We start from the raw sequence: 144,075 nt of genomic DNA on the forward strand, positions 1-144,075 counted from the left end.
AAATAAAAGTTTCTAGAATTGCGATATAGTCACATGGAAAAAATTCGGAACTTATCGTATCACTTTAGTAGGTATGGGGTTTGCAATTTTAATTTAATTTTAATTAATTTCCTGTGAATATTTGCTGAAATTTCCGAAACTTTTAGAAAACTTACCGCAAAACGCACATCTCTGTAGCATAGAGTAGCATATTAGTACAGTCACCTGCAATAATATGTTACTCTTCGAAGGCCGCAAAAATATCTGACACAATCTTATTCGTAGAGCCATAAAAGCGTGTCACATATTTTGCGGCCTTCGAAGAGTAACATATCATTGCCGGTGACTGTACACAGATTCAATAGTTTCCATGATAATAATAAAACACTTTCACACGACACGGTACGCGCTTGCGCACCGGAATATACAAATCGCGTAACAAATTCAGAGCAGCAATGCCAGCAATCACCATATTAGTATTCGTGGTAACGCACCAAAGTTTACCACTTGACGGGGAAAGTACTTATTTTCTAAGTTTGAAAGTGATCTCGAAAGATGTTATTGTAACGCTAGGTAATCTTATGTATGTATGTACTTACAGTGGAATCCGTTTATTATGACTCCGCATATACTGACCAACCGCTTACTATGACGTAATTACTGTGCGAAGTTTGGTTTTCATATAAAATTCTTTGTGACAAATTCGGATAAGATGACTTCGCTTATAGTGACAAACCGCTTACTATGACCTATAAATCCTATTTTCATGAAATTATGTCCGGTTATACTGACACATTTGCTGGTTTTCGTGGCCGTCCCCACCTATTTCCCTGCGAGGACGTTTGGTGCGTGCGTGCCGTTTAAGTTATTTTAGTTTTGATTCTCGGAGATAAGTTAATAATTCTTTAAACTCTCGCTTTTTGTACACATATTTAATTACACAAACGGGTCTACGGGTCGCGGATCGTGAGAGAGGCGATTGAAATTAAATAACACCCTAAAAATTTCAATCGAGAGGACGGTTACAAATTATCATCTACTTGGGGACCAGTGATTCAAATGTTCAAACTAGGGCTCGCGGTCGAGTCCGTGTTTCGTTTACACGTTTCGAATACCCGTTTCCGAATAACACGTACACGGTTTTCTGGCCCGTTCCGCACGTGTAATTAAGAAACGTGTAATTAAGATCCGTCTCCACGGATAAACGGGTAAACGAAGAAACGGATCTTATTTACCCGTGGCTCCGGACACGTCCTTGACGAGTAGCGAAGGAACGAACCGGCGCGGCATACTTAAGAGTTAGAAACAAGTAGACAAAAGATTCATGACGAGTTTCCGTCATATTTAACCTTATTCCGTGGTTCATAGAGTCGAAATTCAATAAACGGTTTCTGAGCAGGTAGTTTTTGCTTGCAATGTTGCAATACGAGTAGAAAATTAGAAATACAGTATACCTATGCTACTTATCAAAATAGTATTTTATATAAGACTTCAAATACTAATACTTTATGGTTTATTAATATAACTTGATAGCAATAAATTTAAAGTGCTTAAAAAAAATAAAAGCAATAAAGAGTATAAAGACTTTACGTTAAATCTGGCCATGCATGATCTGGTAGGTGGTGGTAGGTAAGTATACAATATTCTTACCAATTGCATATTTTTAAACAGTTCTTATATTTTTAATAATTTATATTCTGTATATTGTATGTGTGAGTTTTTACGAATATATTCTGTCAATAAGAAATGTATATTTTTTAATCTAATTATTTTAAAGTTACGTAAGCCAGACATCTTAGTATTATTATAGTAAACCATGTAAAAATTAATAAATACAGTGTAAACTCTATATAACGACATTAACGACACTGAAGGGACTGCGGATTTTTCGACGTTAAGTATAGAGAGTGGTTGTTAAATGGAGTGAAATAAAAAGGTCATCTTACTATTCTAAATATTCTAATGTATCTGTTTATAATATACTTAGGACACATTTTGCACAAGAAGAACATTCATTTCATACAAATAACAACGCCTATTAATTTATAACGTGTAACATCTTGTCAAAAGTCTAGTGCCCGAGGTAAACATGTGCAAGTTGATACAAAAACAAAAGACAAATTTTCTTAGAATCTCCGGTACGTCAGTCGAAGTAAACACGTGCTAGATAATAAAACAACAAAACGGCAAACAAAAAAACGTACACAGCTGCAGTTTTTATCAATTTCGGCAACTTAGAAAGTATTTCTTAATGATGTATTATGCCGTATTGTTGTCGTTAAATAGAGTGAGCGTGACGCTATATAGAGTGTATTACTGTATAGAAAACAAGGTAAACCAACCAAAGTCAAGCAATTTCGACATTTTAAGGAGTTTTTCGTTAAATCGAGTGACGTTATAAAGAGTTTATACTGTAATCATGTGTATCTGCCAATAAGTAATGTACATATTTACAACTTTTAATATAATTAAAGTAAGACTTTTCTTAAATTCATTATCTTATTATCATATAAAATGAACTTTAAGACTGTACTAATAAATATTATCTACATTTTAGCAACAAAACAACAAAACGATTTTAAATTAAAGTAACTTGGAAAGACTGTATTTTACGAATTGGCCGACTAAATGGCGAACTGGAGTCATACCTACTTACCTAAACACAATATCTTAAAAGTCATATTTATTTCGTGTTCATTTGCTTCTTGAATTTTAGCCGCTGCATTTGTTACAATTTCATATATGTGCAGACAGGTTCTCCTTATTACACCGACATAAAGCTTATAATTAGCTATGGCAGTTCTGATAATGGTTTGGGATGCTACTTGTTTTCGGCGATATCAGACAAAAGGGTATTGGAAAACAACACGACGTTCTAATGAATGGAACACCACCGGCCGGCATTTATTACCTGAGCACTAGTGTGAAAGTGACTCCAGTCAACATGAATGATTACCAATTTTGAGATCTATCTTAATGTATTTAGCAATATAATTGCAAGGTAACCAAGGTAGCATGGGTTTTTAAGGTTCTCGCGTGAAATCCTGCGTTTCAAATGCCGCTGTACTTTTTTTGCGTCGTTGGTAGATTAGTAACTAATCTAACAGTTAGGTAATTGATAAAAATAACAAATAACCACAAAGTACTAGTAGGTAGTATTTGTCTGCATACCTATTTCGCGAAACTATATAACTTACACCATTATATATAAAATGTGTTTCTTTGATTGAAATGTAATATGTAATGAAATTAACTTAAAAGCAATAATAGTAAAAAAAAAATGGCCAAGTGCGAGTCGGACTCGCACACGAAGGGTTCCGTACCATTATCTATAAAAACGGTCACCCATCCAAGTACTGACCCCGCCCGACGTTGCTTAACTTCGGTCAAAAATCACGTTTGTTGTATGGGAGCCCCACTTAAGTCTTTATTTTATTCTGTTTTTAGTATTTGTTGTTATAGCGGCAACGGAAATACATCATCTGTGAAAATTTCAACTGTCTAGCTATCACAGATCACGAGATACAGCCTGGTGACAGACGGACGGGCGGACGGACGGACGGACGGACGGACAGACGGACGGACGGACGGACGGACGGACGGATAGCGGAGTCTTAGTAATAGGGTCCCGTTTTACCCTTTGGGTACGGAACCCTAATTAAGGTTCTAAACTAGGGACGAGTTAGTTCAAAATTAAAAATAGTAGACTATATAGAATAGGGACACCTACTTCCATTCATATACAGAGTCATTTTTGGACCGTTAGCCATGTTGTGCGAGGTGATTAGGTAGGTCATACTGAACAACTTTTTCTACGGGACCAACCTCGAAATCCCAAAAAAATTTTGGCCTTCCCATAGAAAACGTCGACATCGACATCCACTCGACCAAAATGTATGAAACGGCCAAAAAAAAATTTTGTGATTTCGGAGTTGGTCCCATACAAAAAGTTGTTCAGTATGGCCTACCTAATCAAGTAATCACCTCGCACAATATGGCTAACGGTCCAAAAATTACCCTGTATTGTATAGTTGGTTAAATACATATGTTATATTAACACATGTGTTAAAACTGTTATAAATAATTTAAAAAAAAATTCGTACGCTAAACGAGTTCATCTGAAGTCAACATTCAATACTAGACCTTGCATACCCAGAGCTAGAGCATTGATTGGCTCAAACTGTTTCGGATCCGTTCGGGCCGGTCTTAAGTACCCGTGTAAACGGAGATACGTATCTGAGAAACGTTTCGTGGGAACGGTTCTTGGATACGTATCCGGATCCCGGCGGTTCCGTGTAAACCGTGTTCTTAGCACCGCCGGTCTTAAGAACACGGGTATTCGTTTCGGCGTGTAACACGGATACCGGGAGCCCTAGTTCAAACCAGCGGATATATCTTCGGACCAGTGTACGGATACTGTGAGTGTTGCGTGTCGTGCCGTGAACAATTTTACCACATAGATATCAGTGAATGAACACGGGTCAAAATGATATAAAAATAATAAAATAATTTATCCATATAACTAGTAGGTAGTTCGCCCCGAACTGAGAACTCGCAGTTAACCAATAATTATTATAGAGCGATTGACTTTATTGCACCTACATAGGTATCATATAGTGCGTCATAAAATAGTAGAAAATAAATGAGAGCACCACTTTCTACGTAACTGTCACATTTTTGACGTAAAATACTTACACATGGCAACAATTTAGTATGGACATTTTTGAGTTCCATTTATTTAATTTCTACTATTTCATGTCGCACTATAGGCTGCAATGGATCAAAAATCGCCTGGATTTATTGCAAGGTCTGTGGAGCCCTTGACTGATAGATTTAAGCAAAGAGTAGTATGTATAATATATAGGACAAAGAGAGCCCTCTCGTGGAACTTTGCATCCACGGCTACAGGATATTTAACACGAAAACAGATTAGATACATTTAACTTGACTGTTGATGTAAATAAATTACCTATCATACACGGCTGGAATAACACACAATTGACCACGAAACACAATTACACGCAGCAGGTTGTGAATCTACCCGCCATAATTTTTCTAAATTTTTTGGTAATAATGTTCTCAGCAACTGTGATGGCGTATGAAAACTTTGTTTCTTTTAACATTGTAAAACTGAAAGTATTTATATTTATCTGAATTATGTCGTAGTACAGACAATAAAAGGGGTGTTTTAATAACAAAACTTCCGTGAGTGACCCGTATTAATATATTTAATAAATGGGGTGTTATAATATTTTGAGTTTTATTTGACAAAGTTGTTTTTTGTGACAATCGCCTCCATGGCAACGATGTCCATAAATAATCTGTTCTAACAGATGTTTTTTTGTTTGATCCATGCCTTAGATACAAGACTTTTAAGACGTTCTGATGAATTAAGTGAAGCCATATTAAAAAAAAGTTTCACGTTAAGTAATATAGATGTCGCTATTTTTTCGAATAAAGTGCTTTATATATGACTGTCCCTCCCCTGGATTTAAGTCATCATAGAAATCATAGAGATTAAAATAAACTGTATCTGTGCTAAGCCGAAATATTTCCTGTCAAATGTCAAATACCTATATTATGTTTATATTATTTTATTTTTATCTTGCTAATTATTTCAAAAAAGTAAATTTAAAAACGATATTATAAAAGTGCAAACCGAGCACTTTCATTTGATAATAAATTCGACCATGTTTTTTGCAAATAAAATGACCAGAATAGCTGGGCCTCTCACAAACAGCTTTTTGGCCTTCTAAGCTCTTCTACCTCAATAATCCCTTAATCGAGCCTGCTCATAATTTAATCACTAAAATATAATGCCCTCAACTACACGTGTACCCAATGGGGCATTTCATATGAAGCGGACAGGAAAAAAAAAATGAGGTTCCCGAATTTGTTTATATTTGGTTTAGTTCTTCTTCTAGTTGGTATAAAACCGGACGCCAAATATTTTTTATATATGACGTTTATTTTAAAAATTATGAGGTTTTCAAAAATTACCGTAATTGAAATTCCGATTTTTTTAAACTCGAATATCGAATAATTAAAATATATAACTTATTATTAAACCAAGCGTTTTGTATAGAATTTTTAATGATCTTTTCAGCGAAGAAATCAATTTTGAAAAATAAAAAATAAATAATGGTTAAAACCGGAAGTAAACTTTTCGAAACCATTTTTCGAAAACTTTGACCAGTTTTTTTTTATTTTTTTTCATCTCAAAATATAGCCCTAAGTATGTACAAAATACACTAGAAGTTGTAGAATGGGATCTCCATTGGTTAAGACAATAGGTCAATAAATGTACATACGTGTCGCCCTGAGTGCGACGTACCGTACTGGTATATAGCAGCTGTTAGGCGATATATGAAGTTAAGATGTCTGCCATCTTTTAGCAGTGAGAAGAACTAGTTACGTATGCAAGAAAGAGATGGCAGTATGACGCCACGCCATTTTGATTTTCCGTTATTGTTTTAGTTGTTACTGTGACCTTGCTGTGAATTGTGCACATTTTACGACACTTAACAATGTAATTATGGCTCCGTACGGATATCGATGTAATAATCCGTCTCGTTTAGTAAATCATCGAAAGACTAAAAATTTAAGAAAAGTTTCTATGTGCTTAGTGCAAAAGTGGGGCTGTCCACCAAATGTGTATGTGTGTGCATCTTGTAGGAAACGACTTTTAAATGAATCACCTCCAGTGCCTCCAGTAGCTAATGAAAACGTTGTGCAATGCAGTCAAACATCGAGTGAATTTTCGCAGAACAACCAAGATGAACCTTTTATTCCTGAAGACAAATTCAAACATAATTCCACTCAAACTGATACAAACATAGAAAGTGAAGAAATTTTACAGCAATTAAAGGAGAAATTTAATGATCCGTCGACGTCTATTTCCATGAAAACTATGATTTTGACAGTAGCACCAAAATCGTGGAGAGAGAATAAACTAGCGGAAGAGTTTGGAACATCTAGGCGACAGGCAAGAAAAGCAAAACTACTTGTAGACAAGTTCGGTATATTTTCGTCTCCCAACCCGCGTGGTAGCAGCCGTAAACTGTCAGCTGAGGTCGAAAATATGGTAAAATGTTTTTATCTCCGAGAAGACATTTTGGTGCTACTGTCAAAATCATAGTTTTCATGGAAATAGACGTCGACGGATCATTAAATTTCTCCTTTAATTGCTGTAAAGTTTCTTCACTTTCTATGTTTGTATCAGTTTGAGTGGAATTATGTTTGAATTTGTCTTCAGGAATAAAAGGTTCATCTTGGTTGTTCTGCGAAAATTCACTCGATGTTTGACTGCATTGCACAACGTTTTCATTAGCTACTGGAGGCACTGGAGGTGATTCATTTAAAAGTAGTTTCCTACAAGATGCACACACATACACATTTGGTGGACAGCCCCACTTTTGCACTAAGCACATAGAAACTATTCTTAAATTTTTAGTCTTTCGATGATTTACTAAACGAAACGGATTATTACATCGATATCCGTACGGAGCCATAATTAAATTGTTAAGTGTCGTAAAATGTGCACAATTCACAGCAAGGTCACAGTAACAACTAAAACAATAACGGAAAATCAAAATGGCATGGCGTCATACTGCCATCTCTTTCTTGCATACGTAACTAGTTCTTCTCACTGCTAAAAGATGGCAGACGTCTTAACTTCATATATCGCCTAACAGCTGCTATATACCAGTACGGTACGTCGCACTCAGGGCGACACGTATGTACATTTATTGACCTATTGTCTTAACCAATGGAGATCCCATTCTACAACTTCTAGTGTATTTTGTACATACTTAGGGCTATATTTTGAGATGAAAAAAAATAAAAATAAACTGGTCAAAGTTTTCGAAAAATGGTTTCAAAAAGTTTACTTCCGGTTTTAACCATTATTTTTTTATTTTTTTTCAAAATTGATTTCTTTGCTGAAAAGATCATTAAAAATTCTATACAAAACGCTTGGTTTAATAATAAGTTATATATTTTAATTATTCGATATTCGAGTTTCAAAAAATCGGAATTTCAATTACGGTAATTTTTGAAAAGCTCATAATTTTTAAAATAAACGTCATATATAAAAAAATATTTGGCGTCCGGTTTTATACCTACTAGAAGAAGAACTAAACCAAATATAAACAAATTCGGGAACCTCACTTTTTTTTTCCTGTCCGCTTCATATGAAATGCCCCCAATTTCATTTAAATTAGAACAAATTTACTTAAGTTCTTGAGTATCAAACTATCTTCTGACAGTTCAGCTTAAAAACATCGAAATGCCGGGACGTGCCGCTAGCCAGCTGCGTGATCCAACTCGAATGTAAGAACTTCGCTTCGCTTCGCTCGCTCGTTCGAATACATTTTTTGATAATTTTAGACGTTTTCATTTTGAGTAGATAGATGGCAGTAAATTTACTGTGACTACAAAATTGACTATGACAGGACCCCTCTATACTATCTTTTGTATATAAATGTTGACCCCTGTCACTTTCATCTCATAACTACTGACCCAGCAGCACAGTTGCCCACAATTAATGAATGACATTACTTTTAATTATTACAAGCAATAACAAAAGAATAACGGTGTACAGTTGTCCACGGTCCGATGAGTTGGACAGTGTGCAAATGGCTTTTTCAAATAATTAGGCAGATTTTCGAACATTTTTAGAGAACAATAAACGTCCTAGACGAACACTAGTAGCATTTGGAAAGGACAAAGTGTGGCAATGTCATCAATAATGACACTCACTTTGTTCTCAAGTTGGTTCAAAGTTAGCTTAGATGGACTCTAAAATAGCTAATGAAAGTAATGAAACTACGTGGCGAATTCTATTTCATTCATGCGTGAGCTATCACGAACCACGTTCGACGTGTTGCCGCTCTGTCGCACTTGTTAATTGGTACGTAAGTGTGACAGGGAGGCAACACGTCGAACGTGGTTCGCGGTAGGCCCTCTGACTCCAAATAAAAAGCACATTTGATCACAATTGATTCTTTGCATTTGTTCTTTTTGTTCGTATCAATGTTCCAAATACATATAATTTACCTTTTCTTTCCTTTTGCAACAATACTGACAGGCCATATGTATGGAGTAGTGTTGGACTGTTGGTTGAGACTCGAGTCCTTTGCTAAGACTCGACTCAGTTTTTGAGACTAATAATTAAGTCGAAACTTATGTAGAGACTTGAGTTATCATCAGAGAACTCTTAAATTATTTTACAAAAACACAAGTAATAGGGAATATTACGCGAAACTCTGCCACTACCACTATTCATCACAATCTGGGGGTCCACCGCGAAACAAGAAAATCGAAATTTCGTTATGTAACCTCTCTATCACTCTTGCATATTCGAGCGATAAAGAGGCAGATAACTAAAATTCGATTTTCGTGTTTCCCGGCAGGCCCTTGTTAACAAACCGGCCGTTGACATTGATACATCAATGTCATATTTTATTATCTGTGAAAACTTGTCAAAAAACAGTTTAAGGCACAGTATGTATAAGTTACTCTATGGTTTACTAGCTAGCTTAGTGCTGCACTCTGGCGGCAGAACATTGCAGTAATAACCTCCTATTGACCTTTCGCAACAATATCTGACGGGCCATCTGTTTTAAGTAGTGTTCGTAGCAACTCGAAACTTATTAGGCTAAATTTGAAAATCTCGACTCGTTTTTCAAAGACTCGCTAAAAAACTTCCGAGTCTTATAAATTCCGAGTCGAGTCCTTCATTCGGTCTTTTTAAAGCGCAATTCATTGAATCAAGCAACGTAGCCCATAGTAAACATATATACCTACCTCACAGACTAACATATATACATATGAATCATTTTGTTTTTTTTTTTTTAATATATGAGTTCTCCGAAGAGGACTCAATTCTTTACGGAAGACTCGGTTCTCTAACAAGTTGCAAAGTTGGACTTATTTATTTGAGTCTAAAAAACACAGTCGAGTCTTAAAGCAGAAGACTCAAAGAACTCAAGTCTCTCAGTGGACTCAAAAGACCAACACTAGTATGAAGTACTGTAGAGAAAGGCACAATGGAGACGTATGGTGCGCCAAGTGACATATCGAACCAGATCTGAACTGTACGGAGAACAGGAAACGGTGTAGAGACTTCATTGCTGTATTGTTTTTTTATACACTGGAAGAAATGTTGCATAACAGTAACAAAATATTTTGTTTCTTCATACTTACACAAAAAATATGACTTGCGTACTATGTATTACCTGTCACAAAATCGGTTTTAAATTCAATTAATCTTTGTATTATTTACTGAATGCAGTGCTGTAAATTTTTTACTGAAATCTGTACCTAGGAATACAAATAGGGTTCATAAAAACTGGTAGGTAATATAATTCCGTGAGTTTTGTTACATTAAACGAAATCCACTTTGCTTTTTAAAAATACGCGATTTGGGATATTTGATTGTTCGTATTAATTTATTTAATTTTAGGTAAAATGAAAAATATTTTTTACTAAAGTATTCTATAAGGATGGTCATGTATTAAGAAACCGTATCATACAATAGGCGTAATACAATAAAGATTATGGGTAAATAGGAACAAAATAAACATTACAGGCGTACCTATTCAAATTTTAAGAAACCTTAGATCTGGATGTGACGTACCTGGGTGAAAGTGACGTTTCTTCAACCAAAAACATCGCTTTTGACACTGACAGCTCCGATCCATATTGTATCCAGATCAAATTTTTGACTTATTAAAATTGATTGGGCTACTCCACGCATCCGCTGATCTAATCCGAGAGAGCTGAATCGAAGCGGAACTCGCATTTTCACTGCGCTCATTAGCATCGCCATTAAACGAGGAACCGACACGCTGAAACACTGCATTTTAAGCTTAGAAATAAATTTAAAGTGGAAAAATTCACTGTTTCGGGCGAGGCTCGGACGCGCCGCTTACGATCACTAGCCCATGCATCGCTCTGCCAACTCTTCACCCGGACAGCGAATATTTACCCCATATGCGCCTTAGGGAGGCGCCCTAGCGACATCTACCGTAAGAGTGTTAGGTACACCTCTTAAAACGGCTACCGGAGTTCCGGCTATTTTTTATTAAATAATCTCCCCAAAAGTCTCAACTCTACGGAATGCTATTCTTAGCATAAGTAGTGAGAGCTACCCCATACTAGTCAGCGCTATGGAAAATGGCAAATAGGACCCAACAAGCATTTTTTATAATTTTATACCAGTTTTAAATGACCTATTTAGTGTCAATTTTGGTCCATTTATATTATATTTAATTGATCCTGTACACTTAAGTTAATAGCCAACATGGAGCTTTCTATAACCGACAGGATACATTTCCTTATTGGCTTCATAAAAAGAAAGGTGATTAACACGTTCACTGCGTTACGGGGGCTTTTGTCATCATTCAGTGCGGAGACTAAAAATCGTGTTTACAGCTTCCGCACCAGCGAAGCTGTATCTTGGATATTTTTATGACTATGATAAAGACAAATATACATTTGAGTTTCTTGTCAAAAGTATAACCAAGTGGTATATTCAAAATATACGAGGTCTCAGGAACCCCGTACCGACCAGGGAACAAATTTCGCCTTCTAGTGCGATACGGGTTCCAGTGAACCCCGTATAGATTTCAGCTGGCCCGTACGGGGTTATGACCACAAAGTCACTAGTGCAGTCAGCATTGCAAGACTTCTTATCGATAAATTAAAAATAATGCATTTGGGACGCATGCTAGAATGGTGTTATTGCAAAAACAATGTAGTTAACAATTGGTATAATTTAGAACAAGTAATATACTTCACAAGATATCATATCACTGAATGTGATGTATTGTTGACGGCTGCTCAGTAATTAATTTTTACACCAATCAGTTCCAGACATGTTGTGTCCGAAAGTGACGTTTTTAATATTAAAACTTTAGGTTTCAACCTGGAAAACGATGTCTAAATTATTACTATAGTAAGCGTTAAAATATCGTTTGCTTTATTTCCCATCACTATCAATTTATCGACATAAATAAGGTATGTGCGTTACGGGGTTTGCTAAGCCCCGTAGTTTTTCAATTTTAGTGCGATACGGGGAGTAAATAACCCCACCCCGTCTTTTCATTTCTCTATAATTTCATATGTTTTTATCGTATCTACGTGCGAAGGGAACATGACGTAGGTAAATTGGTACTCTTTAAATTTGTCAGAAATAAAATTATACAATAAAATATTTCAGGACTTTATAGCAGTTTTAACATACTTGGGTGTACGGGGCACTTTTATACCCGTAACGCACCAAGGTGTAAACCACTACGGGGCGGATTAGGCCTCGTAACGCACTACATTTTGGGTAAAGGTTTTGGCTTGCCGCAGTGAACGTGTTAACAGACGTCACGTTAATTCAATTTCGAATTGATTCGTAAATTAGCCTGTTGTTAGGGTTCCGTAAGAAATTAGAAACCATTATAGTTTCGCTCAGTGAGACTGTCTGTCTAAGGCCCATTTGCACCATTCCAATAACCCGGGGTTAACCGGTTAAACCTGGAGTTACCAGTACAATTTGACACTGAGTTAACGGTTTAACCGCTTAACCCCGGGTTAGTGGGATGGTGCAAGTGGGCCTAAGTGAGACTATCCGACCGCAGGCGTCAGCGCGACGGAGATTTTACCTCAAATCTGAGGAGGGGCTCAGCTAATATATATCCTCTTAAGACGAAACAGGAGCTGAGTTTTAAATATTTTAGGTAAATATACACGTCTCGCTAACGGAAGCGGCACCTAAAAGTAGTGCGATAAGGACAAGGCGAAAAATCCTGCGTAAAAATCTCAAAAATCGAGGTTTCGTACTCCTCTGTTTCCTCCTCCAAAACTTAACCAATCGTAACCAAATTTGGAAATCTAAATGATTGTGAAATTGTCTGTGTTGGACCGTTTTGCTTTTTTGGCTAATTGATATCAGTTTTGAATGCCACGCCTCTCATTGCGGCATAGTCAATTAGGCCATTTTGGCCATTTTTGAAGGGCTCTAGCGCCTTAAAAAACAAAAATATCAAAAAAAGCAAAACGGTCCGACACAGATATTGACAATATTAATCTGTGTTGAAAAAATCATTGCTCTAGCTTCAAAAACCACGGAGGAAAACGAGGAGTACGTTTGTATGGAGAAATGACCACTCCCGTTGGCTCTTAAGTTCGCCAATTGTAACAAACGTGCAACTACGGAACCCTACAAGGAGCATGTTTGACATACTCTTGGCCATTTTATGAGGCAATTAGACGATAAAAGAGGTTGTCAATCTTTCGTTGTCAATCTGAAGTACGTATAAAACGCAGTTTGCCTTGTTTATAACTATAGGTACCTACCTACCTAATTTCAAAAATAAAACAGAGATATTTCATTCCTTTTTGACACAGGATTATGATGGAATTATTTTATAATCGTCTTTTGTATACATATACATATAACTAAATGCGAGTGTAAAAATACATACTTACCTACGTTATCTCTACTAGTAATATTATAAATGTAACTCTGTCTGTCTGTCTGTCTGTTACCTCTTCGTGCTTGAACCGCTGAACCTAGTTTGAGACCCGAATTATCGTCATTTTTCACGCAGACGAAGTCGTTAAAAGCGTGACCATCATAGGCTCGTAGATCTAATGTTACTTTTCACCTCAGACAAAAAAGACTAATCATCTTCTTCCTCGCGTTGTCCCGACTTTTGCCACGGCTCATGGGAGCCTGGGGTCCGCTTGGCAACTAATCCCGAGAATTGGCGTAGGCGCTAGTTTTTACGAAAGCGACTGCTATCTCACCTTCCAACCCTGAGGGTAAACTAGACCTTATTGGGATTAGTCCGGTTTCCACACGATGTTTTCCTTTACTGAATAGCGGCTAGTAAATATCAAATGATATTTCGTAGATAAGTTCCGAAAAACTCATTGGTACGGGCCGGGGTTGGAACCTGTGACCTGCGCCAGCGCACAAAAAAGACTAAGTTGAAAAGGAAATCTAGTTAGTTTTCAATTTGTTTTAAAATGTCGCAAACCTTTGATTTTATACAATTAATTATCGATGCTCACTGTTAATGGAGAAATCCCGTCTTGATCGTCATTTATTTGGGTCAAACAGATCACTGTGTTATGTCTTTCCTGTAGACATAGACAAGAGTTAAGAGCGCTCTTACAAGAAAAGTCGAAATAACGCAAAATTGATGATACTAGTCGACGAAATTCAGGACTTTGTGCTCATTATTAGAAACAATGAGTACTTGTTCCAGTAAAAGCGTCTTCTTATCTTTTTAAATATCGTTGTAAATATTAGAAAAAGGACTTATTAAATTAGTAATGATTTTTTTTCTGATGGTCGTTTCCGGAAAACCCCGTGAAGCACTGAATGGCAAGCTCTTATTTGGAAATGTTGAGAAGTTTACTCTGCTAAACCTGGCTATTTTGTATTACTAATACCCTGTACTTTAGGCATATCAAACGATATTTTTCCTACACACCTTTGAGAAAGAGAAAATCAAAGTAAAACGAACTCAATTTTCTCTCCGAAACAAGTGTCAATTCCTACGAAAATCTACTTAATATCGAAGTCATTTTCATACTCAAGCAATCTGCAACGTTTGCTTATACTGTTGGTATACAATAGTGTTTATGAAATTCTACTATAATTTTTTGGCAATTTTTTGAAAACTACTCTATATTACCGATGACGCGCGCTGCGCCAGCTCAGTGCCGCGGCAGAGCTTGTAGAGGCAGGACGTGTGTCGGTCGGCTCCGCACATTTTCAATGGCGACAACGAGATTTTTTATCATTGTGTGCGGCGGGCGTCGTGTAAAACGCTATACTGTGTGCGTGTAAACCGCAACGAGAGACTTTGATCCTAGCACTGTTTTTATAGTATTATAATTTATAATGGTACAGTTTAATAAACTACCGGACAGGATTAAAAATATTTGAAACGACCTGACATTCTATATGTATTAATTTTGACTCAATATAGTACTCAGGGTCTGATGATGGAGCCGGAAGGTGGTCACCGGTACCAATCAACCATGCAACTAAACCACTTCGTGTTTGGGCTCGTTTGATTCGGCTCAACGAGATCTTTGACTTAAGATAGTACTCAGGGTCTGATGATGGAGCCGGAAGGTGGTCACCAGTACCAATCAACCATGCAACTAAACCACTTCGTGTTTAGGCTCGTTTTATTCGTCTCAACAAGATCTTTGACACAAGATAGTACTCATGGTCTGATGATGGAGCCGGAAGGTGGTCACCGGTACCAATCAACCATGCAACTAAACCACTTCGTGTTTGGGCTCGTTTGATTCGTCTCAACAAGATCTTTGACACAAGATAGTACTCAGGGTCTGAAGATGGAGCCGGAAGGTGGTCACCGGTATCAATCAACCATGCAACTAAACCACTTCGTGTTTAGGCTCGTTTTATTCGTCTCAACAAGATCTTTGACACAAGATAGTACTCAGGGTCTGATGATGGAGCCGGAAGGTGGTCACCGGTACCAATCAACCATGCAACTAAACCACTTCGTGTTTGGGCTCGTTTGATTCGTCTCAACAAGATCTTTGACACAAGATAGTACTTAAGGTCTGATGACGGAGCCGGAATGTGGTCACCGGTACCAATCAACAATGCAACTAAACCACTTCGTGTTTGGGCTCGTTTTATTCGTCTCAACAAGATCTTTGACACAAGATAGTACTCAGGGTCTGATGACGGAGCCGGAAGGTGGTCACCAGTACCAATCAACCATGCAACTAAACCACTTCGTGTTTGGGCTCGTTTGATTCGTCTCAACAAGATCTTTGACACAAGATAGTACTCAAGGTCTGATGATGGAGCCGGAATGTGGTCACCGGTACCAATCAACCATGCAACTAAACCACTTCGTGTTTGGGCTCGTTTGATTCGTCTCAACAAGATCTTTGACACAAGATAGTACTCAGGGTCTGATGATGGAGCCGGAAGGTGGTCACCGGTACCAATCAACCATGCAACTAAACCACTTCGTGTTTGGGCTCGTTTGATTCGTCTCAACAAGATCTTTGACACAAGATAGTACTTAAGGTCTGATGATGGAGCCGGAAGGTGGTCACCGGTACCAATCAACCATGCAACTAAACCACTTCGTGTTTGGGCTCGTTTGATTCGGCTCAACGAGATCTTTGACTTAAGATAGTACTCAGGGTCTGATGATGGAGCCGGAAGGTGGTCACCAGTACCAATCAACCATGCAACTAAACCACTTCGTGTTTAGGCTCGTTTTATTCGTCTCAACAAGATCTTTGACACAAGATAGTACTCATGGTCTGATGATGGAGCCGGAAGGTGGTCACCGGTACCAATCAACCATGCAACTAAACCACTTCGTGTTTGGGCTCGTTTGATTCGTCTCAACAAGATCTTTGACACAAGATAGTACTCAGGGTCTGAAGATGGAGCCGGAAGGTGGTCACCGGTACCAATCAACCATGCAACTAAACCACTTCGTGTTTGGGCTCGTTTGATTCGTCTCAACAAGATCTTTGACACAAGATAGTACTTAAGGTCTGATGACGGAGCCGGAATGTGGTCACCGGTACCAATCAACAATGCAACTAAACCACTTCGTGTTTGGGCTCGTTTGATTCGTCTCAACAAGATCTTTGACACAAGATAGTACTTAAGGTCTGATGATGGAGCCGGAAGGTGGTCACCGGTACCAATCAACCATGCAACTAAACCACTTCGTGTTTGGGCTCGTTTGATTCGGCTCAACGAGATCTTTGACTTAAGATAGTACTCAGGGTCTGATGATGGAGCCGGAAGGTGGTCACCAGTACCAATCAACCATGCAACTAAACCACTTCGTGTTTAGGCTCGTTTTATTCGTCTCAACAAGATCTTTGACACAAGATAGTACTCATGGTCTGATGATGGAGCCGGAAGGTGGTCACCGGTACCAATCAACCATGCAACTAAACCACTTCGTGTTTGGGCTCGTTTGATTCGTCTCAACAAGATCTTTGACACAAGATAGTACTCAGGGTCTGATGATGGAGCCGGAAGGTGGTCACCGGTACCAATCAACCATGCAACTAAACCACTTCGTGTTTGGGCTCGTTTGATTCGTCTCAACAAGATCTTTGACACAAGATAGTACTTAAGGTCTGATGATGGAGCCGGAAGGTGGTCACCGGTACCAATCAACCATGCAACTAAACCACTTCGTGTTTGGGCTCGTTTGATTCGGCTCAACGAGATCTTTGACTTAAGATAGTACTCAGGGTCTGATGATGGAGCCGGAAGGTGGTCACCAGTACCAATCAACCATGCAACTAAACCACTTCGTGTTTAGGCTCGTTTTATTCGTCTCAACAAGATCTTTGACACAAGATAGTACTCATGGTCTGATGATGGAGCCGGAAGGTGGTCACCGGTACCAATCAACCATGCAACTAAACCACTTCGTGTTTGGGCTCGTTTGATTCGTCTCAACAAGATCTTTGACACAAGATAGTACTCAGGGTCTGAAGATGGAGCCGGAAGGTGGTCACCGGTACCAATCAACCATGCAACTAAACCACTTCGTGTTTGGGCTCGTTTGATTCGTCTCAACAAGATCTTTGACACAAGATAGTACTTAAGGTCTGATGACGGAGCCGGAATGTGGTCACCGGTACCAATCAACAATGCAACTAAACCACTTCGTGTTTGGGCTCGTTTGATTCGTCTCAACAAGATCTTTGACACAAGATAGTACTTAAGGTCTGATGATGGAGCCGGAAGGTGGTCACCGGTACCAATCAACCATGCAACTAAACCACTTCGTGTTTGGGCTCGTTTGATTCGGCTCAACGAGATCTTTGACTTAAGATAGTACTCAGGGTCTGATGATGGAGCCGGAAGGTGGTCACCAGTACCAATCAACCATGCAACTAAACCACTTCGTGTTTAGGCTCGTTTTATTCGTCTCAACAAGATCTTTGACACAAGATAGTACTCATGGTCTGATGATGGAGCCGGAAGGTGGTCACCGGTACCAATCAACCATGCAACTAAACCACTTCGTGTTTGGGCTCGTTTGATTCGTCTCAACAAGATCTTTGACACAAGATAGTACTCAGGGTCTGAAGATGGAGCCGGAAGGTGGTCACCGGTATCAATCAACCATGCAACTAAACCACTTCGTGTTTAGGCTCGTTTTATTCGTCTCAACAAGATCTTTGACACAAGATAGTACTCAGGGTCTGATGATGGAGCCGGAAGGTGGTCACCGGTACCAATCAACCATGCAACTAAACCACTTCGTGTTTGGGCTCGTTTGATTCGTCTCAACAAGATCTTTGACACAAGATAGTACTCAGGGTCTGAAGATGGAGCCGGAAGGTGGTCACCGGTATCAATCAACCATGCAACTAAACCACTTCGTGTTTAGGCTCGTTTTATTCGTCTCAACAAGATCTTTGACACAAGATAGTACTCAGGGTCTGATGATGGAGCCGGAAGGTGGTCACCGGTACCAATCAACCATGCAACTAAACCACTTCGTGTTTGGGCTCGTTTGATTCGTCTCAACAAGATCTTTGACACAAGATAGTACTCAAGGTCTGATGATGGAGCCGGAATGTGGTCACCGGTACCAATCAACCATGCAACTAAACCACTTCGTGTTTGGGCTCGTTTGATTCGTCTCAACAAGATCTTTGACACAAGATAGTACTCAGGGTCTGATGATGGAGCCGGAAGGTGGTCACCGGTACCAATCAACCATGCAACTAAACCACTTCGTGTTTGGGCTCGTTTGATTCGTCTCAACAAGATCTTTGACACAAGATAGTACTTAAGGTCTGATGATGGAGCCGGAATGTGGTCACCGGTACCAATCAACCATGCAACTAAACCACTTCGTGTTTGGGCTCGTTTTATTCGTCTCAACAAGATCTTTGACACAAGATAGTACTCAGGGTCTGATGACGGAGCCGGAAGGTGGTCACCAGTACCAATCAACCATGCAACTAAACCACTTCGTGTTTGGGCTCGTTTGATTCGTCTCAACAAGATCTTTGACACAAGATAGTACTCAAGGTCTGATTATGGAGCCGGAATGTGGTCACCGGTACCAATCAACCATGCAACTAAATCACTTCGTGTTTAGGCACGGTTTATTCATCTCAACAAGATCTTTGACACAAGGTAGTACTCAGGGTCTGATGATGGAGCCGGAAGGTGGTCACCGGTACCAATCAACCATGCAACTAAACCACTTCGTGCTTGGGCTCGTTCGATTCGTCGCAAGAAGATCTTTGACAAAAGTTAGTACTCAGGGTCTGATGATGGAGCTCGAAGGTGGCGACGGCTACCAGTCTATCACGTAACTGAACCACTTCGTGTTTGGGCTACGTATTTCGGCTTCGTGTTTGGGCATCGTGTTTGGGCTTCGTGTTTGGTGTATCACCTAGTGTCAAAGATCTTGTTGAGACGAATCAAACGAGCCTAAACACGAAGTGGTTTAGTTGCATGGTTGATTGGTACCGGTGACCACCTTCCAGCTCCATCATCAGACTTTGAGTATCACCTAGTGTCAAAGATCTTGTTGAGACGAATCAAACGAGCCTAAACACGATGTGGTTTAGTTGCATGGTTGATTGGTACCGGTGACCACCTTCCAGCTCCATCATCAGACTCTGAGTATCACCTAGTGTCAAAGATCTTGTTGAGACGAATCAAACGAGCTTAAACACGATGTGGTTTAGTTGCATGGTTGATTGGTAATGGTGACCACCTTCCAGCTCCATCATCAGACCCTGAGTACTGTCTTGTGTCAAAGATCTCGTTGAGACGAATCAAACGAGCCCAAACACGAAGTTGTTTAGTTACACGATAGACTGGTACCCGTGGCCACCTTCCAGCTCCATCATCAGACCCTGTGTATCTTCAGTGTCAAAGATCTTGTTGAGACGAATCAAACGAGCCCAAACACGAAGTGGTTTAGTTACATGATAGACTGGTACCCAGGGCCACCTTCCAGCTCCATCATCAGACCCTGTGTATCTTCAGTGTCAAAGATCTTGTTGAGACGAATCAAACGAGCCTAATCATGTTACTACATGGTTGATTGGTATCCGTGACCACCTTAATCATTATCATTATCATCAGATCCTCAATATGTGATGCGTCGACCTGAACAAAGGAGAACTGATAGGGACATTAAGTCTGTCTTTGTCAGGCTTGCGAAAACATCCAACTCGTTGGGGGTAGTTGGAATTAAAATCTTTAACAGCCTGAGCCTTGAGATTAAAGAGGCGGCTTCTTATGACCTGTTTGTTGAGAAGTTGAAAGCATATTTAATTGATAAGGCATTTTTTACGGTTAAGGAATTCTACAGTAAATTTAACATTAAATAATTTCGTAAATAATGACATTTGTGATGTATTTGTGATGTTTAAGCTATTTTCTTCTTCTTTCCTTGATCTGGTTATGTGTTTTTAATTTAGTGTTAGTGTTTTGTAGTTGAGTGTTTAGTGTTAGTTGTATATTTCGTAGTTCTATTGTGATTTTGTTGACATGTGTTATTTTGACATTAAAGAAATTGAATTTGAATTTGAATTTGAATACTAGTTCGTTTTTAAACCCTCGTTGATACAAACTTTACAACCTATAGGTACCAAATGCTATGACGAAACATGTAAATAAGCGAGTACCTATAATTTCTTTCGAGTAATACTTATACCTTCATAAGTACGAGTATGGGGCTATTCATAAATTACGTCGTTTCAAATGGAAGGAGGGGTGGGGTGGGGGGGGGGGTCTGGACATCGGATGATGGTAGTATGACGTAGGAGGAAACAGAGTCATCCGAAGCATGATTTTTGAATGATTTGAGGGGTGGGGTGGTCAAAAATCGTCAAAAATAGATGACGTAATTTATGAACAGCCCCTATGTACATTTGCACTGCATTTAGTATTTTCGTACTTACTAAATAACAGTTTTAGGACTTTAAAAGTTAAGCACAGTTAGTGTTGTTATGGTTGATTTCAATATGCTTCGCGAAGGATCAAGAATGTTTAATCCATCATTGTAGTGCGAGTGTGGTAGAAGGGATCGGCATACTGAGCTCGCACGGCCTGCCGCAGCGCGTAAAATACCTAAACTCGCTCAACGCCGAAATGTAATAGCGCTCTTAAGGGCTATAAAGGTTAATTTTCTTATTTAACCCTTATCCACGTGAAAAGGTCCTCCTTTTATTTAAAGAACTATGATAAAATCATTACTTACATGCCCACAAGCTGTTAACTATTGCCCACAGGAGAGAAAACTAGTGTGTTATCGCGAACAGTACATTTTTCTGTCCTGTGGGCAATAGTTAACAGCTTGTGGGCATGTAAGCAATGATTTTATCATAGTTCTCTAAATAAAAGGACGACCTTTTCATGTGGATAAGGATTAAATAAGAAAATTAACCTTTATAGCCCTTAACTCTTGTGTATGTCTACAGGAAAGACATAACACAGTGATCTGTTTGACCCATTTAAATACTTTACCATATTTGTAACTAAATAACGATGACCTTAACATGCATCTGCATAGTTCAGATATAGTTAAGGATATGTGTGTCATTTTCAAAATAAATACCACATTGTAGATCTACCGTTTAAGTGCGGGGGTTGGGGGAGATAGGGAGGGGGGGTTGCATTGGTAATTGCTAAGAAATTATTATTGCCAGCTACGTACAGTCAGCAGCATAAGTTGCTAAGCGGGTGAGGTGTTCAAAATGATCTTGGCGCAACTTTATTGTTAAGAGAATAAGAGCGAGTCAAGGTAATTTTAAACACCTCGCCCGCTTAGCAACTTCTGCTGCTAACTGTACTTGTTGAATGTTGAAGGCTTAGGTCCTTAGGTGGATGAAGCTGAATCCCTAGTGTAAATCATAGTCTAATAAAACATGGTCTTCCATTCCCAGAGTGACACGGGGCTACGTCACAACAACATGGCCGCTATATATAGCGCTATCGCATATTATCATATAGCGCTGTCGCATGATGACGTAGGCCCGTGTCAGTTAGGTGACCTAGAAAAGACGGGAATGGAGTACCAGGCGGAGTATATTATTATACCATGGTGTAAATTACATTCGATAGCGTGACGGACGTACGCGTTTGCGTTGTCTCATTTTGTATGGGATTTTGAACAGCGCGCCAAGCGGGACGTTTTGGAAACTCACTGACGGAAATGGCTTGACAGACTACACTTTTGTTATTGGTTGTTGCTATTGTTCTATTACATGTGGTTGGAAAGCTCTAAACTCTGTGACCAAAGCTCGGTACTGCAGCTTTTGAAGGAGCTATACCAGCGACACTTGGAGGGCAATGCAGTGCGAAAGTTACAGTGATGTGGCTAAAGATCGATAAAATATATCGATGTTTTGACAATGTACTATAAATGCAATATTATTATTTAATTCAGATGAATTAATTTATTTGGTTAGGTTATTATTATTGTATTTTGAAACATCTTTATTTTGTAATTTATGATTGTTAACTATTGATAATAAATTCAAATGGACGTTAAAAAAATCTAATGTAAGTAATCATTGTTATTGTAAGTTATTATTTTGAGTTTATTATTCTCATTAATAAAATATATACCTACCTACCGATAGTACTGATAACCGATTCAACGGAGCCACACGTGGTTTCATATTTATATGACTTGCTTGGTCAAAAAAAACTATATTTTAAGTACGCTTTCAAATACCTACCATAAATTTAAAATATCTACGTGTTGTTCAAAAATGTACATGAAGTCCAAATTAACATATTTAAAATAATAATCATGAGAAAATTATACTCACTACAATATTTTAGGTTACCCAAAATTGCATCGCACCACTTATCGATAGCCCACATCCCTATCCATTCTAATCCGCGATACAAATCAGCCGCGATCACCGGCAGTCGCGCGCGCCAAACCTAGCGAACTGCCGCGCCACTCCGCGTAAAAAAAACAAACTGTCAAAAATGCGCGGCAAACCATGAGGCATTAAACTTCGAATTTCATAGGCTAGGCATGAATGACTTTTTTAAATTTTGAATACGAGTTTTTTAGCCATGAATGACAAAATGTGAGGTGTTGTTCAATGAAAAGTTGTTATATTTTTTTGTAAATATGGTGTTTTGGAAGAGAGTGTTTTTGGCAGCGGTACTGTCTTCGATTTTGGATGTCCACAGTGAACAACTGTTTGGTGATAATGTAAGTGGATATAAAATAATCGAATTTATTTAAGTAAGTATTTTTTGGATAAACATAAATGTTAAAATAGATTTCGCAAACAATAAATTACTTAAACTATCGGCAAATTAGATACCAACATTACCTACCTACGCCACTCATTATAACAAAAATTATACATAATTATTACATGACTAAAAAGTAAAAAACCAGTATAGGAAATACGATACGAGACAAGCAATAATAATTACACTCATAGGACTTTCATAAATAATGAAAACACCGGTTGTCAGCCGCAAAAAGCAAAAAATCTCCAAAAAGACACGTAATCGACATCATAACTGACCACAAACAACTGAACCATAATGCCTTTCTTAACTATTACGAGAATCTAGATTATGTGCCAAAAAAAACCTCGAATGAGAACACTATGGCTCATTTAGAAATTGAACAAAAAAACCGAGAAATCCATTCACCATTCAAATAAATAGGTAAAGTCATTGTATAGAAATTATGGCACCAATTGCATAATGCATAGTGGGACAACCAACCAACACGAGGAAAAAATATATCAATGTAGGTCACATTTTGTCATTTTCATTTTAGTAATTTTCCAGAATAGGTAAAATGATCCCATTTCGATGAGTAACTGTTTGTAAGTAGTGCTTTAGGTCAGACTATGGTAGGTAATAATATTTTATTTATTAACTAGCTTTTGTCCGCATCTTCGTCTGCGTGGAATTAGTCATTGATCACATTTTCTTTCGATATTACAAAGTGGCTAAGAAGTTAAGAACAGATTTATTGTGCCTCTATAGCAATCTGGGAGACCGAGCTTTGCTCGGAAAACATATAAAAACTCAAATATGCGCGTTTTCCTAGAGATAAGATTTAGCTAGATCGATTTATCGCCCCCGAAAACCTCCACGTAGCAAATTTAATTAAAATCGTTAGAGCCGTTTCCGAAATCCCCAAAATATATAGTTTATATAAACTATGTTGTTACGTACTATGTACATATGTATTATTATTGTTAGAGTGTGCATCAAAGACAGTCGATAAAAGCGCAATATTATAGATCCAGATCTACTAGATCTACTGCTCTAGGCTAGTTTAATCGTAACTCGTAGGCACTAGATACTTAATATCATACACCCACCGAGCACCCACTCAAGACTACAATCCTACTATAAATTGACCTTTAAGTTCATACCAACTATATGTGAATAAAGATCAGAATTAAACTATTACTTCGGGCGCTTACTTGTGAATGCCTTGTATCCACCAGGAAACAATAAAAATAAATTAGAACTTATGAAACCGAAAGCAGGAAAGATCTCTTTAGAAGTTCAGATAGGTGATTGACCCCATATTACTTACGGGTACAATATTGCCCTTTGTTCGTAAGGGTTATGTAATTAAGGTTCTTCAATAGTGCAACGTTGTTTAAAAGGACGGCTAGGTAGGTTTTTCAAATTTGTTTTTGTACTGGCAAAGTTGGCTTGTCAGCGTATACCAACCATATTTAAAAGCATATTAATTCAATGGGATCTTAAATATTTTATCTGGAGGAATTTTACGCGTAAATAAATATACTTTTTTCAACCGATATAAGTTCTTGTATTTTACGAATTAAGTTATCAACGAACTAAGTACCAACAAATAGATACATTATCTCAAAACATTGCATTAAAGTTGACCATAAACTACAATAGCTTGGGTTATTACAGTCACGTCATGAAGACCAATCTTCATGACAACTATGTGACTGGTTCGCAAATTGTCCGTCATTTCACTGGCTTCATTATTTTAATTAATGCCAAAACTGAAGGACCAAGGCCTAGGCCGTAGTTGAAAGAGCTTCTTCTTCTTTATATTTAAGAGCTGTGCTCTTGTCGGTGGAGCAATCTCCAACTCGTTCGGTCCTCTGCCAACTCCTTAACCTTCTGGTATGACACGACCTGAACCTTTTCTTTTATTTGGTTGAAATAATTTATTCTCGGTCTTCCTCTTCTAGTATTCATGAAATCTAAATCACTTTTGGGATTCTCTAAGGCGTGTAAAATTCATCGCCCTCCAATCAAATCCAGCGCCCTCGCAAAGCCGCAATAGTACCTATAATGCAGCTGCAGTTGACATCCGAATTTTACACATTATTCAATTGTAAAAAGGGACTTAAGCGCGTATTTAAGGTGTAAGATTAGAGTAGAAAAGTACGGGAACCCATTGAAATCAATAAACAGCAATTTCAATCGGGACGAGGGTTTTAGGAATCCAGTCATTAGTAAAATGTAAGCGGAAACGAAGGTCGACCGTCGATAGATTTAATATCGTGAGTGTTGTGTGTCGAAGTAACATCCCTAGCGCGCAAAACGTTCAAGCTGATAATTTGAAAAATAATACCAATTGCGGGTAGTTCGAAAAACTCACGCAGCTAGATGTTGATGTCAACTTTAGCGAGGCTTCTCCGAGACCACGCCGTCCTCGAAACGGCGGAGTAATCTTAAAACTTAAATACGCGTACGTTTTACAATTTAATAATGACATCCGAATGTCACCTTTATTTTATTTGTCCCGCTACGACGACGGAAAAACTGTCGATAAAATTTGACATTCAGCTTTTTGCTATTAATAATTAAATAACCATTCCGACCTTTCGCTAATATGCTTAATTTCGACAGTCGCACCATGCCCAATATGTAAAATAAATAGGTTTAAAACTTTTTTTTTTAATAGAGCAAAAATTACAAATCGCTCCTTGAGAAACATAATGTCATTAAGCGAAAAACGTGTTTTTTGGGTACAGAGCTTTAAAATTTTAGAAATCTTCAAACGTCTAAAACTGCCGTATTCGTTATAAAAGTAACACTTTTTTGCTAGTTTTTGTTAGATTTGTAACTAAGCTTGTTAGCCATTACAGTAATCAGTGTTTATTTAGTTTAGTTTCTAAGATATTTCAATTAAAAGAAAATGATAATGTCACTTTTCCGTTTATTTTTGCTTAATGTCACATGACATCTTCGTAACATTGATTCAATATATGGAAAAGTGACACTATATCCAGTTATTTGAAATGACTTAACCTTTATTTCAATTAAAAAGCGCAAATAGAACCATTTTATATGGATGTCAATTAATATTAATTAAAGTAAACAACTTTCAGTCCCAAAAACTAGAGTACTGTTAGCTTGTTTGGCCATTTTGGCCATATTTTTACGATCAACAATTGGGGGTGGGATGTAAGGGGTCCGAATGGCATGTTACGGATTCCAAGCCAGCCCAGGAGAAGCAGGTGGTTGCCCTGCTAAATACCGTACGAGCCTCTGGGGATCCATCAACCTACACTGGACTAGCAAGGCGGACTTATGGTCAAAATCCCATGTCCAATTCAATGACATGTACGACTCATCGTTACGGCCCTAAGTGCCCTGTAAAAGTGATGGTGCTAAGAATCCCCGGGCGAAGGATACCCACAAAATGATTTCAATGACCCATGCGAGAAAAAAGGACTCCAATACCAAGGACGAGCGTGTCACTAAACTGGAACACGCCGTGAATAAGTGGGGCGTTGTGGGATTGCCAGAAGTTCGACGAGAAGGCGTGAACCGTTTTCCATTTCAGAACAGCCGGCAGACCGTACGGAATAGGCTTTTTCGTCAAAAATAAGTGGAAAGACAACATGTTGGGTTATGAAATTACTCCGACTGGGTGGCTGATTGTGTTGACACAAAGTCATACGTTAACCGCAATTAAAACCTACACACCAACATCTACACATTGCGATGATAAGATTGAAGAGTAGGTATTAAGAGATTATGACCTCCTAAACAATTCTTGCTATGGAAATTGAGAAACATGGACCGATGTCCTTGGTGATTTCAACGCTAAAGTCGAAGCAAGCACAGATAGGATAATGCCGACATAAGTTGGACCTCATGGCCTTGGCAGGAGAAACTGCCGTAGTTCTAGGCTTATTATATTTGCCTTTGGCCAAAAAATGAGCGTAAGTAATCCTTTCTTTCTCAAAAAACCTCTAGATCGCTGGACCTGGACTTCACCTTGCCGAATATCACACATGAAATTGACTACTTACATCCCTTCATCTGAAAAAAGTTTAATTAGAGATTAGGTAAGTCCTATTAATAGGTTTAAATTTAGTTCCGACCACAAACCCGTGAGAGCAAAAATAAAGTTTAAGACTAAAATCCACTATAAGCAAAAAGAGATGACCATCTAAACAGAGACATTCTTATTTGTAACCGCGACCAGCCGGCCTAGCCAAACTGACAATCGCTATCGCCTCGACAACGAAACGGTTTATGTCTCTATCACTCTTCCATATTAGTGCGACAGTGACAGTTGCGTTATTCAGAAATTCAAATTCAATAAAACAACATTATAAATAGTTTAGAAACAGCCAGTAACAAAATTAAAGCAATCTGGAAAAGCAACAAAAAAACTCACAAACGACACATTAAATGTTTAGAATGTTCTAAAAATTGAATGTGTCAACGCTCTTCTGAAGGGGTACGAATTCTTTGTCATCATCTGAGGCAGGAGATAAATCTTTTTGGGAGAGGTCACTACTGCGAGAAGAACATGATAATGTTCTATTACGGTGTACGTGCAGTATTACCTACCTACGCATGCAATTTAAAGAGGAAATCACAAATCGAGATTATTTCGTTTGTACAACATGTAAAAATCACTATCATTTAAAATGCACCAATAGATCACAATAACTTTTTGATCTGATGACAGCCGAGAGTAAATCCAGTTACCAATGCCTTTCCTGTAAAGATAGACTCGTGTAACACACCACTTACGCGGCACAGAAGACAGAAGTCCTCAACCGAAAGCGTAAAGTGACACTGAATATATCAACTGAACACTCATCCGAGGAGCTGACCGAAGACGACGACTGTTTAGAGTCTACCTTGGCTAAGAATGAGCTAAACAGGAGCTTTAAAGAACTACGACTAAATAATAACTATGTGATAAACGAACTTAAATAAAAAATAAACATACTAATTGTGAAACTGAACTCCGCGGAAATGGAGATAGAGCGGCTACTATTGGAAAATTATATCCAGAGATAAATGATAATAATAATTAATATGTATTTTAAGTGTCACCTTGTCAGAAATAAAATTGGAACATAAGTAGACAATCTCAAAAATAACATCCTATTTTTAAATGAAAAAGTATCGTAGGTTCTACAAATTAATTAGTACTTCATAAATAAATACATATTGGAGAATCTTACACATAGGTACCTACCTAGTTCCACAGTTAGTTCAATAGGGCTCGTGATGTGGATATTAAGTATAATTATTATCTAATTAAAAATAGTGTTCTAGTATGGACCCATAATACAAACCTTATTGAACAAATACAATAAGAACAGTGACATTAAACAACGAGTGACATTCATTAACCACACCGTTATAAGTGTTATGTACCCGTTGTAGTGGCTTTAAGCTTAAAACGACATTTTTCATTTAAGCACGCCAAGTGTCGCTATGGTAAAATAAGCTAGTAAATTGACACTACACAGATAATGACGATCGACCTGCTAAAACTCCTGTCAGCTAATTGAAACCACAATGTCACTTAAAGTAAAAAAAACAGTACGTTTTTATTTTTATCCTGCATTATGGCTTTGAGTTTTAAGCAAAATCGTCATTACAGGTATAATGTCACTTTACTTATATAAAAACTTTAAAAAATGCAAAACTACAAGTGTCATAAAAGAGAAAAGTACACTATTAATTTCAATTAAATTTCGATTTGGTTACCACATTGTAAGTTCAAAGTGACATTATAGGTAAAATGTCACTTTACTTATTTCAAAACGTTAAAAAATGCAAAAGTACAAGTGTCATTAAAAAGAAAAGTACACTATTGCTTTAAATTGAGTTTTGATTTTGATACCATATTATAAGTTCAAAGTGACATAGTACGTATAGATACACTATGTCTTATGAAGATTGACGCACTTACCATTGAAACTCATAGAACACCGTCACTAAGCAAAAAATTAGTACTTATTTCCCTTAAATGACATTATTCCAATGAGACACGCGCCTATTCCCTCTATTCGCCATAACGACATTAGCGCCCTCTGGCGCTTCTAATAGAGCTAGGGCGACAGGTGTCTTCGTATTGCGTGCGTAACGATTATATGAGCTAGATGGCGTTACTAACTCAAAAACCCCGTTTTTTGGATAATGACGTTATGTTTCTCAAGGAGCGAAATGTTTTAATAGTCAATTTGAAGTTACGATTATTTAGGTGCCAAATCACTACACCTTATAAAACAAAGTCCCCCGCCGCGTCTGCGGCGTCTGTCTGTTTGTGTGTATGTATGTTCGCGATAAACTCAAAAACTACTGAACGGATTTTCACGCGGTTTTCACCTATCAATAGAGTGATTCTTAACAGTTTAGGTGAATATTTTGTTAAGGTTATGTGTAACCCGTGCGAAGCCGGGACGGGACGCTAGTCATTTGATAATTCGACGGACTTCTTAAAATAAAATAAAATCTATACCCTTCTCGCCGCAGTATCTAATAGTTTCTATGCCACTGAATATGAGGCAAGCTATGGCTTCCCATCTGACTGAACATAGTGGCGAAAACCATCTAGATAGCTGCGGCCTTGCCTTCATTATAACCTTAAAGTGAAACCGCTAGAAAATCAAGCATTGAGTAAACTTCAGATTAAAATTTACGATTGCAAAGACAAAAAATATATGTTTAGGTAGAAAAGAAACCCACAAAGAGAAAAACTGTGAAATAGGTAATAGTAGGTAATTTGTTTTACAAGGGGGCAAAGTTGTTGTTTATGTTTAACCCCTTGTGCTCGATTGATATTCGAGCAAGCGATATATTCCAAAATTTTACCACGAAAAGTGAAATCTTTAGCGTTGAACCTACCTTCGCAACACTAAAGATTCCACATTTCCTGGTAAAATTTAGGAATATATCGCTTGCTCGAATATCAATCGAGCACGAGGGTTACCTAAACTTTGCTCCCAAGTGAAACACAAAATTTTTCACCACACCAGTGCGAGGAAAATACTAACTGAAAAACATTACAAATAAGATTAAAATTAACGTTTTTAGAAATTTATCATCCAAAATAATCACTTAAAAGTCAATTCTACCAGCCAATAGGAAACAACTCAAAATTTGCAGCAATCAAATTTGCCACTCTTGTTGATAAAATGCAACTCATGTTTTTGAAGTAAAATAGAGACTTTACGAGATAGTGTGGTAAAAAGACAGATACCGAAGGATTGATGATTTGTAGATAAATTCCAAAAACCTCCTATAGTAACCACTTCAAGAGTTATCGTCCGGGGAGAGCTAGATCTAAACTAAACATCTGTTTCTGGCTTACGTTGCTCAATATTATATTTTCCCCTAACACGTCAGGATTTTTGGTCCTTTATCAGGATTGTGGGGGGACATGGAGTGTCAGGGTTTTTTAGAAACCTCAACCAACCATTATCCTCCTAAGGCTCAGCCATACAAGGAAAATTACCAAAATTTGCCAGTGAAATTTGAACGAAACTCATATGATATATCATTATAATGATGTTATAATGATATATCATATGAGTTTCGTTATTATTTATATATAAATTGATAAATCATGTCAGCCGTCCTGAAAATATCAGGATTTTTAGGGTGATGTCAGAGGACTTTTGTCAGGATAAGTATTCAATGATAATAACGATGCCGCTACACAAAGAGAGGACTATTTACACCTCACATAATTGAGGGTTTATTGCAAAATGTGTTTATTATTTAAGCCCTATTTGTGAAGTATTCAATTAATTTTTCGCATGTCAACCTTACTCAACCATGAAGTTGTGGGATTTGTTGTGATTATATTAGGACGCTTTCAGCAATGTATCTAACAGAGGTTTTTTGATTAATTATATTATTAGATGGCTGAAAAATGGTCAAATTGTATTCTAAACATCACAAACAGGCACCCAAAATGTCGTCGCACTCAAGCTGCTCAAGCAGCAATGCTAGGCTACGTTCACACGGCGTCATTTTTCCCGTATACCGTATACGAGATTTTATCGAATATCGTAGTGACAGCAAAATTTGTATGGCAACTCTGAAAATCGTTCACACGGCGTCTATACGAGAAAATCTCGTATTCGAGACATATTTTTTACCGTATACCGTAGGGTCTTGCCACCGGGAATGCGAGATTCTCGAAACGATTTTATCGAATGCGATAATCAGTGGCGCTTACGTTTACGTTGAGTCGTTCACACGGACAAACTATACGGCTACCACCAGTTTTGACGTTGACATAACGCTCACGTCTACGTAATTTACTTTCTGTACATCTCGCTTGCACTAATATGCGAGTACGAGCGAGATGCATAGAAAGTAAGTTACGTAAACGTGAGCGTTATGTCAATGTCAAAAACTGGTGGTAGCCGTACTGGTTTCTCGTATACGAGACGCGCGCGGGGGCAGGCAGCCGGCAGTTGTGTTTGGAACGTCGTTTGCAAAGGTCATGATGGAGGACGGATTGCCGATTACGATCGAGTTATTTAAAAGCTTATACATATGTGTATGATTATATATATTCAAAGCTGGCTATTGACATACGAAAATAATTAAAGAACACACGTTCATCATTTCTGATGTCTTGAAAAAACGCTTCGAATCTTCTTTGTCGGTGCAAACCTGTTTTTAATAAAGGATGGAACCAAAATCTTCTCGGGCGCCGATACCTCCTCCTTAAATACCAATATATGTAAAAGAATTGGAATACGGGGATCCATGTCGGCGTGCACTCAACGACTGGTGGTGTGGCGGCAGGTAAATTGCATCGAATAGACGCCGTGTGAGCGGCTATCACGTATACGGGAATACTGTATACGAGAAAAACCGAATGGATCTTGCGCCGTGTGAACAGACGTCCCGTATACGATAAAACCGTATGCGAGAAAATATCGAATCGAATAGTCGCCGTGTGAACGTAGCCGTCGTTGAGTCGTTCACACGGACAAACTGGTTTTTCGTATACGAGACGCGCGCGGGGGCAGGCCGCCGGCAGTTGTGTTTGAAACGTCGTTTGCAATCTCATGTTGGTGTTAGTACGTGGCAAGGTGGTCTGCTCCAATCTTGATAATAAATTGTCAAAGCTGGCTATTGACATACGAAAATAATTAAAGAACACACGTTCATCATTACTGATGTCTTGAAAAAACGCTTTGAATCTTCTTTGTCGGTGCCAACCTGATTTTAATAAAGGATGGACCCAATATCTTCTCGGGCTCCGATGCCTCCTCCTTAAATACCAATATAAAAGAATTGGAATACGGGGATCCATGTCGGCGTGCACTCAACGACTGGTGGTGTGGCGGCAGGTAAATTGCATCGAATAGACGCCGTGTGAGCGGCTGTCACGTATACGGGAATACCGTATACGAGAAAAAACCGAATGGATCTTGCGCTGTGAACAGACGTCCCGTATACGATAAAACCGTATGTGAGAAAATATCGAATCGAATAGTCGCCGTGTGAACGTAGCCAAAAAGGTCGTAAGAATATATTCTAAACTGTCCCGGCAGTTACGACGTTTTGTTATTATAGCGAAGGTATCACAAATTGTCACGCAACCTGCGCACGGTCACAACCGAGTCACTTTATTGTATTTTTATGCAATTAGGCTGCTCGGAGCTTCTGGATGAACTTATTGATCTTTCAAAACAACTACAGACTGCCCGATACGTCATTTACTAGATCTAGAAACGATATGGATTAGATGTGTCAGTGTCAAAAGTGACGTTTTTGTTTGGAGAAACGTTACATTTGGCACTGACATATCTAATCCATATCGTTTCTAGATCTATTAACTGACGTATCTTAAAGTTTGAATCGGGCCGTATGTAGGTACAGTCACCTGCAATAATATGTTACTCTTCGAAGGCCGCAATAATATGTGACACGCTCTTATGGCTCGACAAATAAAAACGTGTCAGATATTTTTGCGGCCTTCGTTGTGTAACATATTATTGCAGGTGACTGTACCTACAAGGTAGGTACAAACTTATTATTATTCACCAGCACCACACTAGCTCGTAAAGGCTCTCTTTATTCTTCAAAAACTGATGAGAAAGTTGTATTTTATTCACAAGAGTGGTCTATACAAATTTCGAGTTGTTTCCTCATGGTATAGTACAAAGGTGCAAAGTTAGCTTAGACAAACTCTATCTATGTGATTATGATTACTTACTTAAAAGTAACTTATTTATTGACATCGCGCGACTGAAAACGAGACAACAATCAGTATCACGTGCGACCATCATACATATATATCCGTATGTACCGTGCCAAAAAATTCAAAGAAAGTAAAATATTGAATAATTATTCTACAATTTTCCTGACAATGAACATTTTCTCAGTTATTTTTGATAGTCTTTATTCACAGTTAGAATCCGCATTAAGCTAACTTTAATCGATTTAACCTGTCACGAAAACGACCAAAGTCAACAATAAAACAAATTACAAACTTACATCTTCCGTCCATCTTCAACTCAACTCATACAAGTAAGTTGATGATTGTACTGACAAGTGGATTTCGGAACGGCAAACATAAGTTTGTGGTCAGCCAAGCAAGAAATGTCAACATTGTGCTTGAAAAGAAAATCGCTGTAATCGCGATGATAACGGTTATCTCACCATGCGAAGTTGAACTGGTTGAACACAGTTGGCTACCCAAGCAGTAATATTTTAAATTGTACCTACTCGTACAGGTATCTGCTTTTTTGAAAGATGATTGTGTAAATTTTTATTTTGTTATCGTTTTTTTCGCATAATTTCGATAAAATTTTGTAAATTGATAGAGTGCCCTATTCAGTAAAATATAAGCGTAATTTCACCGTAGGTATATCCTATAAAAATCTGAGATTCAAAAGAATGTCATTTTCGAAACTCAACGTTAAATTAATTTTTTTTTTCGCTCAAATTGGTATTTCATGTTTAATCCTGTCCAGAATGAGGGGCTCATCCAACTTACCAAATTTTATCAAAATCGGCCCGATTTATTTCTTTACAGAAACTTTTTGAAATCATAAAAACATGTTTGTTTGTAACTTTGTATGGTGGATAGCGGAGTCTTAACAGAACTTCGATAGCTAGTTCCCACTTTGAAGAGGAAGCCTAAAAAGAACAACTTAAGATACTTAACCGAGGGATTCTTAATCACAGATAAGAAAACTAACAGTTTTCATTTTTCGTAGTTTTAAACTAACAGTTTTCTTTTTTCGTAGTTTTAAACTAACAGTTTTCTTTTTTCGTAGTTTTAAACTAACAGTTTTCTTTTTTCGTAGGTTTAAACTAACAGTTTTCTTTTTTCGTAGTTTTAAACTAACAGTTTTCTTTTTTCGTAGTTTTAAACTAACAGTTTTCTTTTTTCGTAGTTTTAAACTAACAGTTTTCTTATGTATGTGTGTTTTTCATCTTTTAATATGAACTCGTATGAATCGTTGTGAGGAACTCGAGCGTAGGTGCGCTTTGGAGGGGCGCACAGTTTAATAGTTATAATTACGAATTTTACGATACATGTGCGAAGAATAGGAAATTGGCCACTGGTTGCGAGTTACCTATTCGCACGTGTATCGTATAACGTTTTACAGTACATAATATTATGGCCCTTTAAATTTTCGACGTACCTAGTTACGTAATATGCTTATTATAACACAGGGTATCGTAATGGAGCACCAGATGTACTGTATAAATAATTTATCCTCTACAATTCGAAATGGTAGAGATATTATTAGTTCATTAAAATTCATTGTAGGCAGGTAGTTATAGAAGTAACTATTGTAACTAACGTAATGTCTGTATACGTATAGTACATTGTGCAACATGGGGCGTAAGTTGAATATTCCAAACGAGAGTAAGTTAAATCGCGACGGCTTGCCGGAGCGATTTATAGACTCGAGTTTGCAATATTATTACGCCCCGAGCACCCCCGAGTTACACACAATGTTTTTCATCACACTTGCGATACAAAAATTAAGTATAAAGACAAAAAACTGTTAATTATGGCACTAGAAACTTCATAACTCCCTAGGGAGAACGCTTTTTCTATAACTCCCGCTAAACCTGCGTGCAATTCCACATTTACTGAGCGAGTGTGATGAAAAGTTATTTGCCTCTAATATTACTTGCGGTTATACGTTTCTCCATTCTCACTACGCAACGTAATTGTAAACAAATGAAAGCAATATCTGTCACTCTGCTCTCTGACCATAAATGAACCTTATGCGTTTGCAATAAGGTCAACGAATGGACAGTGTGGACGTTGGTAGGGTTACCACCGATAAAAGTCCGTAATCAGCCTTGAAATCCTGACATTTCTTGGACGATCATTTTTTACTTATTGTACTCGTACCTACTCTATATTGGCTACCTCACCTAAGCTAAAAGATACAGCTTAAAGGTAACAGTCCATTTCCAACGACAGCTTCACTACTGTTGCGACGTTACTGTCATTCATTGTCTTGTCATTCATTTTACTATGGAAATTGACAATAACATCGACGCGTCGGAGCAGTAGTGCAGCTGCGGTCAGAAACGGAATGTTACCTTAAAGGGCTTAAAGCAATCCAATTGATTGATTGATAGAGGCAGAAAACAGGCGGTCTTATCGCTAAAGAGCGATCTCTTCCTGACCACTGAGTTGAGGTTTCTAAAAAAGCTTGACACTCGCCAGGTCCCGCGCAGTCCTGACAAAGAACCAAAAGCCTGACATGTCAGGAAAAATCCTGACGTATGGCAACCCTCTCTTCTTCTCTTCTTTCTCGCGTTAATCCAGCATTTTGCCACGGCTCATGGGAGCCTGGGGTCCGCTTGACAACTAATCCCATGATTTGACGTAGGCACTAGTTCTTACGAAAGCGACTGCCATCTGACCTTCCAACCCAGAGAAACTAGGCCTTATTGGGATTAGTTCGGTTTCCTCACGATGTTTTCCTTCACCGAAAAGCGACTGGTAAATATCAAATGATATTTCGTAAGTACATAAGTTCCGAAAAACTCATTGGTACGAGCCGAGGTTTGAGCGACCTCCGGATTTAAAGTCGCACGCTCTTACCGCTACGCCACCAGCGCTTTTTCGTATGGGAACCCTAGACGATGGTATCACTGATCGCATTTATCATCATCGATTGGTTCCGCTAGATTGCTTGAGTGAGCAATTTTACTTGATCTGGTGCTTCGTGGCACGTAGAGAGACTAATGGTAATGTTTTATCTAATTCCCTGAGAGAGGCAATCTATCGTCACAAATTGACTTCAAAATTTAGTGCATTAGGTTCCTAATTTTGTCTTAGTTAGGTAGGTACCTCAATAATTCGCCATTACTAAACCACTTCTTTTAAAGTGTTAGTTAGACCAAGAAAAGTCTGTGCAGCGATTTTGATAGCCCGCGCAATGCAAGTGTTATTTATACGTCATAATTTCACAGAAGTTTGACGTTTAAATAACACTTAGAAGCGGTAGTCCAATTCGTCTTAATGTAGACCAGGTAACATGGCACGTGGCAACAGTTGAGTCGCTGTGAAATAGTTCGGTATCCAGTTTTAGAATTGGTTAATAAGAAGGTACCTAATGAAAAATATACAATATCAAATATACAATAGCATACCGGGCGTCACATTCATTTGAGATAAGATGTCATGTAACAAATATAAATACCTACTATTAAGATAGTGATAAGCTGATAGTGATAAGTAATTGGATCGCACGCGACGCTTTACTCTCCTTGGAAACCTTCGCTTGTTCGCCTTTCATTATAAAGTCTATATTCACCATACACGGGCGTTGGAACTTGACACTGCCATTAGTACTTTTATTACATCTTTGGACACGCAACTCCAACTTAAATGACCATTTTTATGTGGTCTTTGATAACTCATAGTTATTAACGAGATAGGGTTCAATTTATATTGGTTGGATAGTGCTAACCGCAACCATTGAGAAATATAAGTAAGGAAGAGTGGTAACTCCATTCATCAGTTTTCTCACCAAGACATCTAGCGTCAAGTACCTTAGTGGATTTATCAGTAGGGTACGGCTAAAACAATTTACAACTAATTTTACAAGCAGAAGGAGTTGAAAATAGAGTTAAAATCGTGAAAGTTTAAATCGGTGTGTTGAAAATAGAGTTCCGGTTAATCCGGTTACAATATTAGCTGAAAATTGTTGAGCATTAGACTTTTTATTAGTCGCGACATCTATTGTCGATTAGCAGTTAGGAGTTGGTACATACTGATAAATTCCGCTACTATATGTCGACTACGAAATAACTCGCGTTTTGGTAAGAAAACTGATGTATGGAGATACCACTCTTTCCTTACTTGTACCTAATTCTCTATGCCGCAACGGAATAGTAGCTAAGATGAAATTAGTGTGATTACGATTTACATGGACTTCCTTCTTAGTGAGAGCCGTTAGAAAGTCTTTAATGGGAGTTTTTCATGTAATTTGAATGAAAATTGACGAACGCATTACATTATATTACGACACTTTAGCAAATCGATTATAGTAGGTAATAATGGTGTAATTGCTTTACTTAGAACGTTGATGAGGTTAGATATTCTGAAGATGGACGCTAGTCAAAAAGTTATTATAGGTAGGTAATTAAATAGAGTCGTTTATTGGTGCCTGTGCCCAGCAGTGGGACGTATATAGGCTGAATTATTATTATGTTATGTGTATCTCTGTTTTAAAAGTCTCGGGTCTTTCGAGCCCGGTCATTTATAAGGCTTGCGTGGGGATATAGATCCAACACGTAGAGGCCGTTTGGAGAGATTTTATGTCATGTAGAACGCCTGATGGAACCCATTCACGGGTACATCAATAGATACCCGTGAACCGGTTTCAGCAGGCATTGGAAGTTATTGTAGAGAATATGGACAGAGTACTATGGTTTAAGTTTTGGTGGAAAAAAGACTGGGCTATTGCAAAGAAGTCCGGACACCTGACATAACATTACTTACACAAGTTATCCAGGCAGGCGATGACTCGATTATATTATTATTATAATTTATTGGTGACATTATTTTGAAAAGAGTCTTCCGCTACTATTACAAATTACAACAGTTCATCAAATCCTCTTATAAATGCAAGTAATTTTATATGGTTTTGTTGTAAAGAATTGCCTGTGGATAAAGTTTTTTATTACTTCTCCATGCAATACAATAAACAGTTTACAAATACTTGTAACATTAACCAATTTCAAACGCCATAAATGGTCTCGTTGCTCAAATATTCAATTATTCAGTCAGTATTCACTTGCAACAGTGGCGATGGCGATGCTTATTATTCATTTTCTTAGGGTTCCTTAGGACAAAACAATCAAATACTACTTAAAAAGGAACTAAAATAGTTCATACTGGACAGCACCTAATTGTTTGACAAATATTTGTCAAAATATCCGTAACATACGAGTACCTACGTAGAGGCAAACAGCAATACAGGATGCCCTTATATAGTAGAATGAGATAAAATTACGAAAATTTGTATTTATTACCTACTTTACTATTGTGAATTCAATGGATGTATATTTCTTGGTAAAATTATTCTTTTAATAGTTCACATGGGCGAAGTTGGACACCAATGGCGAAGATAGGGTTTCCTGCGGATACTTTTGCCATCCAAATTTTTTATGAATTGGAACATTATTAAACTGAAATAAATGTCACAAACTAAGAAAAAGTGACCAAGTTTATATGATAGTGCTTTTACTTGAAATAAATTTGAATATTTTCTGAAAATAATTTAATTTACTCTTATACTTCTAATAGAATTGCAACATTGATAACGGGGTTTGGTGAAAACCGCCTCAGTACGGAACCCGCGTTGATATTATCGTTGCTCTGTACCGGTTGGCTGCACCAGTGCGTCGCGTCGGAAGCATTTTTTTGCGCGGTTGGATCATACTGGCTTTCTTTACTCACTGACGGCCATTTGTTTACCACAATGGTTATGAATATTTCAAGCTTGTCTGTCAGTTTTTAGGGTTCCGTACCAAAAAGGTACAAAAGGAACCCTTATAGTGCGACTCTGTCCGTCTGTCACATCGCTACATATCTCGAGAACTACTGAAGCTATCGATTTTTTCATTATAAAATAACAGCCGTATTCGAACAATGAGATACGTCAAATACTAGATATGGATTGGATATGTCACTGTCAAACAAGTGTCCAAAGGGACGTTTTTGTTTGAAGAAACGTCAATTTAATAGTATAGTAAAAGGGCGGACTTATCACAAAGAGGGATCTCTTCCAGTTAACCTAAAGGTACCTAAGGAGTAATCAAAAACTATACCTAGAGTTATAATTATAGCCCCACTACGCATAACAGCCATTTTTAATTTGGAATTCGTTGCGCAAAAATACGGTAAATAATTGAGTTCCCCATAATACTATTCCATAACGCAATACAAAAACAACAAAGGTATGATAAACAAGTAGCGTGGTTTTGTCTGAAGTGATACACTTCAGTTTTTTATGTCATAAAATATATTTGTTAGGGTTCCGTACCCAAAGGGTAAAAACGGGACGGGAAAGACTCCACTGTCCGTCTGTCTGTCACCAGGCTGTATCTCATGAACCGCCGCTAGACAGTTGAAATTTTCACAGATTATGTATTTCTGTTGCCGCTATAACAACAAATACTAAAAAATACGGAACCCTCGGTGGGCGAGTCGGACTCGCACTTGGCCGGTTTTAATCATTTTTGATATTTTGGACTAATTTTGATACGACCTTGACCAAGACTATCTTTGGTGATAGCATCTCACTCACGACTTTCACTACTTTCGCATGCACTAATCAGCGTGAGCGATCTCCAAGGTCGTATTAAAATAACATCAAAACCGTAACAAGTTGTTATATCTGAATCGGTCTCCTATTGTACAGTAAGCAGCAAAAGTTGCTAAGCGGGCGAGGTGTTCAAAATTACCTTGACACGCTCTTATTCTCATAACTATAAAGACGCGTCAAGATCATTTTGAACACCTGACCTGCTCTGCTGCTCATCATCATTTATTTAAGAGTTATATAGACTCTTGTCGGTGGAGCGATTTCCAATTTTCCATGCATGTCGGTCCTCTGCCTTCTCCTTGACAGCCTGATACGACACGACGTTGAGCTTTTCCTTTAATTGGGGCCCGTTTCGGATTTTAAAATAGACATCTATTAGATATGTTTTAGACATCACCAAGATACGATAACGATATGTTTAAGATCTAACCTGTCAAATTTGACATTTGCGCGATTCTGGAGATAATCTTGAACGATTTCCACAAGATATGACTTAGAGATCCAATTCACATCTAATTCTCTTGTGAATATCTTGAAGTTCGAATACGGCAGTTGATCTATGAACGTTCTCCTTGGTCCCCCCTTCGTCTCCTTGCCTCAACTCTTCCTTCAATGATATTTTTGATAAATTCGTCGTGTCGTAGCAGGTGTCCAAGCATCTTTGCTCTTCTGTTTTCTATGGTTCTCAACAAACTCCTCTCATGCATAAAACCTCTTCGTTTGTTTTCTTCTCCGTTCGTTTGTTTTCTGCAGCCGACTGTATAGAATTTAACTGTGAGACATCCGCATTTCCTTAAGGTACAGTTGTGCGGTCACACTGCATGCACTTTGCACTACGCTCGAACTCACGCGCACCGCACAATGGCGGGATTTCTTTGCTCGCGAGATATATCTTCGTTAATTATGGGGTTTTACTTCCTTTCTTTTCCTCTTGGCGATGATAATCCGATGTTATAGAACGTTTTCTAAGAGAGATGCGCGTGCTGTCGCTAGAATTAATCATTACATAATTTGATATTTTTGCATTAAAAATTGGTAACTTATCGAAATTACCGATTGGCATCCATTGTTCGATTTTTGGAAGTACAATATGATATGATAACTTTTTGAAATGCCTAAAACAATTTAAAAGGATTATATCGCGCGTAATGAATTTAAAATACATCCCACCGTTTCGAGTGCTCGTCATCAAGCGTAGAATGAAGAAGAAGAAAAAACAAGCAATAAGCGAAAACAATACTATCACAACTTTTAGTTTCGCCCAAATATAATTAAAAAAAAAAATTAAACTGTTTATTTTTAAAATAGAATTAACATACAATTGACTTAGAACTAATCTTACATTTTTAAGATTATTAGAACTAAGGGACATGGGGAGCAACCCCTATCAAAATATTATTGAACTATTGAAGAAACTATTGAACATTACCATTAAGTGTTTTTACATGCTACTGAGTCTTTTTACATTTATCTCTATCAGTGCCTTTTTAACAATAGCCTTAATATTATTAGGTTTCTTATCTATATTTTCAATTACATGACTGGGAAAGCTGTTTAGAGCTTTAGGAACATAAGAGGACCAGGTTCTATTACCATATTCATTATTATTTTTAGTAGTCATAAAATTAGGTTCATTGGGTAGACTGCGAAGGTTATTTGGTCTATTATATCTCTTCAGCTCTCCCAGACAATGCTTATATTCTAAGATTACAGCCAGTTAAAATATAACAAAAATGATATAGGGCTTGTGCACAAATCACGCGAGGTTCGATAGGGGGGGTGGGAGTCACAAAAAATTCACGATAGATCACGTTGGGGGAGGGGGAGTATAAGGAGACCTCACGTGTATTTTTCTACAGTGAACGAAACTAAGAAAAAATACCCACCGCATGAGTAGATACTTTTTCTCGGTTTCGTTAAACATAAATCTTCACTCCGCACTTCAAAATAGCGAGTCTATTTTACGAAATTTTGGAGCGCGTGGCCTTTTAAGACGAAACAGGAGCTGAGTTTTATTAATATTTTAGGTAAATATACCCGTCTCGCTAACGGAAGCGGCACCTAAAAGTAGTGCGATAAGGACAAGGCGAAAAATCCTGCGTAAAAATCTCAAAAATCGAGGTTTCGTACTCCTCTGTTTCCTCCTCCAAAACTTAACCAATCGTAACCAAATTTGGAAATCTAAATGATTATGAAATTATCTGTGTCGGGCCGTTTTGCTTTTTTGGCTAATTGATAGCAGTTTTGAATACCACGCCTCTCATTGCGGCATAGTCAATTAGGCCATTTAGGCCATTTTTGAAGGGCTCTAGCGCCTTAAAAAACAAAAATATCAAAAAATGCAAAACGGTCCGACACAGATATTGACAATATTAATCTGTGTTGAAAAAATCATTGCTCTAGCTTCAAAAACCACGGAGGAAAACGAGGAGTACGTTTGTATGGAGAAATGACCACTCCCGTTGGCTCTTAACCGGTCGGATAGAAAAATTTCAATAAATACACGTTAGGTTATGTGGGGGAGGGGGGTAGCCAAAAATCTCACCAAATATCACCAAGGGGGTGGGGGGGTCAAAAAGTAGCAGAAAACACTTCGCGTGATTTGTGCACAACCCCATATTTAAATTTAATACTGTTCGCAGTCCATTAATGACAAAAAAATTGTACGCCTTACGGCACAACATAGTGATACAACAGTAATACTACTTATAAGATCTGTACTTATGTACCTCGGAGTAAATATCTATGGAGTAGAGACGCGCACTAATTTCTATCTGAAAAATTCTGTCATTTTTGGCGCGGGGGACGAGGTAACGCACACAAATAATGTTAACACTAATGCATTTTTAGCATGCGTCGCTACACACCCACACGACAAAATTATCAAACACTAGCAAAAACTATATTCACACAAGTACAAGAACAAACACAGACAACCCTGTCCGTGAACGAGATGACGTCAGTTCTAAGTAAACCTAGATAGTGCGAGGGACGCGCCGATAATATTGTCGATATTTTATTGACAATGAAGTTTAATTTCTGCTTTTATCAATTATAATAATATTACAATATCAAGTCTTTACCAGCATTTTACTAACTTTCAATTTTTGTATTGTTTTTAGATGTTGTTCTAATAGTTTGTCAATTTGTTTAGGGCGAATCTTGCAAGCTGATATAGAATGATTTTTTTATTATCAGTTCATTAGTTAATATTTTACATGTTGGTTTACTTCTGGAAGCAATGCAATATACTATCGAGCATGCAGATCTGATGACAGAGATGGAACGCGGCCATAGGATGTCATTTAAGGGATATTGAGTAGGGGATAATTAGTATATATATCGGCGGTAGATCGTAAAATCGGGCATATGTGATATTCCTAGGCATATCATGAAACTCCGCCATTTAATAATCTGCCTTTTGCATTTTTTGCCACTGCTAGTGCTGCATTCTATGTGACATTTGGAGCAGAATGCGTAGGTGCTAGGTAGGTACTAAAATCATACGCTACCCAAACACGTACTATAAGTAGGCTGTCAAGCCATTTCAATGGTTATCATTTGCTAAAATATAGGCCATCCTACTTATTCGATATGCCTAAATGTTGAGGTTTGCACGGTATGGCTGGTGATCACTAGTCAGAACATGACATGCCGGCGTTTCATGATCTGCTTAGGAATATCACACCTTGAAGTTAGCACGATATGGCTGGTGGTCACTAGGCAGATCATAATCTGCCTAGGAATATCACTCCTTGAGGTTTGTACGATATGGCTGGTGTTCGCTAGGCATCATGACCATCTGTATATTATACATTATGTTTATATCGATTTTACCGATATTGGTTTTTATGGTGTCCCATCACTAATATTGGTACGGTGATACCAGAGTAATAAATTAAAAGTGCCTATTTATGGAAAGTGACAGCTGTAAATACCTTAAATTAATAAAATATATGACATGTTAAATAAAAATATATAGCTGGTCAAGCAAATCTTGTCAGTAAAAAGGCGCGAAATTCAAATTTTCTATGGGACGATATCCCTTCCCGCGTACATTTTTCAAATTTGCCGCCTTTTTCTACTGACAAGATCTGCTTGACCAGCTATATGTAGAAACTAAAGGAAAAATTAATTTTCAAAAAATAGTCTATCGGTAATTTTACGTTATTTAAGGGTTGTGCACAAATCACGCGAGATGTTTTCGACTACTTTTTGATCCCCCGTTCCCCTTTTCTTTATTCTTATAGATCTACATATTTATTTGATTAAATAGATTAGGTTGATATGAAACTAAGGTGTTATATAAAAATAATGTGTTACATAAATTATATAACAAAAAGCAACGCAAATAGGGCGTATTACTGCAATGTTCTGCCGCCAGAGTGTAGCACTAAGCTAGCTAGTAAATTTTCTCTTTAATATCAATAGTGATAGAGAGGTTAGATAACGAAATTTAATATTTCTTGTTCCGCGGCGGACCCCCAGATTGTGATGGATTGTGGTAGTCGCGCCCCCTACGCAGAGTTTCGCATAATATTTCCTATTAGAAATTCTACTCGTACCTAAATAATATTTAGAAAGTCTTCTTTAGAATTACCCTAAATTAGATCTAATACCATATCACTGGTATCACTGTCAGATTGACAATGTTTTTTAGTTATTTGCAAAGTTAATGCACTATTTGATAATATTTAGATGTAATAGTACCTACATATGATAAGAAACGTGTTATTTTTGTAGACTAGACGTTTTCGATCTCATTTTGAACGAGAAAACGCTGCAATTCGGCATTTTCGGCTCCTATCATTCCGCTTAGACTGACGTTTGCTGAATGGCGTATGACGTGTGGCAACTAGTTTTATATAACCTCCTTGACCGGCGGCCGCGGACTTTTTGCAGAGGGGAACGCCTGTTAATGGCCGCTCCATAGATATTTACTCCGAGTTATGTACTATTCATACCTATGTTGGACAAATAAACGATTTTGTATTTGTATTTGTATTCGTGATAGTAACATGGCTGGGATAGCTGCCACCACGCATACGATGTGCGGAAGAGCGGACCGGCGCGGCGCGTCGCACGCGCACTCTCGCTGTAAATACTTAGAATATGTAGCATGCTTGTCGCATATATCTGATGTATGAGATACTAGCTTCTGCCCACGATTTCTTTTATCTTCGTGGGTTGATGATGATGGTTGATAAAAACCTATCCTATGTCCTTTCTCAATTCTCTTAAATTTCATCTGAATCGGTTCAGTTTTAGCTTGAAGAGGTAACTTACTACAGACAGTGTCAGACAGACCGACAGAGTTACTTTCGCATTAAAGTATAAGGAAGAAGGGATTTTATAATGAATAAGCGTTGGTTGTACAATGTAAATGTTTAATCAAATAATCACTAATTAAAATGTTTTCAATTATTTAAAAATATTAATCACACAAATTTAAGAACGCAGTTTTCATTACAATAAGCAGTGGGCGATAAAGGGCTAATATTATGATGATAATGAAAACATTGATCACCATTTGATCACCTCAGTGTCTGTCTGTCATCCTGTCCCATCGATAGCTTACTTAAAATTGGCCCAACTAAAATAATTGTCTGCCCAGACAATAGTACAGACAGTAACAATGAGGTGTTGCTTCACTTGCGCAAGCGACGACAATGGATACAAGAGATGGTGTAGTTGCTACGTTTTGACGATGTCTAGTTTTCATCACACGCTTGTCTAGGGTTAAGGTTGACTCACGCTAAACCGAGCCGGGGCCGGGCCGGAGCTTCCGGCGCGTCGTTTTCTATGGAAAGCACCACGTGACCACCGATCAGCCGTCATAGAAAATGACATGTCAGACGCCTCGGCCCGGGCACGGCCCGGTCTAGCGTGGGTTATCCTTTATACCTAGGTACCACAATGTGCAGAAAGTAATAATGTTACTCGGAAGGGAGTAATGAATTTAATTAAATGTTGGTTATTTACTTATATGAAAAAAGAGGGTGTATATATTTTTGGTTTAAACTTTATTTTAAAAGTTACATTTGCGAATTGTAGATATGTCATATTTAAATTATTCTTACACTATTTTATCAATTTAGAAATACAATTTTGCCAGTTAATACATAGTATAAAAGATATCTTCAACTTTAGATTCGTGGCTGACCAATAGTTAAGTACCTAGTGCGACATAAAATAGTAGAAATTAAATGAGGGCGCCACTTTCTACGTCAAAGTTTTCACGTAAAATGCTCAAACATGGCAACAATTTATTGTAGAAAACATTAAGTTCCATTTTATTAAATTTCTACTACTTTATGTCGCACTGTAACGATAATAAGAATTACCTATACTTAATAAAAGAATAACTTGTTCAATATAGGTTATGCGATAGTTCTGCGTTAGGCGATATTACGATGGTTATGCCGTTATTAAAGTAAATTAAACAGTCATAAACCGCAAAATCCGGCCAAGTGCGAGTCGGACTCGCGCACGAAGGGTTCCGTATCATTACCAACGCAAAAAACGGCAATAAAATCACGTTTGTTGTATGGGTGCCCCATTTAAATATTAATTTTATCCTGTTTTGTTGTTATAGCGGCAACTGAAATACATCATCTGTGAAAATTTCTATCACGGTTCATGAGATACAGCCTGGTGACAGACAGACGGTGAATGGAGTCTTAAGTAATAGTGTCCTGTTTTTACCCTTTTGCAGTTAAAGCAATGTTCTAATTGAGTGGGTTTGACCTCTGTTATCGTTAGTTACGATGACAGTTAGCCCTATTTCATACATGTTTTATTGTCTTCCTCAAGGCAGTATTCTTCGTGTACATTTCACAAGGTTACATTATTTTGTGCTGTATTTTTTTCTTTGGAACGATGGGTGGAACTGAAGAGCTGTAAAACAGCTGTGAACATCCAAAATACGTGGCCCATTTTAATTGCTCTTAAGTTTTACTCTTTTCTATTGTTTTCTTTTGTTTACAGTTTGATGTATATGTATGTCGTAGTCAGATCGTATAATCCGCCGTATTACATTACGGCTAGCCGTTATCAAAAACAGTGGCGTTTTGAAATGCGGCGGTTCGACGATTAGCCGGATTGTCATTGCGATACGTTCTTCAATAAGGCGGCCAACGTTTAGCCGCATCGTACTACTATTTTAGATTGTAGAGTGACCAGTTCTTTCGGTCGCCTACGTAACCGGAGTTTGACAATGTTTGCAATTTAATTTATTTTTACCATGGTCCCACCGCACTACATGTGTTTCTTTTCCAAAACATTTCCTTCGCAACTTAAATAGACGGAGCCCCGCAAGCGGGGCTCCTATTTCTGGGCGGTTTGCCCTTCGGGCATCTGAAGCTACCTAACGAACCTAACCTACTTACCTACCTACGCTTTTTTCCCCAAAGTGTAATGTTTTCACGGACGTCTCACTAAATCAATAGGTAGGTAGGTTAGGTTCGTTAGGTAGCTTCAGATGCCCGAAGGGCAAACCGCTCAGAAATAGGAGCCCCGCGAAGCGGGGCTCCGTCTAGTTAAGTTGCGAAAGAAATGTTTTTTGAAAAGAAACAGTCCTACGAACTCCAGATTTGATGGACACCCCAGCGTTTGTCAGGCAGCGCCACGGGTGTTAAAAATGGGAACTAAAAACTGTCAAAGCGGCGGCTAATGACTCGCTGTATTACATTACGGCTAGCCGTGTTGAAGAACGTATGGCGCCGAATACATTCCGGCGGATTCCCATTCAGCCGCATTCAATCCGGCTAATCGTTAAACCGCCGCATTTCAAAACGCCCCTGTTTTTGAAAACGGCTAGCCGTAATGTAATACGGCGGATTATACGATCCGACTGCGACATGTATATCAACCCGAACCCAAACGGCGGACTTTGGATTTGTTTAAGCAAGAAAAATTTTATAAATAAATATTTATCATAATTCAGATTTCGAAAGGCAATTAAGTAAATAAAACAGTAATCGGACTATTTTTTTTTAATTTTTATGACTTTTCTCCAAAAACAAAGGACAACTTAGGGATCAAAACAATTTTTTACTAAATATTTTGATTTGTTTTTTAAGTGGTACTGAAGCAGATGTCATATATATACCTACATAGGTACTGTAGAAAAAGTGATTAAGCCCTTCAGTGGCGGAGGTCGGATCCTTTGATAATTGTTCATTAAATGACATCTATTTCAGGTTACAAAAATAGAGGAGTTAAGAGCCAACGGGAGTGGTCATTTCTCCATACAAACGTACTCCTCGTTTTCCTCCGTGGTTTTTGAAGCTAAAGCAATGATTTTTTCAACACAGATTAATATTGTCAATATCTGTGTCGGACCGTTTTGCTTTTTTTGATATTTTTGTTTTTTAAGGCGCTAGAGCCCTTCAAAAATGGCCAAAATGGCCTAATTGACTATGCCGCAATGAGAGGCGTGGCATTCAAAACTGATATCAATTAGCCAAAAAAGCAAAACGGTCCGACACAGATAATTTCATAATCATTTAGATTTCCAAATTTAGTTACGATTGGTTAAGTATTGGAGGAGGAAACAGAGGAGTACGAAACCTCGATTTTTGAGATTTTTACGCAGGATTTTTCGCCTTGTCCTTATCGCACTACTTTTAGGTGCCGCTTCCGTTAGCGACACGGGTATATTTACCTAAAATATTTAAAACTCAGCTCCTGTTTCGTCTTAAATAAATTATCCTTAAGTATTGTTCACAGTTCAATTTGGTTACAAGTACAAGTAAAAACATGCAATTATACTGAATGCCACGGATCTATAAATATAAATACCCTAGTCGTGAGTGCCACGATCATGACTAAAGCATTCGATATTGCATTTTGGTTCCATGACAGACGTACATTCGTTCAAGACCAACTTGCACGACTACCGTTCTAATATCAAACTAAAAGGTAGGTATTTTTATAGGTACTACTTCGGTGGCAAACAAGCATACGGCCTGATGGTAAGCGGTCACCGTAGCCTATGTACGCCTGCAACAGCATATGTATTACATAATGTGCGTTGCCCTATCCTAGGGGCGCTATCATTGTCAATGTACAGATGCAGTGCATAATTGTTTTCCATCGTATTTTCTCGGAAACGTTCGTATTTGTCACGCTAGGTACCTCAGTCAATATCAGTACTTTTTGTACCGAGACTGATTGAAATAGCAGGACACGTTCGTACGTTTCCGTGAAAATACGAAGGAAAATAATTATGCACTACATCTTTACGATTGTATTCTTTGCTAGGGCCTTCGGAATTCGCTAAAAAGGAAATAGGTTTGTAAGTTTGCTTATAATCGTGCTTCTGTTTAGGCCCTAAGGGCACACGGTAAAGTTGATCAGTAGTAACTTGTTTAGGCTTGTGTAATAGGAGATTGATCATTTTTATTAAAAAAATCATAGTCATAGAGTCTGTTCGGAAAGAGAAGAGTCGTGGAATGTATTGGGCGCCATACATTCCACGACTCTTCTCTTTCCGAACAGACTCTACCTAAGTATTAGTCAGTAAATATTATAAGTCCTTATTGATAAAAGAAAAAAAAGCATATCACGCATCTAAAAATAACAATGTAACTATCGATATGCTATCGATCGATCGAAATAATTTAATGTATTGAATCGATATTTTTGCATAACGAAAACATAAATGTCATTGTCATTGGCTTTCAAAACGAAAAGTGCAATCACTGAACTATTATTTATTAGTTAATACTAACGTATAGAACCAGAATAAACGCGCCATGAGTTGATGTTGTTTTGACATCAAACCATAGAAGCGGAGCGTGAATATCGCGACCTAAACGCGTAAGTGCCATGAATTTTGCGGCACTTACGACGTTTTGGTCGCGTGGTACAGGTTGTGATTGCGACAATTTAATTGGTGGTATGGCTTCTCTATGGAAATAATAACTCAATGAGTGCAATATCCTCTAGCCGCCCATAAGTCAAACCTTGCCAAGCAAAATGAAATTTTATTTTGTCAACACAAAGTTCAAGTTAGAATGGAACAGGAGACCTTTTTATAGATCTCTGGGCGGCTAGAGGATATGATGATGGTCAAACTTTCAGTTTAGCAGTTATTTTTATAGTATATTACTTATAGAATTTTCCAAATTGATTTACAAATTACAGCCATTAATAAATAATGACCGGAGGAAGCGCTAAATCGGGAGTCATGGAGAACCAGGGGAGAGGCCTTTGCCCAGCAGTGAGACACTCAAATAGGCTAAGGAAAAAAAAAACTTAGTAGGTATAGTATACCTACTCAAAATTAAAATCTTTTCCTTTAAAACAAGTATAGTTACCAACATGATTCGATTTTGTGTGTAAACAGAAATTCTAATAATATAATTGGGTTGTTTGAGCTGTCCGAATGCTTAATAATCTTATATATGTACTATGTCTAATATATGTACGGACATATTAAAAAATATGAACTATATTATATAAGATTTTAGATAATTAAATATATTTAATGTTAACTGCAGAAACATAATATAATAGGTCTGAAGTTTCGAAAGACCTCTTCTTCGTCTAACTAAACCTTCGCATGTAAGTTGCAACAGAGAATAATTAAATCGTGCCTACGAATAATTGCTTATTTCAACACTTACCTATGAATTGTTATTGATATGGTACCAATTGAAACAATTATTATTATATAAGAAACATGAAAAATACATAGCATACTTTTATAAATACAACAACCAATACTCAAGTTTAAGTTTTCACTCAAGCATCAATAACAAAATGTCAAAAAAACAATAGTTAGTTGTTACTGGGCATTTTCCGCAAGTCGACAACCATTGTGCCTACTTTGCTTGAAAACGAGGTAGCACTACTCTAGCCACCCCAGCTCCTCCATGAAACCTGGCAGTGTCTTCAGGTTGCTAACTGCCTCCTTCAGTGTGCACGGAGTCCCTAGGTATTGGTTCCTGTATACTTCTACCTGTTTACAGTGTAGGAGGATATGCTAAAAAAACAGTAGGTAGTTAGATAAGTTTGCGACTTACAGGGATACTAAGATTGTACATTGCTTACCACAAAGCAAAATGCATAGGTACATAGCATTTACGAGTATCACAACTTAATCTATCTAAGTACTAATAAAGTATTAACCTTAAAAGTACAATTAACAAGTAAGTACTTGTACAAAAAAAAAAAAAAAAAAGTACTTGTACTTACAAATAATTAATTCACTCAATTTGTTCCCCGCTCAACGAGCTATGCGTTCAAGTCACGAGCATTTAACCCGACTATTTACTATTGACATTCAATCCAGATACCGGTTCTAACCATTACGAAACAAAATACCTACACATCTATCATTGTTCAATAAAACGAATTTCGCTCACGGCAATGTCACTGAACCATACTGAACTATAATATATATCTGCATATTTTTTTATGTAAAGTATCACTCTATGGAACTGGTTAACTATGTAAACAAAAGTCACTAGTAAATTCATCATTCTTTGACAATTTCAATATGGCGGTTTGTTTACATAATTAGCAAGTTCCATAGAATGACACTTTATGTAATTGTTTATTGTAATAGTCTTAGCGCCACTTGCACCTTGCACCATCCCACTAATCCGGGGTGAATCGGTTAAATCTGGAGTTACCACGGTTACCAGTACAATTTGACTCGGTTAGCGCTACTTGCGCCAGCCCACTAACCCGGGGTTATGCGGTTAAACCGATAACTCAGTGTCAAATTGTACTGGTAACCATGGTAACTCCAAGTTTAACCGGTTAGTGGGATGGTGCAAGAGGCGCTTCACGGTTACGAGTTAAACCCGGGTTAGTGGTATGGTGCAAGTGGCGCTTAGAAATATGTATAATAAACATAATGAATAGGTACCTAATAAAGGATAAGATAAGATACCTAAGTAAGTATACAGAAAAGTCTGCAACGATTTTGATACACGCAGTGCAAGTGTTATTTTAAACGTCAAACTTCTATGAAATGATGATATATAAGTGTGCTATCAAAATCGTTTCAGACTTTTCTTGGTCTAACTCTACTTAAATACAATATAACTCTATTGTTAAAGACGAACTAGTATCCCAAAATAATCTTTCTTGCTGACTCTACAATTTTTCTTTTATGGCGGACCGCTACAAGTTAAAATATTTGAAATCCGAACATATTCTAACTGCTATTTTCCGTCAATATCAACAGGTCGTAAGCACCTCAATTTTCCCAATAACATAGACCTTTTGTGAAGTCAGTCCATAATGCGGTCAATTTCATGGTCGCCAAAATAAATAGTGATGGATATGGGTTTACCATTTCCGTCATCTGTTGGTACCATGTACTGCGTAATGGCACTATTATACCATTTAGACCGCAACTATTAGGAAGTAATGTATTATTTTAATATCAGATAGTGACAGGTTTATGAGGTTATGTTCAATTTGTAGAGAGTATTTGCCTCAATATATGTATGTATATTAATATGATAGAGTTTGTAATATGTTTTCTATCAAAATTTCATATTTGATACTAGCTTTTATCGCTAACTGTACTTATCTTTCAACAGACAGGTAACACTCTTCTAGAGTTCTAGATAATTCTGACAAACCCAAACACAATTAGGTTGCGTTGTTTAGAATAGAATAGAATTCTTTATTGCGAAACCATGGTACATTTAGTTGTTACAGTAAAAGGTTGTGAGAACACATGGCACCCTGTTGGGGCATTGCAAATAAATCTTACTTCTAGGTAGTTTATGAACATTAGAAGCCTAATTTTAAATTTAATTAAAACATTTTCTTTACTTATTTCTACTAACAATTAAATAGTTGTACCTATATTATTATTTACACAGGGGATTAGTATTAGTACCTGGTACTCGTAATTACAAAAAGAAGCTATCTTCCATGAACTCTTGGACGGAACAGTATGCCTTCTCTATTAATAATAATTTTAATTTTGATGTGAATGAATTTAGGTTTTCTATGTTTCTGATATTATTAGGCAGTTTATTGTAGATCTGGATGGCCCTGAAATAAGGGCCTTTTTTGTAGATGTCTAAAATTGGTTCCGGAGGGACGAGCTTATTATTTCTACGTGCGCTTTTACAATATTCAAATAATTTTATATTCTTTCTGACAAAAATTGAAATTTCTATAATGTACAGAGAGTGAAGAGTCAGAATTTGGAGGTTGGTGAAATGTTTCTTGCAACTGTCGATTTGTTGTATATTAATTAGTATGCGGACACATTTTTTTTGGGCTATAAAGAGATCGTGAACGTCACTGCTATGGCCCCATAATATAATACCGTAACGAAGCCAAGCTTGAGCGTATGAGTGGTATGCGGATATGTGGATAGTGGTATGGTATGAGTGGTTTATTCTCAGAGTCCTGTCCACCTCCTGTGTCCATCATCAGATCATCAGCTCGATGCTACCAGGGCCGTCATAAACTATGCTGGGGCCCTGGGGCACATAAGAGTTTGGGGCCCTTTTTGAAAGTAAAGAAAGCGAATTAAACTAACATTTTTCTACTATGATCCTCTATTTCAAATATACTGCTTTTGTCTGTCCTTCGGGGCCCCCTGACGATGGGGGCCCTGGGCACGGGCCCCGTGTGCCCTTATGTTAAAAGACGGTACTGGATGCTATCATAATATTCCATTGTCACCCAACTTTCATAATATGTAGGTAATGTAGGTATGTCAAATTTCAGGTCAATCGAATAATGGGAAGTGGGTCTAATTTAAATAAACGCTATATTTTTTGAGGTGGGAATTTTTTTAATTAAAAGTACATATGTTTAACTTATTCAATTTGTTCGCAATATCTTATCAAATAATAGGCAAACATGCAAGCCAATTAAATGCTGACATATCCAGAACAATTGTATCACGAAATCCTAACACTAATTCAACGATTTGGCAAGCAAATATTTTTTGTCAATACCTTTCATCATGGGCTGGCGGAACGAAATAATCATGAATAACATTGTGTACCCACTCGTATTACGAACTTTACTGTTTAGGGTTCCGTACCCAAAGGGTAAAACGGGACCCTATTACTAAGAAGTATTTGTTGTTATAGCGGCAACAGAAATACATCATCTGTGAAAATTTCAACTGTCTAGTCTAGATACAGCCTGGTGACAGACGGACGGACGGACGGACAGACGGACAGACGGACAGACGGACAGACGGACAGACGGACAGACGGACGGACAGCGGAGTCTTAGTAATAGGGTCCCGTTTTACCCTTTGGCTACGGAACCCTAAAAACGGGATAAAATAAATAAATCCCATACAACAAACGATTTTTTTGCCGTTTTTTTGCGTGATGATACGGAACCCTTCGTGCGCGAGTCCGACTCGCACTTGTTTGTTATTAACCGAATAGGGTAAACCGTTTATTACTGGCCACATTTTCTTTTCTTGCTTTTCTGTTAACATTCACACAATCCAAGTAATTTTTAGGGTTCCGTACCTCAAAAGGAAAAAACGGAACCCTTATAGGATCACTCGTGCGTCTGTCTGTCCGTCTGTCACAGCCTATTTTCTTGGTAACTACTGGACCAATTAAGTTGAAATTTGGTACACATATGTAAATTAGTGACCCAAAGATGCACTTGTTTGTTTTATAATTTTAAAATACATAGGTTCGAAGTTATTTAAGAAAATAGCCATAAAGTGACCATTCCCCCCCTTTATCTCCGAAACTACTGCATGGGTCTAAAATTTTGAAAATAATACACAAAATAGTTATTTACCTGTAGATGACAGGAAAACCTACTAGAAAAGTGCAGTCAAGCGTGAGTCGGACTTATGTACGGAACCCTAGAAACGCGAGTCTTGTGCAGGAAAGAAAACCGGTAGCTAGGTAGCTATCAATTATAGTCTAATCCATTTAATCTATAAATCTAGTAAAATTACCGATTTACCACGATTATATCCTTCCGTTTATTAGCTAGTTTTTCGAATTTAATTGAACATTGAACTAAGTACAGTCAAAGAATTCAATTCCTACCCTACCTACCTTGTCACGGTGACAATAGTATGAGGTCTCTAGCGACATTCATATTGATTGTCACTGTGACAAGGTACGAATTTACGAAATGGTAAGAAAATTAGATTATTTGACTGTAAACATATCGGGATTTATTTTTCTAAGGTTTCAAAGTTAATCCCTTGTACTTACATACACATAATACTCGTATAATATTTAATATCTATGGCCCACTTGCACCATTCCACCCAATGACCTTTTATTTATGTAGACGTCTGACGTTCATAGTTGACAAAACTAAAATTTGAACCAACAATTTTGACAGCTTGACAGGTTGGCGTCACCCATACGACTAACTAAATATAGGTTCCGGAACCTATATTTAATGGCTCACGATCGTGCGCCTGGTACCATGGTCTAATAAAACATGGTCTTCTATTCCCAGAGTGACACGGGCCTACGTCACAATAACATTGCCACTTTATTTCAACATAACATGTTACATGGGTACATTATACCTATGGTTAATAAGTTAAAATATTTCTTTATAAGTTTATAATTTTCATTTATATGTATTTTATCTTAAATTTTACAATAACACGTCATTTTTAATTATTCGTTAGCAATATCTTCCGATCCACGAAAGAAATTTCAGACGATCGGGTAATTCTGTTTACATTACTGGCAACACAGGATAGCGCTGTCACATTTGACAATTCGGATCTAGATAACTTCATGCCCTGACCGTCATCCTTGTCGAACGCGTGTTAATTGTTATTTCCTTCTCGCTCAGTGTCAGCAGTCGCAGTGTTTTCCAAACTTTTCACGTCGTAAGGTTGGTAATTAATGTGTAACTGTGAATTAGTTTTTCAAACGTTTGTCATGTATAGATAAATAAAGTTTGATTTCACTAGTTGCTTTTAATGTAATTATTGACGAATGTAACTACTCGACAATAATTATATTAAGGTAATTATAATTATAAATAGAATATTTTTAGATTAAATTGTAATATGTATGTTCTAAATAGCAAGCAATTGTATAAAAGTAAATACCTGTTTTTATGTCCTTTCCTCACTGTAAGTAACCCAATGCGTCTGTATGTATAGTTTTGCTGTCATATCCTTTCTTTTTCGCTGTATGTTAACACAATTGCGCGTGTGTTTTATCTATCTTTTATGTAAGGTAAGATATTTTTTGATCACTCCTTCACTTCTCACTTTGGTAAAGTAAACAGAGTAAACAGTGTGTTTGGTAACTTTTTAAACGTTAATCACGTATGTAGTCTTATTTATTTATGTTGTTTGTTTGTATCTTAATATTTGTAATGTTTTCACAGTTATTCCATGTGTTTTATGCTTGAAATGTTCTAGTATTCTCAATTGTTATTGTTAGCACCCTGTCTGTACGGCATTGCCTTTTAGGTTATCTGTCATTTGTCACACCCGTAGGCCAGATGGCGCTGGCAGCCGCAAGTGGTTGCGTTCAGTTCTACGAGGCCGTGCCGTACAGCTGCGTTCGTGGCCCACCAAAATGGACTCGCCGGAAGACCAGCGCCGACTCTCGGGTCAGCATTATGCTGAGGCGAGCCCATTTCGTGGTAAACAATTTGTAATTATGTTTGTATTAAGCATTTAATTTTACTTTTGTATGTACAGTCAGCGTCAGAGAAACGTGACCCCCCTGGTTTTAAAACTATAGCTCACACGGCAACGTCGAAACTTTAGTTCAACATCGCCACAGCTGTATCAAGCATCATATTATTTCAAAAAGTCATTTTTCCCTTTTGTCTCCAACCGTTGTTGGGAATCGATCCTCGGACCTCACGGCTGTTATTAAGACTACATGTTCTTACATTAGTCCGTCACTACCATTGAGCCACCGAACACATATTATTACTTGCAAAAATATGAATCACTATCGTCAAATCGTAAAGGTGGAAGTTACTTACTCGTATGTCGATGCGTCCTTGTCTTAGTCATAGATACTTAATATAGTCTTGTCTTTGTTTATTATTATTTCTCTACCCTCATATCCGAATCCGAAAGTGAATAATAACATCTTTAACTAAATATGTGTTTAGGTTGAATTTAGTATGAATATCCCGTTTCGCATTTTTTTAATTACAATTGAGTTTTAGGGTAACTTTGTAATAATTCGCATCCGCCGCAAATCATTACCGTTATCTTTACGTCTATTCTAGGTGTGCCGAAGTAGTAACGTTGTTTTATACATATTATTCTCGACTTGTCCGAAAACTTGTGTCAACTGTGTTTTAAAATGGTTCGATTAAATTCTTTTATGAGATCGAAAATTGTAGTGCTTCGGGAACAAAACCAGAGTATTAAAAAAATTGCACGAGAAATGAATATAGCGGTGAGTTACTTAGAGTTTACTCCATTTCATTGGCCATGTTTTGTTAATAGACCTATTACGTTTAAATTGTGTTTTTTTATTTGCAGAGGAACACGGTTCGCAAATGGCTAAGGCGGTATGAAAGAACGGGTGACGTTAAAGAAGATCGGCAAGGCCCTTGTCCTTCTGCCTACACAGAGGAATCTCAGCGGCACCGTAGTATTGTGCAAATTCATACCGACGCTCCATTTACTACAACTCGCTCAACAGCTGAGACATTTGGGGTATCTCTTAGCACTGTCAGAAGACATTTGCACGCTGCCCAGATACACCATTATAAACCAGCAAAAAAAATAAGTTTGTCTAATAAGCATCGCGACGATCGTCTTAGTTTTGCCAAAAAATATGAGGATTTCGACTGGGAGAACCAGATCGTAATTTTTTCGGATGAAAAATGCTTCAAATCGGACAAAGATGGACGAAAAATTTTGAGGCGAAGGAGAGGGGAACGATATAACCCCAAAAACGTGCTAGACTTGAGAACAAGCGGAAGAATAACATTAGGTAAATAACTCATTCTACAACTTACTCAAATAACTCGTTTTGACTAGAAGTATAAATAAAATGTGGCTTTACAGTATAGAAAGGTCCTTATGCATTTTATCTGAATTTTGTTGAAATGAGGCACTTGAAGCACAAGGGTTTCTGTGGCGGAAAGCCACAAATATTTATGACGCATTTTAGATGGTCCCTATTAATTAATCTCATATATTTCATCAATTTTTATACACATTTTGTTGTATAAGTATTACAATATATTGCTTTTTTCAGCGTATTTTGGGTGGATGTCGTCTATGGGTCCAGGTGAGCTCGTGGAAGTTGGAGGGCGGATGAACAGCAAACGATACCTGGAAATATTACGAGACGTGATGCTACCATCAGTTCGTGTCGCATACCCTGAAGGGCAAATCTTTTTTGTGCAAGACAATAGTGCAGTGCATCGCTCACGGATAGTCCAACAGTGGTTAGAATCTCAACCAGACATTACAGTTTTCGACTGGCCATCTAAGAGCCCTGACCTGAACCCAATTGAAAATTTATGGGGTCAAATGGTGCTCAACTGGGACCCCGATCAGGTCAAATCAAAACAAAACCTTGATGAAGAAGTCTATAGAACGTGGGAACTTATGAGGAATACTGACATATGCTCAAACTTGGTAGCTAGCATGAAAAGTAGGCTGAAAGAAATAGAAGAGAATAACGGTTACCCTCTCCGGTATTAGAAAAAAAATACAGCTAGTGAAAAATAGTGTAAGATTTGAATATATTGTTCTTTGATGGGCATGCAAAAGTTTTACTGATATTGTTCCAGATTATACCTTGTGTTTTTTAGCATTACAAAAAGGGTGGAAGCTTAACGTGTCTTTACATTTAAAACACTTTTGAAACACAAAAAAATAAGTCATAGTAAATATGTTACAGTTATGTAGCAAGGACATATAGGTATTACATTATTTTGGTTTCATAAGTAATAGTTACTTTTTGTTAGAAGCGTTATTCTATAAAAAGACTTGTCAAAATTGTTAACCCTTTTTCTAATGCTAAAAACAAGGTATAGGTAGTAAGTGTTGTGTTTCCTAAAATTGTGGTAACGTGACAGGAGATGAATATTGTTATCGCTGGCCGATAACATGCTGTTTCTCTCTGAAACGTAGTTCATGGCTCGCAAGGTTAGAATATCTTCGCGTTTTATACATAACCATTATTTATCGAACCCAATATTTATATATAGTTATCTGTTATGCAACTGCATAACAGATATTAGTAACTACTAATCACGCGAGATTCGACATTCAAAATATATCCTGTCTGGACTTTCATGACTCAGTCATTCTGATGTTGTAAGGCAAAGACAACACACAGCCACTAGCCTATATTCAATAGACAGTATCCTAGGGATTTCCCCTCCGGTTCCCTTCCTATTACTTGCTATTACTTATTAAGGCAGCTATATTCGCAGCCCATGTAACATACCACAATTTTAATTAACTCGCACTATAATATTGTTGTTTATTTACTATTAAAAGACAAATATGCTTACAATGCAGCTGTTATGCATAGTTATTTTAGTCACACTTTCTATTTTATAAATCGTATAGAAGTATAAAATAAAGAGTAGGTAAATTGACCGTGACGTCATTTTATAATGTTTCATATAAATTCCACAGCGGCAAATCGTTTTGACAGTTCGAAAAAAGAAACTGGTGTAAAGACTTGTGCTTAACGTTAGTAAAATACCAATAAAATACAGTGTTTTTAAGATTGTTTTTATTTTAATTTTTCCTATTTCTACTATAATATTTGATATTACCCGTATTCAGTTTTCAATAGTTCTGAACTTAATAATACAGGTATGCTAACAAAGAAAAAAACAAAAAGATTCTAAGTGCTTTGATCGGTCTCGAACCCGGTTTCTTAGGATCTTTAGTCCGCTTATGAAACCACACAGCTACGCAAACACTACGTGTGATGACGAAATTATTGTACAGTTTCTATACTGCTATTAGGGGGGTCACGTCTCTCTGACGCTGACTGTACACTAAGTTTATCACGAAAAATAAATGATTTATGATTTTATGATTTATGATTTAATACATTAGATTTGTTTTATTTTACTATGTTCCTACATGAATAACTTAAAATTAATGCCGTTAAAATAATTTTCACCCTTGGTTAAAATTCTCCCACATTTCAAAGTTTGAGAACCTGTAAACAGCATGATGACGTAGGCCCGTGTCAGTTAGGTCATACGCGAATCTCGGAATAGAGTACCAAGCGGAGTATATTATTATACCATGCCTGGTACCATATCTACCTCAATTTACTTACATCTATGATTCCACCATCCCAGGGTTAACCGGTTAAACCTGGAGTTACCATGGTTACTAGTACCATATGACACTGGATTACCGATTTAACCGCGGGTTAACCCCGGGTCAGTGGGATGGTGCAAGTGGCACTAACCGCTTACCACCCCGGGTTAGTGGAATTGTGCAAGTGGACCTATGCAATGTAGGTATTTACATATTTAATTTATATTTGTGATGTCACTAGCTGTCAAATTACAATGTAGAATCACGCCCCTTATACTCGTCTGAATACAAACCTATTGTGGCATTATTGCGAAACCGTTTTCAAATGCTTTTTCTTAAATGCAAATTAAGCTAGAAATTATTGACAATAAAATACTAACATGATTAGCGCAAGCCTTTACTCATAAATATGTACACATTTAGTCACTTATGTCTGTGGAAGAAGGTTCAAATTCGTATGTTTTTGGGTCGAACCACTTTATAGGTCGTAATGGTCATTGAACATCGAACACTTTTGAAGTTAATTGCAGCATTCATTTACGCCTCTTTGAAGCATTCGTTGTTATTCAAAAATGAACCTTATTTGCATAGTGACAAAGTCTCATTTGCATTTGTAAGTTTAGTAAAACTGTGGCTTTTGCCGCATCACTCATATTTGCCTTTTGACAGCATTAATATCCATTTAATTTTGAACCTTAAATGAATAGAGATAAAGTTGATATTGGCTGTGTAAGTAGGGTTGAACTGGGGCTAAAGCAGTTATAATTGTTTGGTTATTTGTAACGTGACGGTATGTTTTCTTTCTTGTTCAATAGGCAGTGAACTGTCAAGCGAAGAAAAGTGTTATGTCATTAATTCATTATTTGACATAATGACTAACCAGTACGGTTACCATCAGTTTGTCACTGACATAAACGCCGTCGAGAACGTAATTTACTTTCTATACATCCCGTTTGCACTAATATGCGAGTGCGAGCGAGATGTATAGAAAGTAAATTACGTTCTCGACGGCGTTTATGTCAGTGACAAACTGATGGTAACCGTACAGGTGCACTATGTAATAGGTGGGTACTTTAGCTAGTGTTAGTACCTACCACATGAATTTGGCACCAGGTATATTACTAATGTATTTTTTCTTCGATTAATAATATAAGAGGAAGCATAGCCAAAATGACAATCATACATCGACAAATGCCAAACTAAAAGAACAAATGTATCAGGATGACAGATACTTACTACAAAAAGTCACGTGAATTCTATAAGTACGTCATTTAATATTCGATCGGCATTTTCTATCAACTATTGTCATCTTGGCTAGGCCCCCTCATGTAGTGTGTAACGCCTTTTTTTTCGCAGTACTACTTTAGTTTTCTTTCGCAAATGTTAAGTCGGTATTGCATGGACACTCTCAGTAGAAAACGCTTTCAATCTCGAACTTAAGCAAAAATTTTCATTTGAATATTTTCATTTGAATAGGGTGACTTGCACCATCCCACTATCCCAGGGTTAAGCCGTTAAACCGTTAACCCAGTGTCAAATTGTACTGGTAACCATGGTTACTCCAGGTTTAGCCGGTTAACCCCGGGTTAGTCGGACGGTGCAAGTGGCGCTAAGAATTCTAAAATAACTAAACAGTCAGTAGGCATTCCAGATAGAGAAAATAAACCGGTTCTAGAGAAAATGCAAGTTGAACTGATAAATCTAAAGCGTAAATTGTTAGGTAGCTGTGTCCAGTTATATCCACTACCATTACCTAGGTACCTACATATTATCCTAGGAATAAATAAGTTTATTGCACTTGCTATGTTTACATATGTACCTACATATAAACATAGCAAGTGCAATCAACTGGTGTACTAAACACATGTACAGCAGTCTTAAATTAAAAGGCAAAAACACTACCACGGCTCATGGGAGCCTCGGGTCCGCTTGACAACTAATCCCAAGAATTGACGTACGCACTAGTTTTTACGAAAACGACTACGACTGCCATCTGTTCTTCTACCCAAACTGGGGGAAACTAGGCCTTATTGGGATTAGTCTGGTTTCCTTACGATGTTTTCCTTCACCGAACAGCAACTGGTATATATTAAATGATAATTTATACATAAGTTCGGAAAACCTCATTGGTACGAGCCGGGGTTTGAACACGTGACCTCCGGATTGAAAGTTGCACGCCCTTACCGCTAGGCCACCAGCGCTTCTTAGTACAAAATGGTTCTAGTTTAGTAAGTGCTTAGATGTTTGTTATTTTCAAAAAAATACCGCGTTTTTGAAGTTATCCCAGACTCAATATACGCTTAGACATAGACAGGGTAGGAAGACTTTGAAATTACTTATTACTGACTTTTTAAAAGATATAAATAAGTAGTAGACAGACCGATAAAAAAATGAATCTTTTAAATTGTTCATATACTTATTAATTTATCGGAAAATCTCTTTAAGTTTACTACTCTTTCTTTCATGTACCTACTTATTTTAGTTTGCCTACTCTACTGCAATATTCATTGTGCGTTTGTGTACACCATTCCTCGTTAAAAAAATAAACCGCAAGATAATACGTACATAACTTGATTTTATCTTAACTATCGACGGTGACGATTAATAAATCGGATGGAAGTATAAAAAGTAGGTGAGTTGACTGTGACGTCACTACACACGTTTTCATATAAATTCTATATTAGCAAATCGTTTTGACAGTTCTAAAAAAGAAGCTGATTTGACTAGTAGGAAAGTAGCCAATTATTGCTCAGCCAGCGGCCGAAAAACATTATTTTTGTACACACAATCAATTTGGTAGCCTACGCTCGTTTTAGCTTAAGGTTTATTTATTTATTTATTTCGGATAAAAGATCCATACATTACATAATTAATACAATAAATTAAATTAAACTAAGTGGTACGATTTTTATTTTGTTGACCAATTTTAGTGTTTATAGGTTTAGATAAAATTTGGCTGGTTTAGGTCCGATTTATGGGCGGAAAAATTATTTCAGTAAACAATTAATTCATGAAATCACAAATTTGTCCCGAAAAAAACTGTAATTTTCCGTTAATAAGTGATTTCTTTATATCATTTAGGCCCGTTTGGATAAATTTCATTTTTTAAATCACAAACTTAGTTTTGTTCATACTCTTTTAGACTAACTAAGACTAACGACCGTAACAATTTTTTAAGAGTAGTAGGTATGTATAATAAAAAGGTATTAACACAAAGAACTACCATACACAGACAAACATTCTGAACAGGCCTCACCTTAATTACCTCAAGCCCATTCATTTTCTAGAGCCTATTTCCGAGGCTTGCCAACAAGTTTTGAGAGTACTTAGTAATCAACTAATCACATTTATATCTAGTACCTGTATAGGTACATTTACACCTATGTATCATAGGTTTATAACGAGCTTTTCGTTCAAAGTTTGTAAATTAAATTCAATGCGTTATTTGTTAAAATTTTAATTGTTTAAGGCCCACTTGCACCATTCCACTAACCCGGGGTTAAGCGGTTAAACCTAATGTCAAATTGTACTGGTAACCATGGTAACTCCATGTTTAACCGGTTAACCCCGGGTTTGTGGAATGGTGCAAGTGGGCCTAAATGTAGTGTCTTTCCATGATTTCACTCACTTATGGCCTGAGGCGTATACCCTAGGGCCATCCGGGCCATGGCCCGGGGCGCCAACCCGCTAAGGGCGGGCATGGCGGATTGCATTTTGTTTTTCTTCCTTGACTTCTGGGGTGACAAAACTTATTGGCCCGGGGCGCCAAATATCAAAATACGCCCCTGTTTGTGGCCCCGACGGAATACGAGCGTGAGCCCAGCCAGGCTAGCACCAGAACCCCTAGTGTACCTAAATTTCATTCGTTAGCGTGACGAATTCGCGTTTGCGTTATGTCTATTTTGCATGGGATTTTGAACAGCGCGCCAAGCGGGACGTTTTGGAAACTCAAAATCCCATACAAAATTACACGCAAACGCTTACGTCACGTCTCGCTATTGTATGAAATTTATTTACACTAGATGTACAGGCTGAGTTTTATTTTAATTCTGCATAAGTAACTCTTAATTTCACAAAGACATATTTAAAACATGTCGAAGTAACGCTACAAGTAGGTTACAAGTTTTCTCAATGTCTTTGTCTTAAAGCCGGCATTAATTCTGGCATGTGCATGCGCACAATTATGGCAACCGAGCACAGACATATTAACCTAATAGACGTCGCATTGTGCTTCGCGAAGTGACAGACGTATTTTAGTGATAAGAAAAGGCAAAATGGACATTTACGTATGGCTTTATCAATTCGCATATAGATTTGAAACTACGGAATGAGAAATTGAGTTAAAAAAAAATTAAGAAAATGTTAAAATTCCACTACAAAAATATTGTTTTTTTTGTCAAGTATACATCAACAAAAGACAAACGAAATGGAAAAATGCTACGAAATGTCACGCGACGTGCATACATTATTTAAGTTTGGCGTTTTCTACCAATGGTTGTGATCTTGGCTAGGCCCCCAGATAGGTATTACACTATCAAAATCTTGAGGATTGTTTCAGAACTGGGTCTTTTTGCAATCAGAAACTCAATACAATTTAAAACGTTTAAACGTAATAAAACTTAATACGTTTGCGTGATCTATTCCAGATATATCTATAAACTCGACCAAGCACATGTGCAATTTTGCACAATTCTAATTAAAGTTAGCAAAAAACATTCTTATGCAATTAGCAATAAGCGCTAGTATGCCACGAGTGGGAACTAGGTTAACATTCGTTTCGTGGGACTCAGTGGGACTCTATGGTATTTGTCATGTTAGAATGTTTTTAGGTTATCTAGGTGATAAAAATATCTGTGTTTAATATAATAACCTTAATTAAATTAACCTTAATTATAGACCATTATATTTAGTCTATCTGAGTAGGCATGTACTATAATGTATCTACGTGTTTACTTATAACTTATAACCGACTTCAAAAAAGGCAGAGATTATCAATTCGACCCTTGAATCCGACAGTATTATAACATTTATAATTGGCACCGACTTGAAACATATCAGTTGCTAGCGCATATAAAAGGGATAATATTGTATGTATTTTATCTTTTTGAAGTCGGTTTTTGTATTTTTTAAAGGTTAATGTTTTATAGACGATATTATCTCACATCATTGCAGCAACAGCATACGCAGGTAATACAGGGTGGCGCCAAATCTTGCAAATAAAAAAAAAATTAATCTTTAACCTGACTTAGGTAAACACAGCAATTCAATGTTTTGTGTTTCAATTTTCTCTTTCATCCAATGGACTGAGAAGACTTTTTAAATATGTAGTTAATTTAGAAGATTAGGAATATTTCGTAAATTTACCTTTCTATTATACATTTTTACTTTTTGACACTAATTAGCTAAGCAAACCGAAATGTGGACATAGCCTGTTAGTCTAGATTTCCTATCGCGTCTATCACGAGATGTTATCGGTCCCGTTTAGGAGATTAATGCCGACATTGTTGACAGACGGCGGCACAGTTTAATAAATTATCTGAAACTAGTAGTTCGGCTGCGTAATTTTTTTAATAAGCCTATAAATAGGAGTGATCGATGGCCCGTTCGGCACAGCATTGCTCCGAGCAATTATTAGGGTTGACACAACTTGACGTCCCTTTGCGTGCACAGACACAGATAATGACTTAAATATTGACAACCCTAAATAACCGAAAGGGATAGTGCAATATATTAGAAAGGGACAAGATTATTCGACCCTGAGCCACTGTCAAACTTCGGGTTTGTAGGAAGTTTCCTTTCTGGACGGTAGTACTATTATTTATTCTGCGTTTACACGAAGATCTAGACACCCCAAAAAACTTGCTCAGTTACAAAAAAATCCTCAAAACCCTCATTAAAGATGGATCATACAAAACCCAAGGACGATCAAAGATATAATTAAAGATAAACACACCAAAACAATGCATCTTTTAACAAGCGAGCTTACAGATGGTCGATACAGAACAGACAATTGTTTAGGGCAATAATTGTGTATGATTTCTGTGGCTCGGTTTTTCTATTTGCATACGGCATGAAAACGAATTTACAAGGTCAACGTCAAGAATAAAGTTAACATAAGGTTACTCTAACTCCAAATCAATCAATCATTGGCCTTTGCGTCTATTGCAGACGATTTATGGTGTAAGACATTACACCGCCTGGGACGGAATTAAGGAAACGCAGGGATTATGCCCAGCACTCTGCATTACCCTCTCGGCGTCACTGTCTTATCCCACAAGAAAGGCGCGCCAACTTCAAATATTAAAACATTATTTCTGGCCTCCGACGGAAAAGCGTCAACTTTCGGCCCGCTGCGCTAAACAAAGTTGCCGCTTTCGGTCAGAAAAATAGTACCTAATACTAACACCTCGGCCAGTAAAGAAAGCCTTCAGATCAAATGTGACTGTGCTGACATTTCTTAATTTAACGTATATATATACAGTCGAAATTGTGGCCAGGAGTTTGTTTTGTATATTATTTAATGAGAAATGTTCTAATCAACATGTGTAACATTTTAGGTTAACCCTGAGGTCCCTGAGGCAAACGACACCCTGTATAATATCTACCATAAAAGTTTAAATGCACTAACAATGAAGGGTACTCAACTGTCCGGCTTCGATTTGATTTATTTTTATATATGTTATAGAGTAGTTTAAAATAACAGACACATATTTTCTTTAGCTGCCCAAACTCAATTGGCCCTCAAAGTACTGAAAAGTGACAAAACCCTCTAACTTCTGTAGAGTTTTGTTCAAGCAAATTGCTAGTTAATTACTGGTATCAATATATATTGGAGAACATGAAAAAATAATGGACATGTGTTTTGTTATTTTGATATTTTCACGGAAACGTACGAACGCGTCTTGCTGAGTATTTCAGTCATTCTCGATACAAAAAGTACTGCGGCTGACTGAAGTAGCACGCCAAATACGAACGTTTCCGAGAAAATACGATCGAAAACAATTATGCACTACATCTGTATGCAAGTATAGTTTTTATTGCTGCCATCAAGTCCTAGATTTTCAAGCAATTAGCTTTATTTTTTATTGCTTCGCCCTTGAAGATTTAGCGCGCAAATTACGGTAGTTATGCATTGTATGAGACAAGGCAGTTAGCCCAACGAGGTTATATCGTAGTATATATCACACGAGTACACTCGGTACAAAAAATGCATAGTTAAAAGTTACACGAAGCTACCTAGGTTGCAATCCAATCGAAGATAATATGCAAAATATGCATTTATGGTACAAGCTTTTATCCCTGACTGTACTTTTCCACAGACAACCCATACTCATCGAGAGGATTCTAAAAACCCCACACAATTAGGTTGCGTTGTTTTATAACGGAGTTCCTATGGCCACCTCCTGTATCCATCATCAGATCAGCTCCATGATACCATATTATTGCATTGTCACCCGACTTACACGCGCACATAGGGGTAAATTCACGATCTACGGGGCCAAAATTATTTTTGCGGGTTTTTGTATTTTTTAACGTTTTACGAATTTGAAACAACTGTTTCATGATAAAAAATTTTAATTTATAGGATATTTTTTTCAAAATTCTACTGATATGTAAAATTTCGACATCTGCACAAAAGAGGAAAAAATTAAAAATATAGTAAAATGTGTATAATAATTTATTACTGAAATAAAATCAGTTGCCATATTAAGCTACAGTCTCTGCTATGATGTTTTCTTCTTCGCTTCCGGAAGAGCACTCTGGGTTCGGATCGGCAGGCAATAGCAATTCTATCGTCTCTGTCAGGAAAGTACTGTGCTTTCTTTTTTTTACTTTTCTCCTGCAGCTCAGTAAGGGGTCGGAACTCAAAAGTAAGCGATTCAAAATATCCGTGTTGCAGCTTTCTTTCGTAAACTTCCTTGCGAAATCAAGTCGATAAGATCGGAAATGCTTGTTACGCGCTGCAGCTTCTTCAGTGAGCTGTCCAATGGGTAGTAACGCATTTTTTTATAATAACAGCACCATGGACTAGTATCTTATGCATCGTGGGCGTCATGGGATGCCATCCGTATAATTTGACATATAGTTCTCCTGTTTCCTTTGCGTAACTGTCGTATTTTTCAGAGTCAATTTTGTGGCAGCTTGATATCGTCTCTAAAATTACTTTTAATCTATATATCAGCTCGTAACTGATTCCAGTTATATCTGATGCTAATTTTGGATCATCAAAAAACCTTCTGCTGGTGTTTCCATCATTCGTGTTGCCAAAATTAGCCTTTGGCATATCTACAAACAACGGACTTTCAGCAACGGGAATCGCGAAAGAGCCTTCTAGCCAAGAATTATTGTTTTTTATGAATCTGTCTTCTTTATACTGAGCTTTACTCCATCTAGTCGTAAATTCTGACTTGAAATAAGCAAAATTGCTTTTAAATAATTCTATTTGCTCATTAGTGCAGCCTTCACTAGAAAAAAGTTGATCTCTTAAGGAACACAGTTTTACTTCCAATGTAGGTAAATTTTTACTTTTGAAGAGATAAAATATGTGTTTTCTAGTCACGATCTTCATTTCTGACGTATTTGGTACATCTAAAACAAATAAACATGTCGATTAAACTCAATACAAAAAAAAGTTTATTTTTGAGTAAAATGGCGGATTATTTTTAAAGTATAAAAATTATGATTTGGCGGAAGCATGCGGAAAGTCTTTTTTTAAATTATAATAACCAAAGCAATAGACTATAACATGTCGTTAACAATTCTGCTCGATCTCACCCTATTGTATTACTTATTAACGAGTGAAGTTTTTTTTTTGCGAAAAATGACGCTCAAAAACAGTCTCTCTTTCAGAGCATTAACCTAGCCTCAAAAACAAATAAATAAAGCATATTTTTATTTTTGCTTATAAATTACTAACCTGCTGTTTCAGAATCCATGATTTTTTTCACTCTTGATCTCTTAAAAACAATAAACCACACCGTCAAAGTTTTGCTTTTCTAAGAGCGCCGAGAACAAGTAACATACACGAAGTGACACGATCAAATTCCGACTGAAGTGAAACGAATTAGAAAGTGCATACGAGGGTGGGAGGGGTTGTTATCTAGCCTCTAAAGGGTCCTCTACCGCAGGTAGCTGTTATCGCAGAGGTATTTATTGTTTTGATAAATCGACTTTTGGCCGCGTAGATCGTGAATTTACCCCTTAGTGACGCGTATGCAAATATTCAGCTCCATTGGAATCCGGGAAGTGGGTCAAATTAAACTTGCAAGATTTGACCCGTACAAACATAATTATGTACATAGGTGTGTACATTAGGTATACATAGGTACATATAATGCAAGTTGAGTAAAATCTCGTAAAAAAATCAAGCAGTTATTTAGCTTAATAGCATATATGGTTCGCAAACGTTTAATTTATTTATTATTTATTTAAACTTTAATGCACAAAACATAAAAATAATGTACAAATGGCGGACTTAATGTCCAATGTCATTCTCTACCAGTCAACCATCGGGCCAAGCATGTAAAATGGTGCAAAGAAATACGTTTCTGCTTGCTACAAAATTAATTTACTATGGGATAGCGCATCGTTACTGGTGTATTTCCAAAAAAAAGTTTATTTTGAATTTGGGTCTAAAATGCGTCGGTGTGTGCACAGCCTTATTTAGGTCTCACACCAGCGCATACGCACATAATTGTGCGCAGACAAAAGTGCCGGATGTCTGATAAGGCCACAGATCACCTGCATACTAGATAGAGCACCTCTGAAGCATGTAGGCCTGAATTTTTCCGCCACGGGAGACAGTGCGGTATGGAGTGGTGGACTCTGGATATAAGTATACGTAGGTACTTTGGTACAGCTATGTGGTTGTCATTTAAAAAAAAAATATCCTAATAAAAGTCCGGACATCACCCTAAAAATCCTGACATTTTCTGGACGGTCATTTCACCAAAGATCCGCCCATTAAATCCCTTATTCCAAAACATTTCGTCGGCCACTAGTCGCTTAAATCGTCACAATACGCTGTAGCTTATTAGTATGTAGTAGGTACCTACCTATTAACTTTCCCTTTTCTCTGCCCAACTCCAAGCTATTAGCTATTAGAGCTTCTAGTTATTAGTAGAGGTTTCTTAAAAAACCTAACTCTCTCGATATAAATCCCTCCACAATCCTGAAAAACCAGACAAGTGCGAGTCGGACTCGCCCACCGAGGGTTCCGTACTTTTTAGTATTTGTTGTTGTAGCGGCAACAGAAATACATCATCTGTGAAAATTGCAACGTCACGATTTATGAGATAATACAGCCTGGTGACGGACAGACAGTCGGACAGTGGAGTCTTAGTAATAGGGTCCCGTTTTTACCCTTTGAGTACGGAATCCTAAAAAGGACCAAAATTACTGACATATGTAAGGGGAAATCCTGACGTATGGCAACCCTATGTGACGCCGTTTGTGCTGTAGACTCTTCGCGTAGTCGATGTATGGTAGTCTGTGGATCGGACACTGCACTTCGTAAAGTGCATTATGAATGTCTTCATTGTAATTTCCCAGGTTTTTGCAATAATTATGCATGCATTTATAAATTATGGATACATTACACTTTAGGCATAATTATTATATTATCTTGATCTTTAAATACAAGAAACTTTGTGTTGTATGTACTAGTATATATGTATATAGGTATGTGTAGGTAGGTAGCCAATAGGCAAATAGATACTGACCTTACCTACCTTAAAGGGGCCCACTGATTAACAGTCCGCCGGACGGTATCGGCCTGTCAGTTAGAACAAAATTTTGACAGTTCCGAACAACTGACAGGCCAACTGTTAATCAGTGGGTCCCTTAAGTATTTAGAAACCCCTCAAGACAGTTCAACATTTCCCGATTGGGATACGTATAATAATGGGTATAAATCTGCATTACCACACGTGACAAAATGTCAGGCATTCCTCCGTGTGATCAGGGACAAGAAAATGTATAGACTAGTGAACTCCAAACAACGCCACGTGCCTCACCTGTGTGTAGATAACGCTTTATTATTTTCAATTTAACTTTACGCACAAGTGTAGTATAAAAAAACTTGTGAATTTATTATCGTATTGCTATTTAGGTATAATTTTAAAACGCTAAGTGTATTTCTTTTGACCGCTGTTCAAGCACAATTTGTATTGTGCAATAACAGCATATAAAAAGTATAAAAAGTTACCTAATATTGTAGACAAAAGAAAATTGATGACGTAATGTAACAGCCTTTTTTAAAACACCTTTATTTTTCTTTCATTGTAATTTTGTGCCTGTGACAGCGGCTAAACAAGTTCAATTTGTCGTTTAGAAGTTTTATTTAAATAGCAGTAACACTTGGAGGATATAACCAAATGGAGACGCCTTCTCTTTAATTTTCTGTACAAAACAGTCTGACGATTTTTGCGCGGGAGGGGCACGTCAAATGTATATGTAACGTAAAAATAGCCATGTCAGATAAACGTCAACAATCAAAATCAAAATTCCTTATTAATGCTGCATTAAAATTGAATAATACTGACTACTGTCCATCTTTTTGGGGGTGTACTTTACAAAATGGTCCTATTTCGCTACATATTATACAAATATCTAGATCAATCTGCATCATCTTGATTTGTAGCCGAAAAGATTTTCACTGAATAACTAGTTTTTAGTTAAATAATGTTACTAACGGGTCAAACGCGATTAAATTTCATTTTTTATCTTTTTTCCGACGTTTCAACAAATAATGAAATTTAATCGCGTTAGATCTGTTAGTAACATTAATTATGTGTACAAAACGCAAGAGTTTAAAGTAGTTTTTACTTGTAACAAATAAAACTAATAATACTATCATTCTAATATTATTATAATCAATTGCTAAAGTTATTAAAATATACTAAAAACATGATTTTTGTACTCTACAACATCTATCCGAAGCTTTTTGTTCTGTACGCACTGATTTAGTCAACGGTGAATTTCAACGGAAGTAAAACCAAATTCATGATTCCATGTGTTTTCAGTCATCAGTCCCATACAAATTGTACGTCAAATTAAAGTTAATTTAATACACTATTTTGCCTCATTTTGTAATGTGCGAGATATTTTGTAAAAACTTAATTAAAAAAAAAAAGTATTCCAAAAAAATTAGAAAATTTTCAATATTTATTTAATTACTAATTAATGCTTGACTTTATCGATATAATATGTAAACATAATTTGAAGCTCACTTATAGAGCTTTGGTTAAAAAAAAACAGCAACGAAATCGGACGTATATTTCTCGAATTATGGTTGATTTCTTAAAACTCAATATCCGCCATCTTTCATTTTGAGATGGCAATCATGGTTTTTTAACCTCATAATAAGCCTATCTAACTGCTGTGAAAAGGAAACTTGGTACCCCCAAATTATACCGAAATCTTGCCTGGCCCATGGACTAAACGTCTACGTGATTCACTTTCTATACATCTCGCTTGCACTAATGTGTCTGTACAAGCGAGATGCATAGAAAGTAAGTACGTTCAAGCTAGCGTTTAATGTCAGTGCCCAACTGTCGCAGTAAAAATAAACGGAGTCATACATAACAGAGACACGCGGTTTTATATTAAAGTCTTGTATGTTTTCTTGTCCCTGTTGTGACCCGTTGTCGTGACTGGAAGCCCCCAATTCCTAACGCCCGCACAGCCTTGTGCCCAAATTCCTTCTGTATACACGGAGATACGGAACCAATCGTGAATAGACGCCATGCGCCAAGGTGAACGGGGGTCAACGCTAACAGTGCGGATGGGCTGAAAACCTTCTAAAAACTATAAGCTAATTAAAAAATAGGCATGAGGACATGACTTATTGCATAGAGAAAAAAATACTTACATATATCAGTTTTGGTACCAAAAAGACTATTATTTTCATAGTCGACCTCTAGCATCGAGTAGCGGAATTATCAGTACTGCTACTTGACAATAGATGTAGCACCGACCGGAAAGTCCAATGCTCAACAACATAAGACTTTCCGGTCGGTGCTACATCTAGCCAATAATCTAATACCTTTAAACGAGCAATTCTTGTTTATTTATGTACCTATATATTTCGGGGATCTCGGAAACGGCTCTAACGATTTCGATGAAATTTACTATATGGGGGTTTTCGGGGGCGAAAAATCGATTTAGCTAGGTCTTATTTCTGAGACAACACGCAATTTTGAGTTTTTATATGTTTTCCGAACAAAGCTCGGTCTCCCAGATATTAGGTAAAAATTTGTAAAACAGAATCTATTTCAACATTCCTAAGAACTTTTCAGCTTACTATACCTATTATTAATTAGTAATTACCTAATAGTTTCGTAGGGTAGACCGAGCAAAATCGGATCACAGGGCGAATAAGATCGAGATAAAAATCTGTTACTCAAAAAAATTCAAGGCAGAATCATAGGCAGGATCGCTACCTACTAGGCTGGGAGACCGTTAAACCTATATTTGACCCCATAAAACATCACTTTGTAAGGTCACTAGGTTAAGTTCCTGTACTGAGCTGAACCAATCGTGAATGGACCGTGCCAAGGCGAGCGAGGGTCACCTTTATATCGGATGTACGCGGTTTGGAACTAAGGTTAACCTAGATTTTAGATTAAACTTAGATATTTACTTAGGCAAAATGAGTTTAACGATAGTCACAGAAACAATCATTAGTAGCCTTACCACGAGTTTGACACTGACATATTCGCTAGCGTGTACTTAAACTTTCTATGCATCTCGCTCGTACTGGCATATTAGTGCGAGCGAGATGTATAGAAAGTAAGTAAGGCTATATATTTAGGTACCTATAGGCCGTCGTAGAATCACAGTTATAGTTCGTTTTTTTTAGCATTAGAAAGAACTTGCAAGAAGGTAAGCGATCTTGACAAGTCTTTTAATTGAAAAACGCTTTTTAAAATTCAAAAACTATTACTTATGAAAGCAGAAGAATATAAATGATCGTATTAGATTCATAATTGTTACATATTTGCCGTAACTTATTTTTAAAATGTGTTTTTCAATTAAAAGACACATCAAGATTGTTTACCTAATTTCTAATGCTAAAAAAAACGAACTATAGGTCAAGCTTACATTGCACAGGCTTATAATTTCTTTGAACATAGATGTCGCTAATGTTTTGGCCCTGACAGACTTGGTAGTCCCTGGTGTTCACTTAATTATACGGCAAATGATGATGATGGAATTTCCTTTTGCAGAGTTGCTCCTTTTGACTCACAGATTGATTTAGGAAGGGGAGCCAATCGAATTTTTGATGCAAAATTTTGACTTAAGGCCTCCAAAAATTCTAAAAAATAAAGTTTTGCTATGTGGTGGCGGAGAAATTAATAATTAAAAATACCGATTTTAATTGTTGTTTTCACATTGTGTAACTTATGCAAACCATCTAATGAAAATTGTTTGCAAACTGTTACTTAATAGCACTTGTTATTCATAAAAGCGCTCCAATGATTTATCTCTCGACAGATCTTTAGCCCATAGATCCCAATATTGCGCAAGAGTTACCGGCGCGCAAAACTTTCATTGTTCAGGGAGTTTATTCCAAAAGCCGAGTTAGAGAGAGTTGATCGATCAATGTACCCAGTATTAAGCCTAACTTATAGTGTAGGCCGTGTGGTGGCCGGCTTTAGAATAGCGCCAACCCTCACATAGGATAAGGATGTCGTACGAGGCGATTAAGTCCACAAACGAAACAAGAAGCTATTTCGTCACAGAGGAAATGGTCCTCTTAGCATTGGCTTGCAATCCATCTAGAAGAAGGATACTCCAAAATTAAAAACCCGGAATGGAGTTACCGTAAGGCGCGAGTAGGGTCCAACCTGAAATATCCGGCGGATTCCTGCAGCCGACCCGTCTCCACACGTATTGCCTCGCCTTTCCCGTGGGATAAGACAGTGAAGCCGAGAGGGTAAGGCAGGTGCTGGGCATCCCTGCGTTTCCTTAATTCCGTCTGCAATAGACGCAAAGGCCAATAATGATATAGTGTTCTAGCAGGATAATTAGAACGTAAACTGACATTTAAATGATATTATAATCGTTTTATTTAGTGATAAGGGAAAAGTGTGGACTGAATGAAGTGACAGTGTCAAAAATGACGTATTTGTTTGAAGATACTTACGTCACCTTTGTAACTGCCATTTCTAATACATATCGTATCTAGACCAAATATTTTACGTATCTTAAAGTTCGAATCCGGCCGTATGGTTCCAGAGGCCTCGTCACTCTGGTTCGATCGAGTCGAGTACTCGACTCGTGCGCAAGTCGCGTGACCATTATGAATGACCGCAGACGGCAATTACGCACTTTCGCCGCTAATCGGGACGGAAATTAACCGAAACTATAGTAATTCGGAACGCGGGATTACGAGCGATGAGAGTGGTTCTAAGTTCTAGATACTTAATGTCAAACCTAATGTCTATGATCTAGATCTAGAAAATGATCTCTATAAGTATCCAAGAATATGTCGAAACTACATTAGAGTTAGACCAAGAAAAGTCTGTAGCGATTTTGATAGCCCATGCAGTGCAAGTTTTATTCATACGTCATAATTTCATAGAGGTTTGATGTTTAAAATAACACTTGCACTGCGTGGGCTATCAAAAACGCTGCAGACTTTTCTTAGTCTAACATTAGAGACATTAGTGTCAAACACCGTTGCACCATCAGGTGAACTTCGTAGCCAATATGCGCTTGCGACTTTCGAGAACTCACATGGGCGTTGGCAACAGTAGTTAGCATGTGTCTACATGCTGCTGACTGAATGATGAATTTTAATGTAAATGGACTTGATGTCCTATTTCATAGTTAATACTGTGTAACTCGTAATACTAAATAACGAAAATACTTACATGTAGCTCAACTAAAAACAGCTCTTTCACCTTTCAGACATAGGAAAACACATAAACGTGAAAAATCTTTCCTGAACTTTTAATTTTAGCTTGACATTTTACTTATCACTGATTTTGTAAAGAAAAATCTGTCGCAAAAATCACTAAAGTATAAAATAATCACAGTAAACTCTAGGAACTACGTGGAATTAGGTACTTACGGAATTACAACACAGTGTCTAAACAATTTTCGCCACTTTAAGCAGTAGGTAGTAAAACATAATTACACTTAATGGCTTTTTAAGAGCTTTTCTAGAAAGCTCGCTACTTACAAATTTGGAGAAAAGGTTAAAATGTAGACACAATTACGTACTATGACTAGCATTTTTAGTAGCAGCATCAATAGATGAGTGAAGTGTATCGTTAATTAATCTCTTTATTACACCTGATAATGATCTATGTTTGTTAAATGTTGAATGAAAGCGATAGAGGAAAATAAGCTCCAAAACACTATATTACATTTTAGAAATTTATTTTGATGAAGGGGGGGGGGGGTCATTAGTCTGTAAAAATCAAATCAACTGAAGTAGGTACAAATGAATAACAGACATATAAGCAAAATCAATAAACCTACCTATTTAACAAAATTGTGGTTTAGATCAAGGTCTCCAATAACACAAATATTTCCTACGACGCTGAAAAAAAAGCCCTTTCCAGATTCAATAGCTTCACAGACATTGACGTATATCTCAGGACGGGCCTTACGGGCAGTAAAAATGGTACTAGTTCAGCGGTGTCACTCACGAATTCGAGCCATTCGTGCAGTCTAACGCAACTAGTTGCGACCAATCGCGCGCGTGATGCGAACTCAGCAACCAATTGCGTTGTAGCGGTGTCACACCGCTGTAGTGGCCTTCATGCCCCATTCTTATTGCCCGTAAGGCCAGTCCTGAGATATATCTACGTCAATGTTCACAGATGTGTAAAAATATGTCTTCACCCGATCAACTTCTAGCCTTTTGTTGACTATGTATGGGAATGTGTCATCTCGCCATAACTTCTTCGGTCAGGGGTCATCAAAAATTAGTTTTCCAAAAATCATAATGAATACCTATAGAGACCAAAATTATGGCTTTTTAAAACTCTCTAAATTTTTACTAATATTTGTTATAGCTACTTGTCTCAATTTTTTTCCGTCCGCTGTCCTAAATCGATTATTTTATCGAGCGATGTTAAGTGTTAAACCTGCCAGTTGCCCTATCGCAATCATGCGATAACCAAATCCATCATATACTTACTCTCAGACGCGACAATAGACAAAAAGTCTGTCACTTATCGATCTCATTGCTAAGACGCCAAGCGTGAGAGCCATTGTCAAAATTTTATGCCGAGGTCGGTCATATCAGACAATAGCCGTTTGTAATTAGACACGCAAGGTTAATTAGTTGAAAACTTTGACTTTACACATAAGTATACGGAACTTGGGATGATGTTTCCTATAGACTTGAAGCGGATAAGATAATGTCTTGAATTCCTTTATATTTATCATCATCAGACATTTGACCCTCTGGGTTGGGAGGTCAGATGGCATTGGCAGTCGCTTTCGCAAAAACTTGTGTCTACGTCAATTCTCAGGATTAGTTGCCAAGCGGACTCCAGGCTCCCATGAGCCGTGGAAAAATACCGGGACAACGCGAGGAAGATGATGATTATCAGACATTTGACATTAGTACGAATGTACCAAGCTAAGGAAAACTTCACAAATAATAAAGAATGTTTCCATTCCGAAAGAGCAAAATTTCGTTAGACAAAATGCGAAAATTATGCATTTTGGATTTTTTTGACGTCGTAATCTTTAGCAATAAGCTATAGCGTATTCTGTCTGTTATGACATGAGTTGGTACTTAAGGTCTTTTAGACCTTATTTTAGTTGCATTATGGTACGTACATATGTACCATAATGCAACGTGTATGATTAGTCAATTAACTATATTTTCATATATGATTAATATTTATTTATTATAATTAACCATGTGAAGGATGGTACTAACAGTGCTCTTTCGTTGTTTCAGGAACACTCACAGCAGCTGCTGGAGCATCTCACAGAGTCAGAGAAGATATTCCTATTCGGTGCCAATCACAATGGTAAGAAGTTCCAAACACTTATGGAGAAGTCATACAAACATTCTGAAGCAGAAATTGATCTAAATCAATAATCTCGTCATGATTTACCTTGGTATCTATCCAAATTTCGTCTAAATTGGTTCAGCGGTTTAAGCGTGACACACAGACACAACACACAGAGTTACTTTCGTATTAATAATATCAGTAAGGGTGGTTCTTTTACCCCATGGTTCAGTTCACCTTGGTCTACCCTACCGATCCTTTATCTATGCCTAAAAAAATTAAAACTTCTTTAACAGATGCTCAATTCGAGATCGTCCACCACCACCACAAGCGCTCAACCCTCCTCCAGCACCTGGACCTCACGCCGGCGCGACACCTCCTCGATCCTCAGTTCCTCGTGATGAGGAGATGGGCGAACGGAACGGAGGCGGTGGGGCATGAGGATGAGGAGTGCTGGTATAGGAGTGAGAGTGCTGCGTTGTTTGTGTGTGATGATGTGGTGAGTTTTCATTCCATAGAGAAACGCTGTACCTACTTCAAAGTTCAAGCTAGACGTGACACCGTTTTTGGGTGATCTTAATACGCTATTATAAATTATTCGAGATCTAACACTAATTACCCTCAATTGACATCAAACCTATTTTATTAATTTAAAGTTTGAATTAGGTAATCTAAATTTAAGATAGTGCCAATGTGCCATAAGTCTGAAGAAGTTCTGAGGTCTCCCAATTATACCAATCTGCTAGAGAAACGTATATTCAAAATCCCCTTACCACAATATATTAAAATTTTTGCCAGAAGGTTTAGCTCGCATCTTCACCCGTTCATCTACAATAAAGTAAGCAGCAAACTGGAAATCAAAAACCTTACCGTCAAACAATTAAAACCTAGACTTCACGAATGGATAATAAGCACTCTAACCTATGATGAAACCGAGAGCCTTCTGAAAGGAATTTAATTCACTGGTTCTAACACTCATTTTCACACACACATAAACACACACACATACACACCCACACACGCATAAATAATAAAGACAGTTTAATATATAGGTATATAAATATATAAATAACATTCTATAATTTTCTTTTCCTAAAGTTAAATAACCTCTGTATCTCTGTTTCTTTACCTTGGACTAGTTTAATATTTAGATTTAGATTTAGCTTAGTAAGTAAAATACATTGCTTTCTGTACAAATTCGCGCCTATGTATTTGTAACTCGGATGTAAGCTGGTTTCCTACAGGACAGGCATCGCCTAGTGTAGGAATCTGGCCAATTACAGGAAAGGCACTCCTTATTCTTTCAAATTCTATACCTCTACAGTGCATTAACATAAGTTTTTGTGTATAACTAACCTGAATTTGTAAAGATGAATAAATATGTTTTATGTTTATGTTTATGTTTAAATAAGATTCCGACTTGAAACAACGTATTTGTTACCAAAAGTTATTGTCAAAAATCTTCAGCTTTATTAGCTTTTAGTGTACAATGTACATACCTAAAGGACGCGTGAAGAAAAAAATGCATTCTCCTACTTGCTTTGACACTAAACGAAAGTTGATTTTTTTTTTCAGAGAGGTGTAGTCAAATCCAATGATAGTTACTATTTAATTCATCCACTACCAGAAAGGTTTCACGAGAAAGACTCAAAAACGCACGTCATAGTCAAACGCACTGACGAATCAAACAAAGAAGACTCTTGCATAGAACAAGATAGTCAAAACACAATCGTCGTTCCAGAACCAGCCAAAACATGGACAAAACACAGGAGAAAAAGAGAAACAGTCACAAGAAAAACCCTAGAGGAATTCAAACTAGACTTAAATCATAGAAACAAGACTATAGGAGCGTTTATAAACAAACTAATCCCAAAAACAGAGAAGCAAACAGAAAGACAAAAGAGGGCTGTGTTACCAGCAGTGTTCGTTGAAACTGCTGTGTTTATAGACAGAGATTTGTACAAGCACATGACTGTGAATTTTCCTAAGGATACAGAGAGAGAGTTAGTCAGATTCGTCCTAGCTATGATTAATGCTGTGCAGTTATTATACCATGATCCTTCTTTAGGTAGACCAGTAAATTTTATACTTAAAAGACTGGAGATTCTTCATGAGGATCCATCAAATTTGAAGAGGCCGCATGATATAGACAGGTTTTTGAGTAACTTCTGTACGTGGCAGAGGCTGGAGAATCCGCCGGGGGATACGGATCCGTTGCATTGGGATCATGCGTTGATATTGACTGGATTGGATCTTTATGTAGTCAGTAAGAATGGGAAAGTCAGCAGTCAAGTTGTAGGTAAGTATTTTAATTTTAGTGTAGACTTCAAAAAAATATTAACAAGCAATTCAAATCTCTCTCTATATTCGTAAACCTACATAAAATAAATGAAGTGCTTACTGTCATTGCTGCTCGTAGGTGTCAAAAACCTATTACCCAAAGATTTATTAAGATCTTCTATGGATGTAGGTTTTCGATTAACCTTCATAATAGCGAGTTTTTTTTTTACGAAATAAATGTAAATCTGTGTATTCTTTATTTTAGGTTTAGCACCAGTTGCTGGAATGTGCACGGTCACTAGCAGTTGCACTGTCAACGAAGGAAGACATTTTGAAAGCGTCTACGTTGTTGCTCATGAAATTGGACACAAGTAAGCAACTTATTTTTATTTATATGAGCCTAGTGTCCCACTGCTGGGCAGGCAAAGGCCTCCCTCCTCCCTTTCCACGTATCCCGGTCTTGACCCGTCTCCCACCAGTCCCTGTCAATGGCGCTAGAGTCATCTCGCCAACGCCGTCGAGGTTTGCTGCGACCTTGGGTTCGATTTTGTGGGCCCAATTGGCGGTTGATTCAGCTCACAAGTTATCTGGCATAACTTATAGTAACTTGTAGTACCTGATATTGTATTCTCTCTTGTTTGATGGAACACATCATCATCATCATGTCAGCCCTTTATCGCCCACTGCTGAGCATAGGCCTCTCTTCTAGTACGCCATTTGACCCGCAATCTTCCGGATGTCGTCTACCCAACAAGCCAACGGATGCCAGGGGCTTCGTTCATCCGAAAGCGGCCATTCCGTGACATTTTAGTCCACCTGCCATCACTCTGCCTAGCAACATGTCCCGCTCAACTCCATTTTAGTTTGGTAATGACGAAACTAAAGTTTTGCACCTTGGTGCGGCGACGGATCTCGAGTATCTCGACTTATCTTACTCTATCTTGAAGGACTATAATAACTAGGATGGAAGTGAATGGAGAATATCCTGACGAAGTCTCTTTCAACATGGTCTAAGACGACCGAGATATTCAAGTGGTGGAAGCTATTTTATGTGCCAGTACATTTTAAGTTTTTTAGGTTATAAATTATTTTGCTAGAACCATGGTATAATAATATACTCCGCCTGGTACTCTATTCCGAGATTCGCGTATGACCTAACTGACACGGGCCTACGTCATCATACTGTTTACAGGTTCTCAAACTTTAAAATGTGGGAGAATTTTAACCAACGGTGAAAATTATTTTAACGGCATTCATTTTAAGTTATTCATGTAGAAACATAGTAAAATAAAACAAATCTAATGTATTAAAATTAAACTTTATTTATCTATACAAGACAAACGTTTAAAAAACTAATTCACAGTTACACATTAATTACCAAGCTTACGATGTGAAAAGTTTGGAAAACACTGCGACTGCTGACACTGAGCGAGAAGGAAATAACAATTAACACGCGTTCGACAAGGATGACGGTCAGGGCATGAAGTTATCTAGATCCGAATTGTCAAATGTGACAGCGCTATTCTGTGTTGCCAGTAATGTAAACAGAATTACCCGAACGTCTGAAATTTCTTTCGTGAATCGGAAGATATTGCTAACGAATAATTAAAAATGACGTGTTATTGTAAAATTTAAGATAAAATACATTATAAATGAAAATTATAAAATTATAAAGAAATATTTTAACTTATTAACCATAGCTATAATGTACCCATGTAACATGTTATGCTGAAATAAAGTGGCAATGTTATTGTGACGTAGGCCCGTGTCACTCTGGGAATAGAAGACCATGGCTAGAACCGCCAATAGTTTCACAAAAGAGGATGCCGAAGACAAGTGAATATCGGCATTCAAGAATTGATTTACTTTAGTTACTAGTTACAAACAGCAACACTCTTTAACTGTCCATTGGTGGACCTTAAGCCTTTTGTAATAAGGTCCATCGATGGACAGTTACCTAATAGTATGGACGATGGTACCCACCAAGCTACATCTTTAAATTTATTTCTAATACTGTACTAATTACGTTTTTATTATGATTTCAGTCTTGGGATGCGTCACGATGGCCCACTAGCAGACAACGGCTGCGATCCCAGCGCCTACATCATGAGCCCAACGCTGGGCAGCGGCAAAATCACTTGGTCACAGTGCAGCAAAAACTACCTGCAGAAGTTTCTGGAGTAAGTTCGACGGTTCAGTTACCACAAAACGAGCGCCATCTACTTCAGCTGACTCATTTACGAATGTATTTTGCGCACATTTTTGTTTTTTTGTGTCATTATTATTTATCTATGCTTCGGTTTCAATACCTCTCACTTCAAACATGATAAATTTTAAAAAATTTCACAAACTTCAAAAATCTGGACATTCAGAATTCGTCGGGATCATTTTCTTCTTTGCTTTTTTTAATATAGGTAATATATTTATTACGAGTTCTAGAAAACTGATTTGATTAAACTCGTGCATTACCCTAATAGCATTTTCTTGTAGGGATTTTGTTGGGCCTTTGTTTACGTATTAGTTGGGCAACCGTTATATTTGGCCGTACGATTTGCTGGAGGGCCTTCGACAAAGGCCCTCCCGAAGATTCCCAACAGAGGGCCATAAGAGTAATATTTTCGTTGGGCCTATTTAAATAAATCATACAATTATTCAACGGTGGCGGTTTTGGTTGGGCCGTGGTTGGGCCTATACACATTTGTTTGATGGTTGGTTAATTGTTACATTTGGCCGTACGATTTGCTGGAGGGCCCTCGACAAAGGCCCTCCCGAAGATTCCCAACAGAGGGCCATTAGAGTATTTTTTTCGTTGGGCCTATTTAAATAAATCATACAATTATTCAACGGTGGTGGTTTTGGTTGGGCCGTGGTTGGGCCTATACACATTTGTTTGATGGTTGGTTAATTGTTACATTTGGCCGTATGGCTTGCTGTAGGGCCAACTGCAAAAAAATAAAAAAGGGCAATTTTTTCGTTGTGCTTCTGTTTGCAAATTCAACAATTACCCAACGGCAAGTCAGGTAGGTCGGTAGGTAGTCGTGCACCAGGTTGAAGGCCCAACACAGCTTGTCCCACAAAGGGCCAACATTGTAACTTTAACGTTGGGCCTTGTGTAGGATTCTTACAATACTACCGTAGGTAAATAGTTGTGTAATTTATAGTGTGCCTACAGTCTAATTATGTAATGGGCTTTTGTTTACGAGTCCTACAGTTACCCTACGTTAAGTAAGTGGTTGTGTAATACGACGTTGGGCCTTTGCTGATAAATATTACAATTACACTACGGTAGGCATTGGTTGTATCCACATGAAGGACATCAAGGCTAGGCAGCAGTTGTTGTTAATCTTCTCTGTATCGTTCCAATTTTAGTATAAGTACTGCCGAAGCAAGTACACTTACTATACACTCTAATTTGTATATATACTAACCGCACTTCGAAACTTCGTAAGCGAGATTTATGTTTTTTGAGATTTAAATTGAGAAAATGTTGGTAAAATACAATTTTTTAAATTTATGTATAAATTTTATAGTTATAGCTATTAGATTTATAAGTTACTTTAAAAATATATTATGATTATATCCGGAATAATCGAGAAAATAACTATAACTTCGATGTTTGGAGACAGTAACGCCATCTAGTGACGCCACAAGCAAACTCAACTGGTATTGTTGGGCATCAGTACCACAGCCAATGTTGGTAAATGCGATATTTGTGCTCACTGGGCCAACGAATGTTATCGTTGTTTAGCCACCGGTACCAAAATACACAAAGGCCCATTGTTAGGCGTCAGTGCCACAGCCAATGTTGGTAAATACGATATTTGTCATCATTGGGCCATCGGATGATATCTTTGACTAGCCAACGTTACCAAAATACACAAAGGCCCATTGTTGGGCATCCGTGCCACAGCCAATGTTGGTAAATGCGGTATTCGTCACCATTGGGCCAACGAATGTTATCATTGTTTAGCGAACGGTAGCAAAATACACAAAGGCCCATTGTTAGGCCTCAATGCTACAGCCAATGTTGGTTAATGCGATATTTGTCGTCATTGGGCCATCGTATGATATCGTTGATTAGCCAACGTTACCAAAATAAACAAAGGCCCATTGTTGGGCATCAGTGCCACAGTCAATGTTGGTAAATGCGATATTTGTCATCATTGGGCCATCGGATGATATCGTTGATTAGCCAACGTTACCAAAATACACAAAGGCCCATTGTTGGGCATCAATGCTACAGTCAATGTTGGTAAATGCAATATTTGTCGTCATTGGGCCATCGGATGATATCGTTGATTAGCCAACGTTACCAAAATAAACAAAGGCCCGTTGTTGGGCATCAATGCTACAGCCAATGTTGGTAAATGTGATATTTGTCGTCATTGGGCCATCGGATGATATCGTTGATTAGCCAACGTTACCAAAATAAACAAAGGCCCGTTGTTGGGCATCAATGCTACAGCCAATGTTGGTAAATGTGATATTTGTCGTCATTGGGCCATCGGATGATATCGTTGATTAGCCAACGTTACCAAAATAAACAAAGGCCCGTTGTTGGGCATCAATGCTACAGCCAATGTTGGTAAATGTGATATTTGTCGTCATTGGGCCATCGGATAATATCGTTGATTAGCCAACGTTACCAAAATACACAAAGGCCCATTGTTGGGCATCAATGCTACAGCCAATGTTGGTAAATGCGATATTTGTCGTCATTGGGCCATCGGATGATACCGTCGATTAGCCAACGTTACCAAAATAAACAAAGGCCCATTGTTGGGTATCAGTGCCACAGACAATGTTGGTAAATGCGATATTTGTCATCATTGGGCCATCGGATGATATCCTTGACTAGCCAACGTTACCAAAATACACAAAGGCCCATTGTTGGGCATCCGTGCCACAGCCAATGTTGGTAAATGCGGTATTCGTCACCATTGGGCCAACGAATGTTATCGTTGTTTAGCGAACGGTAGCAAAATACACAAAGGCCCATTGTTGGGCATCACTGCCACTGCCAATGTTGGTAAATGCGATATATGTCATCATTGGGCCCACGAATATTATCGTTGTTTAGCCAACGGTACCAAAATACACAAAGGCCCATTGTTGGGCATCTGTGCCACAGCGAATGTTGGTAAATGCGATGGTGGGCCAATACAAAATTAATGTTGGCTACGGAACGAACCTCATCCCAACGTTTTCCCTACCGTTGGCACCGTGGGCCCCAACGAAAATGCTACTAGGGTATGTTCTCGATAACACCAAATTTTTGGTGAAGCAGGAACATGTGACAATAAGGGTGACTGTTGGTTTTTTTTTTGGAATACTATAAGTATCTAATTAACCAAAATTGATTTTTATTCCAGCACCGTGCAATCCCGTTGCCTCCTCGACCATGGCAACTCGGCTGGACAGTTGGACCATAGTGCCGAAGGCATATTGCCAGGAGAGAGATTCGATGCTGACCAGCAATGTAAGTTTCTAATTGTTTACACATATATTTGGCTACTAAGAACCTAAGAGTAACTTTTGAAGTCACCTGACTCACATTGGCCACTTGAAAACTTCATTTTCATTTATTTTAGCTCCCAAAGAATCGTGCCCATACATTTTTGCCTGTCATCTTTTAAAATGTGTTATGAAATCGCTCGAAAAGAGCCAAATTATGTAGTTAATAGTAGTTTATGTGACTGCTACATAATGAAAGGCATTAAAATACGAGTGTGGGTTTATGAAACGAATGAAATGAGTTTCATAATAGTATCACACGAGTGTTTTAATGCCTCATTATGTACAGTTACATACACTGCTTTATCTACACACATATTATAAACTTTCTATGATATTCACTAACCTCATATTACAACCGACATTGGGGCACTTTCCTCTCTGGCGGAACTCGCGGATATGAGATGGCGTCTCCGAAATATCTTAATCGCACATTTTACACGAAACTTTTGTTATAGTTACTTTAAAAACAACAAAACAAATTATTTTTTACTACAAACTAATTAAAAGATAAACTGTACGTCAAATGGCGGCAAATGAAAACTTTTTTCACGCATGTCACGCATCCGTAGTTTTTTTTTTATTCAGAGACAAACTAGAGTCGGGGTCGATTACCATATCGTCCGATACCAACTTACAAGCGAGATTTGTCAATATTGTATGCAATTGACATTTGATTTCGAATAAAACGTCATCTCGACTGATATTAGAATAGGGGTCAAATCAAATTGCTTTTTTTTTCAGAGATGTTCGAAATTTGTATTTCATTACCAAATCGATTTTGATATAGTAATGAAGCTATTACCACATTTTCACAGATAAGAAATTTGCTGTAACAAAACAGTTTATCGTAATGTGGGCCATTATTTACGGATTTTGAAGGCATCATAGAGAGTTTATGATATGTGTGTAGATAAAAGTATTAATATTTATAATACTAGGTGATACTAGTATATGATGGAGGGTAGATTTAGTTTTCTGCCAACAAACTGTTCTGCAGTTTGGCAGATAAGTGCTTTTATTACACTGTATAAACTTTTCTTGGAATACGCTATCGGCAAACCCTAGTTAAGTACTTAACTTGGACCCAGAAAAGCTACAGATTACTGTAAATGACCGTTGTTAATTAGTAATTTAATTGATTAGTCGCTATACTTCGCTTTACGCAAGAGCATGAAAGTGGTTGTCAAATCGATCCATGAAATTTTCTAAATTTAATTAGATTAAAAGCGATGTTAATTTATTTTCTTCGACCACGTAATATTACGTGATAAAGCCAATATTTAAATATAAATAACTTCATTGAGTTTTATGTATACTTAATTTCTAGCTTCGCAAACTCAGTGTAACCTCTTACTAATCAGCTGAACTTAAGCCAAGATAGGTACTTTTTCGTGCTTCTATATAAATATATGTTTAATAAAAATGGAAACTATAGGTTTAGATTAAGAGAAGAAACTGTAACAATATTTTTTGTATGACCGTTTGTTTCATATTTAAATAAATAAATAAATAAATATTTTCTTTTTATTCGACTACGGCAAGGCCAAAAAAAAAGGGTTAATGCGTGGTGAAGGTCACGATTTATAACCCCAGCTTGTACCAGTGATTTTCTTGAAACTTATGTAAGGTCACCGTGGCGAAGTCCGGCATACTTTATTTATTTTTTACTTTGGAGTGATCTAGTTCCGTTAATTATTCACCTATGTTACTGCTTGTAATCGCATACGATGAAGAATTTAATAATTAATAGTTTAGCCTCAGTGACAGATCATTTCAAGCACAAATTAAGCAAAAACAATGGCATTTTTTAAAATTCGGCGAGTAGACGGACTTCCCGTGCAGTTTAAGGGAAGTCCGTCTAGTTATGATATCAGCCAATCTATGGGTGTGTATATGTTCGTAGTCAAATTCCTAAAAAGAACGGATCAAGACAATGAAAAGTGTATTTTAAACTTGTTAATATACGGTTCAGATTCGAAATAAACACCATTTTTCTAAAACAAAGGCAAGTCGCCATATACTACCAAAATGGGGTGGTAAACCTTTTTTGGCAAATAATTAAACATAATTATTTTTTTGATTTCCAAAATAAAAGATCAATAGTAATTTTAAAATGAATTTTAATCGTTTCTTTTAATTTACTGAGATCAAAATTTAATTAAGTAACATCATGCGCAAAGTCAGGAGGATTTTTTGATACCTTATCAAATCGTTATAATATTAAAGTCGCACAAACAGTTGGTAATCTCTGATTTAACGAAAGTCCGGAAATATGACGGACTTGCCTTGAACATAATAGACGGACTTTCCAACTTAGTCAAATTTTAATATGATTAATTGTGGAACGTATAATTACAAAACTAAGCTAATTTCTGATATTTTAAAAATAAAATAAAGACAACTGGTTCTTATGCTACCTACGTAGTTACTTTTTGATGCACAATCTTTTCAAAAACTATTTTTAAAAAAAATTTTTCGAACGTCTGTCGCACTATGACTCCAAGTTCAAAACACGAAATGACTTGTTGAGGCGGATTGCTCTGAAGTTGGTTGTCAGAGCGCCATCTGTTTTACAGTGACGGAACTAGCGCGAAGAACTGGTTAATCGACTGGACTCCAAAGTCGCATACGCCTTCAAATTCAAAAGTTATAACGTGTTGACGGACTTGCCTTGTAGACGGACTTACCCGCAGTGACCTTACCTAAGAAATATCATTCGATATTTACCGATCGCCTTTCGGTAAAGGAAAACATCGTGAAGAAACTAGACTACTCTGTATCTTTAGGTACCTACTTAAATAAAAGTAAACAAATAATTTGTAAATTTTTGGGTAGTTATAACATTTATCGATTAACCAACCAAATATAAAACCACCTGGATCTGTCACTGAACGACCTGGGCCCAATTTCACCACGGTGACAGGTGCGACAATTATAAAATCACTGTTGCCGACGTCACAGGCATCCATGGGCTACGGTTACCACTTACCATCGGGCGGGCCGTATTCCTGTTTGCCACCATCATTGTATTATTTAAAAAATCTTTATTATATCGGAAAAAACAGATATTTCTTTTGCGAAGTTTCTGACAATTGTCAAGATTTAGGTAGGTAATTCTTGACAGGTAATGAGTTATATGTCGGAATTTCGTGACAATTGTAGTGTTTCTTGTGACAATTGTCATAAACTTAGCAAGAGAAATATCTGTTTTTTTTCCGTTATAATAAAGTTTTTTTTAATAAAACAATGATGGTGGCAAACAGGAATACGGCCCGCCCGATGGTAAGCGGTAACCGTAGCCCATGGATGCCTGTGACGTCAGCAACAGTGATGTTTTACAATTGTCGCACCTGTCACCGTGGTGAAATTGGAGCCTGACTTTAACCTACATTATTTGATCATGTAATGTTTTCATCTACCCTTAAGAAGCCATTTGAGATTTTGTTTACTCTTTTTTAAATACCTAAAGGTACACACTATATAGTTCCAGCTTAGTTTCCCAGGTTGGAAGGTCGAAGTCGCTTTGGTAAAAACTAGTCCCTGTTTAACACTGACTTAATATTAGAAATAGACACACAGAGCGGAACAAAAACGTCAACAAAATGTGGGTCAGAATGACAGTAGCGGCAAATTTGCATTGATGATAAAAACGCTTACGTAAATTTTGAGTCAAGATAAATGTTTTGTACGGAAAAGAACTTACTGTCGTAAGCATTAAGACGAAACGGGAGCTGAGCTAAAAGTCAATTTTGAGATTTCAAGCTGAATATACCCGTCGCTCTGACGGGGCGTGAGAGACTGTATTTGTGTGTGTAATGCACGCACACAGATGCGTACGCTTGCACCCGCGCGCGCCTCATTGCCGACAATTTGCAATGTTATTTTTCGTGCGTTACTGCCACGAGGCGTTCACTTATTACTTACTGTGTTGCGAATTGCGATTGAATTTTTTGACCCGGCTTACGTTTACGGAACTCGATAATCTTTCTACTACTGTGACTTGGCTTTGTTTACTTGACTTTGCTGATCAGCTTATTGTTTTGGACTCCGTGAGTTGTGGTTACCTATTGGACCGCACGCAATTCATCTACCTTTATTCAAGTAATTAAGCGTAATTAGCCGAAACCTTTATAAGAGTGTAATTCATAAGAAGTACATAAGATATAATTTATGTACTGGTTTGCTGTTAGCTTTTAATTGTATCACTTTACATATATGTTACTCAAATAACTAACACGGTTACACTGTTGTAAGAACATTATTTTTCAAGTAGGCCTTATTATACCTACTATAGGCCTTATTACCTCCTAGTACCTTAGTAGTAGTAGTACTACTACGGAAATTGATTCAAAGACTCAAGACTGACTTAAGTGGCAGTAGGGTGTAGGGTTTTTTCTAGGCTTAATGAGTTCGCTGAAGCTTATTTTTTATACTTAGCGCACAGAACCACTAGTTTAACAGTATCAGCTCTAACCACATGTCACCATTTTGTCCTTTACGTAACAAACTCAGGGGCCCAGAATATCCGATGTACCTATCAAATCAAGGTTCTGTACCAAATAAGGCCCGGTTATTATAGTTCGTTATTTTTTAGCATTAGAAAGAAGGTAAACAATCATGACGTGTCTTTTTATTAATAATTATTGAAAAACGCTTTCAAAAATTAGTTTATATTACTTATGAAAGCAAAAGAATATAAAAAAGTATATGATTAATACATACATACATACATACATACAATCACGCCTATTTCCCGGAGGGGTAGGCAGAGACCACGGATTTCCACTTGCTACGATCCTGACATACCACTTTCGCTTCCTTCACATTCATAACATTCCTCATACACGCTCGCCGGTTTAGGGTGCTCTTGCTCATTAATATGATTAATATGATTTATAATTCTAACATATTTGCTATGACTTATTTTTCAATGGTAATTTTTAATAAGACATGTCAAAATCTGTTACCTTAATGCAAAAAAACGAACTTTAAGCGTGCTAACTTTCAAAATTTCATTTTTTATAAGATAGTATAAGTAGATGGGCAAAAATTTTGCGTCCATGTCCACCAGTGAGTAAGTGATTGAGATACCTAAACATTTAACTTTATAATGTAAAATGATATAATTTACTAACCTACTCGTTTAATTTCAGGTAGGTTGAATAAGGAACCAAGTAACCATGGGGAGGAGCAGTATTTACTAACATTTTCTTTTTGGGTCTTCAGAGTGTATCGTTTCCTTTTTTTTGCACATATTACACTTAAATATATATTCTCTGTGTAAACCCTTACGTCTTTCAATGACAAAGGCAAGATCAGCAAATGTACAATTTGTATGATCGTGCCTGATATTTGAGATCACAGAAAATAAATATTTTAAATCCACTATTCTGCGACCTTCTAAAATTTTGTTTTATCATGATTCATGATCAAAAAGCTCGAATTCAATAGTCATATAAAACGGCGATTATGCAGTTGATGATGAGCTTGCATTTTCTACCATTGGTGCTGCAAATGCATCAACCGGTGGCGATAAACTTTGCCCTCTTGTAAAACAAATTACTATTGTGATTGTGTCCAGCAAAAGGCCAAAATTCGGTTTACTTTCCTGTTTAAAATATTACTAATTTATTCATATTTCAGATTAGGTACATAGGTAACTGTCTGAATGTTACAATGCCAGCTGGCAAATTCTATCACATTTGTTTGTTTGGTAGTCATGGTAACATTCACTTACATTGATATCCTTATTAAGATCTGTATCTTATTATCCAGACCTTAAAATATTGCCACCGTTGCCCTTTAAAAAAATACTGTTTAAATAATTGGCTACTCAAACAATGCTTCTATAGTATAAATAATGACTACACAAAAATGGGTATTATTGTATATAATGCACGAAATAAGGCCCGATTCTTAAGCGGGTTTAAATTTTGAGGCCATGTCCGCTAATACTATAGACAAAATATCAAGTTTAATAAACACAAAAAAAAAACATTGATGGGCCTTATTTTATAATTTAGGCCTTACTTTGTAATTTAAAGTAGAGTTAGGCCAAGAAAAATCTATAGCGATTTTGATAGAACACGCAGTGCAAGTATTATTTCAAACGTCGCTTCTATGAAATTATGACATATAAATAACACTTGCACTGCGTGTGCTATCAAAATTGCTGTAGACTTTTCTTGGTCTGACTCTAAAATATTCTTAATTACACCACAAACATAAAAACAAATTTAAAAAAAACCGGCGAAGTGCAAGTCGGACTCGCACACGAAGGGTTCCGTACCATTATTTATAAAAACGGTCACCCATCCAAGTACTGACCCCGCCCGACGTTGCTTAACTTCGGTCAAAAATCACGTTTGTTGTATGGGAGGCCCCACTAAAATTTTTATTTTATCCTGTTTTTAGTATTTGTTGTTATAGCGGCAACAGAAATAAATCATGTGTGAAAATTTCAACTGTCTAGCTATCACGGTTCGTGAGATACAGCCTGGGGACAGACGGACGGACGGACAGCGGAATCTTAGTAATAGGGTCCCGTGTTTTACCCTTTGGGTACGGAACCCTAAAACCGATTTACAATGTAGATAAAGGTAGCAACAGGCGGTCTTATCGCTGTTAGTTCTTATTCTTCGTTTGTTTAGCATTAGAGTGAAGGTGACGTGTCTTTTTTAAGCATGCAATCGTATAATTATTTAGCTTTTTTTGTAATAGTTATGTACTTAGTGGTTAATATTAGTATTTACTATTTTTTTTTCAATAATGCTTAAAAACGAAGTATAGACATGACAACCAAATATTAACGCCATTGTAGGGCAGGATATACAGAACATGAATCATTAGTACTGTCACGCTCCGTGATTGTTGAGCCATTTAGGGTTCTAGCTAAATTGGACATTCCATAGAGCACGAGTAAGTATGGAACAACCAATTCAGCTAGGACCCTAAATTGCTCGACAATTACGAAGCGTGCCTGTAGGTACCTAAAATTTTGTTAACCCATTTTAACCATGCAATAAAATATTTTTGATTTTGATTTCTAATTTGAAATATTAGAATCAAAAAGTTCATAATAGATTGTATATCATAACTACAAAAATGTGTTCCCTACTCTCAACCCAAAACCCCTTGTATCTTAGGATCTAGATATTTTCACACAAGACGGTTTATCGATAACTTCTTACATCACTAGATTATCGACATTAAATGTCGACTATTGCCCATCACTTTTCTGGCTGTGTACGTATTTAGAAACTTGACTCCGCCCCTAAAATTAGTGCGATAGGGACAACTGCAGCTGAGGCGAAAAATCCTGCGTAAAAATGACAAAAATCGAGGTTTCGTAGTCCTCTTTTTCCTCCCCCAAAACTTAACCAATCGTAACCAAATTTGGAAATCTAAATGATTATGAAATTATCTGTGTCGGACCGTTTTGCTTTTTTGGCTAATTGATATCAGTTTTGAATACCACGCCTCTCATTGCGGCATAGTCTATTAGGCCATTTTGGCCGTTTTTGAAGGGCTCTAGCGCCTTAAAAAACAAAAATATCAAAAAAAGCAAAACGGTCCGACACAGATATTGACAATATTAATCTGTGTTGAAAAAATCATTGCTCTAGCTTCAAAAACCACGGAGGAAAACGAGGACTACGTTTGTATGGAGGAATGACCACTCCTGTTGGCTCTTAAGTGTCAAATTTGTTAACATTAGTACCAACACTGTTAAAACTTTAAGTCCGATGGCACTAAACGTAACTTCACCTTTGTATTTACGTCAAACAACGTCAAATGAGAATAATGAACGAATGGAGTCACTTTGGTACATTTTAATAGGTATTACTGTACAGAAAAACCAAAGTAATAAATGAATCAATTTAATTTGATCGGGAGTTCAAATAAAATTATTTCATGGTAACAACCCGTTTAAGTTACATAAAACAAATTTATTTTTAATAAGTAAGTATATATAGGTACGTCTTTAAATACTATTTTCCTTGAAATAAATTCAACTTATTAAATAACTGTGTATTTTAGATCTACATAATCTTCGCACTTTCGTTCTTTGCAATATAGTGCACGGGGATATTCAGGTCGCTACTGGTACTGATTGGTTATGGTCTTTATCAAGAAATTCCTGTGGTTGTCACTGTGTTCAGACAGGTTTAACATTTACAGTTAGTCGATGTAAGCCCTTATTGGTCGTGTATATGTCGGAAACAGGGAAATGCGCCGAACACACAAGTGCCGTTTTGCCTTGTTTAAAACTGCATCACCCCTATCTCTTGCTATAATAGCAGTACACTCAGCACTTCGCATAGGTTTTCTTGGAAATCTTGAATTTAAACATAATATTATATCTTACGAATTCCATATAAAAATAAAAAAAGTATTGACCTCACATCTACTCATTAGATTTTTGTTCCTTCACATCCCTTCTTTGGTACTAACAAAATAATTTATACAAAACCATGAAATTACCACCAGATTACATAAATTATGTAATGCTATCCAAAGAACTAACCGAAAGAAATACATTCCAAGCTTTTTCCTTATTTTATCATTGTTATTTTTGCATATTTTGACGACCATTTTACGACATTGTTGACAACTTCACATTTGAGCGGTCTATACAAGACTAAACGAAAAAGTAACGCGTGATCTGTTTTAACGTTACTTTTGCGGGGCCATTTTTTGCGGCTGATTGGGTATCCAGTTCTTATTCTATATCAATGCTGTTTAACCCTTAAATGCATAGTGTTGCCAAATGTCTACAAAGCATTAGACAGCTCACAAATTAAAAAAAAGGCTTACGTTCTTGAACGCACCTTTATACCAACAAACGTCAAATAGTAGGGTGATGATTTAAGGGTTAAATTTACGCAATATTTTTAATTTATACAAATTACATTAGTTTTAAGACGAAAAGTCGGAAAACTTGGAAAAATCCAGAAGTTGATAATTTTTAGTATGTGATTTTGAACGGTGTTTTCGGGGTTTGTAATTATTTTATATTTAAAAACTTTATCATAGGTATATCACAAATAGTGTACCTTTCTAATGGTAGTAAAAAAATTCATATATATATTACTGAAAATTACATATTTACATAAATATGATTTAGCCAATTCAACTTCTAACATTGATTTCGAAGTGAAAATCGAAGTTATATTTTTTTTACTATTTTTCCTAGATTTGGCAAACAATTATGTGATACGTATATTAATTTCGGGCAAAAAGAAAAATCATGCATTTAAGGGTTAAATTCATGGGACTTAATTGCCGAGCGGACCTTATCAGGTTCCCCAAGTGAACCGTGGCAACATTCCGGGAGAGCGACAGATGATGATGATTATAGGTCCATATCAATTTAACACATTCAATACCACTAAGTGCTACGGGTTACGCTCGTAGCGCGTAGCCACGGTTTCGTCGTATGTAGCGCGTAGTCGCTACGAACAGAGTGTACCCGACAGTCGGGTTCTTGGTGTTGAATGTGTTAATCGACTTCATATGACATGTGTATTCCGTTCTCAGGCATGTTAAAATATGGCCGAGGTAGCCGCCATTCTGGTGCCCAGAGTTTGGAGGATATATGCAGAGACTTACATTGCCAACGGGAGCGGTATACCTGGACCTCGCATCCGGCCTTGGAGGGGACCAAGTGTGGAGAAGATATGGTAAGCATGGTATAATAATATACTCCGCCTGGTACTCTCTTCCGAGACTCGCGAACCACGTGACTGACACAAGCCTACGTCATCATGCTGTTCACATACTATGATTGTGTCAGTCACGTGGTTCACGAGTCTCGGAAGAGAGTACCAGGCGGAGTATATTATTATACCATGTATGGTAAGTTAGTTTTCATTAAATTTGACCACCGTGTAAAAAGTAACAGAGGACCGACGCCTTTGATGTTTGCGTAAATGCCGACACAGCACAGGAACAGAGTAGGGTAGTCACTAGTCAGACTTTTACACAACTGCCCAAGACTTACACTTGACTTATTATAAGACACGCTAGCTCTGTAAGTAGTACCGAGCTACTAACAATGGCGATGTATGCATCTCGGGTGCGCGCGACCCACCCCTCGCCCCTCGCACCCCACACGATTGCCCTGTCTAGACGGCTTCGTCGAATGACTGTATTGTTTTATATAATGTGCCAGTACCGTGCGTGAGAAAAGCTTATACACTGCGTAGAGCTGCGTTATATAGAAACATTGCTGTTTCCATATACATATTTTGACACTTCACATGTGACTGCGTTTATACTTCGGCGTAGACCTCTAAACCTTTAATCAATATTGTTTTCAGTACTGTCGCGGTGGAGAGTGCGTCGAGCGTGCAGGCGTGGCCCGCCGAGGTCAATGGACTCGCTGGTCGGCCTGGTCGGAGTGCGCGTCCGCCTGCCTGCTGACGGACTCCCATGCCCCGGCGGCTACAGGCGTCGCCGTCGCCAACAGGCGCTGCCAGCGACCCAGGTAAACAACTTTCTGACAGAAATCCATTTATCTAATACCTATACATATCCAGCCATCCAGTTCGACCAGTGCGGATGTATGGATATGGATGGCTGCCATCTATACATCCGCACTGGTCGAATTGGTCGGAGTGTGCTGACAAAGTCCGCCACCAGCGAGGTAAACTACCTAATCCCACCTTCTCCGGACGTCCTGGCGTGGGAGGCGACTGCATCATTACGAAGCGAGTTGCCTCGTCATTTCTAGTGCGAACTGCTAAGGTATGGAAGGTTTCAAGTATACTTATAAGGCCACCGTAATTTTAGAACACGATGTTGCAGTCGCACTACCCACAACAGTTCCAAGAATTTTTGGGAAAACTTTGAATACCTACATCAAAATTACCATAATGATAGATGAGATGATGGTTTTCTGATAATTTCATAACATTAAATCAATGATTACTGTTTCAGGCATGACAACGGGAACAGCTATTGCTCCGGGCATGATAAGAAATACCAATCATGTCACGCACAGCAGGTCAGTATTAAAGTAGCATTTTATCTACTTAGGGAAGACAATCTTATAGTCTTGCCTTGCAATATTTTTAACACCATCTTATTTACTAAATATTCATACAACCTTTTTCCTTTTCTTGGGTCTTTTCCAGTTGAATCTTAAGGAAAAGTTTTAGGTTTTTTACGTTTTTGCCATGTACGTTTACACCGTATTAAACGATCTGAATCTGTACCTCGATTCAGCTTTTCGCAATGAATGGCTATTGCTATTACGAAAGCGACTGCTAAAACTTTCCAGCCTAAAGCTCTATTGGAATTTGGTATGAATACAGTATCCTCACGATGGTTTCCCTCACCGAAAAGCGTTTGCTAAATACCGCGACTAACACTCGACTTCATTCAACTTGAAGCCGTTTTTAATACTCTAAAGTGTATGTTATTGTCTGCAGTGCCACAACGTGCCTCCAATGACTGTCCGGGAGTTTGCTGACCAGATCTGCCGGCGAGCGAGAGAAGTGGATCCTGACCTCATTGGAACTGGTCTGCAGAGGATAGACACGGAAGGTAATTCAAACACCAAGACTAGGTATATTATTTGACCAGCACCTATTATGTCAAATCAATAATGAAAAATGTCTGCTGGACGGTCATAATTATGATGATGTGAGATATTTTATGTTATAAATGGTTTTAACTCATCCGTTTAGCAAGTCATTGGCAATAGACGTGCTCTAAGATCTCCATGACCAGGTCCATGGCAGTATTGGGATGTCAATGATTTTGAGCTGACAAACAAATCTCCTACAAAGTACAAACCCACAACAACATCAAATCATCATAACAATCATCTTTTATTTTCAGATGTCAGCAGCGCTTGCGCCGTTTGGTGCGACACCCGCGGCGGAGGCTACAAGTCTCGCGGCTGGACGCTGCCAGACGGAACCGCGTGCTCCACTATGTCGCCGATGTTTTGTATTTCAGGAGTTTGTCAGGTAACAGCTTAACTTTAAAATATCAGCAACTAGAGACCCGCCTCGGCTTCGCACGGGTTAACAAATGATACACATCATCTTCTTCAAGATTCACTCTATCGATAGATGAAAACCACATGAAAATCCGTTCAGTAGTTTTTGAGTTTATCGCGAACATACAAACACACAAACAGACAGACGCGGCTGGGGACTCTGTTTTATAAGGTCAAAGAGAATAGATAGTATAGAGGGCTATTGCCACAGTAAATTTTGTAGTCACGGTACATTTACTGCCATCTATCGACACACGATTAAAACTTAAAATAAAATTGAAAATGTATAAATTAATCAAAATATGTATTAGGATAAATGATTTTAATTTTTTATTGTTCCATACTGACCCATGTTCTTTCACTGATATGTGTTAAAATTGTTAAATATCAAACGGTGTCGTCAACGCCATCTAGCCGAGAAGAGGCCAAAGGTATATGGCGCCATTTATTCGAGAATGACTTTTTCTTGATTTCCGAGGCACGTTTTTTTCTTAGACTTTATTTAGGTATCTTATACGGAGTTACATATATCTTTGATAAGGTGTAGTGATATGATGTACGATGTAGTATTCAGCGACCAGGTACGCAGACGATGGGTTGGTGCGCATTTCGTCATGCCGAAAAAACATTACAAAAGTTGGTTGACTCCTCGAGTCCTCGCAGACTTGTGAGGCAATATTTGGTTTTCATCACCTGTCACCGGCTCGGCGGTTGGCTTAGGATCCGCGACGCTTTTCAACACATCAATAGCTTATCAAGCTGCTTCCAGCAGCAGATCTTATTTCACATCTTTAGCACTGATAATTTTATACCAATACGGATCCATTCTACGTAAAACATGAATAATTTGAACGTCTTTACTCACGTCTTCGACAAGATACCCCAACTACACTTGCTCAAACTTGATTTCTCCCATGATTAATTTATGTAAGTATCTCATTTGCCACTATATTAACACATTTATTGCCTACCAGGCAAACAAGACATCCGCGCTAGGCCACAACAATTTCGTCGTATAAAGCTGTAGTACCACGATCCCGACTATCGGGTCATCCGGCCTGGGAACGAAATCATAAAATACCCGATAGTCGGGTTTTCGGCACTGAAGTGTTAACTTATCAAACTCCTTTGCAGAAATTCACCTGCAATGCAAACGCCGACACGGAGTTCTCTCTTCGTCCGGGAGACTGCGAATGGGAGGCGCTTCAGCTGCAGACCGCCGCACCGCAACAATCCACATCGTCGTACGTAAAACTAGGGCCTACGTCAATTCTAGGGATTAGTTGTCAAGCGGACAAAGAGTTATTTTTGGGAGTTGGCTAAGGGGCTCAAGCCAAGTGTATACTGCACACCAGGCCTTATACAGTATTTTGCCGGAAAATTCAAGGCCACTTATGGGATACTTCGTGTCAGTCGTCATTTTTGCGTCAAAGATTCAAAGAATTTATTTGCATAGAACAGTCCCATCCCGTCGTCCCATCTTACCATGTACTTACGTATTCTTTGCACACGAGCTCTGAGAAATTGTAGGAAAGCTCCTTGGACGTCCGTTCCTCGTGATCCTTGGAAGTAAATTAACGAAGCCTAGGTATTTATGGTTTCAGAATTGGTTGAAAGTGAGGAAGCAAGTAAGTTATTTGCATTTGTATCTGCCTGACAAGGCCTACGTCACAGAATTAGTAATAGTACTAGCGTACAGAAAGGAAACTTCCTACAAAACCGAAGTTTGACAGCAGTTCAGGGTTGAATCATGCTAATGCATTTCTAATATATGGCACTATCCCTTTCGGCTATTTAGACTTGTCAAGATTCAAGCCATTTACTTATCTGTGGTCGTGCACTCAAAGGGACATCAAGTTATATCAACCCTAATGATTGCGCGGAGCAATGCTGAGCCGAACGGAGCCGAGTTTGCCCGAAGGGAGGAGTTTACCCTGCCCATACGTTGTGGATTCTGTGCTGTGAATTATTTTTGTCTCTTTTATTTCTAGAACAAAAACATCATCAACATGGCGCCGCGCAGTGGGTTCCCAATGGCATCCGTCAAGCGGTTGCCACTACCACTGCATCTCTCCTGGAACAGGCGTGCGTCTAGTGCGAGCTGCTCGAACTACTAGTATACAGCTCTGCCGACCCGACTCCGCAAGGGCTGACTTGGTAAACACCCAGTAGTTTTAAAACATCATCAACATGGCGCCGCGCAGTGGGTTCTCAATGGCGTCCGTCAAGCGGTTGCCATTACCACTGCATCGCTCCTGGAACAGGCGTGCGTCTAGTGCGAGCTGCTCAAACTACTAGCATACAGCTCTGCCGACCCGACTCCGCAAGGGCTGACTTGGTAAACACCCAGTAGTTTTAAAACATCATCAACATATTTTAAAACACTATCAAATGGCGCCGCGCAGTGGGTTCTTAATGGCATCCGTCAAGCGGTTGCCACTACCACTGCATTGCTCCAGGAACTGGTGTCAGATTAGTCCGGGCTGCTCGAACTACCAGCATACAGCTCTGCCGTCCAGACAGCGCACGGGCTGATTTGGTAAACACCCAGTAGTTTTAAAAGATCATCAACATGTTTGTTGATGATTGTTGAAATCATCAACATGTTTAAAAGCGTCATCAACATGGCGCCGCGTAGTGGGTTCTTAATGGCGTCCGTCAAGCGGTTGCCATTACCACTGCATCGCTCCTGGAACTGCGTCTTGTTCGAGCTGCTTGAATTCCCAGCATATAGTTGTGTCGACCGGACAGCGCCCGTGTGGGGTGTCCCTTAGAGTTATTTTCTTAATAAGGCTTGATTGACCATAAAGGTCTCTGTCCACTACACCGTATCATACCATGACCGTGCTATGAACGTGTCAGGCAAAAAAATATTCTTTGTATTAAAAAGTATGAGACTATGCCCACTAGCCCGTTCCGTCACCGACCATACCCGTCGCGTGCCATGCACGGACCGTCAAAAATAGTCGGCGAGGATATTTTGCCGGTGCCGAAACGCTCCGTGCATGGCACGCAACGTTGCCAGAACGGTGCGTGCAGGCGGCGAAACGGTGGGCATACGGGTTATAACCGCGTATGGTGAGCGTTCTAAGCCCGTTATAAACGCGTTGCTATATTTCTTGCTCGCTCTTACCAGTCTGATAACTATTCCCTCGCTCTTTCTGACGAGTCATGCTCTCGCGGATAAAACGCGGGTACTAAGGGGATGAAATGCGGATGCTACGGGGATTATAGATGGATGCTATGGGGATGATGCGCGGTTACTACGGGCACTAAACCCGTTATGTACGGATATGAAACAATGTGGACACGGTGTAGTGGGCATAGTAGTCCGTATCGCGTTACATTCCGTGCCTGATACGTTCATAGCACGGTCATGGTATGATACGGTGTAGTGGGCAGAGACCTTAAGGCTGCTGGACATGTCTGCCGCATGCACCCGGAATGGTGGGCCTAAATGGTTACCGAGTGGGACCCACAGAACACCGTAGACGGTGCAGGCCGGGCTGCAAGTAGACCAAAAAGGAGATGGCACAAAGTAAAGGTACAAACGATAGGGACGAGTAGAGGAAACGAGGGGAGGCAAAGTTTTAATGTAAGTAAAACCGTGCAAGAAAGATTTAAATCAGTTCCCGATAGCCGACTTCTGGGGTAATGCAATAATATTATGACATCAAGCTGGTCGAGCCTAAATTTAATGATATAGGTAGCTGCTTAACCCTCAAACCAAGCAGAATTTCATATGCGTTTTGTTCCAGGGATGCACGCAAAGAAAATCCCCGTATCAGTACGCGACGATGGTGTGCACAAAGTACAAGGAGAGAGTCAGAAGACTGTCAGGACTCGGCATGCAGATATCACCAGCACTTGGTTAGTTATATTCTCCATTACTTCATGCTCCAAGTAAGATCCTTTCTTAACACGACTGTAACGAATTGGTACTGTATGCAGTATTTCCTTCTGCGATATTCTTTACCTGGATTTAAAAAAATTAGAAGTCTATCGATTTGCCAAAAGTTCTGCTAGACTCTGACAACTATGACTTTGCAAAAAAATGGCAGTAAGAATGCATACATATCCCTATAATTGTTATACTTGTGATCCAACTCTAAGTTTTGTTTCTATCAAATACAAAATGGCACAAAAAGTTTTCGCCGGTGGCTTCGGCTCACATCGTAACCAGTTAACCACACCTTGCATATCTGTTCTCACTTATGCTGCAGTAAAATTTTGGCTATTCAAAACATGATGTCGACCTGCTTAACCTTTTAAACGCCAGGAACACCTAAAGTCATCGTTACTAGTCGTGCCCACAGCGCCAAGGACAACTATAGATGTTATGGCGGACGCCGTCAAAGTAACCTTCTCACTTTCAAGTAAGGTTTACATTAGCTCGCTTGCACCCGGGACCTTGGCGTTTAAGTGATGTTTATGTATATGAGATAAAGCGTTTCTAAAGATTAAGCTGATTGGGGGATACATTGATCAGCGCTAAACCATACCTAACTTAAACTGCTGCATAAAATTACTACTACGTCACCCATCTTATTACAGAGGACCCCGACCGGCCCTGTCGAATAGCGTGCCAAGACGAGCGCGTCTCGCATCGCTTCTACTTAGTGAATGGACACGAAGGCTGGTTCCCACTAGGAACGTCTTGTGGGAAAAACAACGCTTCATATTGCGTCAGCGGGAAGTGTTTGGTAAGTCTCAACCTAATGATATATCTTCAACGCGAAATAGGTTCTTTAAACTCGAGAAATTAGGGTTTTTATGCACAGAAAACTGTATTCTGCTGTCAGTCAAATACGTATCAAATTTGGTGATTACCACTAAACTTGACGAAAATTACTTGTTTTCCAACCTTAAATCGCGATTAACTATTTTTCCTTATTTCCAGGAATTCGGCCCCGACAACACACCACTCTCCGAATCAGTCTTCACGCTTCCCCTCCTCAACCGTAACGCCACCGTATCCGTGTCACGCTCGTCCCGTCATCGTCGCGACACGACAGGCTCTACGTACGGATCCGATACTCAACGGCACGGATCCGACACGGAACGGCACGGATCCGACACGCAACGGCACGGATCCGACACGGAACGGCACGGATCCGACACGCAACGGCACGGATCCGACACGGAGCGTGATAGGAGGAGCTTGCGGGCGCGCGGTACTTTAACTACGACGTTGGAGCAACATCATTTGGATGATATTATTGCAAGATTGAATTTAACTCGTGAGTGTTTAACTTATACTTTCTTTTTCTTTTCTTTTGTTGTTATGGATATCCTTGGCCTGCTTATCCAGAAGCGAATATATTTCAGCTGTTCTGATGTTCTGTCTACTACAAAACGGCTTAACCAATCACAATGCATAATTATGTCCTATGATTTGTCTTTTTTGCGTAAGTGTCCAAAATAAAGGGTTTTAAGAGATTATTATAAAAATATATGCAACTTATGTATTTAAATGTAATAACAAAAACCTAGTTGGGTTACTTGGGTTTAAGTTTTTAAACTTATTATTTCTTACGCTTAGCATTGTCAAATCATGTAATTGGGGTCGCATGGTGGTATCCTTAAATTTATCAACAAATATAATACATTTGCAGAAAACCACAACGAGCACGTAATCTACTACGACCCGATACCGGACACCATCGAGGTGGATTTCAACAACCCCATCCATATCGCGCCGGAAGACACCCTGATACGGAAACCACCGAGACCTACCTGGGACTGATCACTGATAGATCACTGATACAACATAATCTACTACGACCCTATACCGGACACCATCAAGTTGGCCCTCAACAACCCCATCCATATCGCGTCGGAAGACACCATTATAAACCCCCGAGACCTACATGGGACTGATCACTGACAGAACACTGACAGAACATAATCTACTATGATCTCTGACAAATCACTGCCAGATACCAATCAGTACGGATCCAATACGGTCTTCAAAAATCCGATACGCATCGCGCAGGAAGACACCATAAGACGAAACGAAACCACTTCACTTCACTTACACTTCACCACAGAATACATAATAGTACTACCGTACAGAAAGGACACTTCCTACAAAACCGAGCATTGACAGCGATTCAGGGTCGAATCATACTATGCCTTTTGGCTATTTAGGGTTGTCAAAAGGACGTCAAGTGGTGCCAACCCTAATAATTGCTCGGAGCAATGCTGAGCCGAACGGAGCCGAGTTTACACGAAGTCGGGAGTGTCTCCCCACTGACATCACTGGCACCTGTGCTGCCCCCTACATTTTATGCAAGTTCCCTATGCTGTCAACTGTCTAGCTATCATGGTTCATGAGATACAGCCTGGTGACAGACAGACGGACAGCGGAGTCTTAGTAATAGGGTCCCGTTTTTACCCTTTGGGTACAGAACTCTAAAAAAGTACAGATTGTCTTGCAATTTTTAGATAAGTATTGAACTTATTTTTCTACCAGTTTTAGATATATGTCTGACTGCCTCGTTTTAGCATACATTCTAGTGTAAGATACCATTTTGTAAATATAAAAACAATATGTGATCAAAATTAGTATTTATTTTAGAATTTTATACTGTTACATAGTTATTTAAATTAAACATAATTTACGAAAACAAATGTCTTTTGGTACATAACATAATTATACCATCAAAGTCCTCAACATTTGGTTCACGTTTCATATTTATTTATTTCTGTCATAAAATGATATTTCTTGACAAATTTTCGTGGATTTAAATTATTGTGATAAGCACCGCGTCGACAAAATTTCTTTAAAATACTAATTCAGTCTCAATTTAACATATTATAGTATCTAATGCCAAGAAAAAGCTGTTATTTATACGTTTTCGCATTTCACCCAACTTTACGTATACTTTCATATTATTTATATACACATATTACATATATACACATATATTTTCCTTTGTACTTTTTTGTGGTCATTTGATATAATCGCTTGAATCTTTAATATATATATGTACCATGGAATCTACATTCCACGGTACACGCTTGGCAATATAATATGACTACTACTACGGCTAACAGACAGTACGACCAGAATATAACAAAAACCGGCCAAGTGCGAGTCGGACTCGCGCACGAAGGGTTCCGTACCATTACGCAAAACACGGTAAAATAATCACGGCTGTTGTGCCTGTTGTATGGGAGCCCCACTTAAATATTAATTATATTGTTTTTAGCATTTGTTGTTATAGCGGCAACAGAAATACATCATCCGTGAAAATTTCAACTGCCTAGCTATCACGGTTCATGAGATACAGTCTGGTGACAGACAGATAGACAGACGGACAGTGGAGTCTTAGGCTATGTTCCGAATCACGCTCACAGCGCTCACAGCACGCTCACGACTGGACCGATTCACGCTCATAGCGCTTACATGAGATATCGTGACGTCATTAATGACGTCATTGGACGGCGCTCACGATGCTCACACTCCCAGGCGTAAGCACCTTGAGCGCAAACGTCAAGGTGACGTTTGACAATGACAGGACAGAGGACAGGCGCGAAAAAAATTTCAGTTAGCTAACTGATTCGGACCGACAGCCAGCACCGTAAGCGTTGTGAGCGTGATTCGGAACATAGCCTTAGTAATAGGGTTTTACTCTAAAAAGTAACAGAAGTACTAACAGAAGCTCCTAGTTTGCGCCGCTCGCATGGCCGCCGCCAGCTTATTCTGGTCGGTCAAGAAGTACTGCCACAGCTTACGGAGACCCTGCTTGTCGCCATTCTGAAAACAACAAATAGCTGCTTTGTTACTGCACACCGTTGTATGGGGACCTTGCACTTTGAGACTATGCGCTGAAACTTGGCACAGTTGATTCTTAGCTGGTCATGAGCAGATACAGACCGGGAGCCGTCGAGAGCCACCTCTCATTTAGTGAGGGGGGAGGGGGAAAGTTCGACGCTGCCGCGCTTCACTTGGAGCAACATTTCTCTAAAACTATACCTATTAGGGAATGTAATATATCATTTTCGGATAAATTAAGGATGAGGAATCTAGTTTTGGAACAAAAACAATGCACTTTCTAACAAAAAAAAAGCATAAAGTAGAAAAGACTAAAAAACGTATTTTTGATTTTTTCATAATTACCAATTTTTTTTTAAAGTGTAGCAGGAATCTGAAAACAAAAAATACAGTCGTAAAGCTACACTTATTACGTTTAAGAAAATATATAGTTTAATATACAAAACTGTTGATAAATGGGAGATAAAAAATAATATTAAGCGTGGGTCAGAGTGATCTCAATACAAAATATTATGAATGTGGGAAAGTTACTTATAATTTGTTCTACAATCGTTTATTTTTCTTGTTTCTCGTAAATAACTCGTAAACGGTAGCCCACAGCAAAAAAATATCTTTTACGTAAATAATCTGTTTCAGATTTCTTATAAAATAAGTACTACTGTTTTTCGGTACCATCAATATAAAAAAAAAATATTGAAGGGAGAAAATAAATACTTAGGTCCCCTTTTTTAGTCATTCGTAAATAACTCGTAAACGAAGGCCAATAGCAAAAAAATTTTTAGTACATGAATAATTTACATAAAATTTCCTACAAAAAAGGTCATTCGAACTTTTTCGCTAGGATCAATATTAAAAACGATATTAAAGAGAGAAAATAAATTCTAAGGTCCCCTTTTTAAATATTGATCCTAGCGAAAAAGTTTGAATGTCCTTTTTTGTAGGAAATTTTATGCTAATTATTCTTGTGTTAAAATATTTTTTGCTATTGGACATCCTTTACGAGTTATTTACGAATGACTAAAAAAGAGGACCTTAGTATTTATTTTCTCCCTTCAATATTTTTTTTAATATTGACCTTAGCGAAAAAAAGGAGCACTTATTTTATAAGAAATCTGAAACACATTATTTACGTAAAAGATATTTTTTGCTGTGGGCTACCGTTTACGAGTTATTTACGAAAAACTAAAAAATAAACGATTGTAGAACAAATTATAAGTAACTTTCCCACATTCATAATATTTTGTATTGAGATCACTCTGGCCCACGCTTAATATTATTTTTTATCTCCCATTTATCAACAGTTTTGTATAATAAACTATATATTTTCTTAAACGTAATAAGTGTAGCTTTACAAGTATATTTTTTGTTTTTAGATTCCTACTACACTTAAAAAAAAATTGGTAATTATGAAAAAATCCAAGATACGTTTTTTTGTCTTTTCTACTTTATGTTTATTTTTTTGTTAGAAAGTGCATTGTTTTGGTACAAAAAAAAATTCCTCATCCTTAATTTAACCGAATATGATATATCACATGCCCTAATAGGTACAGTTTTAGAGAAATGTTGCTCCAAGTGAAGCGCGGCGGCGTCGAACTTCCCCCCTCCCCCCCACTAAATGAGACGTGGCTCTCGAGGTCTCCCGGTCTGTATCTGCTCATGACCAGCTAAGAATCAACTGTGCCAAGTTTCAGCGCATAGTCACAAAGTGCAAGGTGTCGTGCACTAACAAACTAGCTAAAATAGATTTTAAAGTAAATGAGTATTTTTTTTGTCGATTCAGCCTTTGTGTTTTTATCAAAATTGCGGAACCGTGGGGGTTCGCGAGGTCTGTAAGGGTGGTATTCCACCTATCCAATTTCTTTGTCCAATGTGAATTGCGTCTCACATTTTGCTTTAATGAGAGAGTGAGACGCACTGAGATCGGACGGGGTATAGGGATCGTTCGCATTGGAGAGTCTGCCATCTTGAACTTGGCATTGACTTCACGTCAATAAACTGGTGCTTCTTCCTGCAATTCAGAGTGATATTCCACTTGTCCAGTTTCTTGATCCAATGTGCATTGCGTCTCACACTCTCATTAAGCAAAATGTGAAACGCAAATACACACTATGGAATTTCACCCTTTTGTGTGATGGTGACACGATTTCGTATGAAGGTCTGCCATCTAGTGGCTTAAGTTGAAAACTTAAACTTGACGTTGACACTTCGCCTAATAAAGTGGTGCTGCTTCCTGCAGTTGACACGATCTCTTGCGCTTTGTAGGGTCTTATAATAAGCTCTGTCTACATGTAAGTATTGTTATAGTGAGCTCTATCTACATGTAAACAAGGCTCGTTTTACCTTGACAGAGGAGTACCCCCCGCCGGCCTCGGCCACTTTCCTCTCGGCCTGTTCCTTCGTCTGCTGCAAGTTGTGTGTCGTGGCCGCTACCGATGTGTTCCAGCAGTTGGGAGCTTGCTCCAGTATTGTTATAGTGAGCTCTATGTACATGTAAACAAGGCTCGTTTCACCTTGACAGAGGAGTACCCCCCGCCAGCCTCGGCCACTTTCCTCTCGGCCTGCTCCATCGTCTGCTGCAAGTTGTATGTCGTGGCCGCTACCGATGTGTTCCAGCAGTTGGGAGCTTGCTCCAGTATTGTTATAGTGAGCTCTATGTACATGTAAACAAGGCTCGTTTCACCTTGACAGAGGAGTACCCCCCGCCAGCCTCGGCCACTTTCCTCTCGGCCTGCTCCATCGTCTGCTGCAAGTTGTATGTCGTGGCCGCTACCGATGTGTTCCAGCAGTTGGGAGCTTGCTCCAGTATTGTAATAGTGAACACTATCTACATGTAAACAAGGCTCGTTTTACCTTGACAGAGGAGTACCCCCCTCTGGCCTCGGCCACTTTCCTCTCGGCCTGCTCCATCGTCTGCTGCAAGTTGTGTGTCGTGGCCGCTACCGATGTGTTCCAGCAGTTGGGAGCTTGCTCCAGTATTGTTATAATGAGCTCTATCTACATGTAAACAAGGCTTGTTTTACCTTGACAGAGGAGTACCCCCCGCCGGCCTCGGCCACTTTCCTCTCGGCCTGCTCCATCGTCTGCTGCAAGTTGTGTGTCATGGCTGCCACTGAGGTGTTCCAGCAGTTGGGCAGCTTGGTGCAGCCGTCCCAGATGTAGTTGCGAAGGGGTAAGGTTGTTTTTTGGCTGAAAAAATACAAATTTCATCATTTTGTACAGGAAACGGGAAATAATCGCGGTGAGAATGGTACGAAGGGTGTCGAGTGTCGAACTGTCGAGGAATTGTCGCTTTGAGGCAGTTATCACACTGATATGGTTTTCTGACGCTGTGTGCCAGTGTGATCGCCTAAGTTCAAGGAAAACACCATGAAAGAAAAGAAAGACTAATTCTAATATTGCCTATTTTACTTATTTGGAAAGGTCATATCGCAGTCGCTTTAAAAAATTACCTTGGGTCAATTAGAGACGTAAACGTATATTTTTTGCCGTGTTTTGCATAAAAAAAAAAACATTTATTCAGATGAAATAAACCCTATGTTACAGATTGTATTCTTCTGCCAAACTGCAGGGCAGTTTGTTGGCAGAGGGAACTCCCTTAAAACATAGATGGGTAGACTTAAGACTTAATGGTACGGAACCCTTAGTGCGCGATTCCGACTCGCACTTGGCCGGTTTTTTTTCTGCTTCGGTCACATGGCAGTCGCTTTTGTAACAATCTAGAACAATTCTAGATATTTCTGACTAGACCCTAGTAAATAATTTGATTTGTACTTACAAGTTAAGACACGCTTGTTCCCTATTCTCATAGCTCTCATACACAGCGTCCCTTAAGGCGAGGATGTCCGCTCTCAGCTCACAATAATTCTTATTCAGCAGTAACGAATCATTGGACTTGACGTTGAGAATGGTCCGGAGAGTGTCGAGCAGTTGGTCTGACGAGTCGAGGCGGCGCTCGCAGCATTCCTGCTCGAAGCATATCTCGTTCATTGATTTCTGGAATTAAAATAATATTTTATTTCTTGCGACAACTTCGCCTTAACAAGGTTCGAGTTATCGATGTTCCACTGTAGTTCGATTCCATGAATATTTATAACATTTTATAGTTACAGTTCTATAAATATGTAATAAATAATTACGGGTTGTTAACGTAGTAAAATTTTTTTTTGACCTGGAACTTCGTTTCACCTGTATCTATCTTTTTTTTGGCACGTTCTTGTTTTTTTCTTATGAACCTTCTCCTGACAATAACAAACACAATAAAAAAAGAATTAGCGAAATTGTTCCACCCGTTCACGCGTGATGCCGTGACCAAGGGAAATAGGGATTTATTTTTATATAATTTTTTTATAGTTTCAGATTCTACTTTTGGTTTACATCATCAGATCAGTTCAATGTCATCATAATATTGTATCGTCACCGGTCTTTCAGAAGAATCATAAGTATACCAAATATAAATTCTATAAAACGTCAAGAATTTGTTTTAATTTACTTCCCAAGATTTGACAGAGTAAAGGGGCCCACAGATTACCAGTTCGCCGGACGATATCAGCCTGTCAGTTGTTCGGAGCTGTCAAATTTTACGTTTAACTGACAGGCTGATATCGTCCGGCGAACTGGTAATCTGTGGGCCCCTTAAAGTTTTAAATATGTACTTACGATCCTGTCAGCAGCCGCGGCACTTTCAGACGTATAATACTCTTTTAGTTGACTTGTTAGTTGCAAAAACTCCTGAACGTTGCGCAAAGCCGCGCGCAGACAGTAGTATAGTGTCCGGTCGAGACACAAGGCCTGCTGCGACACGTCGAGGAGGTGACTTAGGTCAGAGTGAATTCGTCTGTGAAAAAAAAATATTTTGACCGCCACAACTATTTTACGTAACAGGAGAGTAATTAGGTGTTGTAAAATATGCCCAATGACATAAACACAAAAATTATAATAATTATAACTAGCGACGCGCACCGGCTTCGCACGGGTTACACATAACTTCAACAAATTATACACTTAAACCTTCCTCAACAATCACTCTATTGATAGGTGAAAATCCCCCGTTTATCCCGAACATACATACACAAACAGACAGACGCGGCGGGGGACTTTGTTTTATAAGTTGTAGTGATGCTAATGTGATTTGGAGTTATAACATATCTCCAAGTCACAGTATAATAAATAGTACTAACGTACAGTATGGACACTCCCTGCCTCCCGTTGAAAGTGCCGCCCACCCGCTCTCGGTTACCTCTCAGTGACCGGCTGGCAAGGACGCGACAACGCGGTGCGCAGAGCGGAGGCCACGTCAAATATTCAAATATTAAACAAATATTTCCAAAACCTATCAGAACACACTGAAAACAACACAATATCTATATGAACAAAAAATCATGTTTTCAACTTACGTAATATTTTGGTGGCCTGAATTTCCTTACAAAAATTTTGTTACTTCGTTTATACTGATTCAAAATAGGAAACTATTGTATAAATCGAGCTTAGATACCCACCTTACAACATAATACGATTCTTATTTCTTCCTAATTCTCGCAATGAGTTTTGAGTCATTGAGGTCATCGAACTTGACAACAAAATGGCGGGAACCCTAGCACGTCTTATCTCACTCACACAAGCATGGTACGCGTTCACCTACACGAGCTTAGACTGTGTGCGTAGGAAGGCGTTTGTTTCATACATTTGATCGCCAGTGTCCGAGGTGTGTCCAAGTGTAAATCAAGCCTGATGTAAACCATTTACTTACTCTCTGACAGTCAAAGCAGACCTCGCAGTGGTCTCGGCCGCTAATCTGGTACGGCCTTCGACAAACTCCTTCACTGCATCTTGTATTTGTTGATCCAGGATAGGTTCTTCTTGTTCTAGGTCTAAGGCAGCTTGCTCTTCAAGCGATAAATGACTGAAATAAGACAAAATTTGACAAATACAAAAAAAAACATACTTCTTTCTCGCTTTATTCCGGCATTTTTGCCACGGCTCATGGGAGCCTGGGGTCCGCTTGGCAACTAATCCCAAGAATTGACGTAGACACTATTTTTTACGAAAGCGACTGCCATCTGACTTTCCAACCCAGAGGGGAAACTAGGCCTTCACCGAAAAGCAACTGGTAAATATCAAATGATATTTCGTATATAAGAAAAACTCATTGGTACGAGGCGGGGGTTTGAACCCGCGACCTCCGGATTGAAAGTCGCACGCTCTTACCGCTAAGTCACCAGCGCTTGAAAAAAAAATCCCTACTAATATTATAGATGCGAAAGTAACTCTGTCTATCTGTTTCTTCTTCATGCCACAGAATAAATAATAGTAATACTAGGTACAGAAGGTTCACTCTCTAACAAAACGCGTCTATTACGACAGATATGACCGCAAGGTGGCGCAAGCGCGAGCAGGCGTCCGTTCGGTAGCGGTGCGCGGCAACTACTACTGCTAGACACCAAAATTGGTGTGGGCCGCATGTACTTGTAGCGACGCGACGAAATCGCGGAGTGAGTCACGCCTGTTCATGCTTAAACCACAGAACTGATTTAGATGAAATTTGGTGTAGACATTGGGGGAAAGGACTTATGATAGTTTTTATCGATCATCATCATCCCATGTAGACCAGCGGTCGGCAACCTTTTAGCAGCCAAGGGTTTATCAGACATTGTCGTTCGTCAATATTACATACAAAATAGCCAGGGAGGCTCGCGGGCCGCATGTTGCCGACCGCTGAATGTAGACGAAGTCGCGGGCAGAAGCTATTTAAAAATAAATCATCACTTTGAGCGAGATTTTAGTCGATTATTGCTGAACACATTTCAATTAGTTCGAGGATCATCAACAAAAAAATAAATTTAAATATTTTTGAGCGTCACGAGAGACTTAAAGTTAAAATACTTACGCTATTCTACTGGGATGAACGTTCTGGTAGTTGGCAACTAGAGCGAGCTTCGCTTGCTCGCCTGCCAATTCCGTCTTAGCGTCTATGTACGTCAACGCTGCGCTGGATAATCTGAAACAGTCAAGCAATAGTATTTTATACACTCGTTATATAATAGGGAGCTTTTCAGAGTACCGTGTTTAGGCCATAAAGCTGGCTGAGTGACCTAAATAGAGAGTGAAAAGCTTGATTAAATATATCACTATTGTATACAATACTTTTTCTATGACTCAAATAAATAACACTTTTTCTACTTCCTCCTTCTTCTTTGTCGTCACACTCTTGTCAGAGTGTTCGTGGTCGTCATATCAGGGCCGGTGGCAAGCTTCACGATCCGTCGCCATTCCTCCCGTACTGTAGCCCTTCTTGTACATTCATGGAGTGGTTCATTGAATGCACTTTTGACTAGGTCTGACCAACTATAAAGCCTAAATAATTAAACTACATAAGGAAGGTATATCAGTAGAGATACAACGGTTTGGCAAACTATAATAATAAATTGTTACCTCTCTCCCATAACGGAAGCTTCAATCAGAGCACACCGTAGATCCCCATCAGTGACCGCATCATTCTGTCTCTTATTGAACTTGCGGGACACGTACAAGTCGAAGTGGGACGCGTATAGCGTCTGTGCTTGCTTGTAGGACTCGAATGGACCGAAGCTGAGGAACTTTTTTGCTATTTCCTGAAATGAAAACGAAAAATTAAAATAGCCGCAACAGAAATACGTCATCTGTGAAAATTTTAGCTGTCTATCAAGGTTCATGAGATACAGCCTGGTGAAAGACAGAAAGACGGACAGATCGACACCGGAGTCTTAGTAATAGGGTCCCGTTTTTACCCTTTGGGTGCGGAACCCTAAAAAACGAACTATAGGACTTTCGTTACTCACTTTATCCCCATGTGCGTTGCTGTACAAACTCAAGCTGTCAGCAATTACATCAACTACGCCATCTGTCAGCGTCTCAAGTTCTCCAGCCAATGAGACGCATTCGTTTGCTGACGCTGCCTCATCCTGGGCTAGCTGGTGCTGCGCTGAGTTTAGCTTGGTGATCTCTCGGCTTAGCTCTTCTTTTGCCAGGCTAAAACATTAAGTTTTAGAATTTAGGCAGGTAAAACAAAGAAACAGGAAAACAGTAACAGAATACAAGGTTGTTGTTTCTCAGAGTATAATGTGAAATATCATTTGATATTTACCAGTTGCTTCTTCTGAAACATGCTTAAATTTTGTTTTTATATCCTAGATACTAACATGACAGTATAATTGCCCCAAGGCAGGAAGAAGGAAGGAAGACGAGGCCAAGACCCATAAAGGCTTGCAGCACCATAAGAAGTAAGATTGCCCCAATTTGTCCAACCATTCCGTCAGAAAACAGGGTGATTGAGTTTATGATGATGATTGATGATAGGATATACAAACAGGGATCTGTAAAAAAATTCAAAGGAGTGGGTCTAAACTTCGAATTCAGAGCCTCATGATGCGGTTGTGACGGAGGCCCTTGTGAGTGGAGCGTGCCAAAACACTAAAAATATAGTTAATTTTCAATGTAATGACATCTAAAAATACAAAACCAAAATACACACTCATTCCTCTTAACAAGATCCTTAACAACGGCCTCATGTTTCTCCAACATCTTCAGCCTCTCATTCTGCATCTGAACATCCGTCTTGGCCGCCTGCAGGGACTCCTGGTGTCCGGGTAGGCAGAGACCTGGGAACTCTTCTTGTAGTGAGGATACGTAGCTGTCCAGGTCTTCCGGAGAAAGGAGGTGCTGCTCAATTTCTGTGTATCTGTTTGAAAACATCATAATTTATTTATTTATTTAATCTTTATTGCACAAGGAAAATACAAATGTTTTATTGCAAAAGGCGGACTTAATGCTACAAGGCATTCTCTACCAGTCAACATTTGGGCAAAGCAGATAACTTGGTTACCTCCTAATATGATTTGAAGTGTATATTATTTCATCCCAAATTATTACTTACTGATGAAATGAAAAATTTAAAGACTGGCCAAGTGCGAGTCAGACTCATGCACGAAGGGTTCCGGACCATTACGCAAAAAACGGCAAATCATCACGTTTGTTATATGAGGGCCTCACTTAAGTTTTATTTTATTCTGTTTTTAGTATTTATTGTTATAGCGGCAACAGCTATACATCGTCTGTGAAAATATCAACTGTCTAGCTATCACTATTCATGAGATACAGCCTGGAGACAGACAGACGGATGGACAGCGGAGTCTTAGTTATAGGGTCCCTTTTTACAATTTGGGAACCCTACAAATGAATTCCAAGCTCAAAAATAAATGGCTAATATTGTGGTCAAAGAAAATGTAACTGACCCATATTAAATAGTAATTATTAAATGCTGTGTTAACTTATTCAAATTTAAGTTTAATTTTATTGAATTTAAGAACAGATTAAGCCCTCAAAATCGATAAAATAAGTTTCACTAGCTTTAGACTTGGTGTACACAAATCTTCCATATTTGTCCACATAAATACACTTTATCTCGGTTGTTACATCGAAATTAATAAATTCAATTCAATTCAATATTTTTATTTCGAATAAAAAAATCCATATTATTGTTAGTACAAGGCTCAACAACCCTTATAAATCTATGTTAGTGATAAAAAGAACATAAAAACAAACAAAAATAATTATGTACAACTAAAAGCGGCGTGGTGCGGCGACCGGCGGCGCGTGCAGTCGCACCCAGCGCGCGAACATAGGCGAGTCCCAGCGCTGCGCCAGCACGTTTAGAATATTGTTTGGGCTGTGGCGAAGACGGTCGACTAATGACGCACACCGTTTTCTAATTATTGCGTCGAAACTATCGGTGTGCGCCTCGGCAAACATAGTTGACGCGCTACAGTAACGCGGCAGCCCAAACAGCACTCTAAACGCGTTATTGTATTGTACGCGAAGGGCGCTGTATGCCCGCTGCGTAAAACTGACCCACAGATTGCACGTGTAATAAAGGAAGTGTTCTTTACCTGTATTTTTCACGAGCAGTTAATGCATTGGAGTGATCCAAACTATTGTAAAGCCACTGTAAAATACCAGAAAGCTCGGGATCGTTGAACATCCATTCAAAGGACTTTCTATCACTTTCTACTTCCAAACTTTGGAGGAAAGGCAGGAATTCTTCGTCACTTATGTAGTTTAGCGGGTTCATTGTGTAAATAAACAGTTTTTATCCATTAACAAGTAAAAATTCACCAAGATTAGACGCAAAACCGTTGAAATCTTCAAATGAAATGTTATTTCAGTGTCAAGCTGTCATCTGTCAGTGTCATAGACGCGAGGTGTATTTTTCTTTGTATTGTCGGTCCAAATTGTACAGTACGTAGCAGGCAGGAATTAAATTAATAGAATACAAGGTTTGCCACGTAATTGCTACATACAGGGTCATTCAGGAGACGTGAGCAGGACTAACACTGCGCATATCGTTCATTATAAGCAACTGTTTCGTATCAGTATTAGTGAGGTTAACGTTAATTTTCTAGTCGTGTTGGAAAATAAAGTTATTATTTTTTTTACGACATGCATGGTCACCCGAAAATTAGAATACTAAACTACCGATATTTTGTGTCAAATTGAATGTCATTACTGTCATCACGGTCTGGTTACTTTTGAAAACTCGTATCTCACTCAAGTTTGACAGTTTATTTTCTTCGTAATCAAAATGCCATTACGGTTAAAGAGGTTTTATGTTTATTAATTAGGTCCTGTAGGGTGACCATGATTGTTGAGAATTAAATTTGCCCTCACCAAAAAGTAAAAAAATAGGAAAAAGTGTTGTTGTTTCTCCTAAATACGACGGTGATCGATCAATTATCAGTTACTGAGTGTGCAGGATTAGTCCTGCTCACGTCTCATGAATCATCCTGTATACTGGGTCAAGCAGATCTTGTCAGTAGAAAAAGGCGGCAAATTTGAAAAATGTAGGCGCGAAAGGATATCGTCCCATAGAAAATTTGAATTTCGCGCCTTTTTCTACTGACAAGATTTGCTTGACCATCTATATTAATAAGTATTATTTACTAAAATTTTAAATTGTTGAAAGGCTCTACTTTTGATATTATAACATTCATAATTTGTTCAAAATGTACTTATCGATAGCTGCATAATCTGTCACTAGATGTCGCTGCTATGCATAAAATGAAATAAAGAACTCACTGCATAGGTAACAGGCGAACTTAGTGATCACAGTGAACTTTTAGGCGTCAAGAAATGAGGCGAGCCCTAAAAAAAGGCTCACAGGGCTCGAGTCTTTTGGATCACTAGGCGAACTTAAAGGAGCAACTACCTTTTTGAAGTCAGTCAAAAAGGCTATAAGGAAATGTATTATTTATTTGAAAGTTAAATTCCTCGTGTGAGCGTGTGATCCTTCAGGTTTAGGTTGTGTAACCTAGTTAACCTAGTACCTACCTAAACCATTGGGTGAAGAGGCGAGAGTGAGCGAGTTTAACTTATAAGAAGACCAGAGTAACATGAACTCGAGGTTAGTAATAATCGTTTACAGTCAAAGACTCAAAAGACTGCTCATACTAGTCATAACTACCTAGTTACTGGTCCGAACCTTCAGCATTAAAAACATTTGCAAGTGACGCGCACTAAGCGCGCACATAAACACCCATTATATACATACCCGTGTGTATGTAATAACCAAACTACGTTCTCATTTGACCTTGAACTTGCCACCGTTCAAGAGCGAGGATGTGCTGATTCGGGGGTTCACAAATCGCGATTGGACAACGACTCACTTCCGCGACGTCACGTCAACCGAATGATATACAGTTTGATCGTGGATACGTTTTGTTTGCTGTTTGCAGCCCAGCGATGAGGAAGTGATTATTACTATACTCTGTATCTTTAGGTATAAAATAAAAGTAAACAAATGATTTGTTAGTTATAAAATTTATTGGTTAATCAACCAAATACAAAACCACCTGGATCTGTCACTGAACGACCTGACTTTAACCACAGAATAAATAATAGTACTAGGTACAGAAGATTCACTCTCTAACAAAATGCGTCTGTTACGATTAGGACAGATATGACCACTAGGTGGCGACAGCGCCACGCGCGGCTTATGGCTAGCCACCAAAATTGGTGTGGGACGGATGTACTTGTAGCTACCTGTTGCAAAGCGACGAAATCGCGGAGTGAGCCACGCCTGCTTTAACCTACATTATTTGATTATGTAATGTTTTCATCTACCCTCAACTGGCGTAAGGAGCCATTTGCGGGTATATTTTGTTTACTTTTATTTAAATACCTCAAGATACAGACATAGGTATAGATATTTCCACCTTACTTCATCTGTCATCACACTCGCTGACTTTTCATAAATTTCTTAATGATTCAGGATTCAGTCAGGAGCAGGATAAATCACCTGACGGTAGGTAATTACCTTTGCCTATAGACACCTGTAACACCAGAAGTAGGTTTGTATCAAAATTTCTTACCTTAATAAAAGACAAGAAATAAAAGAAAAGATGACTTTTATGTATAGGTAGCTCTTTCACATCGAATCTATAGGCATACTACAAAGTATATACACAGCTAGCTGAGGTAGGTACCATAATATACATCGTATAGCCATGTATAGCCTCCGAAGACCAACCACGGAGTCCTCTTGTCTGTCCACAATCGTGTCAAGCCGTGAAAGGCTGCTGGAGAGTTATCGAGCTGCATTGTGCAGTTCAGACTTGCTTCCGTCGGCGTCGAGCTTTCCACTGCATGTTTCCATTTACTTACACTTCGCGATATTTAGAATTTTAGAGACAATTATTATGTTCTAACGCAGCGGTCGGCAACAGGCGGCCCGCGAGCCTCCCTGGCTATTTTGTATGTAATATTGACAAACGACAATGTCTGATAAAGTCATAAATATTAACAAAGTGCGGCCCACGGTAACTTCGTTAACTAGCTAAAAGGTTGCCTACCGCTGGTCTAACGTGAATGAGCTTTTAAAAACCCACAGAACAAGTGTGTCGGACTCTTAGGAACCCCAAAAAGTCTGTAGACTCTTCTCACCCCGCGCGTTGTTGTCTTAAGACAAGTGTCACACATAGTTAATCCCTGTATTTAATATTATAAATGCAAAAGTAACTCTGTCTATCTGTCTGCCTGTTGTCTTACCCCGCACGCTTAAGCCGCTGAACCGATTTAGATGAAATATAATATGGAGATAGTTTGAGGCCCGGGGAAGGACAAAGAGTTATTTTTAGTTTTTATCAAATCATCATCATCATCATTCCACGCAGACGAAGTCGCGGGCAGAAACTAGTACCTGACTTATAAATTAAATCCGACACAACAATTTTTTTACTAGCCTATTATAGAGTGTCCCACTGCTGGGCAAAAGCCTCTTCCCTTGTCTTCCACGACACGAACTATTTTAATGAATGAATGTATTGGATCTATGTTGCGTTCTCTGCCCCTAAATCACCAAAACACGACGCTATTAGGCTAGAAGTCGATGGTCAAAGGTGATCTGAGGGCCTACCGCGAACCGCGTTCGACGTGTTGCCTCTCTGTCGCACTTGTACATTCGTACTTAAGTGTGACAGCGAGGCAACACGTCGAACGCGGTTCGCGATAGGCCCTTGATCTTATTTATGAAGCAATGGAAACGGTACCAAACTCGGTACCAACCACATAGGAAGTAGGCGACATCAAGCACCCTCCTCATTGTCCCCTCAGCTACAAAAACAATAGAGGCTCTGCTTCACAATGCTGCTGATTGATTATGATCCATATTGTATGAGGAGGAGAGTGCAGATTTGAATGGCTGAAGGGGAGGTCCTCATATGTTCATATGTTGGCATTGTACTTTATTTATATTTCATAATGAGAAAGTCAACCAAATGTGTGGCCTTATGCGTTTTCAATATTTAAATCTATAACATTACATGTAAGCCTAAAAGGCTAAAACTGTATTTTCAAATTCAAATTGTATGGCGTACAGACCTACAAATTACTACAGACAGTCATAAATCTTGCTGGACTCCAAGCAGTACCATCAGACACATCGGTACCTACCGTATTGTAGATTGTTGTTAACGTTAGGTATTTATGTACTAATTAAGTACCTAATATATTACCTATGTGTACTTTAATAGTACTTGGTACCACAATTGTCCTTTCACCAAATAGATTTCTTACGAATTTATCAGGATGCACTTAATTTAATTTACAATTTACAAAAAAATACTGTATTTTCATTGCATACTGCACAAAAAATTATTTATTAGAACAAATAGCAAAACGTAAAATAGACATATTTATTGAAACAGCGGAATCAGTGTTATGTGGGTAAACTTCTCCTCGCTAATATACACTCAGAATCCTACTTCATGACATTGTAATACATTGTAACTGGTCCTCTTTCTGTTCAACTTCACTAAAGTACAAAATAAGCTGTAATTATGTCAACCAAGTTCATTAAATGGCATTGTAAAGGGGAACCCTTCCAAACGGGTGCTGTTATGGCATATTTATTTATGTATGCCTATTTACGGCGCCTACAAAATCTATTGTTGGCCTGACTTTAACGATATAATCCTGTTTTAAACACAGTGCGAGGAACAGAGAAATCAGTGGAGTCGGGAATGTTCTGTCATCGTTTGGCCAAATGGGTCAAAAACGTTCGGGATAACCGGTGTCGTTTCTGTGGACATTACTAAAGTTAACGATTTGGATACCTTTTTCTAAGACTTTCGTCATACAAATTTAAAGTTAGAAAGTTTTGACATGCCCAAAAGGATAAAGTACGAAAACTTATACTAAAAACGTTTTTTGACCCAAATATATATTCACCATCCAGCATTAGGTTTGCGTCTTGATTGTTACATTAAACTAGCTGTTACAAGCCTCATTTACCTACTCCAATTTACATGATTGCATAAATACATAGAAGTAAAACTATATTAAGCAAGAGGGCGTAATCTTTACAATCTTTAAAAGCTGTCTCGGACAAGAGTCAAACTCGAAAGAGTTTATTTCATAAGAATTTACTAGGTAGGTAGGTATTTATTTAAGTCCAACGCTGATAGCTCGCAGTTATTGGCTATTTTAATAACATAGTCTCTATTGATTTATATGTCCACCAGCCACGTAGGACGACAAACTGGCCCTAACACCCCTAACACATTCGAGGATGCACAATAACGGTATATTTAAGTGATTTAAAATATTTAAAATCATCTTTAATAAAATACAGTGCGACATTAAATAGTAGAAATTACATGAGGGCGCCACTTTCTACGTACCTGCCACATTTTTGACGTAAACCATTTATTTTATGTCGCACTATACATAACATCGTCTCCACAGAGCTCTATGTTCCCCGGCCGCGTAGGCCGACCAAACAAACAGACTGACACCCTAACACACTCGAGGATTAGTGTCCGACCGAAGGTTCGGTTTCGGTTTCGGTTTCGGCCAGTTTCGGCCAAAAAAACATGTTTCGGCTGTAGTTTCGGTTTCGGCCAAAAAACGGCCGAACCTTTCGGCCGGGCCGAAACTTACGAAATGGTACTTCGTACTATGAAACTAAACTATGTGACAAAGACCAAAAGTTGGGGAATAAGTAGGACAACAATATTAATATGTACCTACATAATATACTGATTCATTTATAGGTACAGTAATTAATTGGTTTATTATCAAAACAATTCCACTAATGAGGGCGCCACTAGACGCAGTCTTAAGAGGGTGAACCTATAACGCGCACACTGTCTAATTGTATCGGAGTAAATGAAATAGCACTGTCGCATGTTACTGGGCCTGGGCAAAGGAATAATAAGAAAACTCATCATCTTCCTCGCGTAATCCCGGAATTTTTGCCACGGCTCATGGGAGCCTGGGGTCCAATTGACAACTAATCCCAAGAATTGGCGTAGGCACTAGTTTTTACGAAAGCGACTGCCATCAGACTGACCTTCGAACCCAGAGAGTAAACTAGGCCTTATCGGGACTAGTAGTAGTACGTAAGAGTTTACTACTACTACTACTACTAGTACTACTACTACTACTAGTCCGGCTTCCTCACGATGTTTTTCCTTCACCGAAAAGCAAATAGTAAATATCAAATGATATTTCGTATACCTATAAGTTCCGAAAAACTCATTGGTACGAGCCGGGGTTTATACCTGCGACCTTCGGATTGAAAGTCGCACGCTCTTACCGCTAGGCCACCAGCGCTCAAGGAAATATCTCGCTTTTTAATACAATGGACGTTGGTTGGAGTTTGTGCTCAACTACTTATCCTGAAGCCTGAAGCACGGCTTTGACTTCGCATGAAAGTTCGCCTCACTGGGGTACTTCGGACTTTTAGGCCCAGGTGAAGATCGGTACCCGGCCTTGCGATATTTTAACAAAAAATTTCGCGCTCGCTGCGCTCGCGTTTTTGTTTTAGTTGACCCTGTATCTACATGTTAACTTGACTGGTGAATGAATAGAGTTAGACTAAGAAAATTCTGCAATTATTTTGATAGCATACGCAGTGCAACTAGTGCAAATGTTATTTATACGTAATAATTTCATAGAAGTTTTGACGTTTATAATAACACTTGCACTGCGTGTGTTGTCAAAATCGTTGCAGAATCATCTTGGTCTAACTCTAGTAATTTTCTTAAAAAACTGCTAAAGTAACGTCAATTTCAAGGACATTGGGTGTTGACAGCTCCATAATATGTGTGTAAAAGCGGTTTTATGACATTTTTTAACGATTTTAACAAGTCTACAAAAGGTTCGGTTTCGGTTTCGGTTTCGGCCGAAACTTGAGCCAAAGCCGAACATTCGGTTTCGGTTTCGGTTTCGGCAAAAAAACATGTTTCGGTCGGACACTATCGAGGATGCACAATAACGGGATATTTAAGTGGTTCTGCCTTTAGATAATCTTTAGCCTTTGATGCCAACGGTAATTTTGTCCCACCACGCAACAGCCATAACAGCCGTTGGAAATTTCTTTCTATTGTTTACTGTATTATCGTGCAACAAATTAGAAATGTAGCTAATGTTTTTCAATGGCTTTTATGCGTGTTGGTGCAGAATTTTTTGGTGTCATCGTACCTGGGGGCCGATTTTTGAATTACGATCGCTCGATTTCGTCACTCGAAAATAGATGGAAAACGGCGAAAATCTGATTTTTGAAATACGAGCGATCGAAATTTGAAATCGAGTGGTATTGTATTGACCACTCGATTTCAATTCTATTAGTAGAATTTAAATGCGTAGTAGTGGAGATATTATTGAACGAAATACACGAAATCCGGCGGATCGCTCGATTTCGGCACTCGAAAATCCGTGGAAAACGGAGAAATGGTAATTTTTGAAATACGAGCGATAGAAATTCGGAATCGAGTGGTATTGACCACTCGTTTTCAATTCTATTAGTAGAATTTAAACGCATAGTAGTGGAGATATTATTGAACAAAATACTCGAAATCGAGCGGTCGAAATTCAAAAATCGGCCGCCTGGGTGAATCAACTTTTAGAACACTGGTTTCGTGTCCCCCGACTCCCTAGCAAAGAAAAATCGATTTTTCAAAAACCATCTTGATTTTTTTACTTTTTTGTTTACACGGGCTTTATTAGATCCATAAGTATTTAACTAACACATTAAAATTAACAACTTGATCAGATAAAAGTTACATTTGTACGGTAACGCAGCAGAAAATAGGCAAAAATGGTGTGTCTCTGATTTTTGTATGGGAGAAAACTATTTTCTGCTGCGTTACCGTACAAAATGTAACTTTTATCTGATCAAGTTGTTAATTTTAATGTGTTAATTAAATAGTTATGGATCTAATGCCCGTGTAAACTAAAAAGTAAAGAAAACCACTAGGTTCAATCGCCTGCCTATTCAACGCGATCTTCAGAATAGGACATTTTCCTGGGTCATGGAAAATTTCACAGATCATTATGATCCATAAAGTTGGCAAGCCGGCGCACGAAACTGGGTCATATCGCCCTATTAGCCTGACTCCTGTGCTATCCAAGTTGTGGGAAAGAATATTTCTGGTTCGGCTAAAGTCTCACTTGGATGAATGTGGAGTTATCCCACTGCACCAATTTGGATTTCGAAAGTCACATTCCACAACTGAACAAGTACATCGGGTTCATGACGCAATACGTCACTGTTTCGAACACAAACAATACTGCTCTGCGGCTTTCCTGGACGTGCAACAAGCCTTCGATCGTGTCTGGCACAAGGGACTATTGTGCAAGATAAAAGAAAAACTGCCTCACTCGCTCTTTCACATCCTAGCTTCGTACCTATCTGACAGAATATTCCAAGTAAGGCATGGTGACGCGAGATCCAGTTTTTATAACATAACAGCAGGTGTGCCGCAGGGCTCAGTGCTTGGTCCTACTCTCTATAACATATTTACCTATGATTTGCCTACTTCTGAGCAGGTGACCGTTGCTACCTACGCAGATGATATAGCTTACCTCTCCTGTCACAAACAACCTGAAATAGCTAGTAAGCAGCTACAGCTTGTGCTGCAAAATACTTATAGCTGGTTAACCAAATGGCGCGTAAGAGCAAGTGCTCATAAGTCAAACCACATCACCTTTAGTCTAAGAAGAGGAGATTGCCCTCCCGTAAAACTTGGAAATGATATCCTGCCACACTGCGAGTGTATCAAGTATCTAGGTTTTCATCTGGATAGGCGCCTTACATGGAAAACCCACATAAAACATAAACGCAACGAAATGATTCTAAAATACAAAAATCTTTACTGGCTAATGGGACGCAACTCAACCCTCTCAGTGGACAATAAATTACTCCTATACAACGCAATCATTAAACCCATCTGGACCTATGGGATCCAACTATGGGGAATTGCTAGCGACAGTAACATAATGTGTCTTCAAAGAGCACAGAACGCCATCCTTCGTGTGATTGCCAATGCACCCTGGTTCACTCGTAACGATGAAGTACACGACTATCTCAGTATGCCCACCATAAAGCAAGAGATCAAAAAATTCACTAATAATTACATTGAGCGCCTGGCAAGGCATCCTAATCCACTGGTTTCAAAATTACTGGACAAGACTGAAACAGTGCAAAGACTTAAAAGGAAGCACATCGTGCAATATGAAAGTAGAGGGTAGGTGGGACGATGGTCTCCAAAACCCAAAATCAATACCTATACACAGCAAAACTGATTATAGTCATTACCGACTGATGGCAGTTCAAAACAGAACAAAAAAAAAAAAAAAAAAAAAAAAAAAAAAAAAAAAGTTCAATCAAAACCAAAATATTACTTTGCTAATCCGCGAAAAGATAACGTGCTAGTCAATCGATCTTGAGCGGCGAGTTCGAGCCTCGCCCGAGACATAGTGATAGCGGTACAGCCTGAAATTCGGAAATCAGCTGCAAATGGTGTTAAAGGTATGAAAATCGGCACGATTAATCTTTAGGCCATTTGAATCAGTTTGACCCGTAACACCAAAAAAAAACAAACGGAAAGGAGTTACTTACGTCATCTTTTTTTGTATGAAAAAAAAAAACAAATTTTAGAATTTCATTTAATACCACACACGATAGGTTTCTGAACAAAAATTTGTTTCTTTCCATACAAAAAAAAAGATGACGTCATAACGAGTGTGGCCCATAATTTCCGAAAATCATTTTTTCTTGGAGGCAATTACTCCGTTCCCATTTTTTCCCAGTGGAATGTCTTCGCTTTATTTTATTTTTCGTGGACATTTTTTCATAAACTAAATTTTCCCTTTCTCAATTTATTCCCTTTTCTTTTTAATCCCAGCAGTAGTTAAAATAACCAGTAGGTTTTTTTTCACTAACTAAATATTATCTATCTCCATATCTTCTCTTTTTTTAATGCTAGTGGTAAAAATAACCAGGTTTTTTTCAAGTAGGTAGGTTAGGGTTGTTTTTTTTGATGACCCTAAAAACGAAACTGCTCCCTGAGCTAGGTAGGTTAGGGGTTTTTTTTTGATGACCCTAAAAACGAATCTGCTCCCAGAGATAGGTAGGTTAGGGTTATTGGCTGACAGCGTTTGGGGCAATTTTTTTACTTGTTGTTTTTGAGATTATGTTTTAATTTTAGTGTTTTTGATATTTCTTCTTCTTCTTCTTATGGTGCCGTCTCCTGCCGGAGGTTGGCTATCATTAGGGCTATTTTCACTTTTGACGCTGCAGCTCGAAACAGCGATCTGGTGCTCATCTTGAACCAGCACCTGAGGTTTTTGAGCCACGAGGTTCGTCTTCTTCCACATTTTCGTTTACCCTGGATTTTCCCCTGTATTATCAGCTGGAGGAGGTGGTATTTGTCATTTCGTAATATATGACCAAAGTATTGCAGTTTCCTAATCTTTACAGTATCCAAAATTTCTCTTTTCTTTTGCACTCTCTGCAGCACGCTGTCATTGGTTACTCTATCCGTCCATGAGATTTTCAGTATTCTCCTGTACACCCACATCTCAAACGCCTCTAGACGTTTACTTATAGCTTTAGTGAGTGTCCATGACTCAGCACCATACAGTAGAACCGAAAATACATAGCACCGTGCCAATCGCACCCTGGTAGAGATTCGGAGGGACCGGTTGCAGAGAAGATGATTTATTTTTAGGAAAGTGTTACGAGCTTGCTCTATTCGGCACTTGATCTCAACGCTGTGATCACCCTGGTCATTGACAATACAGCCTAGGTATTTTGATATTTGTTGTATGTGAAATACCTACAAGTAACAAATATATTTAATACACTATTAACATACAGTAATAAGAAAATATTATTCTAGATATTTAAAGGAACGAAAATTATAAGGAAAAGATTAATTTAAAAATATTAAAATAGGCGATTCCGGAAAAAAACCATTGGGAAAATATGGGAACGGAGTAATTGCCACCGAGTATGAATGATTTCGGGAAATTATGGGCAACGCAAAATATGAGAACGGAGTAATTGCCTCGAAGAAAAAATGATTTTCGGACATTATGGGCCACACTCATTCAAGGGTCAAACAGATCACTGTGTTATGTCTTTCCTGTAGACATACACAAGAGTTAAGGGCTATAAAGGTTAATTTTCTTATTTAACACACTAGTTTTCTCTCCTGTGAGCAATAGTTAACAGCTTGTGGGCATGTAAGTAATATATGATTTTATCATAGTTCTGTAAATAAAAGGAGGACCTTTTCACGTGGATAAGGGTTAAATAAGAAAATTAACCTTTATAGCCCTTAACTCTTGTGTATGTCTACAGGAAAGACATAACACAGTGATCTGTTTGACCCTCAAATGGCCTAAAGATTAATCGTGCCGATGTTCATACCTTTAACACCATTTGCAGCTGATTTTGGTCAACCGCTAGTACTAACAGTGAATTTTTCCGCTTTTAATTTATTTATAAGCTTTAATACTAAAATAGCCGAATCTAGGGTGTCAAGTAAGATGCATGGCGTTGACAGGTTGAATGCACCGTGCAACTAATGCCATGGCTAATACGTTGAGTGATTTGTGATCCATGGAACTATAAATATATCGTATTAGTTTATATTAAAAATAGCCATATTTAGGACAGATTGGAGGAGGAAATGTTACATTAGATCATGTGAAGAGACTGATATTTTTTGTGACTTTTGTGTCACTTCTATCAGCTCAACCTAGGGTTGCCAGTTTTTTTGAGTAATATATAGATTTGGCGGAAATGATCAAAAAATAAAGGAAAATCTAAATCTCAAAAAATCTAAATCTAAATCTATTTTTTGTCTGCTGTCTTTGTATTGTTGTTGTTATCCTTTTCTTTTTCTTTGTTTTTCATCTTTTTGTCCTGTGTGCTTTAACGAATAAATGACTTTATTCTTCTTCTTCTTAAAAAATTAACTATTTCTTTTACACGGAACATTACGATCTGCCTGAACTTACGATCGGCCGCCGACATAAGTAATTATACATTTTTTCGCCTTAATCCATTTCAATTTCAATAAGGTGTAAAAATGTATATATACCTAGGGACATTATGAATTCGACTGTACTGAACATCAAAAATAGAATTATTGTAACATTGTCAAAGTAAGCTCATTAAAAATTTAGCACTTAGGTCAACGCTCTCCCACACATTTTAAACATTAGCCACTGCAACATAGTTCCTATTACGTTGGTGTAAGGTATAGTATTATGACATATTTTGTACAATGTAGTCTAACGGATTTAAGCGCATTGACCAAGTTTTATAAGTTCGTTAACTATTGTTCTGTCATAGGTATTAATACTTATTGTCTTTGTTTTTTGTTTAAATCTAGGCTAATTAACCATGCTTTAAGTCGACCCACACGTCCTACACACGAGAGCAATGAACGGGTCACTCTATATAAAACCTAGTTAGCTTCTGTAATTTTCTTTTGCTATTTGTTTTATTGATTGCGGTAGTTTATTAAGGATTACATACAGTCGCCATCAGATATATCGGAGCGGGCAAAATGCTCACAAATATCTGAACAAGCCTCTAATATTTTCAAGGCGTTAGAGTCCGTGTTCAGATTTTGTGACCACCTTGGCTGCTCCGATATATCTGATGGCAACTGTACATACTACCTTCCTAAAATATACCTATATTTTATTGTTACCAACAAAAACTAGCCCTTTAAAATGTTAAGTGTATGAGTCACGCGAAATGCCAGAGCTATATTAGTCACAGGGTTCCCCAGGTATCGTCCCCTCCCCTTAATTGATCTAGGTAACAAACCGCTAGGTGCATTGTTATTCGGACTGACTCACGGGTAAACTGCGCGTCCAAATAGTAAACAAGAGTTTATCGCCAATCACATCATATTAGATAGGTACCTAATTGAATTATGAGCCAGATAAAGAATATCAACCATTTAAAGACTCATTGCCACTACATTGTCCTAAAAATCCTGCATAAGGAAAAAATATAAAAGTATATGATATAATGACAGTCATTTCAGTCATATATGGGGCCTTTAAAATATAGATACATTCGCATGAATCGTTATTGCTGCACTGTCAACCTCCTTGATAAAAGGACCAAAGAATATAGGCCCCGTCATGCCCTCCCATCCCGAAGGCGTTATAATTATTCTCAAATCGATATCATAGATGGCGCTAAATGTCACAATCAGCCATTATGAAATTTTTATACTACATATTAAGATGGATTAAGAGATATTTAAAGTGTCATAAATTAAAATCATTATAAATGAAATACAAACATTAATAACAACACGAATTCAATGCAATAATTTACAAAATTTGAAACCACAATTATATTGCGACTGGCTACGTTATGAGCAACAGCGCAGGACAATTATGTCGAGCTGTCGAAGTAATATTGAATAATGTCACTAGATGGAGCCACCACGATTCTAGTAAGATCTACGATTCTAGTACCTAATCATTCCAAAACGAGTTTCTTTTCCTACGTTTTGATTTTCGTTTTAAGACATTATGTGAAGTTTGATTTAGATTAGAATATAATTATTCTATTCTAATTATTCTTAATGTAATCATTTGAGTTATAAATTTCGGAATTTAAGTACTTAGTATAAAATGTAAAAAAAATGGATCGGTGAATAAACATACCTAATTTAAACGAGTACCTACTTATACAAACAAACAAACAAACAAACAAAATTTACTTTATTCATGTAGGCCTAGCAACAAGCTCTTATGAATCGTAATTAATCTTAATCTAATTATCAGAGCACTTTTTTTTATTTTAAAGTAGGCCTGCCTGACGTTAAAATACAAATTAATAAACTCACATCACAGGGCGATGTCTTTCAAAACACATGAATGCTTTGTTTTTAAACATAATGCAAGTTTTTATTTCGCTTGGTGTCCAAGTCAAACGCGCATTTTACTCCTTTATTGACCGAAGCGTTTGCTAAGGTCTCCGTTTTAACTCGGGCCAAATTTCGTATGTTCGGACGTTCTCCTCGGTTCAATTCTCAACTGATTCTTATCAAATTTTGTGACCAAAATCTAGAATAAAATAGTTCTTTTTCGATTCGATTATTGAATTTTTTTTCAAAATGGCGGAAACAAATAGTCGTATCAATATAATAAGAGTTTTTTTATTCTTTTTGAGAGATATTTAGTGTTTGGCAAAAATGTAAAAATTAGTAACGCTGGTGTAGGTGGTATTTAGATAAGTAGGTATGTAGTACTCGAGAATAAGTAGCCAAATTTCGTAACTTTAGCTAAGTGCTATATTGGCGCATTTGGCAAACAATTGCTTTGATGCATAGAGGTACCTAGTTCGATCCCCAGTAAAGTGTGTGAACTTTTTGTAATTTTTTACACTTAAATTTTATATTATTTTATTTATATTTATTTTTTTAATCTTTATTGCAGAAATAAAGTACAAATGGCGGACTTAATGCCTAAAGACATTCTCAACCGTAAATTTTGTATTGTTGATTGATCAAGCGAGTGCAAAGCATAGGTACAATATTTTATTTAACTTTTTGTTAATTTAGTTTTTCCAAATTATTCTAAACGGCGTAGCGTTATTTTTTTATGCTCGCGAGGTCTACAGAGGGCCTACCGGAAACCACGTTGCTCACAGCGCCACTAGTTTATTAATTTCCTTAAGTTGTAAACAACGATCGGCTTTAACCGCGAAAATCGAAGTTTGTAAGACTTCGAGAGTTAGACCAAGCTAAATTGACAGGGATTTTGATAGCACAGACTGTGCAAGAGTTTTTTTTAATTCATAATTTAATAGAAGTTTGACGTTTAAATAACACTAATAAAATAGCTTGGTAGGACTGATGCCACTCTAATTACGATGAGTAAAATAGAAAGATGCCCATGCAATATTCGGTGTTCGCGGGTCGCGGGGCCTGCCTACCGCTGGGCCCGCTGGTATTCAGACGAACTTTTTTAACGGACGGACTCCGACAATTACTTACTGCACTCATGACTACGACGCGACGGGGAGTACGGGCCGATTTATACTCCAGTAAAGATACGGTTACGTTAAACATTAATTAGTAATAGGCAATTTTTTTTTTATTCCTGTTCTTTAGATCATTTTAAGATACTTTATTTTCGAATCCAACAAACTTTCTGTCCGGAAGTAGGTAAAAAAAAATAGTTAAAAAAAAGAGCCGTTCTTGTTTGTTAAAAATAGTAATAGTATTTTTAGTTCGTAAACGTGACGAAAATAATATTTATAATGAGTCGACAATGGAATCAGTCAAAATATTAACACGGAAAATAACTAATTCAATAAATGGCGGGGCCTCACGGATATACGTCGTAACTTGATATAAAAAAAAAGTAATAATTAGGTCTTTGATTGAATTACCATAAAACTACCTCATTAAGCTATTTATCCGAGAATCCGACATCAATATTATTTGTATCACTTGTATATATATTTACGCCTTAAACATGCTAGAAAAAATGGTTATAGATATAATTTCTTGCAGACTTTGTTCTGATAACGTTCAAAGTGATATTCAATACATAATCACACAAAAATATGGTCAATGTAATAAATATGTGCATTTTAACAAATTCGCTAAATGAAACTACCAAATTTGAACTCTTTGCGCTAATGCTAAGGATTACATTTCCTTGCGGCGCGCGGGGACAGTTTCAATGCGGGGCGGTGGCGGGAGTTCGTGCCAAGGACGCGTGGATAGTATGTAGGTAAGTATGTACTTACCTACAAGTTGCTATAAGTGACAGGCCAATTCGAACGTGCGCGGGCGTCTCGCTCGCACCAAATATTTGTGCGGCCAAGTCTGAGCAAAATGAACGCGCGCGTGAATGATAGCTGATTAAAAATAACTGATATCATTTCCAATATTATTGGTTGATGTTCAAATTATATTCGTAATTATATACGTCAATTATGACCCACTACAAAAATAAAAATTGCGCATGACTATCTATCGTTCTTATTTAATTTCAGAATGGCATAGTGTGGAGTGGCATTATAAAAGGAATACTTATTATCGTAGTCATTTGACAGTTTTGGTGACACTTTCACATTCTGTCACAGCGAAGTGTGTAGGCCCACTCTTTAATTTGATATTAACGTCTATCCAACAACTTTGTCAGTAGAAAAAGGCGCGAAATTCAAATTTTCTATGAGACAATAACCCTTCGCGCCTAAGCGTCTGTAGACTTTTTTTTTTCAACAAACGTATTATATTGACTATTTCGTGCTCTTTCAATTCATAGTTTACGTTCCATAATAAGTATAACATACTAAGTTCCATAATAAGTATAACATAGTATAATAAGAGTCGACGTGAAATATATGTTTACATTTTTGCACCTTACTCCTTTGCAATAAGGCGAAAAGTACGGCTTTAAAATGACAACGTTTTACACAAAAATAAAACGCTAATTAAATAACTTACCATATTCGGAACCTAAGAATAAATAATATTGAGAGTGGCAACACTGTCGTAGGGGGCTATTCATAAATTTAAGTCATTTCAAATTTGGGGAGGGGGGGTCTGGACATCGGATGATGGTAGCATGACGCAGGAGGAAACGGTGTCATTCGAAGCATGATTTTTTGATGATTTTAGGGGGGGGGGGACAAAAATCGTCAAAAATAGATGACGTCATGTATGGACAGCCCCTAGGTCGTATTGTCTTTTTCTAGCATATACCTCCCTCTCTCCCTCACACTCCTACCACACAGGCAGGTTGCTTTGTCAGTTATACAAGACAAATTTTCAAGTCATTGTCTCAAAATTATACATATTTGCACCATGCAGGATTAAAACATTAGGTTCCTATTTGTTAACTTATAGATTAGTAAATTATAAGACAACATTATTGGTAGCCATCTTTTATTGAACCAGTTCCAAATCCAAATTCAACCATAAACTAAAACCATAGACTATTACCATAACGTAACATTCCTCTCCTTCACAGAATTATAACTCAAAGAGTAAAGTAAGTATATAGGTATTATAACTACAACTATAACTAAGATTCAATTAGTCTCGACGGAGCCTTGACTATTCGGCCAGACCTCGTCTTATACAAATCAAGATTTGGTTCCGGAGTATCATTGATTCCAGTAGAGCTTTGACTCGCTTCACTTGTATCAATGAGCTCCTGAACATCAGTTTCTTCTGCTTCATAAAAGGATTCACAGTCGCTATCGTTACTATCATAGTTTATAACATAAGAGTTAGGATTAACAGACTCATTTTCAGTACAATTAGTTGACTCATATTCATTTATATTACGCAAATGTTGTCTGTTTCTCCTATATTGGCGACCTTGTTCATCCTTTACAATATAGGAACGAGGGAAGTCAGCCTTCTTTACAACACTTCCTTTTTGCCAGCGATCATCTGACATCTTTTTCTTAAACATGATACCCTGACCTATCTCTAATTCTCTTAGAGGTCTAGCAGTTTTATTGTAGTGGTTTTCAACCTTATGTTGCAACTCTTTATCTAAGAAATAATTTCTAGTATATATTTTAGGCTTTAAATAATTTGCAGACACAGGACAACGGTCATTAAGGTTCCGATTGAACAAAAGATTAGCTGGAGAAGGGCTATTTTCCTTCGGACTATTTCTGAAATTTAATAACGCTATATAAGGATCTGTGTTATCCTCTTTACATTTTTTTAGTATAGATTTGACAATTTTGACCGAAGATTCCGCTAAACCGTTCGACTTTGGGTAGTCAGGAGACGAAGTAATATGCTTAAAACCATATGCATCCGCAAATTCTTTAAACTCTTTACAAGAATACTGTGGACCATTGTCACTTACAATCTCTAAAGGACAACCATGTCTAGCTATCATAGACTTAATATTATTGATGATAGTCCTTGAAGACAATTCATTTAATCGAGCAACTTCAAAAAATTTACTGTAATAATCTACAACAACCAGATAGTATTGTTTATTAAATTCAAAAAGATCAGTGCCTAACTTTAGCCATGGTAGTCTAGGTATGTCATGAAATTGAATTGGTTCTTTAGTATTATTTTTCCTAAATAAGGCACATGTTTGACAGTTGTTGCAGAGTTCTTTAATTTGACTTGTCAATCCAGGCCAAAATAGAACGTTTTTAGCTCTCCGAAGACATGTATTTAATCCTAAGTGACCTTCATGAATAATTTCTAGCATCATTTTTTGTAATGCTACTGGTATCACAATAAGATTATTTCTTAAAATTATCTGGTCGACTAGGGACAATTCGTTGCGAAAATTCCAGAAAGGTTTTACTAATTCATTTAAGTTATTCTTAGAATTTGGCCAACCATTATGTATATAGTCTTTTAAACAGGACAATGTGGCATCCTCATTCGTTTTCATGGCAATGAGTTGTCGCTTGTCACTTGAAATAGGCAACGAATCTATCATGACCTCAACATGACAAACAATTTCTTTGTTGAACTCTTCATCAAATTCCTTCGTTTCATCATTCTTGTCAACTAGGAAAGAGCGACTGAGAAAATCTGATATATACATTTGTTTTCCAGGTACATACTTAACAGTAATGTCATACCCTTGTATTTTAAGCATCATTCTTTGTAGTCTTGCAGGTACTAAAGACAGGGGTTTTTTAAATAAAATTTCTAATGCCGAATGATCGGTTTCAACTAGGGTATGTTTTCCTAAAATATACTTATGGAATTTGATGCATCCAAATACAATAGCAAACATCTCGCGTTCAACCTGGGCATAACCTTTCTGACATTCAGTTAGTGCCTTAGAAGCGTGTGCAATAGGCTGTCTGTCTTGTAAAAGACAGGCGCCTACTCCTTCCGAGCTGCAATCTACCGAAACGACAACATCTTTATTACTGTCAAATAATTTAAGCGTGGGAGCGTTCGTTAATGCCTCCTTAAGTTTATTAAAAGCATTTTCATGAGAAGGAAGCCATTTAAATAATATGTCTTTTTTAAGAAGCTCGCGCAACGGGCTTGTAATAGTCGAGTAATTGTTGATAAACTTTGACAAGTAATTTGTCATTCCTAAAAATCGTTCAAGTTCTTTCTTATCATGAATGCATTTTAATTCGGAAATGGCCATTACTTTAATTGGATCAGGTTTAACCCCTTGGTCACTTACAATCATGCCAAGAAATGTAATTTCTCTACACAGAACTTGGGACTTCTCCCTATTGAATTTGACATTACATTCTTGAGCTCTTTTCAATACATTTAGTAACACTTTATTATGTTCTTCCACCGTGCTGGTATAAATTATTAAATCATCGACATAAAATTGTACATTATCAATATCACTAAAAGTCTCTTCCATGCGTTCCTGAAACGCTTCTGTTGACACGGAAAGCCCAAATGGCAATCGTTTATAGGAGTAGTTACCAAATGGAGTAGAAAACGTGCATAATTTTGAACTTTCTGAGTCAAGCTGTACTGTCCAAAACCCACTGCTACAGTCAAATTTAGAAAAATACTTAGAGCCTGATAACTTATCCAGTATGTCATCAACCGTTGGCAATTGCTTGTGTTTTCTGATAATGAATTTATTTAAGTACCGAGGGGTCCGAGGGTCAATACATACGCGTATTTTATTGTTCTTTTTTTTTATTACAACAGTTGAGTTGACCCACTCCATCGGATCCTCATTTTTGGTGATTATTTGCTGTCTCACCATATTGTCCAACTCGTCCTTAAGGCTCTGTCTTAGTGCTATAGGGACCCGACGAGGTGGATCGGCTCTGGGGATTGCATTTTCCTGTAAAACAATTTTATAGGGTTTTTTAAAACAGCCTATACCATTGAACAAATTAGTATACTCTGACATGATTCTATTTGTGTCAGTGTTATTCGAGACATTTATAGTATGAACCATGTTTCTAGTGACTAATTTAAGTTTCATGCAAGATCTTAGGCCTAAAATTGTCATACAATCTGTGCTCACAATAACAAAATCAATGTTATCAAACTTTCCATTCTTGAGATAAGATTTAATGGTGCACACACCTTTGACAGGTATGCACTTATCATGAAGTGTCACTAATTTAATGCGCTTAGTAACTATAAATCTCTCATCAAGGTTCAGCGACTTATAAGTAGCTAAGGACATGCAGTTTACCTGCGCACCAGTGTCTAGTTTGACGTTTATAGACTTATTATTTATAATCATAGACTCAATCCACTCACATTCGCATTCACACTCACTGTTGATACAGCCAACGAAGAAGGACTCCTCGCTGTCGTCTTCAACCTGCTTCTCTGTTATGGCTGCAACCTGTTTGTTTCTGCAAACCTTCGCAAAATGATTAGGAATACCACACTTCTGGCACTTGCAACCTATAGCTGGGCATTGATGCGTGCGATCCCAGTTATTGCCGCAGCGATAGCATTTTCTTGTCTTGACGCTTCTTGTTTTTGAAGTATTGACATTGTTGACGTTATGTACTGGCGAAGTGCTGACGTTGAGCACGGAGGTCGCACCTATCTCATTCGTTAGTTCCGTAACTTGCTTTTGAGACAATTCCGCAGCTCTGCACATGGTGATGGTCTTCTGCAGCGTCAGATCCTCCGTGCGCAGAAGCCTCTCCTTCATAGCAGTATTAGCTAGACCTATGACGATAACGTCTCTCACGAGTTCCTCTCTCTTGTCACTGAAGTTGCATGTCATACTTCTGTTCTGAAGGTCAGTAAGGAAATCGTCGAAGGACTCTGTAGCTCCTTGTGCCCTTGTAAAAAATTTGTGGCGTTGCATCGTGATGTTAACTTTAGGAATGAAATATGCATTAAATTTCTTTAGGACTTCTACAAAGGTTTGCTTTGGCTCCAAATTAAACGAATTGTATATTTCTACACCCTTATCACCCATGTTATGGAGCAGAAGAGCTGTTTTACGGTCATCGGAAACAGCTTCAAGGTCCTCGGCAAGAAGAAATATTTTAAATTTTTGGACCCACAATTTCCAATTCTCTTCCATAGAATCCGTGAATTCTAATGGTCGTATGTATGAGTAAGCATGTCCCTGCTTGTGTTGTGGACATTGTAATGCCGGCGAATTTGCCGCATCTGGTGAAATTTTACTTGACTCACCCATTTTGGTATTTCACATTTATTATTTTATACTTGTGACACCATATTTGTTAACTTATAGATTAGTAAATTATAAGACAACATTATTGGTAGCCATCTTTTATTGAACCAGTTCCAAATCCAAATTCAACCATAAACTAAAACCATAGACTATTACCATAACGTAACAGTTCCGAATAGAGATACACCGGATATTCGGTTACTATCCGGTATCCTATCTCGCCCTTATTTATACTAAAATAAGGGTACTAAATAACTATGCTTGATATCGGAATATAATCGTACTCGATTATTATTTTAAAACAATTTAAACGTTCCATTCACTAGCTCGTGCACTAATTTCGTACCTAGTGATAGACCTATATACCGCGCGAAAGTTCATTACGAAACAGGCCAAAACTTCCACAATGCGCACCTGAAAAACCTGAATATTTCCGCGGGCCGAATATTCGGCGGCTGAATACCGAATATTCGGCCTATGGTCAGGCCGTACATCCGGTATCCTGTATGCGGCCAAACAACTATCCGTTGCATCTGTAGTTCCGAATATGATAAGTTATTTAATTAGCGTTTTATTTTTGTGTAAATGCTGTCATTAAACAGCTGTACCGATATTCGGAACCTAAGAATAATATTGAAACATGTTTGTTATCGCCTGGTGGTAGGAAGACGCCAAACCAATGTGATTATACATATCCTATGATATACTTATTATGTGTATGGGGCTATTCATAAATTACGTCATTTCAAATTAGGGGGGGGGGGGTCTGGACATCGGATGACGGTAGCACGACGTAGGAGGAAACGGGGTCATTCGAAGCATGATTTTTGGATGATTTTAGGGGGGGGGGGGTCCAAAATTGTCAAAAATCGATGACGTAATTTATGGACAGCCCCTATGTAATATAATTATATTATGAGTGTTTAATTAATTATGTAGTACGTACACCCTTTATTGTAACACCTGTGAGGAGAGAGATATTTAGTAAAGTATACAATTTGATAGGTACATTTTGTAAAATTAACATTTATTGTATTTATTTATTTATTTCAAATAACAAATTGCACCTTACAGCTAATGCCAAAGCGGCACAATTTGGAACACATTAACAACATAAAGCATTTTTAACATTATTTATAACAATACAATATATAGCTAAGACACATGTATTCATTATGGTATGCTACTCTTAGGCATCTCTCTTTCTAATATCCACTTGCACTTTCACATCACTATTCCGGATCGTTTTTATTTGCTAAATAATTAAACGGACAACTGTAGTACATTGTAGGAGAGGACGGAAAACCGCTAAAAGATGGACGAGTGAGTTTGAGGGCCGACACGTTGGTGGAGGCCCTCGAATAATACGACTCCATCTTTAGCGTTTCCGGCCGAGGCATTACATAGTGCTTTTCACGACTACTGCGAGGAAATAAGGAAACATTTGCATAACTATAAGTACTAGCACGCGATTTCTCTGGTAGCAAATTACTAGCCACTGCCTGTGCTGTCTCTTGAATTTCGGTAGGCGTCAGCGTAAGAATATCATTTTCTTCACTAGAAGAACTCATTTTTATAGCGAGCGTAGATACGTGTTTCTTATATTTTATAGTACTATCCAATTCAGTGATAATTTTCCGATCCCGCCTTTTTTCTTTTTTATCACATTTAAGAGGCGTTTTTATGTTGTTTGCTTCAAACCGACTCTAAACTTAGAAGCGTTTTTGCTAAAAAACCACAAACAGCTACAAAAGTAAAAAACGCCTTAAGCGTGAATCGAATGAACTGACTGAATGAATGAATAGTTTGACATTTCGTTTTTTTTTAAACAAGAAATTGGTCCTATAAATAACCTAAATTTATTTTTGAAGGAAAAAGTTGCGCCAAAAAAGACCTTTTATTGATTTTTATGTTTTAAATTATACTCATTGCTGTAGCGAACTGTCACCAATGACAGATGATGATAATAATGAAACATTGTAGTAGTGGTGGTTCAGGTGCTACAGCTATTGCCTACTTTCCAGCTTGGTTTTAGACCATCTATTGCCACATTTCCGAACAGTGGCGTGAAAAATTTAATTATTTATTTCGCACCAGCTCGGAAAGGCTTACTTTGCACTTCAAAAACTGAGAGCAAAGTTTCATTTTATTCACAAATGAGGCAAAGGAAACAAATGCAAATTTTGAGTTGTTTTCTTATGTTTGCTGGTAGAATTGACTTTTAAATCATAAATATTTAATAAAATTCATTTGTGTTTGATTTTGTATGATATTTTTACATTTAATATTTGCTTTGGGTTGGTGTGGTGAAACATTTTGTGTTTCACTTGGGGCAAATTTTGTTTAACCCTCGTGCTTTGAAACCCTCGCAACGCTCAAGATTCCATGTTTCGAATGTTTTACTTGCTCAAGTATCAATATTAGCACGAGCGGTTAAACAACAACTTTGCCCCCTTGTAAAATAAATAACTATTTCAATATAGTCATCTAAACTGAGGTACAAATTCAAAAACTCACCAGCAGTTTAGCTTCACGACCTTCCAGATGGAAAAAGAGCAAGCCAATGACTTGAAAATTTGCCTTGTATAACTGACAAAGCAACCTGCCTGTGTCGTGGGAGTGTAGGAGCGAGGGACGTATATGCTAGAAAAGGGCAATACGACCTACGACAGTGTTGCCACTCTCAATTAGAAATGCAATGGATAGTTGTTTGGTCGGATACCGGATATTCGGTATCCGACCGCCGAATCTTCGTCCGGCGGAACAATAAAAAAAAATCATTTATTTCAGACCTAAGTTCATACACTTACACCAAAAAACTAATTAACTACAAACTAAATTTAACAATACCTACATTTCGGTTTTTAGGTGCGCATTGTGCAGGTTTTAACCTGTTTCGTGGTGAACGTTGGCGCGGACTCATTTCTATGTTCGAACTGAGTCGGTACCTACGCGTGCAAGTGAGTGGATGTTTAAATTGTTTTGAAATAATAAACGAGTAATGTACAATATGACCGTGACTGTTTCTTAAATCCAATTTGTTTACTCTGAATTCAAGCAAAGTTACTATCTGGTATCCGGCCGGGTATATTATTCTGAGGTTCCAAATATCGGTACAGTTGTTTAATTTGGAGATTGACCCCAATTTCATTTCTGATCAAATCGGTCGATTTGATCATCCCGTCTGGACTTCACTTGACAGCCGTAACACATTACCGCGCCGTTCAGGGTCACGGTGCGCCAAACCATAGCCTGATGTCATGTAGGTATGTATAATGTACTTAGTCCAAAATTATGTTATTTACTAATTATGTTATTTATATGCATTAAACGTTAAATCTGAACCAACTCGATTACTATTCTATAGTGAAACACATTCAGCTTGACTAGAGACCTGACTTTTATCTCGATATCGTAATTTTCTAGCGACAAGTCCATTATCTATACAAAACTGTCGCAAAAATGTTATCGCTTGTATATCGTGGTACAGGATAGGATGGAGCCATATACTTTACTACTTGCTTGCAAGTATCGTAATTAAACAGTGCTAAGTAGTTAAATACGCGCAATGTATTTTTATGTCATAAATAATGTATTTATTTAATGTTAATTTAGTATTAATTATAGTATGTATATTGTTTTATCCACAAATATGAATAATTGTAGTTAATTTACCAATAAAACATAATTTATACGGCCACAAATAAAATATTAAATGCTTCTAAAGTCTGTTTGGTTATTTCTACATGGAAACGAAGTCATTTCAAATTATAAAAACATTCACTGAACACCTTATTGCCGCCTGCAGTCACCGCTCGCCGCTCAGCTATTCGCTGTCGTTAATACCACGGCCTTACGTTTTATGACACTGAGTCGCGTCAGGGGAGCGACACGGTTCGGTGCGCTTGCGTTCAGTCGAGTTTTGGAATATTACTGCAAATTTTTGTTGTTTGTTAATTTGTTGGTTATTGTTGTTTGTTAATTTGTTGGTTATGGTGTCGACTTTTATTGCCCTAGTCGCCAAATGATGTTACTAGTGAAATTTTAACCGACACCACACGGTAAAAAAAAGTTTAACAATAATTACTTAATTAAAAATCGAATAAAAACGGTATTTCTAATACATAACTTATATTTTTTGCTATTCAATTAAAGAGTACTAACAAAATCCTAACTCAATTAATTAGTGCAAATATTTTAAGGTTTGCGATTCCTGCTCGGCCTTGCGTCGCAAGGTGCCCGGTACCACTGTATTGCAGCAATAATTAGAAATGCTTACTTTGGGGAACATTAGCAACTGTCGTTTTTGATAATTACATTTTAGTGGTGAGGGGTGGTACTTAAATGACCGCTATCGAAACCTTAAATGGTTTAAACTTATAGGCGCGAAGATTTGATTTCCCTAAGAAAATTTTAATTTCGCGTCTTTTTCTGCTTTCAAATTGGGTGTGTGTCAGTATAATAGCCCTATATAATTGGCCTATTATTGTATTAAATTTAACGCGCACGCAAAGACGGAAAGCCTGCAATTACGTAAAATTTACTTTCTTATTTACAGCACTCTTGCCCAGATTAAAGCTGATAATTAGTTCGAATCTAGTCTCCCATATTTTTTACGTTCACTGGTACATATGTTTTGACCGAGTAAATAGTAAATATACTAAATACTTTTTTAAATATTCGCGCTCGGGGCGATGGAAGTTTCATCGTTCCGTCGCCCCGCTCCATGCAACGACCAATCGCGTTAGCTCGCTGGCTCGTGCGCGGCAACTTTAAAGCAACGATAACGTTTTTGATGGTTTTTTGTGTTACGAATCATATTTCAAGCCGATTTTTACAGTATTCGACGAAAGAGAACTCATAATGAAAATCCCATATGATATTGATCTATTACCATTTTTAACCAGGCAATTAATGCATAACCCCATAAAACCTACCATACGGTATTATTTAGTGTACGATTAAATTGCAACGCTTGTACTTATTGTAATTTGGAAATAATGAGAGAAAAAGTAGCCTATTACCATTTTTGAGGACGGAAATATACTGAATTTAATAATAACCGTAGGTTACTTACTTTAAATGTAGGATACAGAATTATTTTTTGTGTGATTCATGCTTAATGTCATAAAGCAAATATTTCTCTATGAGTATAAATTTAAAAAAAAATATTAATATTTTTTACAAACTTTCTGTGATTTTTTATATTTTTTCATTTTTTTTTAAATACCTAAATGTAATATATTTATTTGGATTATGTGTCGACGTAATCACTAGATTTATTATCTGTCCCATACACCGAAAATTTCAGCTATTACTAATTATTTCCATTCCGCCATACTAGCCGAGCGTACCTTTCTTGGCCTAAGCGACCAAAACTGCACACTCAAATTTATAAGGTGCGTCTGTGTGCGTAAGTAAACTACTATACAACTAGGTACATACATAGGCGAGAACGCCAGTCATGCGTGCCGTCAGGGGGGTGTCACTACGCAGTTTAGAAGCTCTACCATGAGTTCCGTGAATGACAGTCGATAGTGAGAAAGTTAAGGAAAATGTATGGAGTAATTGTACAGTGCCTCTACCGGTTACCTAAAGAACTAAAAATTACAATTGGTACCATGAGTTACAAACGTTTTCACGTGAGTTTTCCATACGTGTCTAACTTCACACCTAAAACGCTCTCTTTCTAATTATATAATGAAAACTGAGCCAATATTATTCTACGTAAATACTTTACGCGAATAAACGTGACAAATGTCATCGAAAAATACGTGCGTTTCCGACGTGACATTTCTGTCAACTTGTAAACACAACAAATACACAGATTTTTCACGACTTTCCATGCAATTTTCAACGTAATATGTATTAATTTATAGCAGTACGTGAACTTCAAGCAAAACTTTAAGGCATAAATCAATTAATAGATCGAAAAAAGGCTGATTTAGTACAAAGGTATTGAGTTATACTTGACTTCACCTATACTATTTCTACTGTTTAGTTATGTACATTTGCGAAGATCACTTTGCTTACGAGCAGTTTTCGCTTTTAGGCAAGAACCTATTGACTGAAAACATCATATCCATGAAAACCCGGATGGCATCCAGAGCTAATACATGCAAGCAAGAAGATCGTCCGTCGTTCGTATGCATGTAGAAGTTACATAATAATAATTATGGCTCAATACAAGGAGCGGTACATAGACATGTTGCTGTTCTTGTTGCTGGGTGCACATAACACATAGTAAGAACATACCGCAAGACCTATTATAATATGTACACAAGAATTCCTACGTATTTTATCAAGTATTATTATCTTAAATAAAATAAAACATATATACAAATGTTCTGTGAGTTTATTTATTTTTCTTTACTAAGTGTAGTATATTTTCCGATGTTCAAGTTCTTGTGTTTGGTAGGTAAGTAATCGTTTTTCATGTCAATTTGGTAACCGGAAATATAAAAGTTTCTTCAAAAACTTTTGCTGGTGGTTCAGAATCTGAAAATTTAAATAAGGTTTAAACACATGTACTGCCATAAAACCCGCTGCGTGGGTTCATTTTGTATTGGAAATGGGGCGCACTGAAAGTATACTCGAGATCATTTACTATAAAATTAAGATCGCTATTAAAGTCATACGTAGGGTCTGTGCGGAAAGAGAAGAGTCGTAGGCATAATGTTTGTATGGGCTCCCCTACATTTCACGACTCTTCTCTTTCCGCACACTCTATTAGATAATGTTACTTAGCAGTAGGAGACGGCCGCTGTCATGATACGGACGGAAGCGGACCATAATATAATACATACCTATTTTAATATTTTAAGATTTCTTCTCATGTGTGTACTATATTCATCATACGTAATATGTAGCCAAAAGTAGCCTGTATAATCGCGCCGTATACTTTGCTTCCTATTTTTTAACACGCAAAGTTATAATTTTAACTCGATTATTAATGATGTATACGTAATTATCATATTTTGCAATTTTTTTCTTGAATACTTACAATATACATTTTATTTTATACATTGTTTACCTAACATTGATGTGTTTATTATTTTCGTAACTATGGCAACGTCAAATCTTTAAAAATTGTAGAATGAAGGTTGAGTCCGTAACAAAGTGACAAAATAGGTCTTAGAGCATTTAATAACTGGAGTGGCCCTGGCCATTGAGTGCTTACTGTTAGGATTAGGTTTCCAAGCAGGAAAGAAAAGCTTGTTTTAACACCAAATAA

The 144,075-nt window shown here is 37.9% G+C and overlaps 2 protein-coding genes and 2 long non-coding RNA genes across 4 annotated transcripts; 1 reads left to right on the plus strand and 3 right to left on the minus strand.

Annotated features, from left to right (window-relative positions):
- Positions 1 to 22,843: 22,843 nt before the first annotated feature.
- Positions 22,844 to 103,859, plus strand: LOC134798454 (A disintegrin and metalloproteinase with thrombospondin motifs 16-like). The gene is made up of 18 exons (XM_063770895.1): positions 22,844 to 23,228; positions 78,237 to 78,309; positions 78,588 to 78,790; positions 79,867 to 80,590; positions 80,837 to 80,942; positions 82,617 to 82,751; positions 85,944 to 86,050; positions 95,629 to 95,771; positions 96,411 to 96,577; positions 97,030 to 97,096; positions 97,524 to 97,638; positions 97,936 to 98,066; positions 99,233 to 99,339; positions 100,271 to 100,436; positions 101,857 to 101,968; positions 102,653 to 102,801; positions 102,999 to 103,338; positions 103,714 to 103,859. Exons 1-18 carry the CDS (start codon positions 23,091 to 23,093, stop codon positions 103,842 to 103,844), a joined length of 3,114 nt encoding a protein of 1,037 aa, XP_063626965.1. The 5' UTR covers positions 22,844 to 23,090; the 3' UTR covers positions 103,845 to 103,859.
- Positions 103,707 to 103,998, minus strand: LOC134798474 (uncharacterized). The gene is made up of 2 exons (XR_010145192.1): positions 103,965 to 103,998; positions 103,707 to 103,830 (listed from the first exon to the last, which is right to left on the minus strand). It is a non-coding gene; the product is annotated as an uncharacterized LOC134798474 (long non-coding RNA).
- A 653-nt stretch (positions 103,999 to 104,651) lies between these two features.
- LOC134798430 (uncharacterized) lies at positions 104,652 to 116,063 on the minus strand. Its single transcript, XM_063770866.1, has 10 exons — positions 115,799 to 116,063; positions 114,385 to 114,591; positions 113,693 to 113,882; positions 113,307 to 113,485; positions 112,762 to 112,872; positions 111,625 to 111,777; positions 110,535 to 110,712; positions 109,654 to 109,871; positions 108,899 to 109,064; positions 104,652 to 105,860 (listed from the first exon to the last, which is right to left on the minus strand). Exons 1-10 carry the CDS (start codon positions 115,978 to 115,980, stop codon positions 105,756 to 105,758), a joined length of 1,689 nt encoding a protein of 562 aa, XP_063626936.1. The 5' UTR covers positions 115,981 to 116,063; the 3' UTR covers positions 104,652 to 105,755.
- A 16,551-nt stretch (positions 116,064 to 132,614) lies between these two features.
- LOC134798403 (uncharacterized) lies at positions 132,615 to 137,005 on the minus strand. Its single transcript, XR_010145179.1, has 2 exons — positions 135,941 to 137,005; positions 132,615 to 135,512 (listed from the first exon to the last, which is right to left on the minus strand). It is a non-coding gene; the product is annotated as an uncharacterized LOC134798403 (long non-coding RNA).
- Between the last annotated feature and the right edge of the window lie 7,070 nt (positions 137,006 to 144,075).

This window comes from Cydia splendana, chromosome 16 (assembly GCF_910591565.1).
Source record: "Cydia splendana chromosome 16, ilCydSple1.2, whole genome shotgun sequence".
In the NCBI taxonomy this organism is placed as follows: Eukaryota; Metazoa; Arthropoda; class Insecta; order Lepidoptera; family Tortricidae; genus Cydia; species Cydia splendana.

Excerpts from the sequence above, each read along its gene's own strand:
- LOC134798454 (XM_063770895.1), top strand. The coding sequence starts at position 23,091 with ATGACAAAATGTGAGGTGTTGTTCAATGAAAAGTTGTTATATTTTTTT. Across the intron at positions 23,229-78,236 it reads AACAACTGTTTGGTGATAAT|GAACACTCACAGCAGCTGCT; the intron begins GTAAGTGGATAT and ends TCGTTGTTTCAG. Across the intron at positions 95,772-96,410 it reads CCAAGTGTGGAGAAGATATG|TACTGTCGCGGTGGAGAGTG; the intron begins GTAAGCATGGTA and ends TATTGTTTTCAG.
- LOC134798430 (XM_063770866.1), bottom strand. The coding sequence starts at position 115,980 with ATGAACCCGCTAAACTACATAAGTGACGAAGAATTCCTGCCTTTCCTC. Across the intron at positions 110,713-111,624 it reads TCTGCTTTGACTGTCAGAGA|ACGAATTCACTCTGACCTAA; the intron begins GTAAGTAAATGG and ends TTTTTTTCACAG. Across the intron at positions 109,065-109,653 it reads GAACAAGCGTGTCTTAACTT|CCAAAAAACAACCTTACCCC; the intron begins GTAAGTACAAAT and ends GTATTTTTTCAG.